This window comes from Salmo salar, chromosome 25 (genome assembly GCF_965601325.2).
Source record: "Salmo salar chromosome 25, fSalSal1, whole genome shotgun sequence".
Classification (NCBI taxonomy): Eukaryota; Metazoa; Chordata; class Actinopteri; order Salmoniformes; family Salmonidae; genus Salmo; species Salmo salar.
The window spans coordinates 48,507,280-48,651,458 of record NC_138315.1 but is presented as its reverse complement, the minus strand read 5'-3'; positions in this window follow the sequence as shown (position 1 = coordinate 48,651,458).

The following is a 144,179-nucleotide window of genomic DNA, read 5'->3' as shown; positions in this document are numbered from 1 at the left end:
TAACGTTGTACACAGAGTATATTTTTGCAGAATTCTGCATGCAGAGTCTCAATTTGGTGTTTATCCCATTTTGTGAATTCTTGGTTGGTGAGCGGACCCGAGACCTCACAATGATGAAAGGCAATTGGTTCTATAACTGATTCAAGTATTTTTAGCCAGATACTAATTGGTATGTCAAATTTTATGTTCCTTTTGATGGCATAGAAGGCCCATCTTGCCTTTTCGCTCAGCTAGTTCACAGCTTTGTAGAAGTTACCTGTGGCGCTGATGTTTAGGCCAAGGTATGTATAGTTTTTTGTGTGCGCTAGGGCAACGGTGTCTACATGGATTTTGTATTTGTGTTCCTGGCAATATGACCTTTTTTGGAACACCATCATTTTGGTCTTACTGAGATTTACTGTCAGGGCCCAGCTCTGAAAGAATGTGTGCAGAAGATCTAGGTGCTGCTTTAGGCCCTGCTTGATTGGTGACGGAAGCACCAGATCATCAGCAAACAGTAGCCATTTGACTTCAGATTCTAGTAGGGTGAGTCCGGGTGCGGCAGACTGTTCTAGTGCCCTCGCCAATTTGTTGATAAATATGTTGAAGAGCGTGGGGTTTAACTTCTTGCGGATCAGTGGGACGCTAGTGTCCCATTTCGAAAACTTCCGTTGAAATTGCAGAGCGCCAAATTAAAATTAAATGACTATAAATATTAAACTTTCATGAAATCACAATTGCAATACATCAAAATAAAGCTTAACTTTTTGTTAATCCAGCCACCGTGTCAGATTTCCAAAAGGCTTTACGGCGAAAGCAAACCATGCGATTATCTGAGGACAGCACCCAGCACACAAATGGCTATATAATATATGCCTTACCTTTGAAGATCTTCTTCTGTTGGCACTCCAAAAGGTCCCAGTTACATTAGAAATGGTCCTTTTGTTCGATAATGTCCTTCTTTATATCCATAAAAACTCAGTTTAGCTGGCGCGTTTCAGTCAATAATCCACTCGGTTTCCTCCTTCAAAATGCATACAAAATGAATCCCAAAAGTTACCAATAAACTTATCCAAACAAGTCAATCAACGTTTATAATCAAACATTTGGTACCCTAATACGCATTTAAATGATAAAATTTAAGACGGAGAATCGTTATTGTCTTTACCGGAGAGAAATACCATTGAACGCGCTCTCATTCACGCCCTTGGAAACACTAAAGCCAAAATGGGAGCCACCTAGAAAAACTACAATTTCTGTCTCATTTTTCCAAAAACCAGCCTGAAACTCTTTCCAAAGACTGTTGACATCTAGTGGAAGCCCTAGGAACTGCCATTTCGCCCTATTATAAAAGTGCCAGCCATTGAAATCAGTGGCAGGATGAACCTTTTTTGGGGGGATGGTTTCTCCTCGGGGTTTCACCTGCCATATCAGTTCTGTTATACTCATAGACATTATTTTAACAGTTTTAGAACCTTTTGAGTGTTCTCTATCCAAATCTATAAATTATATGCATATCCTAGCTTCTGGGCCTGAGTAGCAGGCAGTTTCCTTTGGGCACGCCTTTCATCCGGATGTCAAAATACCGCCCACTATCCCAAAAAAGTTAAGCTGCATCCCTGTCTCACCCCACCGCCCTGTTGAAAGAAATATGTGTGTGTTTTTTTTTACCAATTTTAACCGCGCTATTGTTGTTTACTTACATGGATTTTATAATCTTGTTTGTTTTTCTCCCAACACCACTTTCCGTCAATTTGTATAGCAGACCCTCTTGCCAAATTGAGTCGAAATCCACAAAGCATGAGAAGACTTTGACTTTGTTTTTGGTTTGTTTGTCAATTAGGGTATGCAGGGTGAATACGTGGTCTGCCGTACAGTACTTTGGTAAAAAGACAATTTGACATTTGCTCATAAAATTATTTTCACTGAGGAAATGTACGAGTCTGATGTTAATGATAATGCAGAGGATTTTCCCAAGGTTGCTGTTGAAGGATATCCCACGGTAGTTATTGGGGTCAAAGTTGTCTCCACTTTTGTGGATTGGGGTGATCAGTCCTTGGTTCCAAATAGTGTGGAAGATACCAGAGCCAAGGATGATGTTAAAGACTTTAAGTATAGCCAATTTGAATTTGTGTCTGTATATTTTATCATTTAATTGAGAATACCATCAACACCACAGGCTTTTTTTTGGGTTGGAGGGTTTGTATTTTGTCCTGTAGTTCATTGAATATAATTGGAGAATCCAGTGGGTTCTAGTAGTGTTTAATAGTTGATTCTAATATTTATTTTTGATCATCTATATGTTTTTGTTATTTGTTATAGAGCCAACAAGATGGGAGAAGTGGTTCATCCATACTTCTCCATTTGGATAGATAACTCTTCGTGTTGTTTTTTGTTTAGTGTTTTCACATTTTCCCAGAAATGATTTAGATTCAGTGGATTCTTTAATTACTGTATTCTGACATGCTGTTCCTTCTTTTTCCATAGCATATTTCTGTATTGTTTTAGCAATTCACCATAGTGAAGGCGTAGGCTCTGGTTTTCTGGGTCTCTATGTTTTTGGTTGGATAGGTTTCTCAATTTATTTCTAAGGTATTTTGCATTCTCCATCAAACCATTTGTCATTATTGTTAATATTCTTAGGTTGTCTGCTTCACATTTTTAGATTTGATACGGAAGCTGAGAGGTCAAATATAAAGTTTAGGTTTTCTACTGCCAAGTTTACACCTTCCCTGTTACAGTGAAACCTTTTCTCCTGGAAGTTGCCTAGAAGGGATTTCATTATTTTTTGCCTTTGTTTTTTGGTTGATTCCATGCTATTTTCCTTCCTTCTATAGCATTTCTTAATATTATTCAGTTCCATGATGCCTCATGATTGAGCATAGCTCTGCTCAAGTAGAGTGTGATTTTGATGTGATTTGATAGGGGTGTCAGTGGGCTGCAGGAGTTGTGACCCGTTTCTGTTAGTTATGTTGTCGTAGTTTGTCTAGTGGGGCAGATGGGGGAGGAAATGCTGTCACCTTCAGGTAGGTATTTGTCCCCTGTGTGCTAAGTGTGTCAGGTTCTTGACCAGTTCTGGCATTTAGGTCACCACAGACTAGTACATGTCCCTGGGCCTGGAAATGGTTGATCTCCCCCTCTAGGATGGAGAAGCTGGCATCGTTATAGTATGGGGATTCTACTGGGGGGATATAGGTAGCACACAGGAGGACATTTTTCTCTGTTGAGATAATTTCCTTTTTCATTTCTATCCAGATGTAAAATGTTCCTGTTTTGACTAATTTAATAGACTGGGTTAGGTCTGCTCTATACCAAATTAGCATTACCCCCTGAGTCTCTTCCCTGTTTCACACCTGTTAGTTTGGTGAATGAGACTACCAGCTCTCTGTAACCTAGAGGTCAACCAATGGGTCCGTCTCCTTTATAGCATTTTTCTTGTAGGATGACAATGTCTGTATTTCCAATTTATTTGATGAAGTCTGGGTTCCTGGTGGTTGGGTGTGTCCTTCTCTCTCTCTCTCTCTCTCTCTCTCTCTCTCTCTCTCTCTCTCTCTCTCTCTCTCTCCCTCTCTCCCTCTCTCTCTCTCCCTCTCTCTCTCTCCCTCTCTCTTCCTCTCTTCCTCTCTCTTCCTCTCTCTTCCTCTCCTCCAACCCTCTCTCTCTCTCTCTCTCTCTCACTCTCTCTCTCTCCTCCAAACCTCTCTCTTTCTTTCTCCTCGAATATCCTCTCTCTCTCCCTCTCTCCCTCTCCCTCTCTCCTCTAACCCCCCATCTTGTCCAACCCTCTCTCTCTTTTCTCTAGCCCTCACTCTCCTCTAACCCTTTCTCACTCTCTCTCTCTCTCCTCCAACCCTCTCTCTCTCTCCCATCTAACCCCCTCTCCTCCAACATCCTCTCTCTCTCCTCCAACCCCCCCCTCTCTCTTTCACCTCCAACCCCCCTCTCTCTCTCTCTCTTTCCTCCAACCCCCCGCCCAGCTCTCTCTCTCTCTCCTCCAACCCCCCCTCTCTCTCTTTCCTCTAACCCCCCGCCCAGCTCTCTCTCCATATCCCTTCCTTTCTTGTATCTTTCCTTTCCCATTATCTCAGATCTTACCTGGCTGTCAGATAAGCATCATTTTCGAGAGCCTCTTAAACTGTCCCTCTTTCAAATTCCCTGACAGAAAAGGCTTTTCCGTCCATTTGCAGTGTGACTGATCATATATTCCCTGCATAAGAAAAAAGATTGATTCATGTTTTCCTCTCCATGGACACAAGAGGAAGAGTAGGAGAACATTTCCAATTTAATTCATACTGACTGACCTCTGCATTTACAGTTATGAAAGAGGTGCTATTTCTTCCTGTAGTGAAAGGTGACAGACTCATGCAGTGAATGTGAATTACAGCCCACAGTGTGTATCCATGGACCATAAATACTACAATATTGGGTATCTATGGGCCACAGTACAAGAATGGACACAGAAAGTTAGAAAAAGGGCAAGGAGGGACAAGAGGATGAGGAAGAAGAGGAGGGACACGAGGATGAGGGATGAGAGGAGGGACAAGAGGAGGAAGGACAAGAGGACGAGGAAGAAGAGGAGGGACACGAGGATGAGGGATGAGAGGAGGGACATGAGGAGGAGGAGGAAGAAGAGGAGGGACACGAGGAAGAGGAGGGACACGAGGAGGAGGAAGAAGAGGAGGGACACGAGGAGGAGGAGGAAGAGGAGGGACACGAGGAGGAGGAAGAAGAGGAGGGAGGATAGATGGAAAAGAAAGAGGAAGAAGAGAAAGAACGAGGACGTCCCCCCTCCCCAACCAGTCCCTCCTAGTGTTAGCCATGTCCTCTCCGGGCCCTGCCCCTCCTGACCTTAAGCTGTGACTCCTGTCAGCTCCTCAAAATATCCTATTATGTGCTGGCTACACGTCGTCGCAGAGACACTAATGTCCACTGAATGCCCTGACCACGCCAGGCCCTGGATCTGTTCAACGAAAAAAAACAGTCAGTCTGTGCCCCTGTCCCACAGGCTGTCAGTTTCACTCAGTGATGAGAGGATGTGACAGAAAGAGGGAGTGAGAGAGGGAGTGAGAGAGAGAGGGAGAAAGAAACGGAGAAAGAGAGGGAGTGAGAGAGGGAGGGGGCAAAAAAAGAGAGAGTGCGTTCTGAAACCCAAACTGTCATTCAAGGACAGCAGAGTCCTGACAGTTTCACAGTGAGCCTCCATTGAGCTGAACATCCATATAATGCAAACCCAGATACACCGTCCGTGTGACCTCACAGAGTCAATCCCGCTGTCATGGTGACCCAATGGAGACCCTGGCTGGCAACAGACACATACGACAACAGAAATCGTCTGTGGCAGCTCCAGGGAGATATAGATGAGGGAGATTAAAGGGGGCCTGGCTGGTTTAAAGACAAATTAGCTCTACCTCATCCCCACCAGCCCTGCTGCCTGGAACTTCCGCTCATCTGAGACAGCCTTCAAAGCACAGCTGGCATCGTGTATTCTGATTAATCTTTTTAAGCACCAGTCAGGGAGGATACAACAAACACAACCATATTTAAAAAAATAAATAAAAGATGATAGAAACAGCAGACAAAATCAAAACAATTTATGTTGAAATGTCACGTGTGGAGGTGAAGGAGATGGATTGAAATGTCACGTGTGGAGGTGAAGGAGATGGATTGAAATGTCACGTGTGGAGGTGAAGGAGATGGATTGAAATGTCACGTGTGGAGGTGAAGGAGATGGATTGAAATGTCACGTGTGGAGGTGAAGGAGATGGATTGAAATGTCGTGTTTGGAGGTGAAGGAGATGGATTGAAATGTCACGTGTGGAGGTGAAGGAGATGGATTGAAATGTCACGTGTGGAGGTGAAGGAGATGGATTGAAAGGTCACATGTGGAGGTGAAGGAGATGGATTGAAATGTCGTGTTTGGAGGTGAAGGAGATGGATTGAAATGTCACGTGTGGAGGTGAAGGAGATGGATTGAAATGTCACGTGTGGAGGTGAAGGAGATGGATTGAAATGTCACGTGTGGAGGTGAAGGAGATGGATTGAAATGTCACGTGTGGAGGTGAAGGAGATGGCTTGAAATGTCACGTGTGAAGGTGAAGGAGATGGATTGAAATGTCACGTGTGGAGGTGAAGGAGATGTCAAAATCAAATCAAATCAAATCGTATTGGTCACATACACATATTTAGCAGATGTTATTGCGGGTGTAGCGAAATGCTTGTGTTCCTAGCGCCAACACAAACATCTAAAAGTAAAATAATGTAATTAAGAAATATATAAATATTAGATCAAGTGGCCTTGTCTAAAATACAGTAGAAAAGAATAAAGTACATACATATTAGATGAGTAAAGCAGTATGTATTCATTATTTAAACATTATTAAAGTGACTAGTGTTCCTTGATTAAAGTGGCCAATGATTCCAAGTCTATGTATATGGGGCAGCAGCCTCTAAGTTGCAGGGTTGTGCAACCGGGTGGAAGCTGGCAAGTGATGGCTATTTAACAGTCGGATAGAAGCTGTTTTTCAGTCTCTTGGTCCCAGCTATGATGCACCTGTACTGACCACGCTTTCTGGATGATAGCGGGGTGAACAAGCAGTGGCTCAGGTGTTTGATGTCCTTGATGATGTTTTTGGCCTTCCTGTGACATCGGGTGCTGTAGGTGTCCTGGAGGGCAGGTAGTTTGCCCCCGGTGATGCGTTGGGCAGATTGCACCACCCTCTGGAGAGCTCTGCGGTTACGTTTGAGCAGTTGCCGTACCAGGCGGTGACATAGCCCGACAGGATGCTCTCAATTGTGCATCTGTAAATGTTTGTGAAGGTTTTAGGGGCCAAGCCACATTTCTTTAGCCTCCTGAGGTTGCTGCACTGTTGCAGCTTCTTCACCACACTGTCTGTGTGGGTGGACAATTTCAGATTGTCAGTGATGTGTACGCCGAGGAACTTGAAGCTTTCCACCTTCTCCACTGCGTTCTCGTCGATGTGGATAGGGGCGTGCTCCCTCTGCTTTTTCCCTGAAGTCCAATGTCATGTGTGTGGGTGAAGGAGAAGGGTTGAAATTTTACTTTAGGAAGGATAATGAGTATGCACATGTCAGAGATTCTGATTGGCATTTGTGTAAGATTAGAGGGAGGTATTTGAAGTAAGGATATGCATATTCTTTGTACCATTTGAAAGGAAACACTGAAGTTTGTGGAAATGTGAAATTAATGTAGGAGAATATAACATAATAGATCTGGTAAAAGATAATACAAAGAAAAAACAACCATTCTTTATACACTGCTCAAAAAAATAAAGGGAACACTTAAACAACACAATGTAACTCCAAGTCAATCACACTTCTGTGAAATAACACTGTCCACTTAGGAAGCAACACTGATTGACAATACATTTCACATGCTGTTGTGCAAATGGAATAGACAACAGGTGGAAATTATAGGCAATAAGCAAGACACCCCCAATAAAGGAGTGGTTCAGCAGGTGGTGACCACAGACCACGTCTCAGTTCCTATGCTTCCTGGCTGATGTTTTGGTCACTTTTGAATGCTGGCGGTGCTTTCCCTCTAGTGGTAGCATGAGACGGAGTCTACAACCCACACAAGTGGCTCAGGTAGTGCAGCTCATCCAGGATGGCACATCAATGCGAGCTGTGGCAAGAAGGTTTGCTGTGTCTGTCAGCGTAGTGTCCAGAGCATGGAGGCGCTACCAGGAGACAGGCCAGTACATCAGGAGATGTGGAGGAGGCCGTAGGAGGGCAACAACCCAGCAGCAGGTCCGCTACCTCCGCCTTTGTGCAAGGAGGAGCAGGAGGAGCACTGCCAGAGCCCTGCAAAATGATTTCCAGCAGGCCACAAATGTGCATGTGTCTGCTCAAACGGTCAGAAACAGACTCCATGAGGGTGGTATGAGGGTCCGACGTCCACAGGTGGGGGTTGTGCTTACAGCCCAACACCGTGCAGGACGTTTGGCATTTGCCAGAGAACACCAAGATTGGCAAATTCGCCACTGGCGTCCTGTGCTCTTCACAGATGAAAGCAGGTTCACACTAAGCACGTGACAGACGTGACAGAGTCTGGAGACGCCGTGGAGAACGTTCTGCTGCCTGCAACATCCTCCAGCATGACCGGTTTGGCAGTGGGTCAGTCATGGTGTGGGGTGGCATTTCTTTGGGGGGCCGCACAGCCTTCTGTGCTCGCCAGAGGTAGCCTGACTGCCATTAGGTACCGAAATGAGATCCTCAGACCCCTTGTGAGACCATATGCTGGTGCGGTTGGCCCTGGGTTCCTCCTAATGCAAGACAATGCTAGACCTCATGTGGCTGGAGTGTGTCAGCAGTTCCTGCAAGATGAAGACATTGATGCTATGGACTGGCCCGTCCGTTTCACAGACCTGAATCCAATTGAGCACATCTGGGACATCATGTCTCGCTCCATCCACCAACGCCACGTTGCACCACAGACTGTCCAGGAGTTGGCAGATGCTTTAGTCCAGGTCTGAGAGGAGATCCCTCAGGAGACCATCCGCCACCTCATCAGGAGCATGCCCAGGCGTTGTAGGGAGGTCATACAGGCACGTGGAGGCCACACACACTACTGAGCCTTATTTTGACTTGTTTTAAGGACATTACATCAAAGTTGGATCAGCCTGTAGTGTGGTTTTCCACTTTAATTTTGAGTGTGACTCCAAATCCAGACCTCCATGGGTTGATAAATTGGATTTCCATTGATTATTTTTGTGTGATTTTGTTGTCAGCACATTCAACTATGTGAAGGAAAAAGTATTTAATAAGATTATTTATTTAATTCAGATCTAGGATGTGTTGTTTAAGTGTTCCCTTTATTTTTTTGAGCAGTGTATATTTATTTTAAATGCAAAGGCCATAGTGTATTATTCCCTTCCACAGAACGATTGAGCTAACATAGGCTAATGCGACTAGCATGAGGTTGTAAGTAGCAAGAACATTTCCCAGGACATAGACATATCTGATATTGGCAGAAAGCTTAAATTCTTGTTAATCTAACTGCACTGTCCAATTTACAGCAGCTTTTACAGTGGATAATACCATGCTATTGTTTAAGGAGAGTGTACAATGTTGAACATGAAAAGTTATTACTAAACATATTAGCTACATTTGGGCAGTCATGATACCACATTTTGAACAGAAATTAAATGGTTCATTGGATCAGTCTAAATGTTTGCACATACACTGCTGCCGTCTTGTGGCCAAAATCTAAATTGCGCCTGGGCTGGAATAATACATTATGGCCTTTCACTTGCATTTCAAAGATGATGGTACAAAAAAACACAAAAGAATGGTTGGTTTTTTCTTTGTATTATGTTTTACCAGATCTAATGTGTGTTATATTCTCCTACATTCCTTTCACATTTCCACAAACTTCAGTGTTTCCTTTCAAATGGTACCAAGAATATGTATATCCTTGCTTCAGGTCCTGAGCTACAGGCAGTTAGATTTAGGTATGGCATTTAGGCGAAAATGTAAAACAAATAGTCAGATCCTACATCTCCTTATCAAGTAATATAGTTAACATCTCCTTATCTACTAATATAGATAAAAACTAATTGTCAACTAATATTGTTAAAATGATGGATCATTTGCTTCTCCACAGAAAATACACTATCCTTCACACATCTAGATGGGGAGGATGGGTAGACACAGCAGGGGTTCAAACTGTAGAACCCAGTTCCTACATTTGAATATAAAAATGTATTTTATCAAACAAAACGATGCTACATTTTATCTCTGGGACCCTCAGGATGACAAATCAGAGCAAGATTACTGAGTGTAAGAACATTATTTACCTTCAGAGGTGAATGTATCAAACCAGTTGCTGTGATAATATTTTTGTTGTTGTCGTGCACTCTCCTCAAACAATAGCGTGGTATTTTTTTCACTGTTATAGCTACTGCAAATTGGACAGTGCAGTTAGATTAACAATAATTTAAGTTTTCTGACCATATAAGACATGTCTATGTCCTGGGAAATGTTCTTGTTACTTACAATGTCATGCTAATCACATTAGCGTACGTTAGCACAACCGTTTCACAGGAGGGACACTGATCCCATAGAGGTTAACTATATTATTTGATAAGGAGATATTAACTACATTGGTAGATAATGAGATATTAACTATATTAGCAGATGAGGAGATAATATCTATATTAGTTGATAAGGAGATTAACTATATTAGTTGATAAGGAGATAATATCTATTTGTTGATAAGGAGATATTAACTATATTAGCAGATAAGGAAATAATATCTATTTGTTGATAAGGAGATATTAACTATATTAGTTGATAAGGAGATAATATCTATTTGTTGATAAGGAGATATTAACTATATTAGCAGATAAGGAAATAATATCTATTTGTTGATAAGGAGATATTAACTATATTAGTTGATAAGGAGATAATATCTATTAGTTGATAAGGATATATTAACTATATTAGTTGATCAGGAGATAATATCTATTAGTTGATAAGGAGCTGTTAACTATATTAGTAGATAAGGAAATAATATATATTAGTTGATAAGGAGCTGTTAACTATATTAGTAGCTAAGGAGATAATGTCTATAAGTTGATAAGGAGATATAAACTATACTAGTTGATAAGGAGATAATATCTATTAGTTGATAAGGAGATGTTATTAGTCCTGGAGGTATATCTGTTGATTCTACTGTACCTAGCTGCCAATCCAGTCCTCACCAGTTTTATCCAGTCGTATCCAGTCCTAACCAGTCCTGTGGGTTGTGAACCATTCTTGATACACACGGGCAATGGTTGAGGGTGAAAAACCCAGCAGTGTTGCAGTTCATGCCACAAACCGGTGTGCCATGCACATACTAAATTGTTGCACATACTAATTTGTTGCACATACTAATTTGGTGCCGAAATTGTTGCAACCCCTATTACTAGCCTATTCAACCTCTCTTTCATATCGTCTGAGATCCCCAAAGAATGGAAAGCTGCAGCGGTCATCCCCTTCTTCAATGAAGGAGACACTCTAGACCCAAACTATTATAGACCTATATCCATCCTGCCCTGCCTTTCTAAAATCTTCGAAAGCCAAGTTAATAAACAGATTACCGACCATTTCGAATCCCACCGTACCTTCGCCGCTATGTAATCTGGTTTCCGAGCTGGTCATGGGTGCACCTCAGCCACGCTCAAGGTCCTAAATGATATCATAACCACCATCGATAAAAGATAGTACTGTACAGACATCTTCATCGGCCTGGCCAAGGCTTTCGACTCTGTCAATCATTGCATTCTTATCGGCAGCCTTGGCTTCTCAAATACCTGCCTCGCCTGGTTCACCAACTACTTCTCAGATAGAGTTCAGTGTGTCAAATCGGAGGGCCTGTTGTCCGGACCTCTGGCAGTCTCTATGGGGGTAGCACAGGGTTCAATTCTCGGGCCGACTCTTTTCTTTGTATATATCAATGATTTCACTCTTGCTGCTGGTGATTCTCTGATCCACCTCTACGCAGACGACACCATTCTGTATACATCTGGACCTTCTTTGGACACTGTGCTAACAAAAATCCAAACAAGCTTCAACACCATACAACACTCCTTATGTTGCCTCCAACTGCTTTTAAATGCAAGTAAAACTAAATGCATGCTCTTCAACCAATTGCTGCCCGCACCTGCCCGCCCGTCCAGCATCACTACTCTGGACGGTTCTGACTTAGAATATGTGGACAACTACAAAGACCTAGGTGTCTGGTTAGACTGTAAACTCTCCTTCCAGACTCACATTAAGCATCGCCAATCCAAAAATAAATCTGGAATCGGCTTCCAATTTCGCAACAAAGCCTCCTTCACTCATGCCACCAAACATACCCTCGTAAAACTGACTACCCTACCGATCCTTGACTTAGGCGATGTCATCTACAAAATAGCCCCCAACACTCTACTCAGCAAACTGGATGTAGTCTATCACAGTGCCATCCGTTTTGTCACCCAAGCCCCATATACCACCCACACTGCGACCTGTATGCTCTCGTTGGCTGGCCCTCACTACATATCTGTAGCCAAACCCACTGGCTCCAGGTCATCTATAAGTCTTTGCTAGGTAAAGCCCCGCCTTATCTCAGCTCACTGGTCATCATAGCAACACCCACCCGTAGCACATGCAACAGCAGTAAATTTCACTGGTCATCTCCAAAGCCAACACTTCCTTTGGCCGCCATTTTTTTCCAGTTCTCTGATTCCAATGACTGTTCAGTCTATATCATGGAAAGAGTGTTCTTAATGTTTTGTATACTCAGTAGACGTACCATAGTAAGGGGCACTTAGTAGGGACAGGAGGAGGAAGAGGAGGACTCAGGGGGAGATGGGAGCTGACAGGAGTACAGTGACACTTAGCTGAATTTCAGTCAATGTTCTTTACAAGATAAAAATACAAAGCCCCTTTAGCTGTCTCTCTGTCTAAGAAGAACACGATGTGGAGAGAGAGAGAGGTGGGAAAGAGAGATGGAGAGATGGAGATATAGAGTTCTCGAGTGAGAGAGAGAGCAAGAGGAGAGAGGAGAGGAGGGGGAGGAGAGAGAGAAGAGAGGAGAGAGAGAGCGAGAAAGAGAATAGAGAGAGGAGAGAGAGAGAAGAGAGAGGAGGGAGATGAGAGAGAGAAGAGAGAGAGCAGAAAGAGAATAGAGAGATGAGAGAGAGAAGAGAGAGCAGAAAGAGAGGAGAGAGAAGAGAGAGAGAGAAGAGAGAGAGCAGAAAGAGAGCGAGTGAGTGAAATAATGTCTGCTTAGTTGTGTGATATAATATGAAATGATGTAAATCAGCAACACCTAAGTGTAGAAGTAGTGTATCAGCAGGCCATTCCCCATAGCAGAGAGAGAGGCTCTGTAAGGAACACTGAACTTCTCAACTACACTCGCTCTATGAGGATGACTTAAGGATAAATAGGGACACGCACACACACACACACACACACACACACACACACACACACACACACACACACACACACACACACACACACACACACACACACACACACACACACACACACACACACACACACACAAACACACATCGTGAAGCAGATTGAGATGGCTAGTTTGGAGTGGTTTATCGCTAACCACTGTGCTTCTTTGGTAGTTTATTGCTAACCAAGGTTCGGTACACAACCATGAACAAAAAGGCAACACAGGCACACAGTACTTTTGATTAATTTACTATTTCATTCCTCCACAATAATATTTTGACTAACAAGTTGTAGAATATTATCTACAGTATGGTATTAATGTGCTACCGAACTCATAACTAAACAGGCATTTTGAAAAGACATCAAACTAACAAACCTTGACATCTTCTGTGGAGACATTTACATGACATTTTAGTCATTTAGCAGACACTCTTATCCAGAGCAACTTACAGTAGTGAATGCATACATTTCATACATTTTTTTTCATACTGGTCCCCCGTGGGAATCGAACCCACAACCCACAACCCGCATTGCAAACACCATGCTTTACCGACTGAGCCACACGGGACCTAGAAGAAGTTGGCTCATGCATCTCAAAATGTACATTAGCACAAGTAGCTGGTTAAAATTTCATCTGTGTGGGCTGTGGGGATGTACCATCATTCAAAATAGAGCAGGTGCATTAGCAATGGTGTTTCATTGAGATGGCATTTAAACCGGTATTAAACATGCACTACCATTACCTTTGGAGAAATGTTGTACTTTTTTTCCTTCAGAGTTATTAGAATCCTGTCACTATAAATCTACCTAAAGATACGCAATGCAGGATCAGCTGATGAAATAACTGCGAGCGTTCAGATTTTCTCTCCTCTTTTTCCTGACTCATCAAATTTCCCTGTAAAAATGTTTGGTCATCTCACTCACAGCTCTGTCTTCCATATCACAGAGCTTTGTCTACCCCGTCACAGAGCTCTGTCTACCACATCACAGATCTCTGTCTACCCCATTACAGAGCTCTTTCTACACCATTACAGAGTTCTGTGTACCCTATCACAAAGCTCTGTCTACACCATCAGCTCTGTCTACCCCATCACAGTTCTCTGTCTACCCCATCACAAAGTTCTGTCTACCCCATCACAGAGCTCTGTCTACCCCGTCACTACCCCATCACAGAGTTCTGTCTTCCCTATCACAGAGCTCTGTCTACCCCATCAGAGAGAACACTGTCTACCCCATCACAGAGTTCTCTCTAACCCATCACAGAGCTTTGTCTTTCCCATCACAGAGTTCTCTCTACCCCATTACAAAGCTCTGTCTACCCCATCACAGAGCTCTGTCTACCCCGTCACTACCCCATCACAGAGTTCTGTCTTCCCTATCACAGAGCTCTGTCTATCTGATCACAAAGCTCTGTCTACCCCATCACATTGCTCTGTCTACCCCATCACAGAGCTTTGTCTTTCCCATCACAGAGTTCTCTCTACCCCATTTCAAAGTTCTGTCTACCCCACAGATCTCTGTCTACCCCATCATCTCTGTCTTCCCCATCACAGAGCTCTGTCTACACCGTTACAGAGCTCTGTCTACCCCATCACAGAGCTCTGTGTACCCCATCACAGAGCTATGTCTACCCCATCATCTCTGTCTACCCCATCACAGAGCTCTATGTACCCCATCACAAAGCTCTGTCTACCCCATTACAGAGCTTTGTCTACCCCATCACAGAGCTCTGTCTACCCCATCATCTCTGTCTACCCCATTACAGAGCTCTGTCTACCCCATCATCTCTGTCTACCCCATCACAGAGCTCTGTGTACCCCATCACAGAGAACTGATGGAATAGGCATTTACACTAGTCTTGTGGTTGCTGTACATGGAGCCAAACTGTTATAAGTAGTGAGCCTGGAATTGTTTGCTTTATAACCTTTTGGTTGAACTGCAAACCAGTAAGGTCTGACATGTTCTACTGTAGCAGGTCAAACTGGGTTAACTGGAAATCGTAAAAATAGGACCTTTACTCATTTTCTTGACGTGTGTCAAGAAAATCCAGCTCACGTGGATGTCCCATGTATGTTAACCATTTCCATACTATTTCACTGCCAAGTTTGATGAATATGTTATGAACATGAGAATCTATTCCCACTATATCGGCATGCTAAATTCCCCAAGTGTTGAGTAGCTAGATTGTTAATTAATGCGTTCTCCCAGTCACGTGTTTCCAATGGGTCTCAGATATCTCAGAAATAATAACGTTACCCTGTTTCTTGGTTTGCAGTAGGGTCAATTCCACTTTCTTTAGTTTTAGCTCGAAGTTAGGATCAATCTATGTAATAAATACTGTGTAAGTCTTGTCTTCCCAATGCTGCAAAGACAGTAGAACAAAAGTTATGGAGAAGATATGCAAATGACTAAGCTTTCAATCGCTTCCTAACGATACCAGTTTCCTTCTGTGGCTGTCACTAGCCTTATGGAAAATCACTTCTGTTGATTATAATGTGTCAGATATCTTCATTAAGGCGTATCCAGAGAAACAGAGAGGGGAAACGTCTGGGAGAGAGGCCAAATAAACAGAGAGAAAAGAGAAAAACAGTGAGATGTACAAACCAGAAAGAGGGGGCTTAGACAGATGAGGGAGATAGAGAGAGGGGGCTTAGACAGATGAGGGAGATAGAGAGAGAGAAAGAGAGAGAGAGGGGGCTTAGACAGATGAGAGAGAGAGAGAGAGAGAGAGAGAGGTAGAGAGAGGGAGAGAAAGAGAGAGAGAGAGAGAGAGAGAGAGAGGGAGAGAAAGAGAGAGAGAGAGAGGGCTTAGACAGATAAGAGAGAGAGCTTAGAGAGAGAGAGAGAGAGAGAGAGAGAGAGAGAGAGAGAGAGAGAAAATAAGTGGAGAGTACATTTTTTCAGTCAGGCTGTTTTAGTGACAAACGGGTGGCAGGCGTTGGGGGGGGGGCATCAAAGGGAACAATGTGTCGCTGGGGCTCCCAGCCTGACATAAAGATGCAGGGGCTCCCAGCCTGACATAGACGCTGGTGCTCCCAGCCCGACAGAGACATTGCCTTTTCAAGGCCTGTCAGCCTGATAGCATTTTAATTCACACCTATTTAGTTTGTTTGGGAGGGAGATGAAAATGAAGACGATGCCATAGTGTATAAGCAAGAGCGGAATTGGTCTTTGGACTAAATGGGTATGAATTACAGTAAACTGTGCAGAGTAAAAACAGCAGCCATGCTGGACGTCAATCACCCAGAGCTCCTCTGGAGTTCTCAGACCTCAGTCACCCAGAGCTCCTCTGGAGTTCTCAGACCTCAGTCAATCAGAGCTCCTCTGGAGTTCTCAGACCTCAGTCACTCAGACCTCCTCCAGAGTTCTGTAAGAACTCAGACCTCAGTCACCCAGAGCTCCTATAGAGTTCTCAGACCTCAGTCACCCAGAGCTCCTCTGGAGTTCTCAGACCTCAGTCAATCAGAGCTCCTCTGGAGTTCTCAGACCTCAGTCACTCAGACCTCCTCCAGAGTTCTGTAAGAACTCAGACCTCAGTCACCCAGAGCTCCTTTAGAGTTCTCAGACCTCAGTCACCCAGAGCTCCTCTAGAGTTCTCAGACCTCAGTCACTCAGACCTCCTCTAGAGTTCTCAGACCTGTCACTCAGACCTCCTCTAGAGTTCTCAGACCTCAGTCACTCAGACCTCTAGAGTTCTCAGACCTCAGTCACTCAGACCTCCTCTAGAGTTCTGTTAGGACTCAGTCACCCAGAGCTCCTCCAACTCACGTAGGCCAGGCTGTCATACACTGTAGTGTTTAGAATTGAGGTTGATATGAACCCATTCCACCCATTCCACCTATTCAACACACACACAGTAGGGTCTCCTGGAGCTGTGTACAGCTTCACCAAAATTAAACATTGCGAGGTTAACTAAGATCTTCTACCTACATCATACTAGTCGCCTGGAGCTGGGTACAGCTTCACCAACATTAAACATGGTGAGGTTAACTAAGATCTTCTACCTACATCATACTAGTCTCCTGGAGCTTGGTACAGCTTCACCAACATTAAACATGGTGAGGTTAACTAAGATCTTCTACCTACATCATACTAGTCTCCTGGAGCTGGGTACAGCTTCACCAACATTAAACATGGTGAGATTAACTAAGATCTTCTACCTACATCACACTAGTCTCCTGGAGCTGGGTACAGCTTCACCAACATTAAACATTGTGAGGTTAATGCAGTTGCATCATAGAATAAGGCAGACATATTTTGGTTGATATTTTATTCCTCTTGAAACTATATGTATAAAGCCTAACCTATTTGAATATTTATGCTAATAGCATTATGATATTGTTACTACCATAAAACTTCTGAATACAAAATACAATGCATTACGCCTTATCAAGGACCTTGTTGGCTATGTATATATTGAAGTTGACTTAGGCAATTTTCAATAAAGTGGGATAATGCACTGGTCTATTAACAAAGTAATATGCCCTGCTGTTAAATAATATGCCAAGTGTATTAAATATGATTGTGTTACATCAATATGAATGCTTTAATTTTATGAAGGAGAAAAACACACTATGTTTTTGTTGTAGGCACTTTGAACAGGGAGCCTGCTTAATCAATGTCATGCAGTCATACCTGGAAGTGCAAAACACTTGGCTGGAACGGAGCAAATGGAATGGCATAATTGGCTGGAACGGAGCAAATGGAATGGCATCAAACTATGTGTTTGATATATTTGATACCGTTCCACTGATCCCGCTCTAGCCTTTACAACGAGCACATTCTCCCCAATTAAGGTCTCTCTCTCTCACACACACGCACACTCGCACACGCACACTTGCACACACACACACACACACACACACACACACACACACACACACACACACACACACACACACACACACACACACACACACACACACACACACACACACACACACAGGAGTGTAATGGTAGCTGCTGCTGAAGGTCTTTCTCTACATGGAAACCAAGAAGATGCTGCCAGCTCTATTCAGAGACCGCAAAGGAAATGATTAAGCAATTGCATGTAGGTGTCCACCCACATAGTCCCTCCTCACCTTCCCTCTCTACCCCCCCCCCCACATAGTCCATCCTCACCTTTCCTCTCTACCCCCCCCCACATAGTCCCTCCTCACCTTCCCTCTCTACCCCCCCACATAGTCCCTCCTCACCTTCCCTCTCTACCCCCCCACATAATCCCTCCTCACCTTCCCTCTCTACCCCCCCCCACATAGTCCCTCCTCACCTTCCCTCTCTACCCCCCCACATAGTTCCTCCCCACCTTCCCTCTCTACCCCCCCACACAGTCCCTCCTCACCTTTCTCTGTCTACCCCCCCACATAGTCCCTCCTCACCTTTCTCTGTCTACTACCCCCGCCCCCACCACATATCCCCTCAGCACCTTCACACGTCTACCACATTTCCCGTCAGATGACCACAACTGGAGACTCCAATCAATACACATCTAAACGTTTCCCATCAGCCCCTGTATTCATGAAGCTAAGCTTGTTCCTCTGGTACCATCAAGAATATGGACGCATTTCATCTGTGTGTTTGGCACTGTAATGGCTGGTAATGTAAGGGGTTGGCAGGGTCAGGACACTTTCAAAGAAAATACATAAAATGGCAGTTGGTTCTGACTGGACAGAATAAATACTACGCTGTGAGTCAAAGGGTTGCCAAGGTGATTAAATCCAGTAACAACTTTCATCTCACATAGTGGCGTCTGACGATTAGAATTCTGCTAAGAACAGATTATTGTGCCCGGTTTATGAATACTTATGAAACTAAAGAACGTTGCTTTTAGCAACATGACAGAGTCTATTGATGATGTGTGAAAACTAATTGTCCCCTAAACACTGTTTATAAGCATGTCAGAGGATATTGGTTATCTTCTTAGGGATAGGGGGCAGTATTCAGAAGTTTGGATGAATGAGGTGCCCAAAGTAAACTGCCTGTTACTCAGGCCCAGAAGTTAGGATATGCATATAATTTGTAGAATTGGATAGAAAACACTCAAAAGTTTACAAAACTGTTAATATAATGTCTGTGAGTATAACAAAACTGATATGGCAGGCAAAAACCCGAGGACAATCCATCCAGAATGGGTTTTTTTTTCAGCTCACCCCTGATTACTATGGCTGTCAATTGGAATATAAAATGAATAACTCCCAGATTGCAGTTCCTAGGGCTTCCACTAGATGTCAACAGTCTTTAGAAAGAGTTTCAGGCATGTTTTTTGAAAAATTAGCTAGAATTTGTAGCTTTTGTAAGTGGCTCCCATTTTGGCTGTAGTGTTTCTGGCGCGTTCCGGTGAAGGCGCGCACATCGTTATTAATCTCCGGTAATGACAATCATATTCTCCGTCTTAAATTTTATCATTTATTTACATGTTAGGGTACCTGAGGATTGATTATAAATGTTGTTTGACTTGTTTGGAAGAAGTTTATTGCTAACTTACGGGATTCATTTGTATGCATTTTGAATGAGGGAAACCGGTGGATTACTCAGTCAAGCACGCCAACTAAGTGATTTATTTTATCGCTATTTCTGACTTTCCTCTATTTGGTTGGAAATGTATGTAATGCTTATGTGTGCGGGGCGCTGTCCATAATCGCATGGTATGCTTTTGCCATAAAGCCTTTTGGAAATCTGACAACGTGGCTGGATTAACAAGTAGTTAAGCTTTTAAATGATGTATGACACTTGTATTTTCATGAATGTTTAATATTACGATTTTTGTATTTTGGATTTGGCACTCTGCCATTTCTCCGATGTTGTCAAATCGATCCTGGTAACGGGATCCGATCCTTAAGAAGTTTAACCTGTTAGGGCTAGGGGGCAGTATTGACACGGCCGGATAAAAAACGTACCCGATTTCATCTGGTTACTACTCCTGCCCAGTAACTAGAATATGCATATAATTATTGGCTTTGGATAGAAAACACCCTAAAGTTTCTAAAACTGTTTGAATGGTGTCTGTGAGTATAACAGAACTCAAATGGCAGGCCAAAACCTGAGAAGATTCCATGCAGGAAGTGGCCTGTCTGACAAGTTGTGTTTCATCTTGGCTCTTTTTATTGAAGACTGAGGATCTTTGCTCTAACGTGATACTTCCTATGGCTCCCATAGGCTCTCAGAGCCCGGGAAAAAGCTGAACGATATCGAGGCAGCCTCTGGCTGAAACACATTATCGCTTTTGGCAAGTGGCCGATCAGAGTACTATGGGCTTAGGTGCGTGCACGAGTCGACCCAATGCTTTATTTTCTTTCGTCTGTTTACCTAAACGCAGATTCCCGGTCGGAATATTATCGCTTTTTTATGAGAAAAATTGAATAAAAATTGATTTTAAACAGCGGTTGACATGCTTCGAAGTACGGTAATGGAATATTTCGATTTTTTTTGTCACGAATTGTGCCATGCTCGTCACCCTTATTTACCCTTTCGGATAGTGTCTTGAACGCACAAACAAAACGCCGCTGTTTGGATATAACTATGGATTATTTTGAACCAAACCAACATTTGTTATTGAAGTAGAAGTCCTGGGAGTGCATTCTGACGAAGACAGCAAAGGTAATAACATTTTTCTTATAGTAAATCTGACTTTGGTGAGTGCTAAACTTGCTGGGTGTCTAAATAGCTAGCCCTGTGATGCCAGGCTATCTACTGAGAATATTGCAAAATGTGCTTTCACCGAAAAGCTATTTTAAAATCGGACATATCGAGTGCATAGAGGAGTTCTGTATCTATAATTCTTAAAATAATTGTTATGCTTTTTGTGAACGTTTATCGTGAGTAATTTAGTAAATTCACCGGCAGTGTTCGGTGGGAATGCTAGTCACATGCTAGTCACATGCTAATGTAAAAAGCTGGTTTTTGATATAAATATGAACTTGATTGAACAAAACATGCATGTATTGTATAACATAATGTCCTAGGGTTGTCATCTGATGAAGATCATCAAAGGTTAGTGCTGCATTTAGCTGTGGTTTGGGTTCATGTGACATTATATGCTAGCTTGAAAAATGGGTGTCTGATTATTTCTGGCTGGGTACTCTGCTGACATAATCTAATGTTTTGCTTTCGTTGTAAAGCCTTTTTGAAATCCGACAGTGTGGTTAGATTAACGAGAGTCTTGTCTTTAAAATTGTGTAAAATAGTCATATGTTTGAAAAATTGAAGTTTTTGCATTTTTGAGGTTTTTTAATAACGCGCCAAGGGATTACACTGGCTGTTACGTAGGTGGGACGATTTCGTACCACATACCCTAGAGAGGTTAAACAAACTATAGTTTTTACAAGTCGGTTAGGACATCTACTTTGTGCATGACACAAGTAATTTTTCCAACAATTGTTTACAGACAGATTATTTCACTTATAATTCACTGTATCACCATTCCAGTGGGTCAGAAGTTTACATATACTATGTTGACTGTGCCTTTAAACAGCTTGGAAAATTCCAGACAATGATGTCATGGCTTTAGAAGCTTCTGAAAGACTAATTGACATAATTTGAGTCAATTGGAGGTGTACCTGTGGATGTGTTTCAAGGGCTACCTTCAAACTCAGTGCCCCTTTGCTTGACATCATGGGAAAATCAAAAGAAATCAGCCAAGACCTCAGAAAAAAAATTGTAGACCTCCACAAATATGTTTAATCCTTGGGAGCAATTTCCAAATGCCTGAAGGTACCACATTCATCTGTACAAACAATAGTACGCAAGTATAAACACCATGGGACCACGCAGTAGGTCAACCGCTCAGGTAGGAGACGCGTTGTGTCTCCTAAAGATGAACATACTTTGGTGAGAAAAAAGCAAATCAATCCCAGAACAACAGCAAATTACCTTGTGAAGATTCTGGATGAAACAGGTATCGAAGTATCTATATCCACTGTAAATCAAGTCCAATATCGACATAACCTGAAAGGCCGCTCAGCAAGGAAGAAGCCACTGCTCCAAAACTGCCATAAAAAAGCCACAGACTACGGTTTGCAACTGCACATGGGGACAAAGATTGTACTTTTTGGAAAAATGTCCTCTGGTCGGATGAAATAAAAATAGAACTGTTTGGCCATAATGACCATCGTTATGTTTGGAGGAAAAAGGGGGAGGCTTGCAAGCTGAAGAACACCAACCCAACCGTGAAGCATGGGGGTGGCAGCCTCATGTTGTGGGGGTGCTTTGCTGCAGGAGGGACTGGTGCACTTCACAAAATAGATGGCATCATGAGGCAGGAAAATTATGTGGATATATTGAAGCAACATCTCAAGACATCAGTCAGGAAGTTAAAGCTTGGTCGCAAATGGGTCTTCCTGATGGACAATGACCCCAAGCATACTTCCAAAGTTTTGGCAAAATGGCTTAAGGACAACAAAGTCAAGGTATTTGAGTGGCCATCACAAAGCCCTGACCTCAATCCCATAATAAAATTGTGGGCAGAATTACACCAGCTCTGTCAGGAGGATTTGGCCAAAATTCACACAACTTATTGTGGGAATCTTGTGGAAGGCTACCCGAAACATTTGACCCAAGTTAAACAATTTATAGGCAATGCTACCAAATACTAATTGAGTGTATGTAAACTTCTGACCCACTGGGAATGTGATGAAATAAATAAATGCTGAAATAATTCATTCTCTCTACTATTATTCTGACATTTCACATTCTTAAAATAAAGTGGTGATCCTAACTGATCTAAAACATGGAATATTTACTAGGATTAACCTCTCTTTGGTAGGGGGCAGTATTTTCACGTGCCCAAAGTAAACTGCCTGTTACTCAAGCCCAGAAGCTAGGATATGCATATCATTGATATATTTGGATAGAAAACACTCTAAAGTTTCTATAACTGCTAAAACTATGTCTGTGAGTATAACAGAACTGATATGGCAGGTGAAACCCCGAGGACAAACCATCCCCCCCCCCCAAAAACAAAATTCAGCCTAGCACTATTTTCAAAGTCCTCCCAGATTGCAGTTCCTAGGGTTTCCACTAGATGTCAACAGTCTTTAAAAAGAGTTTCAGGCTGGTTTTTGGAAAAATTAGCCAGAAATTGTAGTTTTTCTAGGTGGCATCCATTTTGGCTGTAGTGTTTCAAAGCGCGTGGAAGAGAGCGCATTCTTTGGTATTTTTCTCCGGTAAAGACAATAACAATTCTCTGTCTTAAATTGTATAGTTTATTTACGTATTAGGATACCTAAGTTTTGATTATAAACGTTGATTGACTTGTTTGGAAAAGTTTATTAGTAACGTTTGGGATTCATTTTGTATGCATTTTGATGGAGGGAAACTGGGTGGATTATTGACTGAAGCGCGCCAGCTAAACTGAGTTTTTATGGATATAAAGAAGGACATTATTGAACAAAAGGACCTTTTGTGATGTAACAGGGACCTTTTGGAGTGCCAACAGAAGAAGATCATCAAAGGTAATGCATTTTTTATATCGCTATTTCTGACTTATGTGTCGCAGCTGCCTGGTTGAAATATGTTTTTCATGTGTTTGTATGCGGGGCGCTGTCCTCAGATAATCGCATGGTTTGCTTTCGCCATACAGCCTTTTTGAAATCTGACACATCAGCTGGATTAACAAGAAGTTAAGCTTTATTTTGAGGTATTACACTTGTGATTTTATGAAAGTTAAATATTTATAATACTGTAGTTTGAATTTTGCGCTCTGCCATTTCTCCGGATGTTGGCCAGGTGGGACACTACCGTCCATAAGAAGTTAAATGTTAGGAATTGTGAAAAACTTAGTTTAAATGTATTTGGCTAAGGCGTATGTAAACTTCCGACTTCAACTGTACGCAGTTGCAAAGGGCATCCGAGTCTTAACAGCGCGATTTGCCAAGGCAGGATACTCTGAGCGCAGTCCAATCCAGAAATCTGGCAGTGGCTGCAGATTAAATTCAGTATTCACAGAACCGCTTGTTCCTATTTCGATAAGGCTCTCTTGTTCAGATATCGGTAAGTGGACTGGAGTGCATGAAATGAATAACAAATCCAGTTGTTTATGTCATCTGTTTCAGAAAAGTACCTGTGTAATTGCCAACTCATCATGCAAGCAGTCAGACAAGTGAAAATTATGGTCAGTAAAGAAAACTTTAAGCTTGTCTCTCAATAATATATATATTTTTTAAACGGGTCTATACTTTGCCCCTTGATGACCAGTGCACTTCTGTGTGTTTGAAAAGCGTTACATGGTCGCAACCCATATCATTGCATAGCGCAGAAAATACGCAAACGTTCCGGGGCCTTGATTTAACAGAGCAGTTCTAGGAGATTGAGAGAATTAAAATGTATGTATGCTGTACACATGCGTTTGTCCATATGTTTGTGTGTGTGTGTGTGTGTGTGTGTGTGTGTGTGTGTGTGTGTGTGTGTGTGGTAGTTGGGTTTTGGACACCAATTGTTGTGGATGGGGGCAACAGGAAATGGCACCTGCTGCCTGACAAGGATAGATTGCATGACTGATGTACATGGGGCACATCAAGGGTCAGTGGGGCTCCCCTAAAGGTCGCCAGGGGTCAAATACACAGCAGAATCTCAGGTAGTCAATCAACATCAGAAAACAACTTATCATCTAGAGGTCAATCAAATTTACCCACATAACTTTAACCTCTTTCTGCGAGATAAGAGGCCTATTCCTGCTTCCCTCTTCCTTCTCTCTCTCTCTATCTCCCTCTCTCTCTCCATCTTCCATCTCTCTATCTCCTCTCTCTTCTCTCTCTTCAGGGATACAAGAAACCCTTTCTGCTACCTGTCTTTCATTTCTCTCTTTCTCAATTTTCCATCTCTTTCTAGCAGTATTGTTTGTAAGACAACAAAACTATGTTTAATCATATGATGTCCTTTCGGCTGGGTCTTTGTTGTCTGTCAGTTAGTCTTTAAAATTCCAGGCACGTAAACACAGCTCTTGAGTAAGGTTCTGTGTGTGTGTGCACACGTGTGTGTCTTTGTCTGTGTGTGTGTGTGTGTGTGTGTGTGTCTTTGTATGTATGTAAATGTGTGTGTCTTGTGTGTTTGTGTATTTGTTTGTGTGCGTGTGTGTCGTTTCGTGTGTGTGTGTGTGTTTCTTTGTGTGTGTGTTTCTTTGTGTGTGTGTGTCTTTGTGTGTGTGTGTGTGTGTGTGTGTGTGTGTCTTTGTGTGTGTGTTTCTTTGTGTGTGTGTGTGTGTGTGTGTGTGTGTGTGTGTGTGTATTTGTGTGTGTTTGTGTGTGAATGTGTTTGTGTGTGTCTTTGTGTGTGTGTGTGTGTGTGTCTCTCTGTGTGTGTGTGTGTCTTTGTGTGTGTGTGTGTTTGTGAATGTGTGTGTGTGTGTGTGTGTGTATTTGTGTGTGTGTGTCTTTGTGTGTCTGTGTGTATGTTTCTTTGTGTGTCTTTGTGTGTGCGTGTGTCTTTGTGTGTGTGTGTGTGTGTGTGTGTGTGTGTGTGTCTTTGTGTGTGTGTGTGTGTGTCTTTGTGTGTGTGCATGTGTGTGCGTGTTTATGAGTGTGTGTATGAGCGTGTGTGTGCACGTGCGAGTGTGTGTGTGTGTATATATGTGTGTGAGTGTGAAATTGTGTGTGTGTGTGTGTGTGTGTGTGTGTGTGTATATATATGTGTGTGAGTGTGAAATTGTGTGTGTGTGTGTGTGTGTGTGTGTGTGTGTGTGTGTGTGTGTGTGTGTGTGTGTGTGTGTGTTCAAGCATTGAACAGGCAAACAGCATGAATATAATCAGCATACTAATACCGATGATAGTGTGAGTTTTTCTGAATGGCGAGGGGAATAGAAGGTGTTTCTTCACAGGCATCATCACAAGGTGACCTTACACGCTCACATCACCTTTCCTCTCAGGGGTATCAGCGTAAAAAAATATGAATATCCTGTAATTTCTCTGTTCTGCTCCCGGCACTCTTTTCAATTACAACCTTCAAAACTTTCAATGGAAACTATAAAATAAAATAAAAAATCCCTGTGCAATATCTACGTCTGGGAAATAGGGATGTGAATTTATGGAAAGGTCAAAGTCAAATTAAAAAAGGATGAATCCTGGAGAGAGCAGAGCAGGAATCCAAATGACCGTCACTTCATGAAAGTTGCAGAGATATGTAGGCTTCACTGGAGCGGCTGCTGGCAGGGGCCTATCACTTCACATTGGGTTATAGAGAACTTTACGTGCGTTTTCATGGGGGGCTTCATAAACTAATGTGCTACAGTGAATTCCCCTTATCCCATATAAGCCCTGCAAGTGTTAGACCTGAAACAACATGGTGTACAATACAAAGCCAATAGATAGGACCTAGTTTGAACAGCTGTCCAATAAAAAAAAAAGCCTTGATGACAGAACACTATTCAACAACGACAGCAGCTGTGAATCTGAAGGGTAGAGGAGCACGGTCATTTAACACAGCTGATGTGGTGTGTTGGTTTGTGGTTGTCTGTGTGTGGTTGTGTGTCTGTGTGTGGTTGTGTGTCGGTGTGTGATTGTGTGTCTGTGTGTGGTTGTGTGTCTGTGTGTGGTTGTGTGTCTGTATGTGGTTGTGTGTCTGTGTGTGGTTGTGTGTGTGTGGTTGTGTGTGGTTGTGTTTGTGTGTGGTTGTGTATGTGTGTGTGTGTTGTTTTGTGGTTGTGTGTGTGTGGTTGTAAGTTATGTGTTTGTTGTGGTTGTGTGTGTGTGATTGTGTGTCTGTGTGTGGTTGTGTGTGTGTGTGGTTGTAAGTTGTGTGTGTTATGTCTGGTTGTTTGTGGTTGTGTCTGTGTGTTAGGTGTAGTTGTGTGTGTGTGTGTGTGTGTGTGTTGTTTTGTGGTTGTGTGTGTGTGGTTGTAAGTTGTGTGTGTGGTTGTGTGTGTGTGTGTGTGTAATGTGTGGTTGTGTGTGGTTGTGTGTCTGTGTGTGGTTGTGTGTCTGTTTGTGGTTGTAAGTTGTGTGGTTGTAAGTTGTGTGTGTTATGTCTGGTGTTTGTGGTTGCGTGTGTGTGTCTGTGTGTTAGGTGTGGTTGTGTGGGTGGTTGTGTGGGTGGTTGTGTGTGTGGTTGTGTGTGTGTGTGTGTGTGTTGTTTTGTGGTTGTGTGTGTGTGATTGTGTGTCTGTGTGTGGTTGTAAGTTGTGTGTGTTAGGTGTGGTTGTGTGTGGTTGTGTATGTGTGTGTGTGTGTTGTTTTGTGGTTGTGTGTGTGTGGTTGTAAGTTGTGTGTGTGTGTGTGTGTGTGTGTGTGTTGTTTTGTGGTTGTCTGTGAGTGGTTGTGTGTCTGTGTGTGGTTGTTAGTTCTGTGTGTGGTTGTTTGTGTGTGGTTGTTTGTGTGTGTGTGTGTGTGTTATGTGTGGTTGTGTGTCTGTGTGTCTGTGTGTGTTTGTGTGTGTGTGTGTGTGTGTTATGTGTGGTTATGTGTGGTTGTGTGTGGTTGTGTGTGTGTGTGTTATGTGTGGTTATGTGTGGTTGTGTGTGATTGTGTGTCTGTGTGTTGTGTGTGTTATGTGTGGTTGTTTGTGGTTGTTTGTGGTTGTGTGTCTGTGTGTTGTGTGTGTCTGTATGTCTGTGTGTCTGTGTGCTGTGTGTGTCTGTGTGTGTGGTTCACATCAACCTGTTTATGCACACATGATGTGCATTAGTTACTCTGAATGTGTTTATACAGTGATGAATTATCATTTGACCACTTTACCATATCGCTGAATTGTATAAACTCACTGAATACAGAATAATGTACCTCTAATGTATGCATGTATATGTGTCACTGAGCAAACATTGCAGACCTCCCACTCTGATCATCAGTGGCTGGGAATATTCATACACATACTGCATCTGCTTGTGTGGTTGTGTTCGGTTGTTTGTCTGTGTGGTTGTGTGTGATTGTGTGTCTGTGTGTAGCCTATATGTGAGTATGCTGTTTACTTGTTTAATGTGGATGCTGCATGCTGAATGATGTATGCTGTATGCAAATGCTGAATGCTAAATGCTGCATGCTGTATGCTGAATGATGAATGACGAATTCTAAATGCTGTATGCTGAATGCTGAATGGGGATGATGAATGCCATTTATTTATTATATTTCACCTTTATTTAACCAGGTAAGCCAGTTGAGAGCAAGTTCTCATTTACAATTGCGACCTGGCCAAGATAAAGCAAAGCAGTTCGAGCTAAATAAATAAATAAATAAATAAATACTGTAGAGGTAGTTGTTTGGGCTAAATTATAGATGGGCTATGTACAGGTGCAGTGATCTGTGAGCTGCTCTGACAGCTGGTGCTTAAAGCTAGTGAGGGAGATAAGTGTTTCCAGTTTCAGAGATTTTTGTAGTTCGTTCCAGTCATTGGCAGCAGAGAACTGGAAGGAGAGACGGCCAAAGGAGGAATTGGCTTTGGGGGTGGCCAGAGAGATATACCTGCTGGAGCGCATGCTACAGGTGGGTGCTGCTATGGTGACCAGTGAGCTGAGATAAGGGGGGACTTTACCTAGCAGGGTCTTGTAGATGACCTGGAGCCAGTGGGTTTGGCGACGACTATGAAGCGAGGGCCAGCCAACGAGAGCGTACAGGTCGCAGTGGTGGGTAGTATATGGGGCTTTGGTGACAAAACGTATGGCACTGTGATAGACTGCATCCAATTTATTGAGTAGGGTATTGGAGGCTATTTTGTAAATGACATCACCGAAGTCGAGGATCAGTAGGATGGTCAGTTTTACGAGGGTATGTTTGGCAGCATGAGTGAAGGATGCTTTGTTGCGAAATAGGAAGCCAATTCTAGATTTAACTTTGGATTGGAGATGTTTGATGTGAGTCAGGAAGGAGAGTTTACAGTCTAACCAGACACCTAGGTATTTGTATTTGTCTACATATTCTAAGTCAGAACTATCCAGACTAGTGATGCTGGACGGGCGAGCGGGTGCAGGCAGTGATTGGTTGAAGAGCATGCATTTAGCTTTACTTGTATTTAAGAGCAGTTGGAGGCCACGGAAGGAGAGTTGTATGGCATTGAAGCTCGTCTGGAGGGTTGTTAACACAGTGTCCAAAGAAGGGCCAGAAGTATACAGAATGGTGTCGTCTGTGTAGATTGTGGATCAGAGACTCACCAGCAGCAAGAGCGACATCATTGATGTATACAGAGAAAAGAGTTGGTCCAAGAATTGAACCCTGTGGCACCCCCATAGAGACTGCCAGAGGCCCGGACAACAGGCCATCCGATTTGACACAGTGAACTCTATCAGAGAAGTAGTTGGTGAACCAGGAGAGGCAATCATTTGAGAAACCAAGGCTATTGAGTCTGCCGATGAGGATGGGGTGATTGACAGAGTCGAAAGCCTTGGCCAGGTCAATGAATACGGCAGCACAGTATTGTTTCTTATCGATGGCAGTTAAGATATCGTTTAGGACATTGAGCTGCACCCATGACCAGCTCTGAAACCAGATTGCATAGCGGAGAAGGTGCGGTGGGATTCGAAATGGTCGGTGATCTGTTTGTTAACTTGGTTTTCGAAGACCTTAGAAAGGCAGGGTAGGATAGATATAGTTCTATAGCAGATTGGGTCAAGAGTGTCCCCCCTTTGGAGAGGGGGATGACCGCAGCTGCTTTCCAATCTTTTGGAATCTCAGACGACACGAAAGAGAGGTTGAACAGGCTAGTAATAGGGGTTGCAACGATTTCGGCAGATAATTTTAGAAAGAAAGGGTCCAGACTGTAGGGGTCCAGATTATGTAGGGGTCCAGATTATGCAGCTCTTTCAGAACATCAGCTGACTGGATTTGGGAGAAGGAGAAATGGGGAAGGCTTGGGCGAGTAGCTGTGGGGGGTGCAGTGCTATTGACCGCGGTAGGGGTAGCCAGGTAGAAAGCATGGCCAGCCGTAGAAAAATGCTTATTGAAATTCTCAATTATAGTGGATTTATCGGTGGTGACAGAGTTTCCTATCCTCAGTGCAGTGGGCAGCTGGGAGAAGGTGCTCTTATTCTCCACGGACTTTACAGTCTCCCAGAACTTTTTTGAGTTTGTGTTGCAGGAAGCACATTTCTAGCTAGCCTTGGCTTTTCTAAATGCCTGTGTATATTGGTTTCTAACTTCCCTGAAAAGTTGCTAATCACAGGGGTTGTTCGATGCTAATGCAGAACACCATAGGATGTTTTTGTGTTGGTTAAAGGCAGTCAGGTCTGGAGAGAACCAAGGGCTATATCTGTTCCTGGTTCTAAATTTCTTGAATGGGGCATGCTTATTTAAGATGGTGAGGAAGGAAATTAAAAAAAATAACCAGTCATCCTCTACTGACGGGATGAGGTCAATATCCTTCCAGGATACCCGGGCCAGGTCGATTAGAAAGGCTTGCTCGCTAAAGTGTTTCAGGGAGCGTTTGACAGTGATGAGTGGAGGTCATTTGACCGCTGACCCATTACGGATGCAGGCAATGAGGCAGTGATCGCTGAGATCTTGGTTGAAAACAGCAGAGGTGTATTTAGAGGGCAAGTTGGTTAGGATGATATCTATGAGGGTGCCCGTGTTTACGGCTTTGGGGTGGTACCTGGTAGGTTCATTGGTCATTTGTGTGAGATTGAGGGCATCAAGCTTAGATTGTAGGATGGCTGGTGTGTTAACCATGTCCCAGTTTAGGTCACCTAGCAGCACGAGCTCTGAAGATAGGTAGGGGGCAATCAGTTCACATATGGTGTCCAGAGCACAGCTGGGGGTAGAGGGTGGTCTATAGCAGGCAGCAACGGTGAGAGACTTGTTTTTAGAGAGGTGGATTTTTAAAAGTAGAAGTTCAAATTGTTTGGGTACAGACCTGGATAGTTGGACAGAACTCTGCAGGCTATCTCTGCAGTAGATTGAAACACCGCCCCCTTTGGCCGTTCTATCTTGTCTGAAAATGTTGTAGTTAGGGATGACGATTTCAGAGTTTTTGGTAGTCTTCCTAAGCCAGGATTCAGACATGGCTAGAACATCCTGGTTTGCAGAGTGTGCTAAAGCAGTGAATAAAACAAATTTAGGGAGGAGGCTTCTAATGTTAACATGCATGAAACCAAGGCTATTTTGGTTACAGAAGTCATCAAAAGAGAGCGCCTGGGGAATAGGAGTGGAGCTAGGCACTGCAGGGCCTGGATTCACCTCTACATCACCAGAGGATCAGAGGAGGAGTAGGATAAGGGTATGGCTAAAAGCTATGAGAATTGGTTGTCTATGACATCCAGAATAGAGAGTAAAAGGAGCAGGTTTCTGGGGGCGATAAAATAGCTTCAAGGTATAATGTACAGATAAAGGTATGGTAGGATGTGAATACAGTGGAGGTAAACCTAGGCATTGAGTGATGATGAGAGAGATATTGTCTCTAGAAACATAATTGAAACCAGGTGATGTCATAGCATATGTGGGTGGTGGAACTGAAAGGTTGGATAAGGTATAATGAGCAGGGCTAGAGGCTCTACAGTGAAATAAGCCAATAAACACTAACCAGAACAGTAATGGACAAGGCATATTGACATTAAGGAGAGGCATGCTTAGCCGAGTGATCATAAGGGTCCAGAGCGATTCAGACAGCTAGCAGGGTCATAGGTAGCAAGCTGGCAGAAGATGGAGGGAGGTCTGTTTTAGCCACCTCGTGCATTTCCGTCTGTAGATTAGTGGGATTCCGTGTGGTAGAGGGGACCAATCCAGTTGGTAAAATAGTTATAGTGGGCCAAAAAAATTGTCCAATAGACCTATTCAGATAGCAGCTGATAAGACAGCTAACGATTAGCGGGCCGCAGATGGGCGTTCAAGTTACGTCACGACGGAGGGGCCAAGTTGGATAACTCCCTCGGGCAGATAACGTCGGTAGTCCAGTCGTGAAGGCCCGATGGGGCTCCGCATCGGCAGTAAAAGGTGATTGTAGCCCAGGAGTGGCTGATGGAACTCTTCAGCTGGCTAGCTCCGGAAATAATTGATGTTTGCTCTGGGACCGACGTTAGCCAATAGTCACTCGGATAGCAGCTAGCTAGCTGTAAGATTCAGGTGTAAATGTCCAGATCTTGCGATAGAAATCCGGGGATTTGGAGAGAAAAATAGGTCCGGTAAGCTCTGGTCTGAGTCACATTGTACAAAACTGGCGATAGCTATTCGAGCTAAGGGATAGCTGATGACTGCCAACCGTGGTTAGCTGAATACTAACGCTATTTTCTGGCTAGCTTCTGTTGTGGATTTCAGATTTGAGGTGAATAACACTTTTTTTTAAATTGGAGAGGCGGGTTGCAGGAGAATGTTTTTAAATTGAGTTTTTAGAAAAAAATATATAAAAAGATATGCGAACAAAAAATAAGTAAATATATAAATATATAGACGGGACACGACAAGACGAGGACAAAGGATGTCTGACTGCTATGCCATCTTGGGTACTAATGAATGGGGATGCTGAGTGGGGATGCTGAGTGCTGAATGCGGAATGCAGGAATGGTGGATGCTGAATGCGGGGCGGCGGTGTAGTCTAGTGGTTAGAGCGTTGGACTAGTAACCGAAAGGTTGCAAGTTCGAATCCCCGAGCTGACAAGGTACAAATCTGTCATTCTGCCCCTGAACATGGCAGTTAACCCACTGTTCCTAGGCCGTTGTTGAAAATAAGAATTTGTTCTTAACTGACTTGCCTAGTTAAATAAAGGTAAAACACAGTGCTGGATTGTTAGGCAGTTTTGTATTTTTTGTGAATTCATTCACATCAACCTGTTTATGCACATGTGATGTGCATTAGTTACTCTGAATGTGATTATACAGTGATGAATTATCATTTGACCACTTTACCATATCGCTGAATTGTATAATCTACTGAATATAGAATGCTGTACCTCTAATGTATGCATGTATATGTGTCACTGAGCAAACATTGCAGACCTCCCACTCTGATCATCAGTGGCTGGGAATATTCATACACATACTGCATTGGTGTGTGTGTGTGTGTGTGTGTGTGTGTGTGTGTGTGTGTGTGTGTGTGTGTGTGTGTGTGTGTGTCACTCCCCCTTCTCCCATTCTCCCTTACAATAAAAAAAGACAACAAGAACACTAGGGAGCACACTTACTCCAGAAATGAATGAGAGAGATGTGGAGGGAGAGAGAATGACAGTAAGAGAACGGGAGAGAGAGGGAGAGAGGGGGAGAGGTAGAGAGGGTGTGCGTGTGAGTGTCTTATATAGGATAATCTTGATGTCAGGTCTGATTTCATTAGACGGACTAATCAGGTCCATATATTTTAAGTGCTGCTTTAATTTGTGTAATCTCTACAGGATATGTCTGTTGCCTGCCTCAAAGGCAGAGCTAACATCAGAAGCTGGAACACTGAAACAGACAGATCTACCGTCACAGAGAAAAGTACACAATAGCTAAGACAAGCAGAGCTAACATAGTGTGTGTGTGAATGTTTAAGTGTGCATACATTCACGTGTGTGTGTTCATGTGTGTCCTTATGTTTCATCTGCTTATTTCAGTATGTTTCTTCCAGTGAGTGAAGGCAGTGTTTATGAGAAGAATCTGCCAGATAGAACACTGGTGCATTAGCCCAGAGAAGACAGCACCTAGAATCTTGGTCAAGGTAAGCAATTTTATTCCACATTTGTCTATTGTCAGAATTGTAAGCAGTGACATTATTAGGGATGGCTCCATATCCTCATTTTACCAGGTAAGTTGACTGAGAACACATTCTCATTTACAGCAACAACCTGGGGAAGATTAGGTGACCATGATGGTATGAGGGACAGCTTAACACCCCTACTCTTATGATAAGTGCCATGGGATCTTTAATGACCTCAGAGAGTCAGGACACCTGTTTAACATCCTAAGACAGCACCCTACACAGGGCAGTGTCCCCAATCACTGCCCTGGGGCATTGGGCTATTTTTAAGACTAGAGGAAAGAGTGCCTCCTACTGGCCCTCCAACAGGGGGGAGTGCCTCCTACTGGCCCTCCATCTGGTCTCCCATCCAGGGACTGACCAGGACCAACCCTGCTTAGCTTCAGAAGCAGCCAGCAGTGGGATGCAGGGTGGCATGCTGCTGTTGTGCTCTTGAGTCTGAAACATATTGGCATGGCAGCTAAAGGCAAAAAACGATGTTGCTAGCAAGCTTCTATGAACAGTTAAATAGGACTAGGTCAAGATTAACATTTTTGTTTAACAAGTTAACAAGTTAGTTAGATTAACAAGTTAGTTGGTGAAACACTATGATATTTACCTATTGTTCAAGAAATTCAAATTTACCAAGCCAAGAACTAATTAAGGTTTGCTGAGGAGTGCACACTGCTTGAGCTAGCTAACTTGCTAGCTAACTAGTGCTTCGGTGCTAGTGCACGACATCATCTGTTATCACTTCGCAACAGCATTTAGTGCGGCAATTTTTTTTATGGTGAGGTAAAAGATATATTATATTACATATTTAAGATCTAATGATTATACACCTAATCCTATGAGATTGGTGCTTTTATGCAGTTTAACAATTTGCCCATGGCTGCCTCCATGCTGTAAAAGTGGTGCAAGGGTGACATAGACTTATTGAATTGGGATGTGGAGATTTATCAGTTGAACAGTGTTACTTTATATTATGGGTGTCCATTTATCAATACATTTAAAATGATTTGACAAAAATATAAATAATTCAACGCATGTGCATATGAGTGGATGCATGCATAAAGCAATAGATAATTGACTCAAACATTTCATAATGGAAAAAATTATAACTTCATCAAGAAAATATATATTTACAGGTCCATGATGTTTGCCTACTACATTTCTGCTGCTTTGTCTACCCATTCGTAGCTTATATAGTGTTGGTGAGTACTGTTATCAGAGGTTGTTTTAATACCCCAAAAAATGTCTCTCTGAATGTCAGTCTTTAGGTCTTATGGTATTTCTGTTTTCTTTTTTTTTCCAGTGTTGTGTGCATGTGGAAATGTAAGGGGTGTTCAGAATTAGTGTCAAGTAGGTCCCAACAAGTTAATAAAGCACCCACATTATGGCCGTACGGTCCTTTACCCATGTACATACATTGACCGTCCATGCACATCTAAGACGTGGAATGCCTTAATTATGCACCAAAGTAAAGTCCACTCAACAGAGGTTACAATGACTGAGAAGTAATCCTTCACTGTATGTTGTGGAGGAAGGAAAACCAGTTGGAAATACAAAACTGGCAAACTGTCGCAGTCGTCCTGAGAAGACGATAAACTCCTTGAAGCACAAACCTGCAGGAAAGTCAAGAGCAACTTTATGGTGTTAAAAAGCCAAACAGAGCAGAAGTTAACTTTTTTTTTATAACATTTATTTAACTAGGCAAGTCAGTTAAGATCAAATTCTTATTTACAATGACAGCCTACCAGGGAACAGTGGGTTACTTGCCTTGATCAGAATAACATATTTTTCCCTTGTCAGCTCAGGGATTCAATCCAGCAACCTTTGCGTTTGCTGGCCCAACACTCTAACCACTAGACTACCTGCCACCCATAGGGAAAAATTTGCCCCACATATCCCTCAGGAGAAACAGAAGAGAGCCTCGAGGACATGCGGAAAGATCTACTGTCCGATGTGAAGAAAAGGAACAACAGAGAGACATTGAAGTTCAAAATGGAGAAGACGTTTGCATACAAGAGACATGAAGTTGTCCGTGACGCGCACCCATGGTAGAGGACTTCATGGCAAGATGGCCTGTGCTCTTTGAAGTCATTGAGGTAAGTTAGCCTTGCTTGTCTTATTGTTGATCTATTGAGAATGTTTTCTGGGATTTGTTGGTGAAGGTATTAGATTATTTTCCCTCAGCTTGCCACATAAGTGATCCTTATTCAGAGTTAACACCATTTGTGCTTACTGCCTAGTTATTTGTCTCCCTACAGAGAACCCTCTAGTTTGCTGCTTGTGTGATCATCTCCAGTCTATTTCACTTCATGCAGTTTTTAATCTAATTTGTTTAACTACTATTTTCAGGTCAATGCTGAGTTTAAGAGAATCGCCACAACCCCACTCCAGACCAAATGTCTTACTCAACTTGATAGACACTCAGATAACCTGCAGAAGTTGTTCCAAAGAAGAGGAGGACAGCTGGGCAGAAGACTCATATCAATCATGGCACCTATGGCTGATGTAAGAATTCCTTATGCTTCAAAAGACACATTCATATGTGGTTCTACACCAAAAGTTGACTTCAAAATAAGACATAAATATATAAATAAAAAAAATAAAAAAATACTTATCTTTTCTTAGAATAGCAACATAGATGTCGGACGAGAGTGCATAATAAAGGGAGTGTGTGTACATGGGGTGAAGACCCAGAAAACATTGTTCAGGAGTATGTGGTATGTTAATAGATTGAAGTGTTTCCTTCTTCCTTCCTTTTGTCTTTCTCTTCTTCTCTTGTTCCATGCCACCGTCATATTCTATCACTAGCTATTCTATTAGTGTGTCATCTCCTCTGTCCTCCGTCATATTGTATCACTAGCTATTCTATTACTGTGTCATCTCTTCTGTCTTCCATCTTATTCTATCACTAGCTAGCTATTCTATTACTGCGTCATCTCCTCTGTCTTCCATCTTATTTCATTTGCTGCGGTTAGATGCACTTTGTTTTGTCCTCCAGAATTGTATCGTTCAGATTAAATACTCCATGTATTTTTTTGTTGTTGCATGAATTCTGAATACAGTGATCAAATTGGCTACGTCTGAAATGTCATCTAAATATAATGGACATCTTGCCTAGAACCACTTAATTTTAGCCTTGTAATAGGCAGTGTTCAAATATTACCAGCAGTTCTTGATTTAGTTGGCACTTAAAAGGACTCCAGTCTTGATTTGTTTACGTCTGTATCATGCTCTTGTGAATCATCAGCTATACTCTTTGCAATCTAGAGTCCCCAACTGTAAACACTTCATTGATGAATGATTCATTTTGTATGATTGACAAGGTTTGTCTTTGTGTCTTGTTCAGGGAATGGATGAAGAGTCCACCAAGGATTTTCCATTGAGGACACTACCATGGGGATCTATACTATCAAATGCCAGAGGAGGAACCAGAGGACAATGGGATTGTCCTTGAAGGCGTCAATGTCCTGCAGGATCTGGGCAATATAGCGTTTCCTGTTGCAATGCTGTTCGTCCACATGTAGTGTATGGCATAAACCTCAGTTACCCTACTGAGCGCCGCTACACCTTAAGTCCTTTCAGAAGGTTTTTATTCAACTGAATGGGGAAAACTTCCTAACAAAGCTGTTGCATTTAAAAAATAGGCTGTTTCAGTGAGCTATTTTGTTGTGTGTTTCACACTGAATGTTGTTTTTCACACTGTATGTTTGACTTATGTTGAACTTGTTAGATTGTTCACAGAAAAAAAACAGAATGAGCATGTCCAAAGATGGAGCTATCGTGATTCTGTTAGATATTTTGTACAGCGTTTTGAGTAGATGTCATCATTTTTTTTTTGCTGCTTATGGTAACAGTTCAGTTTCACTTTGTAGTGATTTTTAGTCAATAGAATTTAACATGCGTCAATATGTACACATATCTACCTCATTCTTTGTCTGTTACTCCTTATGAAAAATATCTACGTCGTTTTGTAACAAAATGCATGAGAGATATTGACCAATCATTGTTAGGACAACTTTTTTTTTTATATATACAGATATATACAGTTGAAGATGGAAGTTTTCATACACTTAGGTTGGAGTCATTAAAACTTGTTTTTCAACCACTCCACACATTTCTTGTTAACCTGTTAGGGCTAGGGGGCAGCATTGACACGGCTGGATAAAAAACATACCCGATTTAATCTGGTTACCACTCCTACTCAGTAACTAGAATATGCATATACTTATTACATATGGATAGAAAACACCCTACATTTTCTAAAACTGTTTGAATGGTGTCTGTGAGTATAACAGAACTCAAATGGCAGGTCAAAACCTGAGAGATTCCTTTACAGGAAGTGGCCTGTCTGACCATTTGTTGAACTTCTTTTCCATCTCTATCATTTACTAAGGATCTCTGCTCTAACGTGACACTTCCTACGTCGTCCATAGGCGCTCAGAGCCCGGGAAAAAACAGAATGTCGTCATTCCAGCCCCAGGCTGAAACACATTATCGCCTTTCTCAAGTGGCCCATCAAGAGACACTAGCTTATGCGCGTGACCCCGACCGCCCCCGCCTTTGGGATTTTTTCCTCTGTTTGCCGAAAAGGAGATTCCCTGTCGGAATATTATCGCTTTTCTATGAGAAAAATGTCGTAAAAATTGATTTTAAACAGCGGTTGACATGCTTCCAAGTACGGTCATGGAATACTTAGAATTTTATTGTCACGAATTGCGCCATGCGCGCGACACTTCTTTACTATTTCGGATAGTGTCTGGAACGCACGAACAAAACGCCGCTATTCGGATATAACGATGGATTATTTTGGACCAAACCAACATTTGTTATAGAAGTAGCTGTCCTGGGTGTGTATTCTGACGAAGACAACAAAAGGTAATGAAATTTTTATAATAGTAAATATGATTATGGTGAGTGCTAAACTTGCCGGGTGTCTAAATAGCGAGCCCGTGATGCCTGGGCTATGTACTTAGAATATTGCAAAATGTGCTTTCACCAAAAAGCTATTTTAAAATCGGACATATCGAGTGCATAGAGGAGGTCTGTATCTATAATTCTTAAAATAATTGTTATGCTTTTTGTGAACGTTTATCGTGAGTAATTTAGTAAAATGTTAGCGAATTCCCCGGAAGTTTGCGGGGGGTATGCTAGTTCTGAACGTCACATGCTAATGTAAAAAGCTGGTTTTTGATATAAATATGAACTTGATTGAACAAAACATGCATGTATTGTATAACATAATGTCCTAGGGTTGTCATCTGATGAAGATCATCAAAGGTGAGTGCTGCATTTAGCTGTCTTCTGGGTTTTGGTGACATTATATGCTGGCTTGAAAAATGGGTGTCTGATTATTTCTGGCTTGGTACTCTGCTGACATAATCTAATGTTTTGCTTTCGTTGTAAAGCCTTTTTGAAATCGGACAGTGTGGTTAGATTAACGAGAGTCTTATCTTTAAATGGCTGTAAAATAGTCATATGTTTGAGAAATTGAAGTAATAGGATTTTTAAGGTTTTGAAAATCGCGCCACAGGATAGCCGTGGCTGTTACGTAGGTGGGACGAATTCGTCCCACCTACGCTTTGTGGGAAGCTTGTGGAAGGCTACCAGAAATGTTTGACCCAAGTTAAACAATTTATAGGCAATGCTACCAAATACTTATTCAGTGTATGTAAACTTCTGACCCACTGAGAATGTGATGCAACAAATTAAAGGTGAAATAAATCTTGCTCTCTACTATTATTCTGACATTTCACATTCATAAAATAAAGTCGTGATCCCAACTGACCTAAAACAGGGAATTTTTACTAGGATTAAATGTCCGGAATTATGAAAAACTGAGTTTAAATGTATTTGGCTAAGGTGTATGTAAACTTCCAACTTCAACTGTGGCTTACATTACTGTGATTTAGACCTGTGCAATTCATTGAACACTGAATGTCACTGAATGTCACTTGCTCCTTAGCATGTGCTTTATATTTCCCTATACCATTTTTGTAAATACAACCACTAAGGTAGAAAATGGCAGCATTTCATCTTGTGCTTACATTAAGAATTATGTAGAACCTTGTCCATAATATAAATGATGGACAAAGTTCTACATAATTATGAGTAATATTAAAAATAAAATAAATGTTAATTATTAAGTAGTGATCAGGTTTAGGGAACATAATCAAATCCATTTGAAGCTACACATTTAATTCAAATAAAGTGAGCTTTACGAAATCATGTTCCATTGATTATATTCCATGACAATGCATTTACTTGAACAAATTGTATTTGCTTGACAAAAAGAAAATAACAAACTGAAAAATAAAAAGTTGTTAGGGGTGTGTACGAGAGTCGAAGTCAGGTGCAGGAGAGCAGAGTGTAGTAAACAGGTGCACTTTAATTCCGGTCCAAAAATGACAGCACATAAAAACAATAACGTGCCAAAAACACGGAACATAGCAAAAGTGACAATATCCATATAACAATAAACAATTACACACAAAGACATGGAGGGGAAACGGAGGACTACATACATGCAGTGATTATGGAATGAAAACCAGGTGTGTAATGGAACAAGACAAAACCAAAGGACATATGAGAAATGGAGCGGCGATGGCTAGAAAGCCGGTGACGTCGATCGCCGAACGCCGCCCGAACAAGGAGAGGAGACAAATTCGGTGGAAGTCGTGACAAAAGGTGTGTTTATCTAACATGTTTCATTCACGTGGAAGTGATGTACACATTTGAATTAAGTAAATTGTGGCAAGGTAATTACAATGGCTAGACAGATGAGTCATAAGAAATATCTGTACACAAAACCATGTTTTGATTGAATACAGCACTTGGTTACAGTTACAGTAGAGCTCTAAATTATGACTTACTGTAGACCTCTGAATCATAGCTTGAATGTGGCATGTTTCTGTGTTTACTGTGCTTGCCTTCCAGCACATTAAACTGTGGGTTCTAGCTGGGCCATATGAAACATTGCGGACACTAGCTGGGCCATATTAACCATTGTGGGCTTTAGCTGGACCATATTAACCACTGTGGACTCTAACTGGACCATATTAACCACCGTGGACTCTAACTGGACCATATTAACCACTGTGGACTCTAACTGGACCATATTAACCACTGTGGACTCTAACTGGACCATATTAACCACTGTGGACTCTAACTGGACCATATTAACCACCGTGGACTCTAACTGGACCATATTAACCACTGTGTGCTCTATGATTTAAGAAATAGTTTATAGGACATCGTTGGACAATCATACGCCTGGTTAACTTCATGACTTATTTAAGTAGTTACCTATGTGAGTACTTAAAATGGCCAATGAGGTTGTTGTTTTTTTACTCTGTGTAATGGGACACACGTGTCTAAAGTGCTCTTGACATTGTTGTCATCTGTGTTCTATGTAAAGCTTGCTGGGCTATAGCAGTTCGATGGACACATCACTAATGCATTGTTATTGTCTATGCTTCTTGTCGTTTAGAGTTGGAATGATATAGATCAGAGTTTTGTCAAAACAACCCAGTCATTGTTTTATTGATATTTGAATGAAAAATGAGAGACAAAGCAAAGGAAAGGGAAAGACTGGTAATTGTCTTGTCGTAGAAGCCAGATATTCCCCAACCTAAGGAAGGAAAGATGGAGAGAAAAAGAGATGGCGAGATGAGAGATGGAGAAAGAGAGACGGAGAGACGGAGAGATGGAGAAAGAGAGACGGAGAGACAAAAAGAAGAGGGTAAGACTAGGGCTGTGGCGGTCATGAAATCTTGTCAGCCGGTTAATGTCATGGAAAAGCCTGCCGGTCTCACGGTAATTGACTGTTAATTAACATGAACATATTTAGCGCCTCAAGGAAACAATCTGCTGATGCACAGCTTTCGAACATCTACATTTAAAGTGGCTACGTTGAACAGAAAAGTGATCTATTACTTGGCAACTTTAGTTGTGAATGAATGAAAACTTACAATGTCGCAGAAATCAAAACAAATATGGGCTGCATGATGAGACAACAGACTGAATGATGTGACTACAGGCTGAATGATGTGACTACAGGCTGAATGATCTAACTACAGGCTGAATGATCTGACTACAGACTGAATGATCTGACAGACTGAATGTAGTGACAGACTGAATGTAGTGACTACAGGCTGAATGATGTGACTACAAGCTGAATGATCGGATGACAGGCTGAATGATGTGACTACAGGCTGAATGATGTGACTACAGGCTGAATGATGGGACAACAGGCTGAATGATGTAACAGACGGCATGATGTGACTACAGGCTGAATGATGTGACTACAGGCTGAATGATCTGACTACAGGCTGAATGATCTGACTACAGACTGAATGATGTGACTACAGGCTGAATGATCTGACTACAGGCTGAATGATGTGACAGACTGAATGTAGTGACAGACTGAATGTAGTGACTACAGGCTGAATGATGTGACTACAGGCTGAATGATGTGACAGACTGAATGTAGTGAGACTGAATGTAGTGACTACAGGCTGAATGATGTGACTACAAGCTGAATGATGGGACGACAGGCTGAATGATGTGACAACAGGCTGAATGATGTGACTACAGGCTGAATGATGTGACAGACTGAACGTAGTGACAGACTGAATGTAGTGACAGACTGAATGTAGTGACTACAGGCTGAATGATGTGACTACAGGCTGAATGATGTGACTACAAGCTGAATGATCTGATGGCTGGATGATGTGACTACAGGCTGAATGATCTGACTACAGACTGAATGATGTGACTACAGGCTGAATGATGTGACTACAGGCTGAATGATGTGACTACAGGCTGAATGATCTGACTACAGGCTGAATGATCTGACTACAGACTGAATGATGTGACTACAGGCTGAATGATCTGACTACAGGCTGAATGATGTGACAGACTGAATGTAGTGACTACAGGCTGAATGATGTGACTACAGGCTGAATGATGTGACAGACTGAATGTAGTGACAGACTGAATGTAGTGACTACAGGCTGAATGATGGGACTACAAGCTGAATGATGGGACGACAGGCTGAATGATGTGACTACAGGCTGAATGATGTGACTACAGGCTGAATGATGTGACAACAGGCTGAATGATGTGACAACAGGCTGAATGATGTGACTACAGGCTGAATGATGTGACAGACTGAATGTAGTGACAGACTGAATGTAGTGACTACAGGCTGAATGATGTGACTACAGGCTGAATGATGTGACTACAAGCTGAATGATCTGATGGCAGGCTGGATGATGTGACTACAGGCTGAATGATGTGACAACAGGCTGAATGATGTGACAACAGGCTGAATGATGTGACGACAGGCTGGATGATGTAATTACAGGCTGAATGATCTGATGACAGGCTGAATGATCTAATGACAGGCTGAATGATGTGACTACAGGCTGAATGATCTGATGACAGGCTGAATGATGTGACTACAGTTTGAATGTAGTGACAGACAATGTAGTGACTACAGGCTGAATGTAGTGACTACAGGCTAAGCTTGCACAGTTGCTATTCCTTGCCTCACTGTTAAGCGGAGCGACACAGGGGAACTCAGACGAGGAAACAGGGTTGAAGGGGAACCCAAGAGCAGACAGATGAGGAAACAGGGAGGAAGGGGAACCCAAGAGCAGACAGACGAGGAAACAGGAAGAAGGGGAACCCAAGAGCAGACAGACGAGGAAACAGGGATGAAGGGGAACCCAAGAGCAGACAGACGAGGAAACAGGGCTGAAGGGGAACCCAAGAGCAGACAGATGAGGAAACAGGAATGAAGGGGAACCCAAGAGCAGACAGACGAGGAAACAGGGATGAAGGGGAACCCAAGAGCAGACACAGAAACAAGAATGAAGGGGAACCCAAGAGCAGACTCAGACGAGGAAACAGGGGGAAGGGGAACCCAAGAGCAGACTCAGACGAGGTAACAGGGCAGAAGGGGAACCCAAGAGCAGACTCAGACGAGGAAACAGTGGTGAATTAACCAAATATTTGTTGCACAGAGCGATATGGAGTGCAGGTCCGGGGAAGCTCGTTATGAGTTGCAGAAGAATCTAATCAAATGTATTTATATAGCCCTTCTTACATCAGCTGATATCTCAAAGTGCTGTACAGAAACCCAGCCTAAAACCCCAAACAGCAAGTAATGCAGGTGTAGAAGCACGGTGGCTCGGAAAAACTCCCTAGAAAGGCCAAAACCTAGGAAGAAACCTAGAGAGGAACCAGGCTATGAGGGGTGGCCAGTCCTCTTCTGGCTGTGCCGGGTGGAGATTATAACAGAACATGGCCAAGATGTTCAAATGTTCATAAATGACCAGCATGGTCAAATAATAATATTCACAGTAGTTGTCGAGGGTGCAACAAGTCAGCACCTCAAGAGTAAATCTCAGTTGGCTTTTCATAGCCGATCATTGAGTGTATCTCTACCGCTCCTGCTGTCTCTAGAGAGTTGAAAACAGCAGGTCTGGGACAGGTAGCACGTCCAGTGAACAGGTCAGGGTTCCATAGCCGCAGGCAGAACAGTTGAAACTGGAGCAGCAGCACGGCGTCATCATACCAGGAAGTCCTGAGGCATGGTCCTAGGGCTCAGGTCCTCCGAAAGAGAGAAAGAGAGAATTAGAGAGAGCATACTTAAATTCACACAGGACACCGGATAAGACAGGAGAAATACTCCAGATATAAAAGACTGACCCTAGCCCCCCGACACAAACTACTGCAGCATAAATACTGGAGGCTGAGACAGGAGGGGTTAGGAGACACTGTGGCCCCATCCAAAGATACCCCCGGACAGGGCCAAACAGGCAGGATATAACCCCACCCACTTTGCCAAAGCACAGCCCCCACACCACTAGAGGGATAACTTCAGCCACCAACTTACCATCCTGAGACTAGGCCGAGTATAGCCCACAAAGCTCTCCACCACGGCACAACCCAAGGGGGGGCGCCAACCCAGACAGGAAGACCACATCAGTGACTCAACCCACTCAAGTGACTCACCCCTCCTAGGGACGGCATGGAAGAGCACCAATAAGCCAATGACTCAGCCCCTGTAATAGGGTTAGAGGCAGAGAATCCCAGTGGGGAGAGGGAAACCGGCCAGGCAGAGACAGCAAGGGTGGTTCGTTGCTCCAGAGCCTTTCCGTTCACCTTCACACTCCTGGAACAGACTACACTCAAATCATAGGACCTTCTGAAGAGATGAGTCTTCAGTAAAGACTTAAAGGTTGAGACCGAGTCTGCATCTCTCACATGGGTAGGCAGACCATTCCATAAAAATGGAGCTCTATAGGAGAAAGCCCTGCCTCCAGCTATTTGCTTAGAAATTCTAGGGACAATTTCGAGGCCTGCATCTTGTGACCGTAGCTTACTTGTAGGTATGTACGGCAGGACCAAATCGGAAAGATAGCATTACATGGGCTTGCTCCTACCTTTGTAGGTTAGCAGTAAAACCTTGAAATCAGCCCTTGCCTTAACAGGAAGCCAGTGTAGCTAGCTAGCACTGGAGTAATATGATCACATTTTTTGGTTCTAGTCAGGATTCTAGCAGCCGTATTTAGCACTAACTAAAGTTTATTTAGTGCTTTATCCGGATAGCCGGAAAGTAGAGCATTGCAGTAGTCCAACCTAGAAGTACAAAAGCATGGATTAATTTTTCTGCATCATTTTTGGACAGAAAGTTTGATTTTTGCAATGTTACTTTGATGTAAAAAAATCTGTCCTTGTCCTAAAACGGAACCTTGAGGAACACCGACATTTACAGTTGATTTGTCAGAGGACAAACCATTCACAGAGACAAACTGATATCTTTCCAACAGATAAGATCTAAACCAGGCCAGAACTTGTCCGTGTAGACCAATTTGGGTTTCCAATCTCTCCAAAAGAATGTGGTGATCGATGGTATCAATAGCAGCACTAAGATCTAGGAGCACGAGGACAGATGCAGAGCCTCGGTCTGATACCATTTAAAACGTAATTTACCACCTTCACAAGTGCAGTCTCAGTGCTATGATGGGTCTAAAACCAGACTGAACCGTTTCCTATACAATGTTTGTCTTTAGGAAGGCAGTGAGTTGCTGCGCAACAGCTTTTTCAAAAATGTTTGAGAGGAATGGAAGATTCGATATAGGCCGATAGTTTTTTATATTTTCAGGGTCAAGATTTGGCTTTTTCAAGAGAGGCTTTATTGCTGCCACTTTTAGTGAGTTTGGTACACATCCGGTGGATAGAGAGCCGTTTATTATGTTCAACATAGGAGGGCCAAGCACAGAAAGCAGCTCTTTCAGTAGTTTAGTTGGAATAGGGTCCAGTATGCAGCTTGAAGGTTTAGAGGCCATGATTATTTTCATCATTGTGTCAAGAGATATAGTACTAAAACACTTTAGTGTCTCCCTTGATCCTAAGTCCAGGCAGAGTTGTGCAGACTCAGGACAATGGAGCTTTGGAGGAATACGCAGATTTAGAGAGGAGTCCGTAATTTGCTTTCTAATGATCATGATCTTTTCCTCAAATAAGTTTGAATTTATTACTGTTGAAGTGAAAGCCATCGTCTCTTGGGGAATGCTGCTTTTTAGTTAACTTTGCGACAGTATTAAAAAGACATTTCGGATTGTTCTTATTTTTCTCAATTAAGTTGGAAAAATAGGATGATCGAGCAGCAGTGAGGCCTCTTCGATACTGCCTTTCCAAGCTAGTCGGAAGACTTCCAGTTTGGTGTGGCGCCATTTCCGTTCCAATTTTCTGGAAGCTTGCTTCAGAGCTAGTGCATTTTCTGTATACCAGGGAGCTAGTTTCTTATGACAAATGTTTTTAGTTTTTAGGGGTATAACTGCATCTAGGGTATTGCGCAAGGTTAAATTGAGTTCCTCAGTTAGGTGGTTAACTGATTTTTGTCCTCTGACGTCCTTAGGTAGGCAGAGGGAGTCTGGAAGGGCATCAAGGAATCTTTGGGTTGTCTGACAATTTATCAGAAAAACCAGATGTGGAGACTGAGGTTGGAGTTGGCTTAGTAGAACAGGGTAAACAGGTCCTGAGGGGAATCCAAGGTAGTGGTGGTGAGTAAAATCCAGAGCAAGGTAGTTGGGTGGTGAGATGTGGAACAGGAGACAGAGCTGTAACTGCAATGAGAGGATAAACGGTGTCAGGCAGGGAAACAGGCACAGCAGAGTAACAGGATCTTGAGTAATGATAAATGGCTAGAATCATGAACTGACTGAGCAGAGATTACAATCTGGCAGAGTGGAAGTGGCAGGACTGAGTATTTGTAGAGGTCTTGATTATGGAACGAGTTGCAGCTGGTGGGGATCTGCTCTGACTCAAGCACACCTGTCTCCAACCACACAATCACACAGAGAGGGAGAGGGAGAGAGAGAGAGAGAGAGAGTGTACAGGGGGAGTATCTGCAGGTCAAGAAGACACCGGATGAACACCAGAGGGCGTAGCAGGACACACACGCTTTTCCCTCATCAAGTGATCATATTTTCACCCTCAATCTTGTCTTTACTTACATGTCAAATTAGTTTTGATTCATAATGACCCATTATCCAATTGGTAGGAACATAGGCAGTGGAGAAAATACATGCCTATGCATTCTAATAGTTAATGGAAACCCAAATGGTAATGTTGGTTTTTAATCATGCATTAAGGAAACTCTGGTTTTATAGCGAAGCATGTCCTTAATATGAGCAGCTGATAACGAAATATAGTAGCAGATGGGATTCTCCTCTTTTTAGCAGCAACCATCAAAACTCGGCTTGCACATATCTGGCCTTTATAAGAACACATATTTCTCTCACTGCACGACAGGTGATATTCCGCCCAAACTCTGAATGCCATGGGCTCTCCAACCCTGTTCCTGCAGTTACCCAGAAATTAGTTTGGGATACCAAGTGAAATCTGTTTGGTAACATCGATAGTAACAACGAAACATTTTTCCTTAAACAGTTGACAGCCCCTCTCTCTCAGCGCTGGAGAAAGGAATGAAGGAGGAGACGGAAATGCAAAGTGGTGAGATATTCTGTAGCTAAAGGTAATGTGTTAACCTATTATTAATGAAAATATTATTAAAAATGTCCTATTACTAGACTATTCAAAATCAAATACAAATTCACTATTGTAGGGTAACTCCATAAGCCGCACTGCACAATCAATGAACCAATAGAATCGCCTAGGCCTATATGTTCTCTCCCAGACTCATGGATAAAACATTTGGAGAGTAGCATAAGGTAACCAGTCCATCCGGTATGCATAATAATACAGTCTACACTCAGAGGTGATTACTATAATTTTTTCACATTCTAGACTATAGGCTAGACCAATTATGTACCAAAGACATCTTCAATACGTTATATTTTTATGGTTTTCTGCCGTACATAATGTGCTATTAGGCTATTTATTGTATAATGGCACAATCATTATTTTCTTTCCATTATTTGGGGGGGGGGGGGGGGCTTGGGCTAATATATAAGCCTATGAGTATGTATAAGCTCTAATATGGATATGGATGTTTTGAAATAATCATCACCTTAGAAAGCGCTGTCCAACTTCGTTGTGTTAGTCTTTGAAACAACCTCCCAAACGACCATGGTTTCCAATCAATTTCAACCTGTTGTTGAACTTCTTTCTTCAAATTGATTGATCACAGTGACGTGAGTTTTAAAAGCAGGAAGCTGTCATGATGATGTGATTTTCCATTGTATTTGCATTGATGTCAGAGGGACAATAGAGCCCTGAGTACCAGGCCATTAGGACCTGATGGAGGGACAATAGAGCCCTGAGTACCAGGCCATTGGGAGCTGATGGAGAGACAATAGAGCCCTGAGTACATTAGGACCTGATGGAGGTACAGTAGAGCACTGAGTACATTAGGACCTGATGGATGGACAATAGATCGCTGAATCCATTAGGATCTGATGGAGGGACAATAGAGCGCTGAATACATTAGGACCTGATGGATGGACAATAGAGCGCTAAATACATTAGGACCTGATGGAGGGACAATAGAGTGCTGAATACATTAGGACCTGATGGAGGGACAATAGAGCGCTGAATACATTAGCGACATGACGGTCGTTAGTGAGTTGGGTACTATCAAGGCATGTTCAGGGTGCATTAGAGGAGATTACAGAGAATCAAAGGTCATGTGGAATTTTACTGCGGTCATCGCAACATCCCTGGTGAGGTGTTAGATATGATACACAAACATATGATATACTGTATGTTATGTGAGATTTAAAGAACCCATCAGGTTATACATGATGTAAGAACACATTATATACTGTATGGTATACATGATAAAAGAACACATTATATACTATATGGTATATATGATATAAGAACACATATACTATATGATATATATGATATAAGAACACATGATATACTGTATGGTATATATGATAAAAGAACACATTATATAGTATATAGTATATATGATATAAGAACACATTATATACTATATGGTATATATGATATAAGAACACATTAGATACTGTATGGTATATATGATATAAGAACACATTATATACTGTATGTTATTGATGATATAAGAACACATTACATGCTGTTTGTCACATCGCCTGAGAGGACCAGCCACCATGTTAGATCCCCAGAGAGGACCAGATCCGCAGAGAGGACCAGATCCCCAAAGAGGACCAGATCCCCAAAGAGGACCAGATCCCCAAAGAGGACCAGATCCCCAGAGAGGACCAGATCCCCAGAGAGAACCAGGACCATGTTAGATCCCCAGAGAGAACCAGGACCATGTTACATCCCCAGAGAGAACCATCCACCATGTTAGATCCCCATAGAAAACCAGCCACCATGTTACATACCCAGAGGACCAGCCACCATGTTATATACCCAGAGAGAACCAGTCACCGTGTTAGATCCCCAGAGAGGACCAGCCACCATGTTATATACCCAGAGAGAACCAGCCACCATGTTAGATCCCCAGAGAGAACCAGCCAACATGTTAGATCCCCAGAGAGGACCAGCCACCATTATAGATCCCCAGAGAGAACCAGCCACCATGTTAGATCCCCAGAGAGGACCAGCCACCATTATAGTTCCCCAGAGAGAACTAGATCCCCAGAGAGGACCAGATCCCCAGAGAGGACCAGCCACCATGTTAGATCCCCATAGAAAACCAGCCACCATGTTAGATCCCCATAGAAAACCAGCCACCATGTTAGATCCCCATAGAAAACCAGCCACCATGTTAGATCCCCATAGAAAACCAGCCACCATGTTAGATCCCCATAGAAAACCAGCAACCGTGTTAGATCCCCAGAGAGGACCAGCCACCATGTTACATACCCAGAGAACCAGCCACCGTGTTACAACCACAGGGAGGACCAGGCACAATTGTTATCGTATCGTGAGAGGCGTTTGCCATTAGGGCTCCATCCCTGTGAAGAGACACATAGCTATCCATTTCCATGAGACATTCCATATTGGCTATGGTAGCATTCTCTGTTTTCTATCTGTCCACTCTGCATTGCAGACTCTCGCTATAATCTTCTCTTTTCCTATAACTTTAATGCATTATATGACAGCATGAGAGTGTTGTCTCTTGCCAATAAGGTAGATACAATTCGAGCAAGGGTTTCCTTCTGGAGAGAAATCAGAGATTGTAACATTCTCTGTTTCACATAAACATGACTCTCTCGGGATATGTTGTAGGAATAGGTTCAGCCACCAGGCTTCTCCATGCATCACACCGACGGAGATTAACACCTCTCTGGGAAGAAGAAGGGCGGGGGGATGGGAATTAGAAGGGCGGGGGTGTATGCCTTATGATTAAGGATCGGCCCCTTTTTTTCAATTTTCACCTAAAATGACATACCTAAATCTAACTGCCTGTAGCTCAGGTCCTGAAGCAAGGATATGCATATTATTCATACCATTTGAAAGGACAAACTTTGAAGTTTGGGGAGATGTGAAAGGAATGTAGGAGAATATAACACATTAGATCTGTAAAAGATAATACAAAAGAAAAAACAACGGTTTTTTCAACTTTTTTGTACCGTCATCTTTGAAATGCAAGAGAAAGGCCATAATGTATTATTCCAGCCAAGATGCAATTTAGATTTCACCCACTAGATGACAGCAGTGCATGTGCAAAGTTTCAGACTGATCCAATGAACCATTGCATTTATGTCCAAAATTCTGTATCAAGATTGCCCAAATGTGCCTAATTTGTTTATTAATAACTGTTCGTGTTCAAAACTGTGCACTCTCCTCAAACAATAGCATGTTATTATTTCACTGTAATAGCTACTGTAAATTGGACAGTGCAGTTAGATTAACACAAATTTAAGCTTTCTGCCAATATCAGATATGTCTATGTCCTGGGAAATGTTCTTGTTACTTATAACCTCATTTTAATCACATTTGCCTATGTTAGGTCAACCGTCCCGCAGGGGACCCACCAATCCTGAAGAAGATTTAACGACTCATGGTGTAATCATAACAACATATAGAAACTCAAGTCCTTCTGCTCACCCGACCTAGAATTCCTTACAATCATATGCCGGCCATATTACCTCACAAGAGAATTCTCGTCCGTTATTGTCACAGCTGTATACATTCCCACTCAAGTTGACACCATGATGGCCCTCAAGGAACTTCACTGGGCTCTATGTAAAATGGAAACGATATATCCTGAGGTTGCATTTATTGTAGCTGGAGATTTTATCAAAGCAAATTTGAGAACAAGGCTACCTAAATTCTATTTCGGAACACAGCCTCCTCTCATGCCGCCAAACATACCCTCGTAAAACCGATCCTTGACTTTGGCGATGTCATTTACAAAACAGCCGGCAACACTGTTCTCAGCAAACTGGATGTGCTCTATTACAGTGCCATCCGTATTATCACCAAAGCCCCATATACTACCCACCACTGTGACCTGTATGCTCTCGTTGGCTGGCCCTCACTACATATTCGTCGCCAAACCCACTGGCTCCAGGTCATCTACAAGTCTTTGCTAGTTAAAGCCCCGCCTTATCTCAGCTCACTGGTCACCATAGCAACACCCAACCGTAGCACACGGTCCAGCAGGTACATTGCACTGGTCATCCCCAAAGCCAACACTTCCTTTGGCCGCCTTTCCTTCAAGTTCTCTGCTGCCAATAACTGGAACGAATTGCAAAATCTCTGAAGCTGGAGTCTTATATCTCCCTCTCTAACTTTAAGCATCAGCTGTCTGAGAGCTTACCGATCACTGTACCTGTACACAGCCAATCTGTAAATAGCACACACGACTACGTCATCCCCATATTATTACTTACCCACTTGCTCTTTTTCACCCCTGTATCTCTACTTGCACATTATCATCTGCACATCTATCACTCCAGTATCAATGCTAAATTGTAATTATTTTCGCCCCTAGGGCCTATTTATTGCCTACCTCCCTACTCTTCTACATTTGCAAACACTGTACATAGATTTTTATTTTTTTATTTTCTTTTGTTATTGACTGTACGTTTGTTTACGTGTAACTCTGTGTTGTTGTTTATGTCGCACTGCTTTGCTTTATCTTGGCCAGGTCACAGTTGTAAATGAGAACTTGTTCTCAACTGGCCTACCTGGTTAAATAAAGGTGAAATTAAAATTTAAAAAAGCCAGTATGTTAATTGCAGTACTTGCGGGGGTAATACACTCGATCACTGCTACTCTAACTTCCGCGATGCATACAAAGCCCTCTCCTGCCCTCCCTTCGGCAAATCCGACCACGACGCCATTTTGCTCCTGCCGTTTTAACGGCAGAAACTCAAACAGGGTGTACCAATGACTAGAAACATTCAGCGCTGGTCTGACCAATCGGAATCCACGCTTCAAGATTGTTTTGATTGCGTGGACTGGGATATGTTCCGGTCACCCTCAGCGAACAACATCAATCTATAGGATGTGCATTTGAGATGTTGTACCCACTGTGACTATTAAAATCTACACTAAACAGAATCCGTGGATGGATGGCGGCATTTACGCAAAACTGAAAGTGCGAACCACCGCATTTTATCATCGAAAGAGGTCTGGGAATATTTCAGAATATAAACAGTGTAGTTATTCCCTCCGGAAGGCAATCAAACAAGAGAAATGCCGGTACAGGGACAAAGTGGAGTCGCAATTCAATGGCTCAGACTCAAGCTGTATCTGGCAGGGTCTACAGGAAATCACAGACTACAAAAATAAAACCAGCCATGTCACGGACACCGACGTCACGCTTCCAGACAAACTAAACACTTTCTTTGCCCGCTTTGAGGATAATACAGTGCCACCATCGCGGCCCGCTAACAAGGACTGTGGCCCCCCCTTCTCCTTCTCCGTGGCCGACGTGAGTAAAAGATTTAAATGTGTTAACCCTCGCAAGGCTACCAGCCCAGACAGCATCCCCAGCTGCGTCCTCAGAGCATGCGCAGACCAGCTGGCTGGTGTGTTTACGGACATATTCAATCGCTCCCTATCCCAGTCTGCTGTCCCCACATGCTTCAAGATGGCCACCATTGTTCCTGTACCCAAGAAGACAAAGGTAACTGAACTGGGTCATCATGAAGTGCTTTGAGAGACTGGTCAAGGATCATATCACCTCTACCTTACTGCCACCCTAGACCCACCTCAATTTGCATAACGCCCCAATAGGTCCATAGATGATGCAATCACCGTCACACTGCACATCTCCCTATCCTATCTGAACAAGAGAAATACATATGTAAGAATTCTGTTCATTGACTACAGCTCAGCATTCAACACCATTGTACCCTCCAATCTCATCATCAAGCTGGAGGCCCTTGGTCTCAAACCCGCCCTGTGCAAATGGGTCCTGGACTTTCTGATGGGTCACCCCCAGGTGATAAAGGTAGGAAACAAAATCTCAATTTTGCTTACCATCAACACTAGGGCCCCACAAAGGTGCGTGCTCAGCCCCCTCCTGTTCTCCCTGTTCACCCATGACTGTGTGGCCATGCACGCCTCCAACTAAATCATGAAGTTTTCAGACGACACAACAGTAGTGCGCTTGATTACCAACAACGACTAGACAGTCTACAGGGAGGAGGTGAGGGCACTCGGAGTGTGGTTTCAGGAAAACAAACTCTCACTCAACAACAACAAAACAAAGGAGATGATCATGGACTTCAGGAAACAGCAGAGGGAGCACCCCCCTATCCACATCGATGGGACAGATTTGGAGAAGTTGGAAAGTTTTAAGTTCCTCGGCTTACACATCACAGACAAACTGAAATGGTCCACCCACACAGACAGTGTGGTGAAGAAGGCGCAACAGCGCCTCTTCAACCTCAGGAGGCTGAAGAAATTTGCACAATCAAGAGCATCCAGATGCACAATCAAGAGCATCCTGTCGGGCTGTATCACAACTGCACCGCCTTAAACCGCAAGGCTCCCCAGAGGGTGGTGCGGTCTGCACAACACATCACCGGGGTCAAACTACCTGCCCTCAAGGACACCTACAGCACCCGATGTCACAGGAAGGCCAAAAAGATCAACCACCCGAGCCACTGCCTGTTCACACCGTTACCATCCAGAAGGTGAGGTCAGTACAGGTGCATCAAAGCTGGGACCGAGAGACTGAAAAACAGCTTCTATCTCAAGGCCAACAGACTGCTGAACTGCAATCATTAACTCAGAGAGGCTGCTGCCTACATTGAGACCCAATCACTGGCTACTTTAATAAATGGATCACAAGTCACTTTAAACAATGCCACTTTAAATAATGCCACTTTAATGAGATTTTCATATCTTACATAAATGACTCATATCATACATATATACTGTATTTTATACCATCTATTGCACCTTGCCGCTCAGACATCTCTCAATGTATATGTACATATTCTTAGTCCATCCCTTTAGATTTGTGTGTCTTAGGTAGTTGTTAGGGAATTGTTAGATATAACTTGTTAGATATTACTGCACTGTCGGAAGTAGAAGCACAAGCATTTCGCTACACTCGCATTAACATCTGCTAACCATGTGTTTGTTACCAATAACATCTGATTTGATTGGATTTGAAAGTCAGAAAACCGTCAAACCAACCATGTTTTCCCCCTGCAATAGTATGTTAATGATTGTGCGATGTGCGTTTCTATGTGTGACTGACCGCTAACCAGCGATATGTGTTTACCCACACAAATGGACTCTGTGTAGTTAGTTGTTGGCTGACGGTTGTCTGACAGGCCTACGTACTGACAGAGACAGGCAGCAGGTGATTAATCCAGGCATTGAAACATTGAAACATTAGTGAAACATCCAGGTTCACTACTGCCGCCTCCATGCATAAATCAATGAACATTAGCATGTCCAATAACCGTTATCCATCTCCTGTACTCCACTCTTTAATAAAAATAAGGGCATGGATTTAAGGCTTCAGTAGCTAATAGCTTTTGTGTGTGTGAGTCTGTGTGTCACATCAACTGGGACACACAGACTCCACCCGCACACACAGACTACCCCCGCATATTGACTTTGTCCCGGTACCCCTTGTAGGTAGCCTCACTATTTTTATTTTACTGCCACTCTTTAATTATTTGTTACTTGTATTTCTTATTTTTTACTTATACATTTTTAAGTTAACATGTATTTTTCTTAAAACTGCGTTGTTGGTTGGTCTAGGCGTCCCGCTAGCAGGGGGGCCTAGCCCAAAGAAGTTTCAAGCGCTTGTAAGTAAGCATTTCACTGTAAGGTTGTATTCGGCGCATGTGACAAATAACATTTGATTTTGATTTGATTTGAGAAGATAACAAACAGTAGATTGAACCCACATTTAAGTGCACTATCGCATACTAATTAAGTGTACTAAAGGTACACTTATTAATGTTATAGATTGACATTACATAAGAGTTTAAAACCTGTCTAAGCCGGGGGACGGGGGATGTAACAGATTCACTACATAGTCCCCCTCAAAAAAATCAAAGGAAGTTTGTTCTGAAGTGTCTGACCTATGTTTGAGCGATATCAGAAAGATCAGGAAACATGAGTCATTTTTTTTTGCATGTATTTAACCCCATATTTTTGTCTCTAAACAGTGTCCATATGTACTTCCATGGTACCGGGGATGATCAGACAGTTCTTGTGAGGCCTGTGGGCATCCTAGAGAAGAACAGCCAAGAACAACCATGCACGTGTTTGTGAGAGTCTCACCTTTCCAGAGGGTCATATTACTCGCTAGGCTAAAAGTTTGGACGCTACAGATGATTTTGTGAGATTACCGATTTTCGGGATTGTCTCATGGTCTGCCGCAGATGCGGAACATAGGCGGGTGTGTTGGATAAATATATCTCTAAATTAAACTGACATATTTTTATTGGGATTTTTGTATTATGCTAATTCGATTTCCCCAGGGGCACGGACATCGACCTTAGAGGTTTTAAAACAGACACAGCCAATGACAGGCATAGAACAGACAGAGGGGTGTCTCTCAGCTATACCAAACCAAAGATATTCATACCAGAGGCACAGACCAGATTGTTTACTCTGCAGACTGCCTCAGCCATACAACAGTTCTTATAGGTTTCCCTAATGACAGGAAATTAAAAATAAAACATCTATTATTTTATGACCATATGAGAAGCTGGTATTCTGAATATGATTTGGTGTCCGCAGTCTTCTTTCCATAGTCCGTCATCATCATACATCATGAATTAAACATTAGATATGGACGTATGCGCAGCTATATAGTCCTCGGCTGCATTGCCACAGAAAGATCATCCCATTGTACCACCATTAAATAGAGAAGGTCACCATGGAAAGTTAATCTCCTGAATGGGCCAATGATGACATGGGAAAATTCTAAAACGTTGTTATTTATTTGCTTCAAACCTAAACTACATGACTCCAATTGAAGAACCCACAAAAACAAGTCCTCTTTTAGTCATTTTCCACAGAGGCATTAGTGGTTGTTTTCCATAATGCTCTCCATGTACAGTACCTCCACAACACAGAGGCTAATGTGTCCTTCAGGGAGTCCAGGGGTTTGAGTTATTTTTGCAGTGAGCAACACTGACTAGACTGACGGACAGAAATGGATGTGAAGTCAAGCTTTCCCCAGGGAAACATGAGTAAAGCCTAGGGAGACATGACTATAGCCTAGGGAGACATGACTACATGCCTTTATTGTGTTTTAATGATATACATCTGAATATATATTATATATATATATATAGATATAAGATACATGGCAAGTCACAGATGTAAAATCATAACTCAAATCATAATATGTAACAATGATAAATATATTAACCATCGCCAGGGAATTTCATCTGTTTTCTGATATGATTGTACAAGGTGTGTGTGTGTGTGTGTGTGTGTGTGTGTGTGTGTGGTGTGTGTGTAATGACGTCATGGACATGAGTACTAGTAGCAACATACAGTACCAGTCAAAAGTTTGGACACACCTACTCATTCCAGGGTTTTTCTTTATTTTTACTATTTTCTACGTTGTAGAATAATAGTGAAGACATCAAAACGACGAAATAACACATATGAAATCATGTAGTAACCTTAAAAATGATTAAACAAATCAAAATATGTATTTTTTTAAGAGACTTACTTGGGCCAAGAAACACAAGCAATGGACGTTGACCCGTTGGAAATTTGTCCTTTTGTCTGATGAGTCCAAATTTGAGATTTTTGGTTCTGTCACGATTTCCACCAAAGGTGGCTCCTCTCCCTGTTCGGGCGGCGCTCGGCGTTCGTCATCGCCGGCCTACTAGCTGCCACAGATCTATTTTTCCTTTTCATTTGTGTCTGTCTGTTTTATCACACCTGTGTTCATTTAGTTGATTTCGATGGGTTTATTTACACCCTGCTGCCTGTTAGTCTTTGTGTGGGATTGTTCAGTGTTACGTTGTTAGGTGTGCGTGAATGCACCACGGGGTTTTCTTTGCTCACGGTAATGTTACCATTTGATTTATTCGTCTTGGAGTAGAACTTTCTCCTCCATGTGTTGCGTTTCTTTCCTGTGTGTGGCGACTTCGTTTTTGTGTGTTTTCCCACATGTTGTTGTTTGTTTGGGACTCCTTGAATAAACGTTTGTGCCACTGGGACTTCCTTGCTCTCCTGCTCCTGATTCCTGCACCTCCCTCCTACTAGGAGCCACGTAACAGGTTCCAACCGCCTTGTCTTTGTGAGACGCAGAGTAGGTGAACAGATGATTTGCGCATTTGTGGTTCCCACCGTGAAGAATGGAAAAGGAGGTGTGATGGTGTGGGGGTGCTTTGCTGGTGACACTGTCTGTGATTTATTTAGAATTTAAGGCACACTTAACTAGCATGGCTACCACAGCATTCTGCAGCGACACACCGTCCCATCTGGTTTGCGTGTAACCGTGCTATCATTTGTTTTTAAACAGGACAATGACCCACACACCTTCAGGCTGTGTAGGCACTATTTGGCCAAGAAGGAGAGTGATGGGGTGCTGCATCAGATGACCTGGCCTCCACAATCACCCAAACTCAACCCAATTGAGATGGTTTGGGATGAGTTGGACTGCAGAGTGAAGGAAAAGCAGCCAACAAGTGCTCAGCGTCTGTGGGAACTCCTTCAAGACTTTTGAAAAAGCATTCCAGGTGAAGCTGGTTGAGAGAATGCCAGGAGTGTTCAAAGCTGTCATCATTGTAAACGGTGGCTATTTGAACAATCTCAAATATAAAATACATTTTGATTTCTTTAACACTTTTTTTGGTGACTACATGAATCCATATGTGTTATTTCATAGTGCTGATGTATTCACTATTATTCTAGAACGTAGAAAATAGTAAAAATAAAGACAAACCCTTGAATGAGTAGGTGTGTCCAAACTTTTGACTGGTACTGTATATTCATTAATTATTTGAAGAGAATGTTTGAGAAGTTTTGAATCCTAAATAACCTGCATACACGTTGTTTAATGTACAATAGACCATCATATAATGCTTTCAGAAAGTATTCACACCCATTGACTTATTCCACGTTCTGTTGTTTTACAGCCTGAATGCAAAATGTATTAAAATCTCTTTTTTCTTACCCATCTACACACAATACCCCATAACTACAAGGTGAAAACATATTTTAATATTGTTTTGCAAATGTATTGAAAATTAACTACAAAAATATAGAATTTACATAGGTACTCACAATACATGTTAGAATCACCTATGGCAGTGTTTACAGCTGTGAGTCTTTCTGGGTAAGTCTCTAAGAGCTCTGCACACCTGAATTGTACAATATTTGCACATCATTCTTTTTAAAATTCTTCAAGCTCTGTGAAGTCTTCCCCGTGGCTCAGTTGGTAGAGCATGGTGTTTGCAACGCCAGCATGGTGTGTGCAACGCCAGGGTTGTGGCTTCGATTCCCACGGGGGGCCAGTACAAAAAAAATGTACGTATGAAATGTATGCTTTCATTACTGTAAGTCGCTCTGGATAAGAGCGTCTGCTAAATTACTAAAATGTAAATGTAAGTTGGTTCTTGATCCCTGCTAGACAGACATTTGAAGTTTTGCTAAAGATGTTCAAGCCAATTTAAGGTAAAAACTGTAACTAGGCCACTCAGGAACATTCAATGCTGTGTTGGTAAACAACTCCAGTGTATATTTGCCCTTGTGTTTTTATGTTATTGTCCTGCTGAAAGTAGAATTTTTCCCATTGTCTGTTAGAAAGCAACCTGAACCAGGTTTGGTTCTTCTGGTATTTTGCATGTGCTTAGCTCCATTCTGTTTTTTTAACCCCCCCCCCCCAAAAAAAAAAAATCGATAACAAGCATACCCATAACATGATGCAGCCACCACCATGCTGGAAAACGTGAAGAGTGGTACTTAGTGATGTGTGTTGGATTTGCCCCAAACATAATGCTTTGTATTCCGGATATAAAGTTGATTTCTTTGCCACATTTTTACTTTAGAGCCTTACATCAAACAGGATGCATGTTTTGGAATACTTGTATTCGGTACAGGCTTCCTTCTTTTAATTTAGTCATTTAGGATAGTATTGTGGAGTAACTACAATGTTGTTGATCAATCTTGAGTTTTCTCCTATAACAACCATTAAACTGTTTGAAAGTCATCGTTGGCATCATGGTGAAATCCCTGAGCAGTTTCCTTTCTCTTCGGCAACTGAGTTAGGAAGGACGCCTATATGTCTATATCTCTCCTCCTCTCTGCCTCTCCTCCTCTCAGCTTCTTCTCTCAGCCTCTCCTCTCATCGTCTCAGCCTCTCCTCCTCTGATCCTCTCCTTCTCTCTGCCTCTCCTCCTCTCACCCTCTCCTTCTCTCAGCCTCTCCCCCTCTCAGCCTCTCCTTCTCAGCCTCTCCTCTCGTCGTCTCAGCCTCTCCTTCTCTCAGCCATTCCTCCTCTCAGTTGCTCCTCCTCTCTGCCCTCAGCTCTCCTTATTGTATGCTCTCCTGGAGAGCTAGTAATCTAGGAATTAGTCGTGGACTTGTTAGCACTCAGTGGGCTACAGACCACAGAGTCAGTGAGCCTCAGATCTATCCTAATCAAAGTAACACAGTTATGGAGTACACACATGCATACACACACACACACACACACATGCATACACACATGGACACACACACACATGCAGACACACACAAACACACATACAGTATATTCAATATATTCAGTATATTGAATAGCCTACACACTCATATGCATCCATTTATTTCTTACACAGACAAGTACATGATACATATTCATAAAGACCCACAGACAAGTACGTGATATATATTCATAAAGGCCCACAGACAAGTACATGATATATATATTCATAAAGGCCCACAGACAAGTACATGATACATATTCATCAAGACCCAAAGACAAGTACATGATATATATATATTCATAAGACCCCCTTCTTCTTCCCCTGAGACGTTGGGAGGCATGTTCACATGTACTCAGCTTCACAACAACACATCATCATCATCATCATCATCACCAGGGACTAGTAATGGAGAAAAGTAAGTTTATTCTGATCAATAAATCACGTGTTTTTCCTCTTTCAGTACATGTTATGAAGTAACTGAGGAGCTGGATGAATGGGATCAGTATCTGTTGATATGAAATGTTTTTAAATGAAAGGCTGGGGTGTTATACTGTACGTGCGGTCGAGGCCCTAACACGGTGTTCCATATTAGTAGACGACTGATTCGAGTTGGAGCGGTTCTCCTCCTTTAGATCTGTGTGATGCCACAGGGAGGTGTTTGAGCCGTGGCAGAGTGACTGTACACCCAGGAACAGATGGTTTCACAGGATTTCTGCTCAACGATTGCTCTTAACACTGTCTGTGTCCCAAATGGCACCCTGTTGCCTTCATAGAGCATTACTTTTGACCAGGGCTCATAGGACTCTGGTCTAAAGTAGTGCACTACACTACATAGGGAATAAAGTACAATTTAGGATGCGTACAATATCTGGCCACTCATGTGAGCCTGACATGTTTTATGGGCTAATTATCAGAGCGAAACGAGAGAGACAGATCTAAATTAAGCGTTGGTTATGAAACAGAGAGAGTAGGGAGTAGGGGAGCTCACTCAGTCAGTCTGTGGTGCGTGGTTTATGTACTGTACCTACTTTGGGTTTGTACTAAATCATGTTGAGTTAATGAGTTTGATGGTGGTGGATGTGGGTGGACGGGAGCCTGGATGCTCAACCTTGTTTTTGTGTATTTTGCTGTATTTATTCTCTCTATTGCTGTCTTAAATTCAAAATAAAAATGTCTAACAGAAAAAAAGAATGTTAACCTTTAAACTACCAACATATTTCGCATTACGTTGATTGGAGTAGTTTAGACCTTAAGAAGAAACTCTTGAAAAAAAGTAACAATCATAGCAAATTAGAAATGTATTTCTCAACAAAACATCATAAGGCAATCTACATTAGCACTATAAAGATAATTTCCTATCATTTGAGTGTAGTATGATTTAGTTTTAAGAATTTACGGAGAATTATTATAATTTTTTTTAATGTATGAAGTGTATTCACTACTGTAAGTCGCTCTGGATAAGAGCGTCTGCTAAATGATAAAATGTAAATGTAAATATAACTTTTGTCACATTTTTGTAATTTTATTGACAAAAAGTGATATAATTAACTTTATAAAGTAATCCTGAAAGACATTGGCCAATAATACGGCTTAGTTTTCTTTACTAATTTACCCCACAGCCAGTATTAGCATCGCTGTTAGCGAAACAGAATTTGTGGTCCGGGGCTATGGCAGCGTGATTCAGAAAGCACTTCAAACCACATGGTACTACAGCACTCAGAATACCATAACAAGTTGCACATATAGAATATTGGAGGGAATTCTAGGAATCCTAGTATTTCTATGATATTTTTTGGTAGAATAAAAAAAAAAATTGCAAGGGGGGGAGAATACAGACCAATACAGCACTGGTTTCTGTATTACAGTTATACAGAGTATTCATACCACTAACAGACTTTTATGAGCTGTTTTGACTGCAACTAAGCACATGTCTATCTGAGGTAACTTTGATTTTGTACATGTCATACCTAGGCGATTACATAAGGTGGTCCACCTCTGCAGGTCATCTGTCTATCCAGATGCTCTTTATGTAGATTCAGGGCCTATCAGAGTTCTGTATTGCAGTTATATCAATTGTTTTTGGCAGATTTTTGCATGCACAGGGTGGTTTTTGTACACATTAATCAAATCAAATTTGATTGGTCACATACACACGTTTAGCCAATGTTATTGCGGGTGTTGCGAAATGCTTGTGGTGTAGCGAAATGCTTGTAAAATGCTTGTGACACAATACTTGGTATAGAAAAGCACATGGGAAGGTACAGCATATTTCTACAGATAATCTGTCTATATGATACAGGTCCCGCTCCACCCTCTGGTGGTTTAGGCAACTTCTATTTATGTCTCCGGAGATACTTAGATTCAAACACAGCTCCTATTCATCAAGTTACTATATTCAGTGTTTTTGACTCCAAATTACTATAATTTTGAAAAGTCCGTATTGAAACAGGAACACTAACCAATGATTCAAACACAGCTCCTATTCATCAAGTTACTATAGGTGGAATTCTGTGTTTTTGGCTCCAAATTACTATAATTTTGAAAAGTCTGTATTGAAACACCAACCAACGATTTGGATTTGTTCAGAACAAGTTGATTGTCAAAATCATGAAAAATGGGAATACTTGAATAAACCACCTTTGGGCTTTGATCAAAGCCTGCAATTACTTCTATGCATTTACTTTACCTTTATCTAACCAGGTAGGCTAGTTGAGAACAAGTTCTCATTTGCAACTGCGACCTGGCCAAGATAAAGCATAGCAATTCGACACATACAACAACACAGAGTTACACATGGAATAAACAAAACATACAGTCAATAATACAGTACAACAAAAGAAAACAAAAAGTCTATATACAGTGAGTGCAAATGAGGTAAGTTAAGGCAATATTTTGGCCATGGTGGCGAAGTAATTACAATATAGCAATTAAACACTGGTAGATGTGCAGAAGATGAATGTGCAAGTGGAGATACTGGAGTGCAAAGGATCAAGATAAATAAATAAATACAGTATGGGGATGAGGTAGGTAGATAGATGGGCTGTTTACAGATGGGCTATGTACAGGTGCAGTGATCTGTGAGCTGCTCTGACAGCTGGTGCTTAAAGCTAGTGAGGGAGATATGAGTCTCCGGCTTCAGAGATTTTTGTAGTTCGTTCCAGTCATTGGCAGTGGAGAACTGGAAGGAAAGATGACCAAATGGAGGAATTGGCTTTGGGGGTGACCAGTGAGATAAACCTGCTGGAGCGCGTGCTACGAGTGGGTGCTGCTATGGTGACCAGTGAGCTGAGATAAGGCAGGGCTTTACCTAGCAGAGACTTGTAGATGACCTGGAGCCAGTGGGTTTGGCGACGATGAAGCAAGGGCCAACCAACGAGAGCGTACAGGTCGCAATGGTGGGTAGTGTAATAAAGATAATCTAACGTTTTACCTAATGATATATAAGGAGGGCATTTGCACAACATGTTTCACAACAGCACACAACAAAATTCCAGAGACATATTGAGCGACCAACTGATACCAATCACGACCACACCCAGAGACAGATGGCTGACTTAAGCCCTAGCCACACGAACTGACCACTTGTGTAAAGAACAACATTCCATGAATATCGCAAGCACCCAGACACGAATTACCAGAAATACACACACACACACTTAGGTGTGTTGGACTCCGAGGACAAAGGACACTGCCAAGGGCCAATGGGAAGTCGACACCACCTGGAGAGTGGACCGTCCCTCCACTCATCGACCAGTCAGGAGAGCGGACCTACTAGACTCAACGTCAACACACTGTTATTTCATTGTATAAATTGGATGTACACTATGTTTCGGGGCTCTCTTCTGCTAGTTCCCTATGAGCTAAACGAAGGAGTCCGTGCACGCTTTGCCAAATATCTTTGTCTCATAATAAACTGCCTTACTATAAACTGAATCACCCGGTCCAGCGTCTTGACTTGTCTCCTTCTCAAATAACTGATCATCAACAAAATTGGTAGCAGAGGATGGTTTCAAACTCCTGAATTCGGTCCATTAATGGTTGATGTGAGAGGAGACAAGTCCGGGACAATCTCGTAAGGACGGGTGACCTGTTCGCAGGAGACATCGGCGATTCTGCCCGCCCCAGGAAACTGATCAACGAGCTCGACTAAATAAGGTAAGCAGAGCCTGTTAAAACAAAATCTGCATATTGTATTATAGTCTCATCCAAATTCTGATCAGTAGTACTGGGCGTGAGTATGAATTGTTGTCGAAATTGTAATAACTATAATTAAATGTTAAGGCCGAACACAAAGATATTTGACTGAATAGATTTTAAGTTAGTTAAGTCCTGTGTGGACCCGTCCTGTGTGGACCCGTCCTGTGTGGACCCGTCCTGTGTGGACCCGGCCTGTGTGGCCTATCATTGATAGAATATATCTGTTGACTTGGGGGACGACTGACGTGGCAACCAGTTGAGTCCACCCATATTATTCAGATCAATTAAAAGTAGATAAAGAGTCTGTGTGACATACTTTTGATAGCATAATAATTCGTGACATTGGAGGACGGCTGGAGTGGCAACCTGCCGGGACCACCAATGAAAAGTCGGATGAATTTAAAAATAGAATAATATTGTTAATAACTGTTTAGCTCTGTCCCGAATGTCAGTGAACTATTCACTGCTCGGTGTGACATTATAATTGTTTAGCCCTGTCCCGAATGTCAGTAAAATAGTTACTGCTCGGTTTGACAACTGTGTAATCTTGTCCCGGATGTCAGCGAATTAGTCGCTGCCCGGGGGCTCCTTCTGACGTGACACTATAATTGTTAACCCCGTCCCGGATGTCAGTCAATTTCTTTGCTGCCCGGTAGTCAGTGAAGGTGTCATAATTTGTTTTAATTGTATTTGTATACCCAATTGTGAAAGTGTATAATCCCTGTCGAGTAATTGTATGTAACATAAGTGTCCGTTCCTTGAGACCCCGAACACTAAGTTAGAGCCTAATTTGGTCCACATAATTGTGATAATAAATTGAAAAGGCCGCCGTGCCGTGGGTATTGCCTGGGAAATTAGACAAGTAGTAACACTTTGTTTACGAGGGTGGGGCACCAGAGTTAAGTCAGTGTCCGCACCGAGAATACATCGTTGGTCTTAACCAACGACGGGCTAAGTTTACAAAGTTAAAAGGACTAGAATCGTTAAAACATAATGGCGACAAGCCAACCAATTAAACTTAAATTTAGCGAATATTTAGATCAGAAGATACAGGATAGAGCGGGGGGAAAGGAACATTATAAAGCAATAAGGTAGTGATGGAGGAAGGTTTGAAGGAAGCAGTTGAGAAGGGAACAGAAAGTGAAAAGGACAGAAACAGGAACCACATGTTTAAGAAGGAAGAAAAAAAAACCAGAGAAAAGGAAGACACCGTCAGGGGCCCAGATAACGTGGCAAGTGGAAAGGGGGTACCTGGTGGGAGTGAAAGACAGGTTTGTTGGGTGGGTAACAGTAGTACCAGAGCAATACCAAAGGCACGAGAGGAGGCCAAGTCAGTCATAAAGTGGCTGCAAATCAGTAACAAGCACCTGAGACAGGTGGAGGAGAGATTCGGGATTGTACACAAATTTGGGTAGGTGTGCAGGCCCCAATCTCAGGGCCTCGTGGAACGCGCCACTCAAACCCTTAAGGCTAAATAGCTAAGGTATGTGCAGGTTTGAATATGCCTGGTCCACCAAGGGAGGGAGGTCATATGCCCGCCCTTGATGTACAACAAATTGTAATGTCTGTATGTGAGAAAACTGACGGAACTTTCTGCAGCTCTCTCCACACAGATCCGCAAGGTCAAAGAGGGGGAGCTGTTGGGAGACTCGCCACCACTGAAGGTAAAAGTTGGGGACTGGGTGAGGGTCAAAGTCCACAAGAGAAAGTGGCTGGAACCCAGGTGGACTGGGCTGTACGAAGTGAAGGAAGTTACTTCACACTCTGTCCAGGTCAAAGGTAAATCAGGAGCACCTTGGCACCACCTTACACATTGCACTCCAGCCCCAACCCCTTCCAGAACTTTGACTGAAACCAAGGCCGATTTGCGTGCCCTACATAAATTCGATTCCAACCACTGAAACCTTAGTTGGGGAAAATGGGACAATGGCTTCCGTTTCCACGACCTAAGGCACCACGCCCAGGGTCGGGGTACATCCCTCCCTGGGAGAGGCTGGGGATATCAGCTCCCCTGTTTGTTATTTTTGTGAGTGTACACTACTAGGCTGATCACCACCGCTATTGACCCTGGTCAGGCTGATAGGGGCCTAATGTTTCCTTTGCTTCAGGTGGAAGACACTGAACCCGAGTATGCATTCGAATAGTTTAGTTTTCACGCCTGCCACGCGGGAGGCCCGGGTTCGGATCCCAGCCCATGCACCATGGGACTAAAATGTAAGAAGATATGTTTTGCCTGGAGAGATACGGTTGCTAGCGTTTGTTTAAGATATAAATGTAACGTTTTGATAGCTTGATTAGTTTAAATTGAAAGGCTAACTAATTAGAAATTTGATATAATACGTTCTCTGTTGCTGGAAATGGCATACAGAGAAAGCGTTGAATGATATTATTTTTAGAAGTATGGCGATTTACATGGTACATATAAGGACATAGACATTTCATAAGTGTGAAGCCGAAAGAGAGATACAGTTGGAATATTGGTTTTAATCTTGTGATAGAGGAAAGGCAGAACGCTGTTTGAAAAGAGGTAATCGCTGGGCTATGTTTGGCGGGAAAGAAGCGTTTTGTTTTGTGATGAATTCTGGTCATTGATTCGTGGTATTGATTGTTTAGTAACACCAGTGAATTGAACATTGCATGGAAAAATATCAAGTCATTAAGGTGAATTACAGGTGGAGTTAATTTTATATTAACAGGGACGGTGCACATTAAACACAGTTGTGTATAATGGCAGGGTATTCCTAGCAAACAGAATGGGCCGGTTTGCAGACAAACTGAAAGGGTTTTAGGGTTTTAAGCAATCTTGGGTCAAATTGGTTAAATAGTACGTTAAAATATGGGGTTTCATAGATTGAAGTACAGTATTGTATCCAAGGGTAGCGCATGTTCAATTAAGTTTAAAACTAATGATTGGGGGGAGTACAATGGAAGTATAAGCATTTTTAGGTTTTGTTTGTAGTTAACTTTTGGGTTTCTGAATCGGTGTAGTATGAGGAAATGCTGACCAAGTGGTTATTTTATGGAATATGGAGCGCTTAGCTCTTTGGGGAAAAATTCCTAGGGACAGGATATCTTAAAGGGGTAGACACACATGGCATTTTAAAGTTTTATTTTCTGAGTTTTAATTAAACACGTGAAATTCTTTTGATAGGGAATGTTCTGGGAACTTGAGATACGAAATCTAGATAAGGTTATTAGCTTTCATTTGTCTAATGTAGTAAGAAAGAAAAAACGGTTCTGAAAAGGGGTTATGACTTTTTTGACCCCACTGGTGACTTTTCCTTTTGTGGTCTGATCAGCCGCAATGAAAAGCCATTGGATGGTGAATCATTTGGGATACTAACTTTAAGGAAGCTAGGAGAACTGATAATTATGATGGAGTTAAAGTTCTTAGACACAATTGATAATTTGAACCAATGAGAAGACAAAATGACGAAAAGGGTACAATAATTTTTCTTTGGGGAGTAGTTCAGATTAGTCATTTTGATCTGATTATGTTACGTGAATATCGTTTGATAAGTAGGGGTACTTTTTACATTATCTTGATAAGTTTATTTTCCCTTAGGAAGTCAGCTGTGGTTGTATTTAGTGGAAGAGATTTAACACAAGACTGTGGAATTAATATAATAGTAATATTATATTTTGTTGATAAAACAGGTTAATAATGGTAGACTTAAGCCAACAGGACAGGAATATATGACATCTGTAGGGAATCCAGGATTATTGAGGGTATCGAGATAAATGTAAGTAGCTATGTAATAAGACCATGAGACATTTAGTACTCCCCTGCACTGCTGAGACCTTGATGGGTTGGAAGTAGAAGGAGGAGAGCATAAACAAGGAAGAGAAGATAAAAGTAACATAGAATTAGATAACGGTTAGTGAGTGGAGACCAGCATAGTTTAATTATAAACAGGTGAGGACAGAAATAACACTGAAGAGACAGAAAAGACATAAGAATAGAAGATAGCAGGATAATTTAGTTAGGTTCATTTAGTTAGGATATTAATACATAGAGAGACTATCGGCTCCATAGGCATGTATTATAGTTTTGATTTTAAGTTATGTTTGGTAAAATTCGCTAGGAAAAGATATGATAATTTAGTTGAAAGAAGTTGTTCAATCTTAAAGAAGATAGGACACTTGATAGAGAAATGCACAGGGTACCTAAGGATGAATGCCCCAGGGAGAATTGTACATGTGGCATATGAAAGGGGGCAATCCTACAAGAGAAGGGCTGACATAAGGATAATTTACTAACCTTACAAAAGACATTGTTAAGAAATGCAGCAAAATTGATACATGGCTTGAGCCATGTATAAATAGGGGGAGTATGGTAGAGCAGGCGATAGAACAGGATAGGATGCTACTAGAACAAAAACATTTTTTGTAGAATGTCCATTCCAACATTTGGAAATGGACTTATTGAACTATTCAGAATTAAGGGGAAGAAGGGGTGTTTAACAATAACAGATAAGTATAGCAAATGGGTAGAAGTGTTCCCAACTTACTTGGTGGACATGATTATGGTAGCTAGAATATTAGGACAAGATATAATCCCTAGTGTTGATACTGGGATCTATCTCTTTAAATGATGGATGACAGTTTAGCTAATCAGGTAGAGCCTATAGAATGCCAGAGTTAGGGAGAATAGAGATACCAGAACAGGTAGACATAGAAGTTAAAGATATACTAGCAGAGCACATGAGAAGACTGTTTGTTAACCAAACCCGTATGTCCAAGATTTTGTGTTCAACAGGTGAATTACTGTAACGGCTGTCTTCTGTAAAAATGGACCAAGGCGCAGCAGGTATGTGAATACTCATCTTTAATTAAAATAAAGGAGTAGAGCATCCACTTAACAATTCAAACAATATATAAGACAGGAACAGTTTTGCAGGCACACAACACGCAGTGCAAAAACAACTACCCACAAAACCAAGTGACAAACATACTCCTACATATATGACTCCCAATCAGGAACAACGATCCCCAGCTGTTCCTGATCAGGAGTCACAAGACCAACACAGAACAATCACACACACAAGACTGCCACGTCCTGACCCCAAAACTACAACAACAGCTCCATCTGCTGGTCAGGACGTGACAGTACCCCCCCCTCAAGGTGCAGACCCCGGAATGCACCTAACAACGAAAAAACACCAACAAACAAAAATCCCCAACAAAACCCATAAACAATAACCCCTAAACAATAAGGGAGGGAAGGGAGGGTGGCTGCCGTCAACGACGGCACTGTGCTACACCCTCCCTCCCCAACCCACCTATCCTGGAGGTGGCTCCGGTGCAGGACGTGGACCCTGCTCCACCCTCGGCGTCGCCCACTTCGGTGGAGCCGATAGCTGCGCCAGGCAGACGGACCCCTCGAGCCGGGCCGGAGGGCAGGAGGGCCCCTCGGGCTGGGCCGGAGAGCAGGAGGGCCACTCGGGCTGGGCCGGAGAGCAGGAGGGCCACTCGGGCTGGGCCGGAAGGCATGCGGGCCACTCGGGCTGGGCCGGAAGGCATGCGGGCCACTCGGGCTGGGCCGGAAGGCATGCGGGCCACTCGGGCTGGGCCGGAGGGCATGCGGACCACTCGGGCTGGGCCGGAGGGCAGGAGGACCACTCGGGCTGGGCCGGAGGGCAGGAGGACCACTCGGGCTGGACCGGAGGGCAGGAGGACCACTCGGGCTGGACCGGAGGGCAGGAGGACCACTCGGGCTGGACCGGAGGGCAGGAGGACCACTCGGGCTGATCCTGACAGGCCGGGCACCCTGGCAGATCAGGGCAGGTGGGCACCTCTGGCAGAACCGGGCAGTCCGGCCACTCTGGCAGAACAGGGCAGTCCGGCCACTCTGGCAGAACAGGGCAGTCCGGCCACTCTGGCAGAACAGGGCAGTCCGGCCACTCTGGCAGAACAGGGCAGTCCGGCAGAACAGGGCAGTCCGGCCACTCTGGCAGAACAGGGCAGTCCGGCAGAACAGGGCAGTCCGGCCACTCTGGCAGAACAGGGCAGTCCGGCCACTCTGGCAGAACAGGGCAGTCCGGCCACTCTGGCAGAACAGGGCAGTCCGGCCACTCTGGCAGAACAGGGCAGTCCGGCCACTCTGGCAGAACAGGGCAGTCCGGCAGAACAGGGCAGTCCGGCCACTCCGGCAGAACAGGGCAGTCCGGCCACTCCGGCAGAACAGGGCAGTCCGGCCACTCCGGCAGAACAGGGCAGTCCGGCCACTCCGGCAGAACAGGGCAGTCCGGCCACTCCGGCAGAACAGGGCAGTCCGGCCACTCCGGCAGTTCAGCGCAGTCCGGCCACTCCGGCAGTTCAGCGCAGTCCGGCCACTCCGGCAGTTCAGCGCAGTCCGGCCACTCCGGCAGTTCAGCGCAGTCCGGCCACTCCGGCAGTTCAGCGCAGTCTGACCACTCCGGCAGTTCAGCGCAGTCTGACCTCTCTGGCGACTGTTGACTGGCGGGCAGCTCTGACGACTGTTGACTGGCGGGCAGCTCTGACGATGACTGTTGACTGGCGGGCAGCTCTGACGATGACTGTTGACTGGCGGGCAGCTCTGACGATGACTGTTGACTGGCGGGCAGCTCTGACGATGACTGTTGACTGGCGGGCAGCTCTGACGATGACTGTTGACTGGCGGGCAGCTCTGACGATGACTGTTGACTGGCGGGCAGCTCTGACGATGACTGTTGACTGGCGGGCAAATCTGATGATGACTGTTGACTGTCGGGCAGCTCTGATGATGACTGTTGACTGGCGGGCAGCTCTGATGATGACTGTTGACTGGCGGGCAGATCTGATGATGACTGTTGACTGGCGGGCAGCTCTGATGAAGACTGTTGACTGGCGGGCAGCTCTGATGAAGACTGTTGACTGGCGAGCAGCTCTGGTGATGGTTGACTGGCGAGGCTGGGTTGACACACTAGACTCCTGATGCGCGGGGCTGGTATAGGACGTGCCAGCCCGGAGACACGCACCTCCATGCTAGTGCGTCTGGCGGGAAACACCGGACCGAAAGGGCGCACTGGTGGTCTTGAGCGCAGGGTTGGCATCACCCCTTCCGGCTCGATGCTTACTTCGCCCTGGCACATGCGGGGCGCTGGTACCTTGCCTACCGGCCTGAAAATCCCAGGCCTCACCACAGCCCCAACCCCAAAGCACGGGACCTGTCCAGTCTGCCCTACAAGGGTACGGGGAGCTGGCCTGGGGCTGTAATCTCGCCCCGCCAAATAGCCCTTGTGCCCCCCCCTAAAAAAATTCTTGGGGCTGCCTCCAACATTCCTCCCTCACTTGCCTCTGTCCTCTTCTCCGCTGCTTGGTCCTTTGGTGGTGGGTAGTTCTGTAACGGCTGTCTTCTGTAAAAATGGACCAAGGCGCAGCAGGTATGTGAATACTCATCTTTAATTAAAATAAAGGAGTAGAGCATCCACTTAACAATTCAAACAATATATAAGACAGGAACAGTTTTGCAGGCACACAACACGCAGTGCAAAAACAACTACCCACAAAACCAAGTGACAAACATACTCCTACATATATGACTCCCAATCAGGAACAACGATCCCCAGCTGTTCCTGATCAGGAGTCACAAGACCAACACAGAACAATCACACACACAAGACTGCCACGTCCTGACCCCAAAACTACAACAACAGCTCCATCTGCTGGTCAGGACGTGACAATTACAGGAGAAGGTGATTCACTCAATCCAACCAGGAGACTGGGTGTGGATCCAGTCCCTGAGGAGAAAAGACGGGAAGCAGCCCCGTGGGGAAGGCCCATACCAGGTGCTGTTAAACCATTGCCTTTGCCATTAGAAAAGCTGAGAGAGTCACTTGGGTCCACGTTACCCACTGCAAGGAGGTATGTACACATATGACCACTGCTGATCACACACAGAGTTAGGAGAAGAACCGATACCAACAGGGTCCGGGGGTTACCTCCTTAACGAAGATTCCCTATCCCGACCGTTCATCACTGTGTGTGCTCCTAGAGGTGTGAGTATGGGGTGGTACCAAGCAGAGAGACTAAGGGCAGGAGAGGGTTGACGGTTTTTGGGAAGAGTAGAGACTCTGAGCTGCATCATAGTCTAATCTTTCTGATACATTCAGATCCAACACCTACGGGTACTAAACATAGGTTACCGTTGACATGGAGAAGAAGTAAAAGATAAACTATATAATACACTGATGAGTGACGTACAGAATAAGGAATCAAAGAAGATCAAGATGTAGAATTTAAGGTAAACATTAAACAATTTCCTGGGGAAGCAGACAACTGTACAGGAATATGGGTTGGCCAGATTGAAGTACTCAGCCAACCCACCTCGGTTCACCTAAATTCCGGATGAATACCAGTGTTATAGATACAAAAATGGCACCGAGAATTAAGATGATTTTAATGGCTGGAAAGGTAATTGTTAATATGACTGACTTAGGTTTGAAAGCACAGGAGAAAATGTGTAACCTCATAGCACCTATAACTGATGAAGGGTGGGCTAGTACCAGCAAAGGACGCATACGACAGAAATTACCACAAAGGGTGGTTAGGAATTGCGCCCTGGGGTTATTGGTCTAACCAGTTCGAGTTAGTCATCAGAGGCCAGTTATAGGAGGCTAAAGTAGGCACAGGAGGAGTTTTGACCAGGATGGGAGTAGCTTTACAAGATGGATGCTATTGGCATCCTCAGGGAAGTTCCAGATGAATACAAAGCTATGAATCAAATATGTGAAGGCTTTAACACTACATTATTTTGGTAGTTGACAATAAATAATAATGTGGATTGAATTAATGACATATTTTAATCAACAGAGATTCATGAATGAAACAGGGGATGCAGTAAAGAGGTTCTCTGACCAATTATCCGCCACCTCCCTCATGACCTGGTAAAATAGACTGACTCTCGATAGGTTACGGGCAAAGAGGATGGTGTAGGTAGAATGATTAGGTTCATTGCTGTACGTACATTTTTGATAACACAGCTCATGTTTGGGAAATGGAAAAGTGTTGCAAGAACTGTATTATGGGCTGCTTTCACCTGTATGAGTGTGTTTGGGTTGTGTGGTTGTTGTTTGGTCCCGTGTGCAAGAGGTTTAATCACCAGAACTCTAGAGAGATGATAACGGAGCAGATGGTGAGCTACGGACCGAGTCAAAGTTCAGATCAATGAGACGACAAGTACCTACCACCGAGCAAGGTGGAGGATTCATTCAAATATGAGGAGCACATGTTAGATGAGACCATCTATTGGGATGCATGAATTAGTTTGAATTTGTGTGAAATTTCTGAATCCAATCAAAATAGATGTGTTATAATGTATGTGAAATATCTAGCAAAACGGGTGGATTGTAATGGTAATGATATGATTTTAATCCCTATTGAGACTTGACAAGCTATCTGCTATCTGCTGAGGTGAGACGTGAAGAGGGGGATTTGTAATAAAGATAATCTAACGTTTTACCTAATGATATATAAGGAGGGCATTTGCACAACATGTTTCACAACAGCACACAACAAAATTCCAGAGACATATTGAGCGACCAACTGATACCAATCACGACCACACCCAGAGACAGATGGCTGACTTAAGCCCTAGCCACACGAACTGACCACTGGTGTAAAGAACAACATTCCATGAATATCGCAAGCACCCAGACACGAATTACCAGAAATACACACACACACACTTAGGTGTGTTGGACTCCGAGGACAAAGGACACTGCCAAGGGCCAATGGGAAGTCGACACCACCTGGAGAGTGGACCGTCCCTCCACTCATCGACCAGTCAGGAGAGCGGACCTACTAGACTCAACGTCAACACACTGTTATTTCATTGTATAAATTGGATGTACACTATGTTTCGGGGCTCTCTTCTGCTAGTTCCCTATGAGCTAAACGAAGGAGTCCGTGCACGCTCAGCCAAATATCTTTGTCTCGTAATAAACTGCCTTACTATAAACTGAATCACCCGGTCCAGCGTCTTGACTTGTCTCCTTCTCAAATAACTGATCATCAACAGTAGTGTATGGGGCTCTGGTGACAAAATGGATGGCACTGTATCCAGTTTGTTGAGTAGAGCGTTGGAGGATATTTTAAAGATGACATCACCAAAGTCAAGGATCAGTACGTTGGTGAGTTTTGCTAGATCGAATCCACGAGCTGACAATCTGTTGTTCTGCCCCTGAACAAGGCAGTTAACACACTGTTCCTAGGATGTCATTGTAAATAAGAATTTGTTCTTAACTGATTTGCCTAGTTAGATAAAGGTGAAATAAATAAAAATAAATAAAAACCCCATTGCATAGTTTTCAATGGGAGTGACAAGTCCCTGTGAAAAAAAAGTGAACTATTCTCAAGCTATGCAGAGGAACATGTTAAAATAACACGTACACAATACCTTGTAAAGCTGCTACAATCTTACTCCAGCAAAGCAACAACTCTAAGGAAGTGGTGTGTTCGTGTAGCACCTCTGCTTATAGCATGGAGGACAAAGGAGCACATCAAATGCTGTTTGAGAGTCATCCTTAGTAACTGTCCATGACACATACGGTAAATTGTCTGGTCAGAGCCAAGACTGAATGAGCAGAACGTTCCCTATTGGTATTAGAACTCAAAGCAGTGCTTCTACACCCCCCCCCCCCCCCCATGTTCTGTATGTGGATGAGTTTCTCAACATCCCTTTATTATTAAGGGGTCATAATAATATAGTTTCTATAATAAAAGAAAGAAGGAGATAGAGAAAAGTGCAGTATTACCACAAGATAGAGGAAAAAAAGAGAGTCAAATAAATATGCCATTTATGGCAGTAATGATAGCTGTTTCCTTGGAGACAGTAGTACTAGCTGTTTCCTTGGAGACAGTGGTACTTGCTGTTCCCTTGGAGACAGTGGTACTAGCTGTTCCCTTGGAGACAGTAGTACTAGCTGTTCCCTTGGAGACAGTAGTACTAGCTGTTCCCTTGGAGACAGTAATGATAGCTGTTTCCTTGGAGACAGTAGTACTAGCTGTTTCCTTGGAGACAGTGGTACTAGCTGTTCCCTTGGAGACAGTGGTACTAGCTGTTCCCTTGGAGACAGTAGTACTAGCTGTTCCCTTGGAGACAGTAGTACTAGCTGTTTCCTTGGAGACAGTGGTACTTGCTGTTCCCTTGGAGACAGTGGTACTAGCTGTTCCCTTGGAGACAGTAGTACTAGCTGTTCCCTTGGAGACAGTAGTACTAGCTGTTCCCTTGGAGACAGTAATGATAGCTGTTTCCTTGGAGACAGTAGTACTAGCTGTTTCCTTGGAGACAGTGGTACTAGCTGTTCCCTTGGAGACAGTGGTACTAGCTGTTCCCTTGGAGACAGTAGTACTAGCTGTTCCCTTGGAGACAGTAGTACTAGCTGTTCCCTTGGAGACAGTAGTACTAGCTGTTCCCTTGGAGACAGTAGTACTAGCTGTTCCCTTGGAGACAGTAGTACTAGCTGTTCCCTTGGAGACAGTAGTACTAGCTGTTCCCTTGGAGACAGTAGTACTAGCTGTTCCCTTGGAGACAGTGGTACTAGCTGTTCCCTTGGAGACAGTGGTACTAGCTGTTCCCTTGGAGACAGTGGTACTAGCTGTTCCCTTGGAGACAGTGGTACTAGCTGTTCCCTTGGAGACAGTGGTACTAGCTGTTCCCTTGGAGACAGTGTTACTAGCTGTTTCCTTGGAGACAGTGGTACTAGCTGTTCCCTTGGAGACAGTGGTACTAGCTGTTCCCTTGGAGACAGTAGTACTAGCTGTTCCCTTGGAGACAGTAGTACTAGCTGTTCCCTTGGAGACAGTAGTACTAGCTGTTCCCTTGGAGACAGTAGTACTAGCTGTTCCCTTGGAGACAGTAGTACTAGCTGTTCCCTTGGAGACAGTAGTACTAGCTGTTTCCTTGGAGACAGTAGTACTAGCTGTTCCCTTGGAGACAGTAGTACTAGCTGTTCCCTTGGAGACAGTAGTACTAGCTGTTCCCTTGGAGACAGTGGTACTAGCTGTTCCCTTGGAGACAGTGGTACTAGCTGTTCCCTTGGAGACAGTGTTACTAGCTGTTTCCTTGGAGACAGTGGTACTAGCTGTTCCCTTGGAGACAGTAGTACTAGCTGTTCCCTTGGAGACAGTTGTACAAGCTGTTCCCTTGGAGACAGTAGTACTAGCTGTTCCCTTGGAGACAGTTGTACAAGCTGTTCCCTTGGAGACAGTAGTACTAGCTGTTCCCTTGGAGACAGTAGTACTAGCTGTTCCCTTGGAGACAGTAGTACTAGCTGTTCCCTTGGAGACAGTTGTACTAGCTGTTCCCTTGGAGACAGTTGTACAAGCTGTTCCCTTGCCCCCCTCAGCACAAAGATAACTTAATTTAATCCCCTCCCCTGTCTGTGATCTCTTAATGACAACGGAACAGGCCTGAAAGAATTGAAGCAATTTTCTAAATAGATTTTTCTCCTTGGACAATTTAGTTTGCTATTAGAGAGTCATTCATAACTTTGCAGAGGATTTAACACAAGCTGCTCTGTGTGTGTTGGTACTGGCCATGTGTTGGTACTGGCTCATAGTACTGGCCATGTGTGTAAGGGGGATGCGTTCTTACGTTTCTGTCTGTCTGTCTGTCTGTCTGTCTGTCTGTCTGTCTGTCTGTCTGTCTGTCTGTCTGTCTGTCTGTCTGTCTGTCTGTCTGTCTGTCTGTCTGTCTGTCTGTCTGTCTGTCTGTCTGTCTGTCTGTCTGTCTGTCTGTCTGTCTGTCTGTCTGTCTGTCTGTCTGTCTGTCTGTCTGTCTGTCTGTCTGTCTGTCTGTAAGTGTGCATGTGCAGGTATATATATTACATGTGAATCTGTCTGTTTCTGTCTGCTTGGTCATCCATTTTTGTACTACAGTAGATCAATCTGAATACTCATAGTACTGGCCATGCAGTTTTATGCCAGGTAACAGGACACAGAGCAAGGAAGGACTGTGACTTTGCAGTGAAAGTGGAGAAGCAAGAGAAAGGACATTAGAGCAGAAATACTCCTCCGCCAAAGTAAAAGCACTGAGGTTCAGTGTAGCCTGTAAGAGCAGTTCATTTCAGGAAGATGAGGTTCTGTAGTGGCAGCTGGAACATTTGTGATTAAACTCAGACCATTCCCTCCAGCACTGTCAGCGATGGTGTCTGCACTCTGAGACTGTGTGTGTGTGTGTGTGTGTGTGTGTGTGTGTGTGTGTGTGTGTGTGTGTGTGTGTAAGGGGTGGGCCGGGTGTCGTGAACTGAAAATAGCTGCCTGAACATGAAGACAAATGGGGTGCAATAGGAACAGGCTGGCAGGCTTGGTGACTGCTGGGTCCGCTCGATAAGAAGAGAGATGAGGAGATGCTGCTCAATAACGCAGCAAGCCCCTGCCAGGCCACAACTAGACCACTGGGAGAAGGAGATGGAGGGAGGGAGGGGGTTTGGGAGAGAGAATGGAGGGTAGGGTAGGAGAGGGAGGGAGATAAAGTGAAGGAGGGAGAGGGCGGTAGGTGGGTGCATAAACAAAAAGAGAGAGATAGGAGGCAGACATAGCGTAAGAGAGAGAGAGAGGGAGAGAGTGGTAAAAACTTTAGCCAGTCTTCATATCACCAGCCTTCTCCAATAACAGGCCTTCTGTTAAAACGCGAGCCTATGACATGTTAGGCTTTAATAACTTAATTTCACATCTATATGATAACCTGGGTGAAAGATATTGATGTGGTTATAACAACCAAGAGCAGAATGACAGGCAAAACATCAGGGTCGCTCAATATTTCCTCCCCGAGCTGTCAGGAAGTGCCTGGTGTTTTTTGGCTTGTTTAGGCCAGTAAACTTAATTATTGAATTACGATGTTAGTGTAACGTTTTTTTTTCTCTCCATGATGTCTTGTCAGAGAGAGAACGTGGTGTGGGAAATAAAGGATTCCTGGAGAGGAGTTAGCTATCTAGCGAGCTAGCCTAGCGCTGAGGGCCCAAGTAAAGATTTATGTTTGGCCCTGGATGGCCAGGTGTAATTAGGGTTCAGTTCGAGCCTATCTAACATACTGTCCTTTATAGTCACTAAAAGGGCTTTCCATTGAGCTGAGAGAGCCTGGCTGTGACTGGGCTGTCACAGCCCTCTGCTTTATGATGCTGGGCACTGTCAGATGACACCAGGCCAGGCTGATGCACTGGGGACGGACACACACACACACGCACACGCACACACACACACACACACACACACACACACACACACACACACACACACACACACACTGGAGAAAGACCTGGGATAGGGAGATCTGCTCAACAAATAAGCAACTTTAGAGACATTTGTGAGGCACATAGATGCTCCTAGAACTGTCAAGTATTGTCAGCACCATAATGACCAGTACGAGGTAGAAACATTAAGCATCAGCTGTCAGAGTAGCTTACCGATCACTGTACCTGTACACAGCCCATCTGTAAATAGCAACCCAACTACCTCATCCCCATATTATTACTTACCCTCTTGCTCTTTTGCACCCCATCTCTAATTGCACATCATCATCTGCACATCTATCACTCCAGTATTAATGCTAAATTGTAATTATTTAGCCTCTAGGGCCTATTTATTGCCTACCTCCCTACTCTTCTACATTTGCATACACTATAAATAGATTTTTCTTTTTTTTCTGTTGTGTTATTGACTGCACGTTTATTTATGTGTAACTCTGTGTTGTTATTTTTGTCACACTGCTTTGCTTTATCTTTGCCAGGTCGCAGTTGTAAATGAGAACTTGTTCTCAACTGGCCAACCTGGTTAAATAAAGGTGAAATAAATAAAATAAAAAACATAATGACCAGAATGAGGTAGAAATAAAAAGACCAGAATGAGGTAGAACAATAATGGCCAGTATGAGGTAGAACAATAATGACCAGAATGAGGAAGAACAATAATGGCCAGTATGAGGTAGAACAATAATGACCAGTATGAGGTAGAACAATAATGACCAGTATGAGGTAGAAATAAAAAGACCAGAATGAGGTAGAACAATAATGGCCAGTATGAGGTAGAACCATAATGACCAGAATGAGGAAGAACAATAATGGCCAGTATGAGGTAGAACAATAATGACCAGAATGAGGAAGAACAATAATGGCCAGTATGAGGTAGAACCATAATGACCAGAATGAGGAAGAACAATAATGGCCAGTATGAGGTAGAACAATAATGACCAGAATGAGGAAGAACAATAATGGCCAGTATGAGGTAGAACAATAATGACCAGAATGAGGAAGAACAATAATGGGCAGTATGAGGTAGAACAATAATGACCAGTATGAGGTAGAACAATAATGACCAGTATGAGGTAGAACAATAATGACCAGTATGAGGTAGCACCACAATTACCAGTATGAGGTAGCACCATAATGACCAGCATGAGGTAAAACCATAATTACCAGTATGAGGTAGAACCATAATGACCAGTATGAGGTAGAACAATAATTACCAGTATGAGGTAGCACCACAATTACCAGTATGAGGTAGCACCATAATGACCAGCATGAGGTAGAACCATAATTACCAGTATGAGGTAGAACCATAATGACCAGTATGACCAGTTGGAGGTATAACCATAGTGACCAGCATGACCAGTATTAGGTAGAACCGTGATGACTGGTATGAGGTAGAACAATAATGACCAGAATGAGGAAGAACAATAATGGCCAGTATGAGGTAGAACCATAATGACCAGAATGAGGAAGAACAATAATGGCCAGTATGAGGTAGAACAATAATGACCAGAATGAGGAAGAACAATAATGGCCAGTATGAGGTAGAACAATAATGACCAGAATGAGGAAGAACAATAATGGGCAGTATGAGGTAGAACAATAATGACCAGTATGAGGTAGAACAATAATGACCAGTATGAGGTAGAACAATAATGACCAGTATGAGGTAGCACCACAATTACCAGTATGAGGTAGCACCATAATGACCAGCATGAGGTAAAACCATAATTACCAGTATGAGGTAGAACCATAATGACCAGTATGAGGTAGAACAATAATTACCAGTATGAGGTAGCACCACAATTACCAGTATGAGGTAGCACCATAATGACCAGCATGAGGTAGAACCATAATTACCAGTATGAGGTAGAACCATAATGACCAGTATGACCAGTTGGAGGTATAACCATAGTGACCAGCATGACCAGTATTAGGTAGAACCGTGATGACTGGTATGAGGTAGAACAATAATGACCAGTATTAGGTAGAACTTTAATGACCAGTATGAGGTAGAAACATAATGACCAGTAGGAGGTAGCACTATAATGACCAGTATGAGACAGTCTCCTCTCTTGCCTCCCCCTCTCAACGAGTTTTAAACACACAGCGACCATGATGTTCCGCTGTTACCCTCTGCTCTACCAATAAGCTTTAAACACACAGCAACCAGGATGATCCGCTGTTACCCTCAGCTCTACCAATAAGCTTTAAACACACAGCAACCATAATGATCCGCTGTTAGCTTCAGCTCGACCTTCACACTGCTCCTGCAAGGTAGATTGACACCAGGTCTAGAGAGAAAAACACAACCGAGGGTAGGGAGAGATAGTAACAGATATGGTCGATAGAGAGATGTATTGGATTAAAAATGTCTGGTGACATTTCCTCGAATAAAGGGCTTTAGCTGAACTGACATTTCCTCTCATAAAGGGCTTAGCTGAACTGACATTTCCTCGAATAAAGGGCTTAGCTGAACTGACATTTCCTCTCATATAGGGCTTAGCTGAACTGACATTCCCTCTCATAAAGGGCTTAGCTGAACTGACATTTCCTCTCATATAGGGCTTAGCTGAACTGACATTCCCTCTCAGAAAGGGCTTAGCTGAACTGACATTTCCTCTCATAAAGGGCTTAGCTGAACTGACATTTCCTCGAATAAAGGGCTTTAGCTGAAGTGACATTTCCTCGAATAAAGGGCTTAGCTGAACTGACATTTCCTCTCATAAAGGGCTTAGCTGAAGTGACATTACCTCGATTAAAGGGCTTAGATGAAGTGACATTACCTCGATTAAAAGGCTTAGCTGAAGTGACATTACCTCAATGAAAGGGCTTGGCTGAAGTGACATTACCTCAAAAAATATGGTTTAGCTGAAGCGGTCAGTGTTGTTGTCTTCAGATTTCTAAAGTAACGGACAGCTGAGGGCGTCCAAAATGGCACCATATTTTCTATATAGTTCACTACTTTTGACCAGAGCCCTATGGTCCATGATCTAAAGTAGTACACTAAACAGGGAATAGGGTGCCATGTGGGACAACTAGCACAAACGGAACACAAGTTAATTAGGAAAATGTAATGTGTTCTTCTCCCAGCCAGCAGACAACAGACTGGCCCACCTACAGAGAAATGTATTACCAACCCATCAAACAAGTGACCTCATTAATTTCTGCAGACGTCTCCTGCCGGCTCCAGGTTCGCTGCGGACGGATGGTATCTGGGATTTTCTATTGTTTTTCTCATAAGGTACACAGAAAACTTTTAGGAGGACTTGATGTTCCTTTAGTCCGAGGTTATTTTCTACGTGCCCTTGTTTTTCCTCCTAACTTTACTTTCACACTGTCATGACTGGCATGACTCATTGTCTGCAAATTATGCTTTTCTTTTCCATAAATAAACCAAGTATTTGGGAAATATAATGACACTATGATGTCATGGTGACTTACTGAAGGACTGTCTTCTTCTTACTGACCTTAAGCAACTTAAGAGTCATGTTTCTTATTTATTTATTGACAGTACTTTGGTCTCAACACAGAAATACCCGTAACTTTCTGTCTGGAAGATCACATGGAAAATTAAGAGTGAGAAATACATGAACACCTTTGTCTGCAATCCTCACGACATTTAACGTCATAGCAACCTCATGAGAAAGAAAAAAATCAATTTCCTTTCCCCTGGGTGGGCTGTAAAGGTTGGACTAAGCCTGAGCCACCTGTTAAAGGAATAGTGAGAGATTTTGTCAGCTAAGCCCTTTTTCTACTAGCATGCTAGCTGTGCCTTTAGACTTCCAGTCATCAGAGGGGTTGGGTTAAATGCGGAAGACACATTTCGGTTGAATGCATTCTGTTGTGCAACTGACTAGCTGGCTTTTTACTTTCCGTTTTAATGCTAGTTAGCAATGGCTCACAAAACTACCTTCAACTTCCTTTAAAAGGCACACAGAGACATACAAATGGCATCCATGATTTCATCTGACTCTGGGTGAAGTAGACAAAACAAATCTCACCATCCCTTTAATTCATATAGTCTTTGACTGGCGGAGAGCTTTAATACAGTAGGTTGTGTGAATAGAGGAAATCTGAGCAGTTTGCTCATTGACAGGGGCTTAAGGAGTCATTGAGGTGTAAACTCACCTACCATCTACTCTGCGTGAACAGCAAAGAGCTCATAAAGTGTCTCTTTTGTCCACTAGCGCTCTGCTTAACGAAGGCTAGCTGCTGTGGAAATTAGTAATGCGATTCAATACGGATTCTGCTTCCTCTCCTTTCCTGATGTCTGACCAGGGACAATGAACACATCTGCAGGTTTCATCTCCCCATAGCCTGCCTTAATGTGTTAGTCATTACTGGTGTGGCTTTCATCTGCTGGTTTTGGGGGGATTTTTCTGGCAGCCGCAGCTTCGTCGTTAATGGACTGTTCACAGTCTTGTTCCCAGATGCCACCCCCCATCCTCTAACCCTGTCCAGCATCCAGCATGCAACTGTCTCTCTGTCCACTCTGATGTCACACCATGATAATTATCAGGAGAGAGAGAGAGAGAGAGGGAGGGAGAGACAGAGAGGGGGGAAGAGAGAGACAGGCAGGCAGAGACAGGCACAGGGAAAAACAGGGAGAAAGTCTTTGGATCTACTAAATTCAATTGAAAGTAGTTACACCTGATGGAAACAGGTTATTTTTTTATTATTTTTACCCAAAATTATTAATACAAATCTACTTAATGGAATTGTCCTATTGAAACACAATTAGAAATGATTTGAAACCCATTGGTTCCTGCATGAACGCACCGCCCTCAAGCACCACATTGGTTCGTGCATGAACGCCCCACCTTCAAGCACCCCATTGGTTCCTGCTGATTTCTCCGTTGCCCCTCCGAGCACAACATCTTCATGCTTGTGTGACACTTTTGATTGGTTCCTGCATGAACGCCCCCCCCCCCACCCAAGTACCCCATTGGTTCCTGCTGATTGCTCCATTGCTGCCCTTGTGGGTCAAAAGGGAATTAAAAGCAGCAAGGAGGACGCCTACCGGAGTCCTCCTTGATAGCGGGAGCGACACCAGTAAACAGTGTCCTTCAATCCCACCTCCCGAACATCGGCCCTCATTGTTGTTAACAGAACTGCAGGACTGTGCCAGACAGGCAGGTGGCAAAGGACACTGTCTACCGGTCTCTCGCTAGCACAGTAGACAGGAGGTTAGGGTTAAACCATATGCAAGCTATCTTGATAGTTAGCAACACCATGTGCTAGCTAGCTTGCTAGTTAGTTAGCACATGGTGTCGCCCATGTCTGCTGTGTGCTAGCTGGCTAGCTGGCTAAGCTACGACTAGCTGGCTAGCTGGCTAAGCTATGACTAGCTGGCTAAGCTATCACACAGTGTCCTTTGCTCCCGCCTGCCGAACACCTGCCCTCACTGTTGTTAACATAACTGTGGGAAAAGTGCATGACAGGCGGTAGCGAAGGACACTGTCTACCGGTGGACGGCTAGCTAGCTACCATTGTCGCCCCCGCCCCTTCTTCTGTGGGGTTTATTGGCGGCTGGCAACCAACGTCATTCTGCATTAACGCCACCCACTGTACTGGAGCGCCTTTCCTAATTTAACAACTGACCAATAGAAGTATAAAGCAGGGTTCTTATAGATGTAGGAAGGCCCCACATGCAGGAAGCCCTGAATAGGGGGGCACAATTGTAGTCAGCAATTGCCCCCTTCTCCCCAAAAAGACAAACTTTGAACAAACTACATTTGGGCAGTTAATTTCTATATGAATGAATTTGGTGCATGTCAAGTTCCAACGAGTTAAGTAAATTATTCAAGAGACAATTACATTCCGCCATAAAGCATGAATTTATTGTTTGTTTGTTTTTGTGCAGGGAGAGAGAGAGAGAGAGAGAGTGAGAAAGAGAGAGAGAGAGAGAGGAGAAAACACTCCGATGTGACAGATCTAAGATATTAAGGGCCAGATGTCAACAGCAGAACTGCATCTCTACTATGAATACATCTCCATATGTTTATGGAGATGGCTGATAAGTAGATTCTGTCTGTGACATTATGAGTCGTGAGGGCCGCCTCATCTCTGGTTGCTGTTTGGTTAGAAGAGTGGCCCATTATTGGGACTGATGCATCGTTTAGGAATGCAAACCTTTCAAAGGCTTTTAAAAGTCTATTGTAAGTATCATAATATCCAGTTTGTCGATCAATGCCCTTTACAAAGCTACATGGAGCCAGTACAGTAGAAAATAGTTGTTTGATGTGTATGGCAAAGATGAATTTGAAGGTTTGGATGGAAAAGAGAAGTCATTTATTGATGTAAGATAATAACCAACAATGTAGATACATTATATAGATAAGGCACATTACACACACACACACACACACACACACACACACACACACACACACACACACACACACACACCCCCCCGTATATTGTTTTGATGCAATAACAACGAGGGAGAACTCCTTACCCCGGAGATGGGAACTCCTGCCAGAGAACCAGAGTTCTAGAATAGAATGAAATAAACAGACATGATGAGAGTGAAGTTACTGATTCAGGACCTGTGTCAAATCTCAACAAAGTCCATTGAAAAACCTTTAACCATTAAAAAGTCCTCAAAAATTAGCCACCTTTATCAAATCATAACTAATAGTAGTAGCAACAGGATCGGGTCAACCAGGTCATACTAAAACAGGGCTGCCCAACTCTCTTCCTGGAGATCTACCGTCCTGTGGGTTTTCAGTCCAACCCTAATTTAACACACTTGATTCTACTAATTAGCTGCTCAACAAGACCTTAACTAGCTGAATCAGATATGCTAAATTAGGGTTGGACCGAAAACCTACAGGACAGTAGATCTCCAGGAAGAGGTTTGAGCAGCCCTGATATAGATGGATCAGATGGAGGGGTTGAATGTGAGATTAAGAAACCGGTGAGACAACAAGACAACAAAGAACTTGCCGAACAAGATAAAGACAAATTGTACTGGATGTACCTCAGGTGTGCTATTTCACCTCGTTCTCTTGCAGCCTTCATAGCTGGTATTAGATCCTTTCTTCGTTGACGCACTGCATCTGAGAAATCCTCATTGATGAATATGTAGGATCCTTTAAGGCATCTGGTTTTTTCATGGACTGCAAGATTATCCTTGAACCCAAATAATTTCAATACAATTGTCCTGGGTCTAGTTCTATTGGCACCACCATTGGCACCGCCAGTGTCTCCTGGTTTCCCAAATCGGTGAGCACGTTCCAGCTCAAACTTTTGATCCAATTGTAGCTCCTCAGAAAACAGCTTTCGAAGATTGTCCTCTGATTCAGCCCATGTTTCACTTTGGCATTCCTGGACACCATCTGTGGTGATTTCATTCCGCATAGAGGAACAGTTTCTGGAAAGTGTATCCTGTGTGGTCTTCAATACATCCATGTCTTTCTGTGTGAACTGAAGGCTTGTTTAGTCAGGTCGTCCAGACGTTTGTTTGGTAGACTCCATGATCATTTGTATGAAACATTTAAAGTTATTTTCTTGCTGAAGTATCATTACTTTATAGAACACTTTCTGCTTCACCAAGAGTTCACATACCTGCCCAGCAGGTATGGTAGTGTTGATAGCCCACTAGTCACTCCGTAAAATGAGACACTGGCAGCAGAAAACTCTAGAAATACGTAGTTCTAAGCCTGAGACAAATACAAGTGCGGCCTTAGCCACAAGGGCTAACCTCTTAGCGTGCTTGGTATCCAGCAGTAGTAGACCAGATTGCCTAGCTTGATAGCTAGCAGCTAGGCTAGCTGCTTCACCAATGTAGTACCACCTTGTTTGAGCAAAGGATTCTGGGAGATATATCAGCGATCCCAGCATTAATGCTAACTACGTCGCAGGATCCAGATATGAATAGGAAAACTATTATAAACTTTTATATTGCTAACTAGGTAGTTTGTTGTTAAAAGTAAAACAAACTAATGATGTGTTCTATATTGCCACACATTACAGTACATCAGCTCCTGTCTAGTAGCTCAGTTCTCAAGAATGCATGCATATTGTGCCCACAAGCCAATACGGAAATGCATGTTAATACGCAGAAAAATGCTTATAGCATAATTTCCCCATAGCTAGAGAACAGACATACAGAGTGAGCTGATGTCATGTTAGACAGGTACAGGCTATGTCCCAAATGGCTCCTCATTCTATATCAAGTGCAATCAAATCAAATCAAATTGTATTTGTCAAATGCGCCGAATACAATAGGCATAGACCTTACAGTGAAATGCTTACTTACAAGCCCTTAACCAACAATGCAGTTTTAAGAAAGAAAGTTGTAAGTATTTAACTCATTATTAAATAGCAACAATAAAATAAAAGTAATGAGACTTTATACAGGGTACCGGTACAGAGTCAATGTGCGGGGCACAGGTTAGTCGAGGTAATTGAGGTAATATGTACATAGGTAGAGGTAAAGTGACTTCTGACACCATCTTGTACAGAGGCCCCAGTGATGTACTGAGCCGAACGCACTACCCTCTGTAGTGCCTTGCGGTCGGAGGCCGAGCAGTTGACATACCAGGTGGTGATGCAACCAGTCAGATGCTCTCGATGGTGCAGCTGTATAACTTTTTGAGGATCTGAGAACCTATGCCAAATCTTTTCAGTCTCCTGAGAGGAAATAGGCGTTGTCGTGTCCTCTTCACAACTGTCTTGGTGTGTTTGGAACATGATAGTTTGTTGGTGATGTGGACACCAAGGAACTTGAAGCTCTCAACCTGCTCCACTACAGCCCCATCGATGCGAATGGGGGAGTGCTCAGCCCTTATTTTCCTGTTGTGCACGATTACCTCCTTTATCTTAATCAAGTTGAGGGAGAGGTTGTTATCCTGGCACCACACTGCCAGCTCTCTGACCTCCTCCCTATAAGCTGTCTCATCGTTGTCGGTGATCAGGCCTACCACTGTTGTGTTGTCGGCAAACTTAATGATGGTGTTGGAGTCGTGCATGGCCATGCAGTCATGGGTGAACAGGGAATACAGGAGGGGACTGAGAATGCACCCTGAGGGGTCCCCGTGTTGAGGATCAGCATGGCAGATGTGTTGTAACCTAACAGTACCACCTGGTGGTGGCCCGTCAGGAAGTCCAGGATCCAGTTGCAGAGAGAGGTGTTTAGTCCCAGGGTCCTTAGCTTAGTGATGAGCTTTGAGGGCATTATGGTGTTCAATGCTGCACTGTAGTCAATGAATAGCATTCTCACGTAGGTGTTCCTTTTGTCCAGGTGGGAAAGTGCATTGTGCAAATAGAGATTGCGTCATCTGAGCTGTTGGGGCTGTATGCAAATTGGAGTGGGTTTTGGGTTTCTGGAATAATGGTGTTGATGTGAGCCATGACCCGCTTTTCATAGCGCTTCATGGCTACAGACATTAGTGCTACGGGTCGGTAGTCATTTAGGCAGGTTACCTTGGTGTTCTTGGGCACAGGGACTATTGTGGTCTGCTTGAAACATGTTGGTATTACAGACTCGGTTGAACATGTCAGTGAAGACACTTTCTAGTTGGTCAACGCATGCTCTGAGTACACCTGCTGGTAATCCGTCTGGCTCTGTGGCTTTGTGAATGTTGACCTGTTTTAAGGTCTTACTCACATTGGCTACGGAGAGTATAATCACACAGTCATCCGGAACAGTTTTTGCGCTCATGCATGGTTCAGGTTTGCTTGGCTCACAGCACACATAGAGGTAATTTAGCTCACCTGGTAGGCTCGTGTCACTGGGCAGCTCGCGGCTGTGCTTCCCTTTGTAGTCCATAATAGTTTGCAAGAACTGCCACATCTGACAAGCATCAGAGCCGGTATAGCAGGATTCAATCTTTGTCCTGAATTGATGCTTTGCCTGTTTAATATTTAGTTGAAGGGCATATCGGGATTTCTTATAAGAGTCTGGGTTAGACTCCTGCTCCTGGAAAGCAGCGCCACCCGCTCAGTGCAGATGTTCCATGTAATCCATGGCTTCTGGTTGGGGTATGTACGTATGGTTACTGTGTGAACGACGTCATTCATGTACTTATTTATGAAGCCAGTGACATGATGTCGTGTACTCATCAACGCCATTGGAAGAACCCTGGAACATATTTCAGTCTGTGCTAGTAAAACAGTCCTGTAGCTTAGCATCATCGTCATCGGACCACTTCTGTATTGAGTGAGTCACTGGTTTTTGCTTGTAAGCAGAAATCAGGAGGATAGAGTGATGGTCATATTTGCCAAATGGAGGGCGAGGGAGAGCTCTGTAGTAAAGGACATCTAGAGTTTTTTTCACTGTGGTTCCACATGTAACATGCTGGTAGAAATTAGGTAAAACGGATTTAAGTTTCCCTGAATTAAAGTCCCCGGCCACTAGGAGCACCACCTCTAAATTAGCATTTTCTAGTTTACTTATGGCCTTATAAAGCTTGTTGAGTGTGGTCTTAGTGCCAGCATCGGTTTGTGATGGCAAATAGACAGCTATGAAAAATATTGATGAAAACTCTCTTGGTAAATAGTGTGGTCTACAGCTTATCATGAGATACTCTACCTCAGGTGAGCAAAACCTTGAGACTTCCTTAACGTTAGATTTTGTGCACTAGCTGTTATTGACAAACAGACACAGACCACCACCCCTTAACGGAGGCAGCTGTTCTACAGTGCATATTGCAAGTATTCAGACCCCTTGACTTTTTTCACATTTTGTTACTTTACAGCCTTATTCTAAAATAGACTAAATAATGTTTCCCACTCATCAATCTACACACAATACCACATAATTACAAAGCAAAAACAGGTTTTTAGAAATAAGAAAATATCTGAAATTGTACATTTACATAATTATTCTAACCCTTTACTCAGCACTCCGGAGGCTCTGGCCGATGAGTAAGGTTGATCCGAACGCTCTGACTTCACAAAGGCAGTCAAGCACCCAAGCTAACATGCTAACATTGGCCAACATGCTAGCTACTTCCTGACACATAATGAGAGAACACCCCATTCTGACCATTTTACACACCCTAGCAGAGCTGGTTAGGCTAATTTCATGATATCCAGAGCGTTGGTGACTGTAACTGTGCTGCTGGCAACAATTTAATTACTCTTTTTTGCCAACGTTGAATGACACCGGCCATATTTAACGGGTATTGAGCATTTGTAAATTCATCAGTTATTCTGCGCTCTCTGGCACACTCAGACGAGAGTGCTCTGAAATCGGAGTAGATGGCCAGACTGAATTTAGGAATTCACCTGAAATGGTTACTTGCATAGTGGAGTCTTTTGTTAAGACATGTAGCTAGCTAGCTAGGTAAACTAAGAAGCATAATGCCAACTCATGACGTTAACCAACCAGATTCCAACATTAGGCTATAGCTAGCCAAGCCAATAGCTCTGAGATACGAATAATAACGAATAATAAGGTCATACACGTAGTGTTAGATAGCAAGCCAGCCAGCTAACATTAGCTAGCTAGCTAAGTAAACAATGAACCATAATCACAACTCATGACGTTACTACCCTGCAACCAACCAACTAACCAACCTACCTGCTATAGCTAACCAAGCAAATGGCTATTTCTGCTAAAGTTTGACATGTGTAATATCTGAAAATGTATCTAGCTATACTATCTTACCCATATACATCATTCACGGTTGGACGCGTCTCCTGACAGACGCCGTGGTTGCCTTAGTTTGAAGATGTAATCCATAGACAGGTGTTTTCTCCATCTCCTTTGCTATTATACTCAAATTCCACTGATTTCAAAACTCAGTCCTCCAGAAAGTGGAGAGCACTTATGCAGTTTTAATACACGATACATTTAAAAAAGCCAAGTAAAACAGGCTTACCTAGACATACTGACCAGTTCAAATGGACAAAAGTATGCTATATGGCAGACCAATCCAAAATCATCTCTTAGTATGTCCAGTCCACTTATTATTCTCAGCTAATCGCGGCTAATGCAAAGGATGCTTTTGTCTTTGGCTAAACCAACTATGCTCGTAATTTCATTTTATTCGATTTAACAGATGGCATACGCCTAGTTTCCTGAAACAGCCCGTAAAACGGCAACCATCTCCTCCGGCACCATTATAATAAAGTGCACTACTTTGAAAGATGAATAAAGGGGAATAATATGTAAACATTGTCTCACTCATGGGGCTCATCTTGACACATCATGTGGCACCTGTTTCTCCTCTTTTGTAGGCCTGGAAAAGCTAATTTCATTACAGCCTCATTTCATTACAGCCTCATTCGAACACAACCATTCATGTACACGAGTATTGTGTGTGTGTGTGTGTGTGTGTGTGTGTGTGTGTGTGTGTGTGTGTGTGTGTGTGTGTGTGTGTGTGTGTGTGTGTGTGTGTGTGTGTGTGTGTGTAATATTCAGCTACTTCCTGGATCTGTTAAGCTACTTCCTGGATCTGTTCAGCTACTTCCTGGATCTGTTCAGCTGTTACCTGGATCTGTTCAGCTGTTAGCTGGATCTGTTCAGCTGTTAGCTGGATCTGTTCAGCTGTTACCTGGATCTGTTCAGCTGCGACCTGGATCTGTTCAGCTGTTACCTGGATCTGTTCAGCTGTTAGCTGGATCTGTTCAGCTGTTAGCTGGATCTGTTCAGCTGTTACCTGGATCTGTTCAGCTGCGACCTGGATCTGTTCAGTTGTTACCTGGATCTGTTCAGCTGTTACCTGGATCTGTTCAGCTGTTAGCTGGATCTGTTCAGCTGTTAGCTGGATCTGTTCAGCTGTTACCTGGATCTGTTCAGCTGCGACCTGGATCTGTTCAGCTGCGACCTGGATCTGTTTATCTAAGACCTGGATCTGTTCAGCTGTTGCCTGGATCTGTTCAGCTGTTACCTGGACATTTTCAGCTGTTACCTGGATCTGTTCAACTTCTACCTGGATCTGTTCAACTTCTACCTGGATCTGTTCAGCTGTTACCTGGATCTGTTCAGCTGTTAGCTGGATCTGTTCAGCTGTTAGCTGGATCTGTTCAGCTGTTACCTGGATCTGTTCAGCTGCGACCTGGATCTGTTCAGTTGTTACCTGGATCTGTTCAGCTGTTACCTGGATCTGTTCAGCTGTTAGCTGGATCTGTTCAGCTGTTACCTGGATCTGTTCAGCTGTTAGCTGGATCTGTTCAGCTGTTAGCTGGATCTGTTCAGCTGTTAGCTGGATCTGTTCAGCTGTTACCTGGATCTGTTCAGCTGTTAGCTGGATCTGTTCAGCTGCGACCTGGATCTGTTCAGCTGCGACCTGGATCTGTTTATCTAAGACCTGGATCTGTTCAGCTGTTGCCTGGATCTGTTCAGCTGTTACCTGGACATTTTCAGCTGTTACCTGGATCTGTTCAACTTCTACCTGGATCTGTTCAACTTCTACCTGGATCTGTTCAGCTTGTACCTGGATCTGTTCAGCTGTTAGCTGGATCTGTTCAGCTGTTAGCTGGATCTGTTCAGCTGTTAGCTGGATCTGTTCAGCTGTTACCTGGATCTGTTCAGCTGTTACCTGGATCTGTTCAGCTGCTACCTGGATCTGTTCAGCTGCTACCTGGATCTGTTCAGTTGTTACCTGGATCTGTTCAGCTGCTACCTGGATCTGTTCAGTTGCTACCTGGATCTGTTCAGCTGCTACCTGGATCTGTTCAGCTGCTACCTGGATCTGGTCAGCTGCTACCTGGATCTGTTCAGCTGTTACCTGGATCTGTTCAACTGTTACCTGGATCTGTTCAGCTGCTACCTGGATCTGTTCAGCTGCTACCTGGATCTGTTCAGCTGTTACCTGGATCTGTTCAGCTGTTACCTGGATCTGTTCAGCTGCGACCTGGATCTGTTTATCTAATACCTGGATCTGTTCAGCTGCTACCTGGATCTGTTCAGTTGTTACCTGGATCTGTTCAGCTTCTACCTGGATATGTTCAGCTGCTACCTGGATCTGTTCAGCTGTTTCCTGGATCTGTTCAGTTTCTACCTGGATCTGTTCAGTTGTTACCTGGATCTGTTCAGTTGTTACCTGGATCTGTTCAGCTGTTTCCTGGATCTGTTCAGCAGTTACCTGGATCTGTTCAGCTGCGACCTGGATCTGTTTATCTAAGACCTGGATCTGTTCAGCTGTTGCCTGGATCTGTTCAGCTGTTACCTGGATCTGTTCTACTTCTACCTGGATCTGTTCAACTTCTACCTGGATCTGTTCAGCTTGTACCTGGATCTGTTCAGCTGCTACCTGGATCTGTTCATCTGCTACCTGGATCTGTTCAGCTGCTACCTGGATCTGGTCAGCTGCTACCTGGATCTGTTCAGCTGTTACCTGGATCTGTTCAGCTGCTACCTGGATCTGTTCAGCTTCTACCTGGATCTGTTCAGCTGTTACCTGGATCTGTTCAGCTGTTACCTGGATCTGTTCAGCTGCGACCTGGATCTGTTTATCTAATACCTGGATCTGTTCAGCTGCTACCTGGATCTGTTCAGTTGTTACCTGGATCTGTTCAGCTTCTACCTGGATATGTTCAGCTGCTACCTGGATCTGTTCAGCTGTTTCCTGGATCTGTTCAGTTTCTACCTGGATCTGTTCAGTTGTTACCTGGATCTGTTCAGTTGTTACCTGGATCTGTTCAGCTGTTTCCTGGATCTGTTCAGCAGTTACCTGGATCTGTTCAGCTGCGACCTGGATCTGTTTATTTAAGACCTGGATCTGTTCAGCTGTTGCCTGGATCTGTTCAGCTGTTACCTGGACATTTTCAGCTGTTACCTGGATCTGTTCAACTTCTACCTGGATCTGTTCAACTTCTACCTGGATCTGTTCAGCTGCTAACTGGATCTGTTCAGCTGCTAACTGGATCTGTTCAGCTGTTACCTGGATCTGTTCATCTGCTACCTGGATCTGTTCAGCTACTACCTGGATATGTTCAGCTGTTACCTGGATCTGTTCAGCTGCGACCTGGATCTGTTTATCTAATACCTGGATCTGTTCAGCTGTTACCTGGATCTGTTCATCTGCTACCTGGATCTGTTCAGTTGTTACCTGGATCTGTTCAGCTTCTACCTGGATCTGTTCAGCTGTTTCCTGGATCTGTTCAGTTTCTACCTGGATCTGTTCAGCTGCTACCTGGATCTGTTCAGCTTCTACCTGGATCTGTTCAGCTGTTACCTGGATCTGTTCAGCTGTTACCTGGATCTGTTCAGCTGCTACCTGGATCTGTTCAGCTGCTACCTGGATCTGTTCAGTTGTTACCTGGATATGTTCAGCTTCTACCTGGATCTGTTCATCTTCTACCTGGATCTGTTCAGCTGTTACCTGGATCTGTTCAGCTGCTACCTGGATCTGTTCAGCTGCTACCTGGATCTGTTCAGCTGCTACCTGGATCTGTTCAGTTGCTACCTGGATCTGTTCAGCTGCTACCTGGATCTGTTCAGCTGCTAACTGGATCTGGTCAGCTGCTACCTGGATCTGTTCAGCTGTTACCTGGATCTGTTCAACTGTTACCTGGATCTGTTCAGCTGCTACCTGGATCTGTTCAGCTGCTACCTGGATCTGTTCAGCTGTTACCTGGATCTGTTCAGCTGTTACCTGGATCTGTTCAGCTGCGACCTGGATCTGTTTATCTAATACCTGGATCTGTTCAGCTGCTACCTGGATCTGTTCAGTTGTTACCTGGATCTGTTCAGCTTCTACCTGGATATGTTCAGCTGCTACCTGGATCTGTTCAGCTGTTTCCTGGATCTGTTCAGTTTCTACCTGGATCTGTTCAGTTGTTACCTGGATCTGTTCAGCTGTTTCCTGGATCTGTTCAGTTTCTACCTGGATAATGTTCAACTGTTACCTGGCTCTGTTCAGCTACACATGCACGCACTCACACACATGGACATGCACACACACACACTCACTCACTCACTCACTCACTCACTCACTCACTCACTCACTCACTCACTCACTCACTCACTCACTCACTCACTCACTCACTCACTCACTCACTCACTCACACACACACACACACACACACACACACACACACACACACTAATCTGCACAGTAAACGAACCCTTTAGCTGCTAAATGAGTCCATAATTAGATATATTATTGTTCAAAATAACATACTGTAGGAAGATAATTCCACCAGCACAATGGAACACTGAAGAGCTCATCCTGACTTATCATTTTCTACATTTTCGACCGGATCCCCTATCTTTTCACGGAGAATAAAAAAATCCTTGAAGAAAGACGGAGCGGAACGAAGTGATAGAAGGATGGCAAGATTAGGGGAAGGTAAATGGTCCTATATCACAGAGAAAATCAATGTTTAAAAAATGTGGACGTGTCATTGATGGGAGTTGGTGCATCTTGGAAGAGGAAGGTGTGTGATGATGATAATGATGACGATGACGATGACGAAGATGATGAAAACCTCTTGACATCGCACCTGTGGTAGGGGCAAAACAAAACACGGTTGTCCTAGGCAACCTCTTTGATGACACCATCAGAGAAGTGTGGATGATGTGGTCTGAGCTTTGTCTCTCTCTGCCAACCCCCTCGGGGATTTCAGAAAGACCTGCTCCTGCTGTACTTTAAACGTGAGGAAAAAAGCAGAGCCTGCGTTTAATCTCCAATACCTTATTCTCCTTTCACTCACATTTCCAATCAAATCAAATTGATTTGTCACATGCGCCGAATACAACAGGTGTTGACCTTACCATGAAATGCTTACTTACAAGCCCTTATAACCTCTCTGTGATAGGGGGCAGTATTTTCACATCCGGATGAAAAGGGTGCCCAAAGTAAACTGCCTGCTACTGAGGCCCAGAATCTCGGATATGCATATAATGAGTAGATTTGGATAGAAAACACTCTGAGGTTTCTAAAACTGTTAGAATAATGTCTGTGAGTATAACATAACTGATTTGGCAGGAAAAACCCCGAGCACAATCCATCCAGGGAAACATTTATTTGAGGTCAATGTGTTTCCCAATGGGTTCTATGGGAGATCTGAATTATTAGGGCCCAGATTGCAGTTCCTATGGCTTCCACTAGATGTCAACAGTCTTTAGAAATGTTTTGATGTTTTTCTTTTGAGAAATTAAGAAGTAGGGCTGTTCTTTGTAGGTGTCACTCTGAAGGGCTTTAGTCTTTTGTTGCGTGTGAACTGGAGCGCGCTTCACGTTGTTTTTATCCGGTATTAGAAACAGTTTATTCTGTCTTAAATTTTATCATTTATTTACATTTTAGGATACCTGAGGTTGGATTAGGAACATTGTTTGAAATGTTTGGACCAAGTTTACAGATAACTTATTAGATACTTTGTAGTCATGTTGGAACCGGTGTATTTCTGAATCAAACGTGCCAAATAAATTGACATTTTGGGCATATAAAGAAGGAATTTATCGAACAAAACGACCATTCATTGTGTCACTGAGACATTTGATATTGCAAAAAGAAGATCTTCAAAGGTAAGGCATTTATTGTATGGCTATTTCTGACTTTTGTGTCGCACCTGCCTGGTTGAAATATGTTTTTCATGTGTTTGTATGCGGGGCGCTGTCCTCAGATAATCACATGGTTTGCTTTCACCCTAAAGCCTTTTTGAAATCTGACACAGTGGCTGGATTAATAAGAAGTTAAACTTTATTTTGATGTATTATTTTTGTGAAGGTTTAATATTGATATTTTTGTAGTTTGAATTTGGCACAATACAATTTCACTGAATGTTGTCAAATCAATCCCGCTAATGGGATTCGAGCGGGATTTGCACTTAAGGGATCCATAAGAGGTTAAACAACAGAGCAGTTAAAGAAATGGAGTTAATAAAATATTTACTAAATAAAAAATTGTTTACAAAATTTAAACCAATCAAAAAGTAACACGATAAATTGACACAACAATAACGAGGCTATATACAGGTGGTACCGGTACTGAGTCTATGTGAAGGGGTACAGTTTAGTTGAGGTAAAGTAGATAGATAGATAACAAACAGCGAGTAGCAATCCGGGTGGCCATTTGATTAGTTGCTCAGCAGTCTTATTGCTTGGGGGGTAAAAGCTGGAGCCTTTTGGTCCTACACTTGGCGCTCCGGTACAGCTTGCCGTGCGATTGCAGAGAGAACATTCTATGACTTGGGTGACTGGAGTCCCTGACAATTTTTTGGGCCTTAACTGTGACACTGCCTAGTATAGAGGTCTTGGATGGCAGGATGCTTGGCCCCAGTGATGTACTGGACCGTATGCACTACCCTCTGTAGCGCCTTATGGTCAGATACTGAACAGTTGCCATACCAGGAGGTGATGCAACCGGTCAGGAATTATTTGAGGATCTGGGGACCCATGAAAAATCTTCTCCGTCTCCTGAGGGGGGGAAAGGTGTTATTGTGCCCTCTGCGCAACTGTCTTGGTGTGTTTGGACCATGATTGTTTGTTTGTGATGTGGATACCAAGGAACTCTCAACCCTCTCAACTTCAGTCCCGTCGATGTTAATGGGGGCCTATTCAGCCCTCCTTTACTTCTTGTCCACGATCAGCTCCTTTGTCTTGTTCATGTATTTGCAATGTATTAATTGTACACAAACCACTGGTTAATAGCGTAATGACATGGTTAATTGCTTGTCTCCTATGCAGTGGTTGTGCTCCTCTCTATTCTGTCCTCTTTCATGGTTAAAGCTGTGCTATTCTCCCCTCTTCTTGGGGGTTAAAGCTGTGCTATTCTCCCCTCTTCTTGGGGGTTAAAGCTATGCTATTCCTCCCTCTTCTTGGGGGTTAAAGCTGTGCTATTCTCGCTTCTTCTTGGGGGTTAAAGCTATGCTATTCTCCCCTCTTCTTGGGGGTTAAAGCTATGCTATTCTCCCCTCTTCTTGGGGGTTAAAGCTGTGCTATTCTCCCCTCGTCTTGGGGGTTAAAGCTATGCTATTCTCCCTTCTTCTTGGGGGTTAAAGCTATGCTATTCTCCCCTCTTCTTGGGGGTTAAAGCTGTGCTATTCTCCCCTCGTCTTGGGGGTTAAAGCTATGCTATTCTCCCCTCTTCTTGGAGGTTAAAGCTGTGCTATTCTCCCCTCTTCTTGGGGGTTAAAGCTGTGCTATTCTCCCCTCGTCTTGGGGGTTAAAGCTATGCTATTCTCCCCTTGTCTTGGGGGTTAAAGCTATGCTATTCCTCCCCTGTTCTTGGGGGTTAAAGCTGTGCTATTCTCCCCTTGTCTTGGGGGTTAAAGCTATGCTATTCTCCCCTCTTCTTGGGGGTTAAAGCTATGCTATTCTCCCCTATTCTTTGGGTTAAAGCTATGCTATTCTCCCCTCTTCTTGGGGGTTAAAGCTGTGCTATTCTCCCCTCTTCGTGGTGGTTAAAGTTGGTCTATTCTCCCCTTTTCTTGGGGCTTAAAGCTGTGCTATTTTCCTCTTGTCTTGGGGGTTAAAGCTATGCTGTTCTCCCCTTGTCTTGGGGGTTAAATCTATGCTATTCCTCCCTCTTCTTGGGGGTTAAAGCTGTGCTATTCTCCCCTCTTCTTGGGGGTTAAAGCTATGCTATTCTCCGCTCTTCTTGGGGGTTAAAGCTGGTCTATTCTCCCCTCGTCTTGGGGGTTAAAGCTATGCTATTCCTCCCTCTTCTTGGGGGTTAAAGCTATGCTATTCTCCCCTTGTCTTGGGGGTTAAAGCTATGCTATTCTCCCCTTGTCTTGGGGGTTAAAGCTGTGCTATTCTCCCCTCTTCTTGGGGGTTAAAGCTATGCTATTCTCCCCTTGTCTTGGGGGTTAAAGCTATGCTATTCTCCCCTTGTCTTGGGGGTTAAAGCTGTGCTCTTCTCCCCTCTTCTTGGGGGTTAAAGCTATGCTATTCTCCCCTTGTCTTGGGGGTTAAAGCTATGCTATTCTCCCCTTGGCTTGGGGGTTAAAGCTGGTCTATTCTCCCCTCTTCTTGGGGGTTAAAGCTATGCTATTCTCCCTTCTTCTTGGGGGTTAAAGCTATGCTATTCTCCCTTCTTGGCTTGGGGGTTAAAGCTATGCTATTCTCCCCTTGTCTTGGGGGTTAAAACTATGCTATTCGCCCTTCTTCTTGGGGGTTAAAGCTATGCTATTCTCCCTTATTCTTGGGGGTTAAAGCTGGTCTATTCTCCCCTCTTCGTGGGGGTTAAAGCTATGCTATTCTCCCTTCTTCTTGGGGGTTAAAGCTGGTCTATTCTCCCCTCTTCTTGGGGGTTAAAGCTGGTCTATTCTCCCTTCTTCTTGGGGGTTAAAGCTGGTCTATTCTCCCCTCTTCGTGGGGGTTAAAGGTGGTCTATTCTCCCTTCTTCTTGGGGGTTAAAGCTGGTCTATTCTTCCTCTCTCTCTCTCTCTCTCTCTCAGTGAGTTTGATATGACAACCCCATGCTTAAATCAATTAAAACAACATGAGTAATGGCTGTGTCCCCCTGCCTGCTAGATGAACACACACTTACAGTAAATAGACATCAATAAAAATCAACATTGAAATAATTTTGTGGTACATGACTAGTCTTGCCTCAGCCTTGCCTCTTGTTAAGTCAAAGCTTTTCTTCAGCCTACTGCTCTCCAGCAGTAATGACCCAGCTGAAGTGATCTTTCTCTCTGATCGCTGCCTTGTTCAAAGCGATACAACAGCAGCAAGGGCCTTTTTTTAAGCGGGCGAAACGATTGTTATCTAAAACAATCTGGGCCATGATCTTACAGCCAGTCAGCAGACAAAATTGTTTCTTTGGGATTTCTGATTCCTTCTTTACCGAACGACCGTGCTGAGAGGAAATGAAGAAATGTTTGTAGCTGTCAACCAATCCTCTGCCCATGTCAACCAATCCTCTGCCCATGTCAAGAGTTTCACACCATTGAAGAATGGATGTATTTTTATATTGCGAATTTAAATGTGTAATAATTTAGCGAACTTGTCATTCCAGAATACAAATATTTCCGTTGGCGGGATGGGGTTGTGGGATTGTAGGTTTAGAGGCAGGGTGTCCATTCTCATGTAAAATTAAAGGAACAACGTTTCCATATAATCGCATTACTTATTTACAGGCAGCTCAGTGAGGCTTGGCTAACGACATTACATTCAATGAAAATCAGATGTTATGAAACACGTCTGAAATAATGAACAAAAAAATGCTGACAGTAGCGTCACCGGGCGGGATATTCTAAGTGGTGAATTTATATTTCAGTAAATTGCATTACTGCCGATAAATTAATTACAATACTGGAAGACGGTTGATCATGTGTTTGTTGTATATAACATTCATTTTAATTAATCAAATCTGGCTTAATGTAATATGACTTTGTTGCATTTACCACTAACACAATGCTCTCCCAAAACTGTTTGTATTCACATACAAACACATGACTTCAGTCATAAGCAAAGAAGAAAACGGTCACCCAGAATCGGCGCTCCTAGTGGCCGGGGACTTTAATGCAGGTAAACTTCAATCAGTTTTATCAAATTTTTACCAGCACGTCACATGTGCAATCAGAGAAAAAAAATCCTAGACCACCTTTACTCCACACACAGAGATGCATACAAAGCTCTCCCCCGCCCTCCATTTGACAAATCTGACCATAATTCTATCCTCCTGATTCCTGCTTACAAGCAAAAACTAAAGCAGGAAGTACCAGTGACTCGCTTAATTATGGAAGTGGTCAGATGACACGGATGCTACGCTACAGGACTGTTTTGCTAGCACTGACTGGGATGTGTTCCCGGGATTCATCCATTGGCATTGAGGAGTACACCACCTCAGTCATCGGCTTCATCAGTAAGTGCATCGACGACGTCATCCCCACAGTGACTGTACGTACATATCCCAACCAGAAGCCATGGATTACAGGCAACATCCGCATCGAGCTAAAGGCTAGAGCTGCCGCTTTCAAGGAGCAGGAGACTAATCCAGACGCTTATAAAAAATCCTGCTACACACTCAGATGAACCATCAAACAAACAACACATCAAAACAGCGGCTCTGACGCTCGTCGGATGTGGCAGGGCCTGAAAACTATTATGGATAACAAAGGGAAACCCAGACATGAGCTGCCTAGTGACGCGAGCCTACCAGATGAGATAAATGGCTTTTATGCTCACTTCGAGGCAAGCAACAGTGAAGCATACTCGAGAGCACCAGCTGTTCTGGATGACTGTGTGATAATGCTCTCGGTAACCGATGTGAACAAAACCTTTAACCTCTATGGGCTAGGCGGGACGAATTCGTCCCACCTACATAACAGCCACTTGAAGCCTGTGGCGCGATTTTCAAAACCTTAAAAATCCTATTACTTCAATTTCTCAAACATATGACTATTTTACAGCTATTTAAAGACAAGACTCTCGTTAATCTAACCACACTGTCCGATTTCAAAAAGGCTTTACAACGAAAGCAAAACATTAGATTATGTCAGCAGAGTACCAAGCCAGAAATAATCAGACACCCATTTTTCAAGCTAGCATATAATGTCACAAAAACCCAGAAGACAGCTAAATGCAACACTAACCTTTGATGATCTTCATCAGATGACAACCCTAGGACATTATGTTATACAATACATGCATGTTTTGTTCAATCAAGTTCATATTTATATCAAAAAACAGCTTTTTACATTAGCATGTGACGTTCAGAACTAGCATACCCCCCGCAAACTTCCGGGGAATTCGCTAACATTTTACTAAATTACTTACGATAAACGTTCACAAAAAGCATAACAATTATTTTAAGAATTATAGATACAGACCTCCTCTATGCACTCGATATGTCCGATTTTAAAATAGCTTTTTGGTGAAAGCACATTTTGCAATATTCTAAGTACATAGCCCAGGCATCACGGGCTAGCTATTTAGACACCCGGCAAGTTTAGCACTCACCATAATCATATTTACTATTATAAAAGTTTGATTACCTTTTGTTGTCTTCGTCAGAATGCACTCCCAGGACTGCTACTTCAATAACAAATGTTGGTTTGGTCCAAAATAATCCATCGTTATATCCGAATAGCGGCGTTTTGTTCGTGCGTTCCAGACACTATCCGAAATGGTAAAGAAGGGTCGCGCGCATGGCGCAATTCGTGACAAAAAAAATCTAAATATTCCATTACCGTACTTCGAAGCATGTCAACCGCTGTTTAAAATCAATTTTTATGCAATTTTTCTCGTAGAAAAGCGATAATATTCCGACCAGGAATCTCCTTTTCGGCAAACAGAGGAAAAAATCACAAAGACGGGGGCGGTCAGGTCACACGCCTAAGCCCACAGTCCCTTGATCGGCCACTTGAGAAAGGCGATAATGTGTTTCAGCCTAGGGCTGGGATGACGACATTCAGGTTTTTCCCGGGCTCTGAGCGCCTATGGACGACGTAGGAAGTGTCACGTTAGAGCAGAGATCCTTAGTAAAAGATAGAGATGGCAAAGAAGTTCCAGAAATGGTCAGACAGGCCACTTCCTGTAAAGGAATCTCTCAGGTTTTGACCTGCCATTTGAGTTCTGTTATACTCACAGACACCATTTAAACAGTTTTAGAAACTTTAGGGTGTTTTCTATCCATATGTAATAAGTATATGCATATTCTAGTTACTGGGTAGGAGTGGTAACCAGATTAAATCGGGTACGTTTTTTATCCAGCCGTGTCAATACTGCCCCCTAGCCCTAACAGGTTAAACAGGTCAAAATACACAAAGCCGCTGGGCCAGACGGATTACCAGGACGTGTACTCAAAACATGCGCAGACCAACTGTCAAGTGTCTTCACTGACATGTCCAACCTCTCCCGGATCAAGTCTGTAATACGTACATGTTTCAAGCAGACCACCATAGTCCCTGTGCCCAAGGAAGCGAAGCTAACCTGCCTAAATGATTACTGCCCCGTGGCACTCACGTCGGTAGCCATGAAGTGCTTTGAAAGGCTGGTCATGGCTCACATCAACAACATCCTCCAGGACACCCTAGACCCACCCTAATTTTCATAACGTCCCAACAGATCCTATAGGGAGGAGGTCAGAGAACTGGCAGTGTGGTGCCAGGACAACAACCATCTCTTTCTCAATGTGAGCAAGACAAAGGAGCTGATTGTGGACTACAGGAAAAGGCCCCATTGACATCGGCAGGGCTGTAGTGGAGCGGGTCGAGAGTTTCAAGTTCCCTTGTGTCCACATCACCAACGAACTATCATGGTCCAAACATACCAAGACAGTCGTGAAGAGGGCACGACAAAACATTTTCCCCCTCAAAAGACTGAAAAGATTTGGCATGGGTCCCCAGATCCTCAAAAGGTTCTACAGCTGCACCATCTAGAGCATCCTGACCGATTGCATCACCGCCTGGTATGGCAACTGCTTGGCATCTGACCGTAAGGCGCTACAGAGGGTAGTGCGTATGTCCCAGTACATCACTGGGGCCAAGCTTCCTGCCATCCAGGACCTATATAATAGGTGGTGTCAGAGGAAAGCCCATAAAATTGTGAGAGACTCCATTCACCCAAGTTATAGTTTTCTCTGCTACTGCACGGCAAGCGGGACCGGAGCGTCACGTCTAGGACCAAAAGGCTCCTCAACAGCTTCTACCCCTAAGCCATAAGATTGCTGAACAATTAATAAAATCGCCACCGGGCAATTTACACTGAACCCCCCCTCCCCCATCCCTTTTGTACACTGCTGCAACTGGCTGTTTATTATCTATGCATTGTTACTTCATCCCCACCTACATGTACAATTTACCTCAACTAACCATTACCCCCACACACTGACTCTGTACTGGTGGCCCCTGTATATGACCTCGTTATTGTTATTCTTATTGTGTTACTTTTTCTTATTACTTTTTATTTTAGTCTACTTGGTAAATATGTTCTTAACTCTATCTTAAACTGCACTGTTGGTTAAGGGCTTGTAAGTAAGCATTTCACGGTAAAGTCCACACTTGTTGTATTCGTCATATGTGACAAATAGAGTTTGATTTGATACAATAATTCACCTTGCACTGTAGTCACGCAGGAGTGTGCATGTGTTTGCATGTGAATATTCATGTTTAATTAGGCGCTTGCATGCACATTTCTATGTATATATGTGTGTGTCTGTGTTCTGAACAAGGTCAGTGGGGGGGGGGGGGGGGGGCTCACATGATATGGACTAATGCCCATGGCTATAGTATGGCTTTGTCATATGAGTTCACCATAGAAATGTGCTTTTGCTTGGCACGCACAGCAATTCACCATAGACTCGCTTTGGCATATGAGTTTACCACAGAAATGTGCTTTTGCTTGGCACGCACAGCGACTCACCAAAGACTCTCTTTACATACCCCTGTCCCAGAGGTCTAGGGAGGGATAGTTATATTAAAACCAGACTAGAGTGATTTTCGTCCATTACTGCAAAGCTGGTATTTATATCATATTGTGCATTTTGTGTAGCCAGCAGGGAATACCAGAAACATAAACGGAGGTAAATATGTACATTTAACAGGAAAGGAGTTAATTGTAGAAAAAGAAAAGATCAAACTGTGAATTCTCACAGATTGGAAAATAAGACGTTGCAGAAATGTCATAGTTGATATCATAGCTTTATAATATGTTAATGTCATCCCAGCAGGATACTGTAGAATGCAGGTGCAGTACTTAACTTTATTAAAACATGGATTCCCATTAGTTCCTGCCAAGGCAGCAGCTACTCTTCCTGGGGTTTAATATGGATCCGCATTAGTTCCTGCCAAGGCAGCAGTTTATTATGGATCCCCATTAGTTCCTGCCAAGGCAGCAGCTACTCTTCCTGGGGTTAATTATGGATCCCCATTAGTTCCTGCCAAGGCAGCAGCTACTCTTCCTGGGGTTTATTATGGATCCCCATTAGTTCCTGCCAAGGCAGCAGCTACTCTTCCTGGGGTTTATTATGGATCCCCATTAGTTCCTGCCAAGGCAGCAGCTACTCTTCCTTAGGCTTATTATGGATCCCCATTAGTTCCTGCCAAGGCAGCAGCTCCTCTTCCTGGGGTTTATTATGAATCTCCATTATTTCCTGCCAAGGCAGCAGCTACTCTTCCTGGGGTTTATTATGGATCCCATTAGTTCCTGCCAAGGCAGCAGCTACTCTTCCTGGTGTTTATTATGGATCCCCATTAGTTCATGCCAAGGCAGCAGCTACTCTTCCTGGTGTTTATTATGGATCCCCATTAGTTCATGCCAAGGCAGCAGCTACTCTTCCTGGGGTTTATTATGGATCCCCATTAGTTCCTGCCAAGGCAGCAGCTACTCTTCCTGGTGTTTATTATGGATCCCCATTAGTTCATGCCAAGGTAGCAGGTACTCTTCCTGGGGTCCAAACACATTAAGGCACAACACACACAATAAAATAGAACAGTACATCATATACCTTCATTACACCACTACATATTTACAACACAAAATGTATAAAAGGACCATACAACAATGTTACAGCATATATATGTGTGTGTGTGTGTGTGTGTGTGTGTGTGTGTGTGTGTGTGTGTGTGTGTGTGTGTGTGTGTGTGTGTGTTTGTGTAGATTATGTGTGTCAGCCTGTTTATATTGTCTCTTCACAGTTCGTGTTCTTCCATAAGGTGCAGTACACTCTGTTTTTGTATCTGACTTTACTGCTTGCATGAATTGAGAAAGATCGAGACCCAGGGAACCTTCCCATCATGCAACTCTCTCTGATTTATGACATGTTTCTGCTCAGACAACAAAAAGGCCAAGTTAGAGGTTTGAGTCACAATCAACATGACCTTTAGTCTCTCACAATGCAGCTTATGAGAAACCAGCAAACAATCTAGACAATCACGTCTTGTTTCTGGAACGATATAACATCGCATTTTGAAGTTTAACACATCACTGCTTCAGTTGTCACATCTCATGTGCTTTGTCAACCGAGAGCTTGCATCACCCTCTGAACGCAACCCTCAGACTGTACCCTTCTCTACTGTTTAATGGGTGTTTATTCACCCGGAACCCTTCTCTACTGTTTAATGGGTGTTATTCACCCTGTCTCCTTCTCTACTGTTTAATGGGTGTTATTCACCCTGTCTCCTTCTCTACTGTTTAATGGGTGTTATTCACCCTGTCTCCTTCTCTACTGTTTAATGGGTGTTATTCACCCTGTCTCCTTCTCTACTGTTTAATGGGTGTTATTCACCCTGTCTCCTTCTCTACTGTTTAATGGGTGTTATTCACCCTGTCTCCTTCTCTACTGTTTAATGGGTGTTATTCACCCTGTCTCCTTCTCTACTGTTTAATGGGTGTTTATTCACCCTGTCTCCTTCTCTACTGTTCGTCAACATCTACTCTGCTTAATGGGGTACGATATGATCTCTAAAGGGCAGGATTGCTTGCCTTCAAGCCAGTATGTATGTGTGTGTGGGTCTGTGTGTGCATATACATTAGGTATATGTGTGTGTATATAGTGTTTGTGTGTGTTTGAATGTGCGTAAGTAGATTGGGTGTGTGCGTATACAGTAGGTATATGTGTGTGTGTATGTTGTGTGAGTGAGTGAGTGAGTGAGTGAGTGAGAAATCATAACTGTGTAATATCTCTTCCGCTTGGAAGCCCACAGTTCCCCAATGTCTAGGGGTCCCAGGGTTCCCCAAGGTCTAGCGGTCCCACGGTTCCCCAGGGTCTAGCGGTCCCACGGTTCCCCAGGGTCTAGCGGTCCCACGGTTCCCCAGGGTCTAAGGGACCCACGGTTCCCCAGGGTCTAAGGGTCCCACGGTTCCCCAGGGTCTAGGGGTCCCACGGTTCCCCAGGGTCTAGCGGTCCCACGGTTCCCCAGGGTCTAGCGGTCCCACGGTTCCCCAGGGTCTAGCGGTCCCACGGTTCCCCAGGGTCTAGGGGTCCCACGGTTCCCCAGGGTCTAGCGGTCCCACGGTTCCCCAGGGTCTAGGGGTCCCACGGTTCCCCAGGGTCTAGGGGTCCCACGGTTCCCCAGGGTCTAGGGGTCCCACGGTTCCCCAGGGTCTAGCGGTCCCACGGTTCCCCAGGGTCTAGCGGTCCCACGGTTCCCCAGGGTCTAGGGGTCCCACGGTTCCCCAGGGTCTAGGGGTCCCACGGTTCCCCAGGGTCTAGGGGTCCCACGGTTCCCCAGGGTCTAGGGGTCCCACGGTTCCCCAGGGTCTAGGGGTCCCACGGTTCCCCAGGGTCTGTGGGTCCCGTGGTTCCCCAGGGTCTAAGGGTCCCGCGGTTCCACAGGGTCTAAGGGGCCCGCGGTTCCACAGGGTCTAAGGGGCCCGCGGTTCCACAGGGTCTAAGGGGCCCGCGGTTCCACAGGGTCTAAGGGTCCCACGGTTCCCCAGGGTCTAGCGGTCCCACGGTTCCCCAGGGTCTAGCGGTCCCACGGTTCCCCAGGGTCTAGCGGTCCCACGGTTCCCCAGTGTCTAGGGGTCCCACCGTTCCCCAGGGTCAAGGGGTCCCACCGTTCCCCAAGGTCTAGGGGTCCCACGGTTCCCCAGGGTCTAAGGGACCCACGGTTCCACAGGGTCTAGGGGTCCCACGGTTCCCCAGGGTCTAGGTGACCCACGGTTCCACAGGGTCTAGGGGACCCACGGTTCCACAGGGTCTAGGGGTCCCATGGTTCCACATGGTCTAAGGGACCCACGGTTCCCCAAGGTCTAGGGGTCCAATGTGCTGTGTCACCTGTCTATGTTTCTAATCCCCATCCGTCCACCTGTCACCTACACAGAGACGATTAGGGCGAAAGTAATCCCTCCTTCTCCTCTTCGCGTCTTCCTGAAACAATCCTTCTTCCGGGGCCACTGGAGCAGAAACAAAGTGATAGATACATAACGACAGCATGTGACCTACAACTCAACTCTTTCAAGTGCAGATATTCCACCCAGTTGGACTACCCTTAACCCCAACAGCCTGTGCTCTCTGTACAGAGAGATGCATGCTTTTGTATGACAGCTGACCCATGCGTCACGGCAACTTTTCCAGATTTCGTTGCTGATTTCCATTGGTAAATGTGATATGCTACTGTGTAATACATTTACTATAATGGTTTAGAATTTTACGAAACAAAAATCACCATTTTGTATTTTATATATGCAGATTTTGCCAAGGATATAAATTGCTATAGATTACTCACACAGTTTAGTCTGTAGAAGTTTGAATCGGGCTGCCATTCTTTTTTACAGGGAACTCATTCAGCTGTGCATAAATTTCAATTATATGAGCTTGGTACGAATAACATGTTCCTAATGTAATATATTTAGATTACATTAGTACGAGAAAAAAGATGTGATTTATTTGATGTAGTGATTATGGTTATAAATAACTAATGGAATTGATGTAAAAAACACCCATTTTAAAACCCCTTTCATTCTGGAAGGTACTATGTTACATAAGGTATTTACAGTAATCAGCAATGTGGGCAAACACATATGGAAAATTCCCATCATCATGGATTTACCTTTGGCCTGACTTTAGACAGGGAGACATACGGCGGGACCGGTCAGGGGCTTCAAGCCAGTCGTTCAACCCTACACTCTGTGGTAAAACTGCAGTCTGACTGTGGTCAGGATTTCTCACATATCATTTTACTCCGTCTCGCCTGTTTATTTTTGTTTGCTATTGTGTGTACTGTAAATGCATGTATTTAAATTCATTTCCCAGCATGGGCATTTGAATCATGTAAAGTGTTTTAACTGTTCAAACTTTAACTATCAGTGAAAATGACATATACTGCCTGAGTTACAATGGAAACCACCCAGTTGATTTAGGAGTACAGAACATTGTACAATACCATACTCACAACATTGTATTATATCATGTCTACACCCGCTCCCCTGGTCCGGCGCTCGACGTCGCCCGTCTACTAAACCGCCGATCCTGGCAACCGTCTTTGCGCACACCTGGCGCCCCCTCATTAGTTACACCTGGACTTCATTACTACATTGATTACTTACCATTTATCTAGCGCTCTGTTCTGTCAGTCGTTAGGTACTGTTGTTTATGTTTTCCTTGTTAGACGCTTCTCTTGCTTTGTATTCGTTCCATGTTCGTTATCATTAAACTCACACTGATCCCTGACTCCCTGAGTCTACGTTACAGTATATCTATTTTTATTGTTCTTATCTTAAATTATTATGTTCTGTAACACATGTAGCATATTTTTATTGTCTCCACTGTAAATGGTACCTCACCCTCTAGTAATATTTACTGTTCTGTGTCCACAATAATCAGAGTTAACCATAAAACTTTTACAAGAGCTGTTCCTTGATGTCAGCACACTTCCGGCCAAGTGAATAATGACCTTCATAAAAGTGGTTCTGTGATAGTGAACTCCCTGTTTTTGCTGCTGAACACACCAACTATAACCCTGTGTTGATTCTTGACCACAAACCAGCTATACATTCATATGGGTCGTTAAAGGTCTACACACACAACATGCCAGCAGAAATAACTGTTTTTTATATATATATATATATATATATATATATATATATATATTTTATGTATAGGTACTTGTGAATATTTTAGATTAATTTTGATTTAATTTAAGTATATACATTTTTTTACTATTTTGATAATTAATTTGCAAAATGAAAATATAGTTTTAATTGCAACTAAATACACAATAACTACTGTATATATTTATAACTTCCTTGAAACACAATTTGGCAATTTTTATATCCTATTTTAAACATAGTCATTTATTTGACATGGAATTACAGTATACAGCTAATATCCTTGATTTGAAAGTGTTGTATTTAAATAGTATTTAACTAAAAATGTAAGACTGTGAGAACAATGTCGTGTGTGATAAGTTTTTGTTTTGTTTTAGGAGGCAACTTTGAGGTTTGAATTAAAATAATTACTGTACTCCAATTTGGAGTGGTTGACCTATTACATTCATCATGTTAATGAATTGAATTGTTCAAGCTTTTAAACAAAAATAAAGATGTGTTTCTGTGCAATTGATCCAAACTAAAGTGTGTTTAAATGCTTGGCAGGTAACCTAGTGGTTAGAGCATTGGGCCAGTTGCTAGATCAAATCCCTGAGCTGATCAGGTAAAAATCTGTCGTTCTGCCCCTGAACAAGGCACTTAACCCACTGTTCCTAGGCCGTCATTGTAAAAAAGAATTTGTTCTTAACTGACTTGCCTAGTTAAATAAAGGTAAAATTGGTAGGATTGGTAGGCATAGAGTAACTTGACCAGCGTTTTAACTACACATCAGTCATGGGAGATTTCTGACCTCTGTTTTAGATATAGAGTAATGCTTTAACTATCAACATATCCATAATACAACCATCTAAATATCTAAACAGCAGGGCGCAAATACAGTTGAATTTACATTTTTGAAACACAACATTTTACTAACACTTAACATTTGCATATTATGCAAATATATTATTTGGAAGTGGATGCCTTAAGGTGCTTTCCCTTTCTTCATAAAATAGAGTAAATAGGATATATATAAGTCAGTTAAGAGCAAATTCTTATTTACAGCCTAGGAATAGTGGGTTAACTTCCTTGCTCAGGGGCAGAATGACAGATTTTTTACCATGTCAGCTCAGGGATTTGATCTAACAACCTTTTGGTTATTGGCCCAATGCTCTAACCACTAGGCTACCTGCCGACCCAGGTAGTTTATATACCGTATCAGGTCCAAAATTATTCCATCCTTTGATAAAGATGAGCAAAAAAGTATAAAATAAATAACACTGATATTGTATGCTCCACAAATGTGGAAAATAATATATTTTTATTCTAATATAATTCATCAGAGAAATTGATTTTGTTTATCAAGTAATTGTTTGTCTTTGAAAGATATGGGTGAAAAGTACCCTCCAATAAATATTTTTTTTTCTAAATTGTTTTATGAGATTGGAGAACACTTTGGGAAGGATCATTCCAGATCATTTTTTTCCAGAACCTTGATATCCTAGTCTACACTTACGAACTGACCTCTTCAATTCAAAACCATAGGTTTTCAATGAGGTTTGGAGTCCGGAGACAGAGATGGCCATTTTAAAATGTCACTTAAAATTAAACTACGGCAAATAGTTACGTGTTATAATATAGCTATTATGCTACAGAAAATAACGGGATGGAAGCACATACATTGGACTATAATTGTGTTGTCTCCCTAACTGTATCCTATTGATGGAAGATCAAAGAAACACATGAAATTGATGACCAAAAAAAACTTGATCTGAACTGCTCGAGTATTTTCTCGCAGATAAAACATTTGCCATGCTATAGAAATAAAGTTGGCATTAGTGGTTGCGCCTTGCCATTGGATGACTCATTTGGCCTCTGTCGGCCTTAATTCCCGCCGTCAGCCTGTAATCAGGTCTGTTTCACATAACGGATGATTAGTTTAAAGAACAGATCTGCTTTCAACGCCACTGAGGATGAACAGAAAGGGGAGGAGGGATGGAGGGGAGGATGTGTGGAGGGATGGAGGGTAGAAGGGAAGGAGGGATGGAGGGTAGGAGAGGAGGAGGAGAGGTGTGATGGAGGGGAGGGTGGATGTATGGAGGGGAAGATGCTCTGCTCTGCTGTACTGCTACAATGTGCCAGCCCGGCTAGGTTAGAGAGATAGAGGGAGAGGAAAACGAGGGAGAGGGAGGGAGGGGGGAGAGAGAGGGAGGGGGAGAGAGAGAAAGAGAGAGAGATGGAGAAAGAGAGAGGGAGAAAGAGAGAGAGATGGAGAAAGAGAGAGAGAGGGAGAAAGAGAGAGAGAGGGAGAAAGAGAGAGGGAGAAAGAGAGAGAGAGATGGAGAAAGAGAGAGAGAGGGAGAAAGAGAAAGGGAGAAAGAGAGAGACAGAGATAGAGACAGAGAAAGAGAGAGAGAGGGAGAAAGAGAGAGGGAGAAAGAGAGAGTGAGGGAGAAAGAGAGGGAGAAAGAGAGAGAGAGATGGAGAAAGAGAGAGCGAGGGAGAAAGAGAGAGACAGAGATAGAGACAGAGAAAGAGAGAGAGGTGAATAGGATAGCGAGTAGGGCCTGTACTCATCAGATCCATTGGAGGAAGACGGAAGATGACAGGTCAGAGAGTGCCCCGGAGACGTTTCCATTTTAGCTCCATTCAAATCCGTAATCACTGCACTCTACATGAACCCACCGTCCTATAAAAGAGATAGAGAATGTGAAAGAGGAAGTGGTATACATGACCTAAAATACCATATTTCCTTCTCAGATGGATGACCAGACTCATCTCCTCTGCCCCCTGCAGACAATAATATATTGGCACCAAAATACTGTTGCTACCGCCCTCCCTCATTTTCAACCCCAAAACACATTCTTCCATTAAGACACATTCACAAATGCTGTCTTCCTCACCTAGATTGAGGACCGATTGAATTTGAGAGTTTGCTTTTTACTTAACAGAAACTGGTGCAAGAGACAAAGTGTTGAGAAGACAAGGTCCTCACCCATTATTCTGACAAGACGCGTAGAGACCGCAGAGTTTCACCCCCTCTCATACCTCATATGCTCATCGATCCCTCCAAGCTGTTATGGTAGTACTGAGAAATGGAATCGTTGGAATTGTACTGTTATGTACTGTAGGTAGGTAAGGGAAATGTCTAACATCATACTATGACACAAAATAGGAACAATGGAAAGTCAAATTCTTTCAAGTATGAGAAACAACTTTACAGGAAGCTGAGATTGTGTAGCGGTTGTGGATTTGGAGAGTGTCGTGAGTCGGGAGCACAGAGGGTAGGTTGAGAAGCACTCCTCGCCCCTAATAGCTTCCGACAGAGCCAGCATTTGCTTTCATTTCTCAGGGGGAGTACTGACAGAAACAATTCTCGTATCCCTTGGTCCACAGAAACAATTCTCGTATCCCTTGGCCCCCTTTTTCTACTTGGAGATGTTTATGTACGTGTACATTTTTCCTGTCAATTGGTTTGGTTCATTTTGGCTCATAGGATGGGAGGCAAAGAGATAGATAACTACAACAAAGGAATGTAACATGCACTGCAAACTATTTTAGTTTTCATTCACAGATTTCCATTGTCTTATTCTTAAAAGTGTATGGCATCACTAAGAGGGAGGAGAGGTGTCTAATCATAAGGTGTGAGAAAATACTTGGGAAGGATGGAAAACAAATATATCTCAATTAAGCAATGCATTTAATGACTTCATCATGTATTAATGTAGCTGTTCTTTTCTAAATTGTAATTCCAATGAAGGGAAATGTATTAGGATTAATGAAAGCCAAACATTTGCACTTCTCAAGAAGCTCTGTGAGTAGACGTTTATAATTGTTCCAGAGGAATAATAATTACAACATTCAGACTAAGTTAAGAAAATGAGGAGCAGTAATCTCATACAAATAATAATGATCACATTTACTCCAGACAATCGATGCTATCTTCTTTACTTTGGTGGTGTTTGCACGGCAGCAATATGTAGACGATCAGGCGACAGTCCTTAGACTTGGCCCGTGCCTTTAGGGCAAACTGCACTTTCTGGAAGCTCTTTTTTCCCCACTCGTCCCAGCGGCCCCCACCCTCCAACCACCTCCACCCTGCCAGCCCCGGTCAGCCAGTGCCCCCTTCGTCCTGCTACATGGCATTTGCACCGCTGAGGAGAATGTGAGCTAATGATAGTGTAAAGGCTGTGTTCACTAGAGTATGAAATTCCCATTTGTCTAGGGCAGGCTGTGCAATGTGATATTATGATGCCGCCGCAGAGAGAGAGGAGGAATAGAAGTCAAACGAGACAGCGAGACGCAGAGCGAAAGGTAGAGAAAGGAAATGAACGCAAGGCATATGGAAAACCACCGTCCGATTATTTTGCTTTTTAAGTTAATATCAAAACATAGAAATCAGTGATGTAGAGAGTTGATAATAAGGTGTTTAAAGTAACAGGGATTGTAAATATCAAGGACTTACTGTAAAAAAAAAAAAAAAAAAAAATTTTAATCGGAATTCTGGGTGCCTCTTCTCGTCTCACGGACGAAAGTAGAGACATGGTGGTCATAGTGCTGACAGAGTCCTCGTGGAGGACAGTCACTCTCTGAGACAGGAAGAAAACCATGGTGGAATCATAAGGTACCGTAAGCCGCCATTTTGTTTCTAGTGTTTATAAAGGCTGCTGCTCGCCCATGAAGCCAAATGGAGGCTTGATGCGGACAGAAATCAGGTCAGAACCAGCCTAAAGACATGAAGCAAAATGCCTCCAAAAAAGAAAACAACTATCTGTGAATAGTACTGTAAATGCAAGTTATTGCTGTAATGAATATTAGAGCAATGATACCAGGTGACACTTTTAATCCTCAAACTCTGTTTTTTACTCACCGGGAGCCATTCTGTATCCACCTCCCATGGTTTCCAAGCAATACCCTACAATACTGACAAAACGACATTATCAACAACAAGTAGATAAGTTGATACATGTGATAAAATCAATTAATTGAAAAAGACTGGTGCTGTCTGGCCAAAGTAGGAACAATAGAGACACTTTTACACAGTTCAAAAGTTCACCCCCATTATGACTGGCTGACCTATTTTTCCGCCGCTGAACATTGCATAGGAATCAATCTTAATTTAATGTGCGTTGTTTCTCCTGTGGCCACTTCATAAACACACAACTCAGTCCTCTCAGGACTGTTAACCGTATACCATAAACCATTTACATGTTGTTTTGTTGTGACCAGGGTTATTTTTTCAATGATGCCCTGTGATTAAATGATGACCATTCATTTTTTTTTTACATGAATAAAATATTAGTAACATATAACAAATAACATATTATAAAATATTACAGTTATCCAATAATAGCTATACCAATGCATCAGCGATAAAAATAATAATAATAATTATTTAAAAATGTACATTTGTACCATATTATGGAACTACCATAGTACAACATTTGACTACTTTCGTATATTTCTTACCTATTTTAAATGTAGACATTTATTTAAACAGTTCAACACATAAATGTTCAAAGTAAATGAGGGATTCCAACTTTCTCCTGACCCCTCAGGGTAAGGCATACCTAGTCATCAGTCAGTAATGTGGATCCTCCTACAAACCAAACTGACTTCCTGCAGGATAAAATACAGGGTCAAAGGTGAAAGGCTGAGAAGCCAATAGTCTCTCTGTTACAACAGGCTTTGGTCCCCGTACACACAGTAACTGGCGGGGAACTATGAAGAGTGCAGGCAGCAATTATCATCAGGGAGGAACATTAATTACAGCCATGCCTTTATGATTGCAGCCTATCTATTGCCTTTCACCAGGGCCGTTTTATACAACTGGAAAATAGGAACGCCATTGTTTTGTATCAGGTCTCTGCTACACGTACATACACACATACCCACACTTACACACATGCTGTTCATCAAGGACAATATAGTGAAAATGAAACACTATGTACAATCAGGCTGTAAGTAGGTCAGTATGACCCTGGGTTAGTGAAATGGTCGTTGAGCTGTGGGCCATAATTACGAGGGTGTGGAATGCTCTCTCTCTCTCGCTCTCTCTCTCTCTCTCTCTCTCTCTCTCTCTCTCTCTCTCTCTCTCTCTCTATATATATATATATATATAAATAATCTGTCCATGCAGTCACATGGTCTCTTGTCTGTTTGCCCCATAGAGTGGTGTGTCCTGTCTCTTTATGTAATGGGGTGAAGCTGGGGTAGAGTCCATGCCTCAAGTGGGACCGGACGCTCGGACAGTGGAACTCTGTTGTGGCACCTATCAGACTTCAGCAGGGTGGAACTCTGTTGTGGCCCCTGTCAGACTTCAGCAGCGTGGAACTCTGTTGTGGCCCCTGTCAGACTACAGCAGGGTGGAACTCTGTTGTGGCCCCTGTCAGACTTCAGCAGGGTGGAACTCTGTTGTGACCCCTGTCAGACTTCAGCAGGGTGGAACTCTGTTGTGGCCCCTGTCAGACTTCAGCAGGGTGGAACTCTGTTGTGGCCCCTGTCAGACTTCAGCAAGGTGGAACTCTGTTGTGACTCCTGTCAGACTACAGCAGGGTGGAACTCTGTTGTGGCCCCTGTCAGACTACAGCAGGGTGGAACTCTGTTGTGACTCCTGTCAGACTACAGCAGGGTGGAACTCTGTTGTGGCCCCTGTCAGACTACAGCAGGGTGGAACACTGTTGTGGCCCCTGTCAGACTACAGCAGGGTGGAACTCTGTTGTGGCCCCTGTCAGACTTCAGCAGGGTGGAACTCTGTTGTGACTCCTGTCAGACTTCAGCAGACTGTGTGTGTATAGGCAGAGTCTAGGTGCTATCGCTATATGGGACACATTCCCAAGATATAAGCAACACATGGATACAGATGAAGCACACTCTATCCATACAGGTATTTACCCTTTATTTAACTAGCCAAGTCAGTTAATTAAGAACAAATTCTTATTTACACTGACGGCCTACCCCGGCCAAACCCTCGCGACGCTGGGCCAATTGTTTACGCTGCCCTATGGTACTCCTAATCACGGCCAGTTGTGATACAGCTTGGAATCGAACCAGGATCTGTAGTGACTCCTCTAGCACTGAGATGCAGTGCCTTAGACCGCCGCGCCACTTGAGAGTCCATCATCCATATGTTGTGTCACTGTTGTGTTACTTTATCTTATAGAAGGCTTTATTTCCTACAGACTTTGGATGCCTTTCACAAGGTCAACACTTACGAATCCTATTAATCTGCAATTGTTTAACATGTTATACATTATTTCATACATTTTAAAATATGAATTACGTTTATATTTAGGGTTCAGTGTGACGATTATAATAATTTTTAGATGCTTGCATTCTTGCATATATTGATATGCGTTCAAATGCGTTCATGTAAAATACGTAAAACATGTACAAATACATTTAAAAAAAACTACAGTTTCAAAAAAACGGTATCCATAATATTATATAACCATATCATTGTAACCGGAAGAAGACAAAATTGATGTTTTACTGTTATTCCCTTATTTTTGTTATTGATAAATATAATTGGTATTCATTATCAGATGAATAATTCTACACTTTTATGCAGATATAATTACAAAAGAATAACAATTTCTAATTCCATATTTTATGAAAAATGATATTTGTCATTATTACTCTGTCAATACTGTCCTGGGAATGATGGGTATGTTTTTCGTCGTAGTAAATGTTAAATTGTAAAGTTCATCAGATGACCCTTATGTAGATAATTAACATGGAGGTTGTAGGTTTAGAAATGTATTTAATGTATTTATGTATACATGTAATGTAGACTGTTTCTACAAATGTTACTGATAATGACACAATTATTAAATCCCTGACATGCTTATTCTGCGTGGGTTCATATTGTATTTTACTGTACTCTTGCATGTCTCACACATAAATCAATTATTCTTGTATTGTACCATAAGCATACACTTACAGTTTACAAAAAAATTATCTCTACATTTATAGTTGGCTATAAAATACTAATTGCTAACGAGGGGTAATAGTCTTCAAAATATAGAATTGATTAAATTAAAAGAGAATAGGATAAATTAATCATTAATCATGAGTTGATCCATATAACATCTGGAATGTGTATACATTGTACTATACATGTTGAATTAATTACTAGGAGTTTTTAGGCAAAAAAAATTGAAATTCGTAAATGTTACATTTTGCATTCTAATTATGTGTAATTATTTTTTTAATGATAAAAAATGTTATATCACTGTACTTTGCCTGTAGTTTTCACGGCCAAATTCTAGCTTGAGATCCATGTGCCGAATTGGGATCAAAGTTAGATTTTCTGAAAATACCAGGATTTACGCATATTCATGTAGGAATCAGTTAAGAATCAGATGTTAATATTTTTGTTATGATTTAGTTGAACAACCACCAAACAAAGTACGATTCATCCTCAGGTGAATAACTTTTCTCTCGTCCTCATGATGAATCTTAGCATCTTAGTTCAGAAAAAGCGTAAGATGAGGACCAGAGAAAAGCTATAACTCTTTCTTAATTATTCACTATTGCTAAAAAAAAAAATGTGATCTGTAGAATATATATTTTATATTCACAATGACATATTACCTCTTTACTTTCTACTGGAATGTATATAATGACAAAAAAATGTGTAGTTGCACATTGCATAGTACAAAGTGCATGAGTTGACAGTTGCTGTCTTGATTTTAATGGCTGACAATATAACATTTTTGCAGAACTCTGTATCGTTGTTCTCTACTGATGTGTGTCGATAACAAAGCAAAACAAATTACTTTGTAATTGCAGAAGCTTAGGAAAGAGACCAAAAGAAAAACATACTCTTATAAATCTTAGAAACATATTCAAACTTGTATCAACTTTTACCACCCTTGACCAGACTCTGGTAGTCAGAACACGATAGATACCAAGAAGTCCATTTGAAAAATATTTTGTACCTGCAAATGTACCTCCATCAAACATTTCTCTTTTACAGTTCATTTTCAAGGTGCAGACAAACATATGAAATAAAAAAGACACATAGAATTTTTTTTCCACTTTTAGTGGCCGTGTACTTTAAGTGTATCCTTGGGTGAGAGTGGCTGGTCACGTGGAGGTCACTCTGGTAAAATGAAAACACTCAAACACACAGAAATCACAATGTGAGTGTACTGTTCCAGGAATCTGGTACACAGGAACATGAATGAGAGTGAGTGGACCACTGATTTGTGGGAACTGACACTTGCCAGGTTATCGTGGGTTCAGACAACTGACAGGTTACTGTGGGTTCAGACACCTGCCAGGTTACCGTGGGTACAGACAACAGCCAGGTTACGGTCCTAGCCGTGGTGTCTGTACTAGCATGTTGCAAACAGAAAACGTCTCTCTGACCTTTCCCATCATGTCTTATTTTTTAGATGATTTTTTTTTTAGCCTTTTTTCTCCCCAATTTCGTGGAATTCAATTGATAGTTACAGTCTTGTCCCATCGCTGCAACTCCCGTATGGACTCATGAGAGGCGAAAGTCGAGAGCCGCGCGTGGACCCAACCAAGCCACACTGCTTCTTGACACAATGCCCACTTAACCAGGATGCCAGTCACATCAATGTGTCGTAGGAAACACTGTACACCTGGCGACCGTGTCAGCATGTATTGCGCCCGGCCCAGCACAGGAGTCGCTAGAGCGCGATGGGACAAGGACATCCCTGCCGGCCAAATCCTCCCTAACCCATTATGTCTATATGACCACAATTCACTCCTTAGAATACAGTGGTATTTTTCTTCTGACGTTTTGCCCCCGGTGTTGTTCTATGGCCTGAAGGAGAGTTCACGCATTAGAATAACTTTGCAATCACAGCCCTGGGCGCACTTAAAACCTTACAGAGGACAGAAATATCAACTGGTGTAAACTGCCACCTTCCATGCATTTCCTGTCCCTCATAGGTCCTCGCCCCTAGTAGCGTAAGATGCCAAATATGAACAATATAGCATGGTGGCATTGTGAATGATAATCTTTAATAATCTTTAATAAAGTGACATCTAGAAATGCAATTTTTTTGCAGGTCTGCATGGTAATATCTGGGACATGTTTCTGCCTTCTCAAAACTTGTAAGGTGTTCGTATATAGCAGTAAGTCTGCGTTACATTTAGTCATTTCAATTTAGTAAATTTTAAACAAGATACTTTTTTTTCGTTAGCTAAAAAAGTGTTGAATCTATCTTGATACCTATGTATTGATTTTATATCAGCAGTTATACACTCAAAATATTAATTCAAAGCCTACTCATACAAATATACATCAAATCACATCTATGGATCGTATGCCCAAAATATCCAGGATTCAAAGCATTTAAATGTTATTCTTAGCAGTAAACAATTATGCATGTTAACTTTTCCACATGAATTAAAAGTTACAATGGCATGTATCATTGTGTGAGGTATGTGTTAATATCAACACTATCCATTGGAATAATCTGCGAGCGTGTTTCTGTGTGTGCTTGTACGTCGGGTTCAGCTAGCGGTGTTTGGCTCTGAGTTTGTATGCTAGACGGCACACTCGCTACACATTAGATCAGTAACGGCCTAGTGACTGCCCTCAGATGTGACACAACTCGATGGGATGTGGAGACTAGCTGACCGAGCACTCACCTCTCCAAGCACTTTATTTATTTATTTCGTAAAAAGGCTTTTGTAAAGCTAACCTACATAGCAGCTTGGTTCTTTGTCAGCTTTTCTGCCCCCAGGCCTCCTGTTAGAGATATCATGATGGCGTTTATGATGAAAACAATGGAGGTTTAATCAATCTCAGCGGCCTAGATCATTATTGAAATATCACGCAGGTCCGTGATTGAGCTGCATGTAGTTTAGCCACTGAAGCACGCAGTGCTATCTTGAACAACCCAGCAGCCTAATCAAAACCAAATTATTTCCATATCATCAGCATGGCCTCCCAGAGACAATTGAGGCTGTAATTTACTCGGGATGTTTGTATTAATTCTGTTATTTATGTTGGACGGTATTTATTTTGTTATTGTTTTGATTGTAAATCAATGTGTAAGCCTTGGCATTTGAGTAGATTGCCTGTTTGACATGAAGTGGTTCTGGCACTTTCAAATTAGACCAAATACCTCTAAATGACATTCTTTAATCTGGCGTAAAGGAACTGAGAGGACCTGAATCATTTCTATTATATTTATTTAATTCCAATCCCTCGTTCTCTGTGATATGATGGCGGGGTGAAAGGTTCACGGCAAGATTAGAGAGAGAGGTTAATAAGAGGTGGGGCAGTGGCCTCCAAGGAATTATCACTCTAATGCTCTCAGAGGAGATTGAGGAATGAGGAGGAAAGAACAAACACTATTCTCACGTGTCTTGTTTAGAGCATGTGTGAGGTCGAGAGTTCCTGTGATGAGAAATCCATCACAGAGAATAGTATACTGAGCAACATCCTCACATGTACTGTATGTGGATGTAAGCAGGGCCGGCTTAATGCAGGGGTTTAACCCGGCTTAAGCACATGGGCCCAGGCCCGTGGGAGACCCATGAGGCGACAACAATGTAAAACATTTATTTTTTTAATTTTTAAAGAAGAGAAACCCTCCCAAAAAATGAAGGAAATATATACAGTATATATTATATATGTAGTATATATTTTATAGTTTGTTCACTTAAACCGCAAACCACAGGAAGACTCAGGTGCCCACTCTCAATGAATGTAGACAGCTTGCTGTTGCCTGCTGCTGCTCTGCAAACCATCAGATGGGGAAGGAGAGGAGGCTGGGGGCCAATATGGGTAACTGGGGGGCCCAGCCCTGATTGGGTAACTAATTAATATGCATTTGTTTTAACAAACTGCATAATAAATAAATATGCCTGGTCAATTGTGTGTGTCAGGGACTGGGCCCAAGCCCGTAGCAGGCCCAAGAGGCCACATTTTTTTATACTTTTTAAAAATATATATTTTTTATTATATATTTCTTTATCCAACCACAGGAGCCCGCTCTCAATATTCAAAATACAACCGAGAGCATAATTTAGCCACGGAGGATCAAGATTTTATAAAAAAATTGCTGGATAAAGATTTATCACAAACACATTCAGGTATCTGCCAAAATGAAGGAAACATCAACATGAAGTGTTTTAAAGGGTGTTGGGCCGCCACCACCACCTGCCAGAACAGCTTCAATGCTCCTTGGCATTCTACAAGTGGACCTAAACCAGGCCAGGAAAACGCACCCCACACCATAACATATACTTTGTATCCTTTGATTACTCAATTGTTTCCTTTATTTTGGCAGATACCGGTATGCCTACAGTCTGGAAGACCGCAGTTTGGGCAGCATGTACACCAAATATAGGCTACAAATACAGGCTACAGTTTGTTGTGTTGTGGCCATAGACATATAATCCATAGAAGTGGTTTTGTAACCTCTGACCCTGGCAATTTGACTGTTAAACTCATGGGTACACTAGTATTGGATGCCAGATCTGAGTTGAATGGTAACTGCCATCTATGGATTATATTTCTATGGTTGGTTGAGGCTGTCAATTTGCCTTTTGCAGATTTCAAAATATAGTCCGGGGCCTATGATTTCTTAGTCCAGCCCTGGATGTAAATCTTGATACATTTTGACTTGGGCTGTGCCACAGGACACAGTCAGGGCAGATGCAGATTAATCCTTGTGTTTATGGTAGACTAGATTAATCCACTATGATACACTAGATTAATCCACTATGGTACACTAGATTAATCCATTATGGTACACTGGATTAATCCACTATAGTGTACTAAATTTATCCATGTGTTTATGGTACACTACATTTATCCATGTGTTTATGGTACACTATATTAATCCACTATGGTACACTAGATTAATCCACTATGGTACACTATATTAATCCACCATGGTAGACTATATTAATCCATGTGTTTATAGTACACTAGATTAATCCACTACGCTACACTAGATTAATCCACCATGGTACACTAGATTAATACACTATGGTACACTAGATTAATCCACTATGGTACACTAGATTAATCCATGTTTTTATGGTACACTAGAATATATCCACTATGGTACACAAGATTAATCCACTAAAGTACACTAGATTAATACATGTGTTTATGGTACACTAGATTAATCCACTACGGTACACTGGAATAATCCACCATGGTACACTAGATTCATCCACTACGGTACACTGGAATAATCCACCATGGTACAGAACATTTAAAGGGTCAGAGTTGGAAAAATGCAGTGAAACGTGGATGATATGTAGGCTACGCAAATTACTGCGTTCAGACAGACAGTAAAAATGAGCACGTTTGTATTCATTTATTGAAACAAAATAATGAAAAATGTACAATGCAATACAGGGGGAAAAAAATGAAATATAAGTAAATGTGTAGTTAAAATTAAACATTTTAAATTAGAACAGCTGAGAACTTCTCTAATAAAACAGAGGGTTATATCACTTCCTCACATCATTTAATCATGAATGTAAAAAAAATCAAGTACTTTCTGACAGTCTTCATTAACCAACTCCGCTGCCCCCCCCCCCAAAAAAAAATTCTAAAATAATACTGAAAACTAGCAAATGAAACATGTACATAGACGAGAACACATCACTGCCAACACTCATTTAGACATGCTGCTTTAAGGCCATAGTGACCGCGTTCTGAGTTCAGATGAAAGTGGGGCGTCAGCGTCGAACCTTCCATCGTCATCGATGTCGCCAACGCCAACGCCACAGCCACCATGATGAACTCCACATGAACTCCATGTATCTGTGGGTGCCAGGCAGATCTGGCCATCCCATTGGCTCAGGCATGTGGGGTCCATATTTTGGAGATTAATGGACCCCTGCTGTCACTACTGCCACTGCTGCCCCCCATGTGTGAGAATGAATTAATCACTCTTCAGGATTTCTCTGGTATTTCTCGTCGCTGGGGTTCGGTGACTAGAGGGAAATAAATTAGATAGCTCTAGGGTGTGCTTGTTTTTCTCTAAAGTCTTAAATGTGTACCAACTGTGAATGTGATGTCAATTGTGTGTAATTATGCGGTTGGGGTCATGTGATGAGGTCTGGGATTCCAGCCAAAGCATGGAAATGCGAGATATGGAATCCACTAAGAATATGTGTGACGTTTGTTGTTCTCTTGCATCCTTTTCATTTTGGTCCCTGCATCAACAACTGTCACAGCAGTGGGTTCTAATTGTCACTGCAGTGGGTTCTTACTGTCACAGCAGTGGGTTCTAATTGTCACTGCAGTGGGTTCTTACTGTCACAGCAGTGGGTTCTAACTGTCACTGCAGTGGGTTCTAACTGTCACTGCAGTGGGTTCTAATTGTCACAGCAGTGGGTTCTAACTGTCACAGCAGTGGGTTCTAACTGTCACTGCAGTGGGTTCTAACTGTCACTGCAGTGGGTTCTAACTGTCACAGCAGTGGGTTCTAACTGTCACTGCAGTGGGTTCTTACTGTCACAGCAGTGGGTTCTAACTGCCACAGCAGTGGGTTCTAACTGTCACAGCAGTGGGTTCTAACTGTCACAGCAGTGGGTTCTAACTGTCACTGCAGTGGGTTCTAACTGTCACAGCAGTGGGTTCTTACTGTCACTGCAGTGGGTTCTAACTGTCACTGCAGTGGGTTCTAACTGTCACTGCAGTGGGTTCTAACTGTCACTGCAGTGGGTTCTAACTGTCACAGCAGTGGGTTCTAACTGTCACAGCAGTGGGTTCTAACTGTCACAGCAGTGGGTTCTAACTGTCACTGCAGTGGGTTCTAACTGTCACAGCAGCGGGTTCTAACTGTCACTGCAGTGGGTTCTAACTGTCACTGCAGTGGATTCTAACTGTCACAGCAGTGGGTTCTAACTGTCACAGCAGTGGGTTCTAACTGTCACTGCAGTGGATTCTAACTGTCACTGCAGTGGGTTCTAACTGTCACAGCAGTGGGTTCTAACTGTCACAGCAGTGGGTTCTAACTGTCACTGCAGTGGGTTCTAACTGTCACTGCAGTGGGTTCTAATTGTCACAGCAGTGGGTTCTAACTGTCACAGCAGTGGGTTCTAACTGTCACAGCAGTGGGTTCTAACTGTCACAGCAGTGGGTTCTAACTGTCACAGCAGTGGGTTCTAACTGTCACAGCAGCGGGTTCTAACTGTCACAGCAGCGGGTTCTAACTGTCACTGCAGTGGGTTCTAACTGTCACTGCAGTGGGTTCTAACTGTAACAGCAGTGGGTTCTAACTGTCACAGCAGCGGGTTCTAACTGTCACTGCAGTGGGTTCTAACTGTCACTGCAGTGGATTCTAACTGTCACTGCAGTGGGTTCTAACTGTCACTGCAGTGGGTTCTAACTGTCACTGCAGTGGGTTCTAACTGTCACTGCAGTGGGTTCTAACTGTCACTGCAGTGGATTCTAACTGTCACACTGCAGTAGAAAGAGTTACTAAGTAAAACATGAGACACGAGAAGGAATATATGCTGCATGGTTAGCATCGCTAACCAGTGAAAGGTTCAGGCAGTTTTAGAGATATAATCATATCGCTGATATCCTTAGGCATTAAGCCAAACATGTCAATTGTGTTCATCTGAATTAAGAAGGCTGCAGAACAAGAGTTAGAAATTAAAAAATTTATTATGATTTATTGAACACTTTTTTGGTTACTACATGAATTCATATGTGTTATTTCATAGGTTTGATGTTTGCATGATTATTCTACAATGTAGAAAATAGTAAAAATAAAGAAAAACCCTGGAATGAATAGGTGTGTCCAAACTTTTGACTGGTACTGTATATATATATATATATATATATATATATATATATATATATATATATATATATATATATATAACCTTTATTTTTTTTTATATATTTACAGGATTACTTGTCAAATGTATATATATAAAGTAGCCATGTTTTCCCTTGAGAGGCTGTACAGGTGTCTCCCACCTTTTCCTACCCAAGGCTCTGATGAAAGCGATTAAGCCAAAACGTAAGCCTATTTCTTTATATGTCCCGTTAATAAAGATTTTCTCTATATGCAGAATGTTCCTTTATCTTTATTCTCCTAGATAGCCACCGGTTGAAGTATCCTGGGGTAAGAAATGGTTTTTGAAGAGTTTCAAGTCCCTTAGTTGAGCACCTGATTCTCTTTTTTGATCAAGCTGGGCTGAAGCGTATTTGTGTATATAAAAAAAATCATAGGCTTTTGTTTTATTCTTATATTAATGTTGTGCAAAACATTAAAGAAACACTGTTTCATGCATTCCAAAGAAATACTTTAAAAATGTATATGTATTTATGCATAAGAAGACAAATAGCTATAGTACTTGTGTAAAAAGTAACAGATTTAAAAAAAAAAACGTATTTATGCTGTAATTTTCACTTTTCTTTAATGATTTTTCTTTTTTTTAAGTTAGCACTTTATCAAAAACAAAAGAATGGATTAGTAAATAGTTTATTCATAACGTATTAATCATTACTCCCACATGTGTAAATGTTAGTAACTATGTTATTAACACATTTATAAACAACTTTTAAACTATGTAATAATGATTCATATAGCCATTCACAAGACGTTTAATATTGATCCTGATGAGGATTTTCTAATCATACATTAAGTATTTTTGCGTGACCACATCTTAAGTGTGGGCTATTTATACTTTAGAAATACTTTAGAAATGTTTTGAGTGACGTGCAATTTCTCACAAAACGATGGGCATGCCATTGGCAAACATTCTAACACTACCAGATGCTCCTTAAGGTCTCAAAATGACCTAGCTAAATTAGCACACCATAGATGAGAGTTGGAAAGTTGAGCCATTTCTAACATTTAGCATCACTCTGTTAAGTGGAATATTGTATTTTTTCTAACAAAGATATATACCTATATTTCAGGATGTTGTGTATCCCTGGAAATAATCAGAATTGATGTAAACGTTACAGTTTTGAAAACATAGCTTGTCCCAAAAAAGTGCTCTGTTGGAACAATTACCCCAGTTATGAGGTAAGTTGAGCTGCAGGACAGGGTAAATTAAGCATTCTGAACATGTCTTTACTGAATTAATTAAGACCACTACCTTTTTAAATTAATGTCTATTTTTATTTCCCAAACACAATTCAACATAATCACAATCACTTTTTGTTTTTTAATCATTTTAAGAATCTGTTACTTTAAACCCCAACAATACTGCCTTGTATTACCCATGGAAATTAAAAACACTTACATTTGCTCAACTTGCCATTGGCTCAACCATTGGCTCAACTTACCCCAAGGCAAACATTTTCACTATATTAGTCTACACAGCTTCAAGGATGCACTTTCATTCTAGGTTCAGGACCTCATATTGAAGCTTATAGAGACCCCAACTGATGTATAGAACAATCTTAACATTATCTACTTTGGTTTAGATACAATGAAATCTATAAAAATTAATTAATTTGACTTTGTGAAAATATACATTTTGGGACCTAACTGGCATACCACTTTTTCCATGTGGTTTATTCCTTCACATACTCCACGAAATGATGACCTCTTCCAAAATATTTTGTCAAATTATTCATTTTATGTTATGGTTTCCTAGAATTAAGGGTGGCTCAACTTACACCACAAGATATGTAGCCCTTTCCTGCAGTCAAATGACCTAATGGCCTCATGAGTGAAATGTTATTGATATTTTTCACAATGTCATAATTAATAAGTCGATTCTTCTGTGGTGTATATAAATGGTAATACTGGGATGCAACGTCAACTCTATATCTGACATGGTACAGGTGTATAGTGCACAAGTACATCATTAGTCATGCAAATTCCACCTGTTTTAGTGATTAAAGAATCTCTTGTCTCTTGTCATATGCTAGTGTTTTTTTCTAACCTGATACAAACTTGTCTTTGTGGGACTTAGTCATAAGGCTTAGCGTATAGCTAAGGTCCGCTTGGGTGCGGCCGCAGCATGTGACATCCCTGTGGGTTTGCTATCTATGGAAAGTCACATGTATGGAACCTTGCAGGAAGGAGCTGTTGTGTTGTGTTGCTGTTGTGAATTCAGCTAGGTCGGTTGAGCCCTCGGGCTATCAACCTTGTGCTATCTTAAAGTTTGCACAGACAACTAATTACCTTTTACACATTATCTGCTGACAGCTACGTATACAGAAAGGGCTTGTATTTTATCTATTAAAGCCGAGACCCTGCACTGTTCGTTGAGCTTTTCAACTATGCACTGTTGAGTGGGTAATTGATTCTCCATTTTTGCAAATCTTATAATAATCTGTTGTTTGAAAGAATCTGTAGTTTCTCTTCCCTTTGATTAGATATTCCACAACAACTGTCTTTTTTTTAAAGTCCATAACCATAAGTGTGAGGTGTATATTTTTGTTTCAAAGTAGATTTGATTAAGACTACCAAGAAACACTCTGATTTAGCCCACTGCAGTAAAAGGTTAAGAAAATATATTGAACATTGTTTTAATATTGCTCATTAAAATAAGGGTTTAGTCCGCAAATGCTAACATAAGCGTTTCTTGGCAGTGAATTTTCTATCAAAACCAAAGTTTAGATTGCAGTCTCGCTCCTTACAGCAGTCCATAGACTGCTTATGAGGTAAGGAAACAAATATATGAATACATGATTTAACTGAACATTCCCCGTTACATATAAATAGTTAATACCTTTAAGGGCCAGTAAAGGTATGAAAAAAGTATGCGGTTAAAATAATGAAGCAATGGAATCATTCAAAGGTCATGCATGTAACATTACTACCTGCAAATCATACATGTAACATTACTACCTACAAATCATACATGTAACATTACTACCTACAAATCATACATGTAACATTACTACCTGCAAATCATACATGTAACATTACTACCTACAAATCATACATGTAACATTACTACCGGCAAATCATACATGTAACTTTTCAACCTGCAAATCATACATGTAACATTACTACCTACAAATCATACATGTAACATTACTACCTGCAAATCATACATGTAACATTACTACCTACAAATCATACATGTAACATTACTACCTGCAAATCATTCATGTAACATTACTACCTACAAATCATACATGTAACATTACTACCGGCAAATCATACATGTAACTTTTCAACCTGCAAATCATACATGTAACTTTTCAACCTGCAAATCATACATGTAACATTACTACCTGCAAATCATACATGTAGCATTACTACCTGTAAATCATACATGTAACATTACTACCTGCAAATCATACATGTAACTTTTCAACCTGCAAATCATACAAGTAACTTTTCAACCTGCAAATCATACATGTAACTTTTCAACCTGCAAATCATACATGTAACATTACTACCTGGAAATCATACATGTAGCATTACTACCTGCAAATCATACATGTAACATTACTACCTGCAAATCATACATGTAACATTACTACCTGCAAATCATACATCTAACTTTTCAACCTGCAAATCATACAAGTAACTCTTCAACCTGCAAATCATACATGTAACTTTTCAACCTGTAAATCATACATGTAACACTACTACCTGCAAATCATACATCTAACATTACTACCTGCAAATCATACATCTAACTTTTCAACCTGCAAATCATACAAGTAACTTTTCAACCTGCAAATCATACATGTAAGGAATAAAAATCCACTGGAGAAAGACTGTCTGGTCTGTTTTGTGTCAGCTACATTTCCCTGTTTTAGGATTAGTTTGCGTTCGTGAGGTTGACAACATTAGTAAAACATTCAAAACTGTTCCTCAAGTCCTTAAAACAGTTGTTTTACAACAGTTTTTGTGAATAAATGTAAAATATACAGTGTATTTCCTTTAGCAACCTGTGATGTGAATATAATTTTCAATATACTTCCTTTAACTTCCTGTGTTGTGAATAAAATGTTCAATATATTTCCTTTAACTTCCTGTGTTGTGAATAAAATGTTCAATATATTTCCTTTAACATCCTGTGTTGTGAATAAGATGTTCAATATATTTCCTTTAACTTCCTGTGTTGTGAATAAAATGTTCAATATATTTCCTTTAACTTCCTGTGTTGTGAATAAAATGTTCAATATATTTCCTTTAACATCCTGTGTTGTGAATAAAATGTTCAATATATTTCCTTTAACTTCCTGTGTTGTGAATAAAATGTTCAATATTTCCTTTAGCATCATGTGTTGTCCTCTTCTTCTTTACCCATTGATATGATCTAGGTTATTTTGAGACATTAAGGTGCATGGCATGTTGGAATGTCTACTTATTGCATGACCATCTTTTTGTGAGGAAATACACTGGTCGCTCAAAACATTTATAAAGTATTTATACAGTATAAATATCAAACACTTTAGAAGAGGCCATGCAAAAATACTTAACTAATAATTAGTAAATGGTTTATAAGGACATATATGAAACATCTAATGAACGGAGGAATGATTCACAGATGTAATAAATAAATAAACTATTTAATGAGCCAATATAAATGCTTTTTTAATTGGAGTTATTATTTAAAAAATGTAAGGTAACGTCTCTTTAATTATTCCCTATAATAAATAATTGTTTGACTATATAATAATAAAAGTAATAAATAATAATAATAATTATAAATTGTGTCATTTTCCACATGTTCTGCTGTGTAACAGTTTTCCATGTTAAAAGAGAAGTGAATTGATTTGGCCGCAGATTCACCTCCTCTGTTTCGGTTAAATCCGAAAATATCCCTGAAAAACCTTCCAGCCTCCGAGTGAAATTAACCGATTAATCTGGGTTCATCTGGAGTTCAGTAATGATGATGCTGATGCTGAAGATGAGAAGGAGGATGGTGACTGCTCATAGGTTTGGACAGAAGGGTACCAGACGTTGCCACACTGCCCCTCTCCTGACCTCTCAATGTCTGTCTGGCTGTTTGCCTCACCCCAAAACTGTCACATGTTTTTGGATCGCCCGTCCATCCGAGCAATCTACTTATTTTGTTGTTGTTGTGGGGGGCAGGTCGTTCAAGATTGTCGTCGAAATTGAACTTCTATCCATGTCCTGAGGACGTCAAGAAAATCCATCAAAACTGGTCAGTAGGGGCAACAGTGAGTGCTTTTACAATCAAGAAGGTTTAGGATTTGCTAGGGCATGGTGGATGGGTGTAATCCCATGACTCTTGATCAGAAAGTTGCATGTTCAATCCAAGTGATGGACACAGTTTATTTATTTATATATTTTCTGTCAAAAACATTAACCCTTACCATACCCATTAAGAATGAGTGCCTAAACTTAATGTTTTAACCCTATCCCAAACCTTAACCCTTACCTTACCCATTAAGAATGAGTGCCTAAACTTAACCCATAACTTCTAAATTTGATATTTGGAGAAATGGAACGATACAATGTAATTGGAGGGACATGTCTGCGAAAGGTCCACTCTGACAGTCGTTTTTTGAAGTTGGTTGATGAAAATGGATTGAGAATTTGATGAAGCATGGTTCTCTTTGCTTCTATGTACAGAAAAAATAAATAAATGGAACAATACAGAGCAGCAAGAGAAACAAAAACACTTTGAAAGTTGACATTCATTTTGGAGAAACTTCTAAATTTGACATTTGGAGAACATGGATGAGCGTCTTATTCTGCAATGACACTATGAGAGCTTGTTTTATTGTTTCACTTCTCATCAGTGTGCTACATCTCCCGTACACCTCTTTCTCCATGCCTTCTTTCTCCCTGCTTCCCCCCATCTACAGTACATGTCCCCATTAGCAAAGCTTGACCTTGTCCCCACAACAATCTCAGGAACGTCATTGAGCATTTTATCACTCTGAAAGTGTTTTATGTGTCTTTGTTTGATAGGCCAAAAATGGCGGAGTGAGTGTTTGCTGTGTCTTTGTTTCACATGGCCTAAAATGGAGGAGTGAGTGTTTGCTGTGTCTTTGTTTGACATGGCCTAAAATGGCGGAGTGAGTATTTGCTGTGTCTTTGTCTGACATGGCTAAAATGGCGGAGTGAGTGTTTGCTGTGTCTTTGTTCGAAATGGCTAAAATGGTTGAGTGAGTGTTTGCTGTGTCTTTGTTTGACATGGCCTAAAATGGTGGAGTGAGTGTTTGCTGTGTCTTTGTCTGACATGGCTAAAATGGCGGAGTGAGTGTTTGCTGTGTCTTTGTTCGACATGGCCTAAAATGGCGGAGTGAGTGTTTGAAACCTGTGTGTCTGAAACCTGTGGACCCTGCCTGTCAGTCTTCTGGCCATGTATTGTACACTATCTACCACAGCCGTACTTGATGGTGACACAATAACCCCACTATTCAAATCCTTTGCTAACCTCACAGTCAACTCCTCAGATTGGTCCATTTAGATCAGTTTCTCTTCAGCAGAGTTTAGTGTAAGGCAACAGCTGGTGGACTTTATGGAACAAGGACATGAGCTGGATGGGGCAGGGGGTTGAAAGGGAGGGAGGGCTTTACCCACTTCCTTTTTTGTTGTTGTTTATCCTGACCATTGCATGAAATCTCTCTAGGGAGTGTTGTGGTCTACAGAGGGTATTGTGCGCATTGAATTATGGGGAGAGGAGCAGGATAATGCGTCCACCAACATCTTTCCTCCCTGTCAATCTGCGTTATCCCAAATTTTTTTGAGGGTTGGGGGGAAAAGTTTACGTTGCATCACCTTTAAAAAGAATGGTCCGTTCGTTCCCTGACAAAATGTAATTGGAGGGACATGTCTGCGAAAGGTCCACTGCAACAGTTGTTTTTTGGAGTTGGTTGATGAAAATGTATTAAGAATTTGATGAATCATGGTTCTCTTCTGCTCAGACTTTGCTCGTCCATGTGTATATAGTCTAAATTCATTCCTACTTGGGTATATGTTGTGTAATTAGTTAAATATTACTTGTTAGATATTACTACACTGTCGGAGCTAGAAACACAAGCATTTCGCTACACCCGCGGTAACATCTGCTAAACACGTGTATTTGATTTGATTTGCTTCACCGTACAGTATCATCTCTGACATACAATTAAAATAAGGAGTAGCAGGATCAGTCTCGCACATTTACAATGAACATGCTATTCGTAGACACAGTATGTTGCTCATACAGTTTATGCATCGCCTGTAAGACATTGAGAAAATGTGTCAATTACTCATTTTGAAATCCACCCAGATAGAATGCCACATACAATGCAAAGAAATGATTACAATCTTATGTTACTATTGAGCCTGTATTCAGAAAAAAAATATTACACAAAAAAAAAATGCATTCTACTACAGATATGAGTATATAGCATGAACCCACTGTATAGCCATGAATGTGTTAACTCCACTTAGAAGCATCCCCTGGCATGTGGTCTTGCTATGGTTGCTCTGAAGAGATTGAAGGTGATTTAGAGATTGAATGAGTTACCGGTGACGTTATCCCATAATGACAACTAATCCAGACTAATCATTACTAACTGTCACAGATTAGGTCAATTTACAAATTAAAGGTCCAGACATGGGTTCAGTAGAATTTGCGAAAAGTATTATTTTGTTAGTGTACTTTTGACTGAGTACAATCTGGTCACACACAAAAAAGAATTGCAATTTGTTACTAGCATCAACTACAAACTGAACTTCTACGTCCTTGGCCCATATGGATAACGCGACATTTCTGTCATTGCAAGAGGCTAACTTATTTATAACTCTTAGACAGAGAACTGAGGTGAAGAAGTGATGAAATGCCTCTTGTAACACGCCTCGTATATTTGCTGCTTTTGCCCTGTAAACTGTGTCGACTTCATGTGTCCTTCACAGATCCATTATTTCTTCTCAACTATTTTGTCCATTATTAATAATACAACAGCCAAATGGAAAGTCTATTTTATTTATTTGTACTATTGTATTTTTAGTAAGCTTTTATTTCCACACTTTATTTACTCTGTGGCCTGTATACAGTTTTTAAGAGCAATTTAGTACCATGCCGAAGCACTAGGATCAATTAGATCCAGGTCCATTTCAGATACATGCTCTCTACAACTGGTAAATGCATTTTCTATCAAACAAAATGTCCATGTATTTTATTATTTAATCTGTAACTTTTGTTTCAGTTCTTTGATTCCTCCCAGTACTGGAGCCAGAGATCAGAGCATCACAACAGTCCATACATCAATAGTTAATATGGACAAGCCTTGCATCCATTTATACGGTTCACAGAACACTTGGGGTGATGTTTCTATATTTATTAGAATCAAGTTAACCCGTAAATAAGTAGATACATATTTGACTGTGCACGTGTACTGTACATACATGAATACTGTAATTCAAGATGAAACCCAAATAAATGCAGAATTTTAAAACAAGTGCTTTAATTCATTATTTAATGATACAAATCTGACAATGGCCTCACATACTTATTTACAGCACAACCCCTTTATGCCCTGTTGGCTGTGAGCTATCATTGTGTATATAGCAAAAATAACATGTTTGAAGAGGTCGACATACTCTGAAGTAGGTACGTGCTATGATATATTGTCTGACCAACAGGGGCAGTACAGGGACAGAAAAGGATGAAACACAAAGGAAACCTTAGGATGATGAACATTGTATTAATTCAGTCATTGGGTCATCGACGCCCACAGACCAAGACCTGCAACCATGCAAATGCAAACACACACATATAGACACACAGACACACAGACACACAGACACACACACACACACACACACACACACACACACACTAAAACCACAACCCCCTGCAGGTTCCCTGTCTCCTTCCTTCGAGACAATTGTCCCACAATTGTCCCACACCTTCAAGTTCAGTGAGCTTTGGAAAATATCCATTTTACACTGTGTGTACAAAGCTAATCTCCTCTCTCTCCAGTGGAGTCGGGAGTCATCGTTTCCCTCTGATCCACTCTTATTAGGGGATCCAAAACAACATCACTCATCGTGATCAACAGGGGGCAGCCTGGACTCCTGTGGACTAGAGGATCAGCCAAGCACTCTGAGAACTGTTTTGGCTCCTTTCTGTCCCTCTCTCTGGCTGGCTAGCTCCAGGCCTGTAATACCACATCAATATGCCAGTAGGGAAGTGGCTCCCCTCATTCAGCTCACCATAGGCGTCGCCACTATTTGGGTTTGTTCCGACTCCCGCCCTCCTAAAAAAAAACTAAAGAGAATTTCACACAGGGGAGGATGAAAAAAAGGTGAGAAATGTCATCCTGTCCAGATTTAATTAAATGAAGAAAAAAAAAAGGGAAAAAAGGGAGGTGGGTATTAAAACGTTCCTGGATGCCTAGCAGATGTCACCAAAATGGCAGTGTAGCCATAAATCTGGCGTTTGGAATGGCCGCCTATGACTGGGTCCTGTAGATCAGGTCCTGTGAAAGAGTGGTGTGGGACCAGTGGGTTACCGTGTGTGATTCCCATGTCCTAATCCTTGTCAATTTAATGCAGAAAGACCGGTTAAATCGCATTTTTCACAGTTGTTTCTATGGGAATTTGCTGCTTCTTTTCTCAGAGACTAAAGTGGTATTCACCACCGTTAGTAGTTTTTTTCACAGGGTTTGACATTTCAGGTTTTTTCTTCTACCTCTGTCTCTTTTTAGCGGTTGAGTAAATTGAGATTAACTTTTGTTCTTTAAAAATGTTCCAGAAATATGTATTTCTTTAGGCTTGTGTCTCTCCTCCAGTGTCTATCATCCAGTGTCTATCCTCTAGTGTCTATCCTCTAGCGTCTATCCTCTAGCGTCTATCCTCTAGCGTCTATCCTCTAGCGTCTATCCTCTAGCGTCTATCCTCCAGTGTCTATCCTCCAGTGTCTATCCTCCAGTGTCTATCCTCCAGTGTCTATCCTCCAGTGTCTATCCTCCAGTGTCTATCCTCTAGTGTCTATCCTCTAGTGTCTATCTTCTAGTGTCTATCTTCTAGTGTCTATCTTCTAGTATCTATCCTCTAGTATCTATCCTCTAGTATCTATCCTCTAGTGTCCATCCTCTAGTGTCTATTTCTATTATCTTTCATCTAGTGTCTATCCTCTAGTGTCTATCCTCCAGTGTCTATCCTCCAGTGTCTATCCTCCAGTGTCTATCCTCCAGTGTCTATCCTCCAGTGTCTATCCTCCAGTGTCTATCCTCTAGTGTCTATCCTCTAGTGTCTATCCTCTAGTATCCATCCTCTGGTGTCTATCCTCTGGTATCTATCCTCTAGTATCCATCCTCTAGTGTCTTTCCTCTAGTGTCTGTCCTCCAGTGCCTTTCCTCCAGTGTCTTTCCTCTCACATTATCCGTAGTCTCTTGATGTGTCAATCGTGCTCACAAGGCATTATCAGATTTGGGATTTCCTGGGTTAGGATTTAGATATTGTGTCTTTATATTGAAATGTAAAGGACAAGTAATCTTCCACAATCTGCTTCATTCACAGTATTTTGTATTCCCTGTAGCCTATCTAGTCCGTCTTACAAAGCACGTCGTTTTTTTTTTGTATGTGATATAACAGGTGTGAGCGACATCAGGACAGTGTCCTACTTGACAGTACTGTGTTATTCCAGCAGATAGGACTCTGTTGGCGAGCAGATGATTTCCACTGTCTATCACAAAGAAGCTGTTTAACATTTATATTACAAGTGATGGATTTAGCATAGAGAAACAAACAGCATGCACAACGGTAAACACAAAAACATACACCTCGCATCACAATATAGAATAATGTAGGTGATTTGCTACAGGGAGATTCACCGGCGTTAAGCTATCTCTATATTAATATGTTGATAAAAAAAAAAAATGCTAACTGGACTACCACTTAATGAAAAATTGAAGAACGTTTGTTAAAAAGCAAAGCATCTGTCCTGCATTAACAGACCCATTCATTTCTGACCAATTAATACAAATTAGATTCATGTTTTGAGGGGATGGATAAAGCAATACATATTTTCCATAAAGTCTATTACCATTCATTATGGTTATTGGCGGATGTATTAAATAATAGGTTACTTACTGTAGACATCACTCTTAGGTTGTTATTTTAATGTGTTTTTAATATATCCACATTGGATTAATTTCTTTATTTACATGGGATTTCTCCCAGAACGCCACTAATGGGGTTGTGGTTGACTTTGACGGTGCTGTGAGAGTGCAGAAAGAGCTTGACGAGGCTCTCAGTCTCTTTGTAGCCAGTCCCTGAGGGCAACGTGACCACAGACAACCGGAGACAGCAACAAAGAGCTGAGGAGTAACCAGCCGGCGATAGGGGTCCAGTGGGGGGGTCTAGTGGTGGGGTCCAGCCACGAGGTCTTAGTGAGAGGGATCAAATGTAGTGAAACCTTAACTAATAAAGGTTCAAAGAGGAACCAGTCAATACGACGCACTGGGGGTGACGGAGAAATGAATTGACTTGATATAAACATCAGTGGCCCAATGAGCTGCTTCCCGTACCGTGACTCCATCTCACTGAGTAGACAAAGAGAGAAGAATATGAAAATGGGTGTTGAGCACTGAACAGTTTATTATCCCCATCAATCATCATACATTCTAGGTATTTAAAGTTGTGTTTTCAATTACCAACTTTAATGAAATAATAAGGTCATGAATAAATCTCTGATTTGGTCTTGTGTTGTTGTGAGCTAATCATGCCTCTGGAGGGAGTGTGTGAGTGTGGGTTTGTGTGTTTTAGTGTGTGTGTGTGTGTCTGTATGTGTGTGTGTTTTAGTGTGAGTGTGTGTGTGTTTTAGTGTGAGTGTGTGTGTGTGTGGTGTGTGTGTGTGTGTGTGTGTGTGTGTGTGTGTGTGTGTGTGTGTGTGTGTGTGTGTGTGTGTGTGTGTGTGTGTGTGTGTTTTAGTGTGTGTGTGTGTGTGTGTGTGTGTGTGGGTGTGTGTGTGTGTGTGTGTGTGTGTGGGAGTGTGTGTTTTAGTGTGTGTGTGTCTGTATGTGTGTGTGTTTTAGTGTGAGTGTGTGTGTGTCTGTGTCTGTGTCTGTGTCTGTGTCTGTGTGTGTGTGTGTGTGTGTGTGTGTGTGTGTGTGTGTGTGTGTGTGTGTGTGTGTGTGTGTGTGTGTGACATGAGAAATTTGTCATCTAGCATTTCACCAGTACCAGTCTCTTTAGGGCCTATCCGTGCCAATCAGTAGCACCATACAAAACCCTAATCGACCTGCTGCAATCAGCGGACATAACTATCCTTTGATCTGAGGAGAATAATAGTTCAATCTAGTACAGGCTGAATGTAACTGAATGAACAACACAGACGGAATATAATATTACATTTTATTAAATAGTTTTGGAATGGCCTCGTCTCTGAGGGAAGACCCTTGTAGCCATATGATGTGATGGCAGGTAGCTCTATGCTGCTTGCATCGACCCCCCCCCCCCCCCCCCCCACCGCTGTGAGAAAGGAGTTCCAATGATGGGCCTTAAGGCTATTATAGCTTATTAGAATCACCACACAAACCGTTAAGTTATCATGATTAGGCTGCAGACAACCATAACTTGAGGCTGAAAGCCACAATTCTCAATTGATATATTCTAATTGATGACCTCCAAGCCACTTGCTACTGAGAGGGCTGGAGAATATAACCATTAAACAAGATGGAACTGACTGAGAGGGCTGGAGAATACAACCATTATAGAAGCTGGAACTGTGACTGAGAGGGCTGGAGAATACAACCATTAAACAAGATGGAACTGTGACTGAGAGGGCTGGAGACTACAACCATTAAACAAGATGGAACTGTGACTGAGAGGGCTGGAGACTACGACCGTTAAACAAGATGGAACTGTGACTGAGAGGGCTGGAGACTACAACCATTAAACAAGATGGAACTGTGACTGAGAGGGCTGGAGAATACAACCATTATAGAAGCTGGAACTGTGACTGAGAGGGCTGGAGACTACAACCATTAAACAAGATGGAACTGTGACTGAGAGGGCTGGAGACTACAACCATTAAACAAGATGGAACTGTGACTGAGAGGGCTGGAGAATACAACCATTAAACAAGATGGAACTGTGACTGAGAGGGCTGGAGAATACAACCATTATAGAAGCTGGAACTGTGACTGAGAGGGTTGGAGAATACAACCATTAAACAAGATGGAACTGTGACTGAGAGGGCTGGAGAATACAACCATTAAACAAGATGGAACTGTGACTGAGAGGGCTGGAGACTACAACCATTAAACAAGATGGAACTGTGACTGGGAGGGCTGGAGAATACAATCATTTTTATTTTTTAATGAGGCGGACGCAAATGATTTAGTGCTGATACTGGACCAGCCCCAAATCCCCTTCATTTGCATGCCGATACAGGGGACGCAGTTCCGGGTGCCTTGGGAGAATTAGTCGGTGAGTGTGTAAGCCGCCTCTATGATCCATTCTGTTGGCCAACGTGCAATCACTGGAGAATAAACTGGATGAGTGCAGTTCGACACTACCCTACCAACGGGACATTAACCTGTTGGGGCTAGGGGGCAGTATTTTCACGGCTGGATAAAAAAACGTACCCGATTTAATCTGGTTACTAATCCTACCCAGTAACTAGAATATGCATATACTTATTATATATGGATAGAAAACACCCTAAAGTTTCTAAAACTGTTTGAATGGTGTCTGTGAGTATAACAGAACTCATTTGGCAGGCAAAACCCTGAGACATTTTCTGACAGGAAGTGGATACCTGATGTGTTGAATTACCTTTAAGCTTATGCCATTGAAACACACAGGGGCTGATTAATGTTTTGGCACTTCCTATTGCTTCCACTATCTGTCACCAGCCTTTACAAAGTGTTTTGAGTCTTATACTATGAGATCTGACCGAACAAGAGCCTTGGAACGGTGATGGCCGATTAGACTCTGGCGCGCATGGTCATGTTGGGTACCCTCGTTCCAATACGTTTTAAAAGAGAATGCATTCGTCCACCTTGAATATTATTCATGTTCTGGTTAACCTCTATGGGCTAGGTGGGATGCTAGCGTGCCACCCGTGGTGCACTCCATCAACAGCAGGTGCATTTCAAGAGCGGCAAATTTGAATCCAAATAAATGTCAAAATTCAAATTTTTCAAAAATACAACTATTTTACACCATTTGAAAGATAAACATCTCCTTAATCTAACCACGTTTTACGATTTCAAAAAGGTTTTACGGCGAAAGCATAAATTTAGAGTATGTTAGGACAGTACATTTACAAGAGTTGTGTGTAATGTTTTGTCAAGTCAAAGACAGGGTCACCAAAACCATAAAACCAGCTAAAATGATGCACTAACCTTTTACAATCTCCATCAGATGACACTCCTAGGACATTATGTTAGACAATGCATGCATTTTTAGTTCTATCAAGTTCATATTTATATCCAAAAACAGCGTTTTACTATGGCATTGATGTTGAGGAAATCGTTTCCCTCCAATAACCGGCAGTCAAGTCAGCGTCACAAATTAAATAATTAAAATTAGAAAACATTGGTAAAATATTATATTGTCATTTAAAGAATTATAGATTTACATCTCTTGAACGCAATCAACTTGCCAGATTTAAAAATAACCTTACTGGGAAATCACACTTTGCAATAATCTGAGCACTGCGCCCAGAAAAATACGCGTTGCGATACAGACTAGACGTCATGTTGGGGAGATCTAAAATCGAAAATACTATGTAAATAATCCATTACCTTTGATTCTCTTCATCAGATGTCACTTCCAGGTATCACAGGTCCATAACGAATGTAGTTTTGTTCAAAAAAGCTCATCATTTATGTCCAAAAATCTCCGTCTTGTTAGCACATGATCTAAGCCAGCCGGACTTCTCGTCATGAACGAGGGGAAAAAATATATTTCCGTTCGTTCAAACATGTCAAACGTTGTATAGCATAAATCATTAGGGCCTTTTTTAACCAGAACATGAATAATATTCAAGGTGGACGAATGCATACTCTTTTATAACGTATTGGAACGAGGGTACCCAACATGAACTCGCGCGCCAGGTGTCTAATGGGACATCATCGTTCCATGGCTCTTGTTCGGTCAGATCAACCTCCAGAAGACTCAAAACACTTTGTAAAGGCTGGTGACATCTAGTGGAAGCAATAGGAAGTGCCAAAATATTCCTCAGCCCCTGTGTTTTTCAATGGGATAGGTTTAAAGTCAATACAACACATCAGGTATCCACTTCCTGTCAGAAAATGTCTCAGGGTTTTGCCTGCCAAATGAGTTCTGTTATACTCACAGACACCATTCAAACAGTTTTAGAAACTTTAGAGTGTTTTCTATCCATATATAATAAGTATATGCATATTCTAGTTACTGGGTAGGATTAGTAACCAGATTAAATCGGGTACATTTTTTTTATCCAGACGTGCAAATGCTGCCCCCTAGCCCTAACAGGTTAAAAAAGGCACTAATGATTTATGCTATACAACGTTTGACATGTTTGAACGAACGTAAATATATTTTTTCCCCTCGTTCATGAAGTGAAGTCTGGCGGGCTTAGATCATGTGCTAACAACACGGAGCTTTTTGGACATAAATGATGAGCTTTTTTGAACAAAACTACATTCGTTATGGACCTGGGATTCCTGGAAGTGACATCTGATGAAGAGAATCAAAGGTAATGGATTATTTACATAGTATTTTCGATTTTAGATCTCTCCAACATGGCCGTTTGTCTGTATCGCAAAGCGTATTTTTCTGGGCGCAGTGCTCAGATTATTGCAAAGTGTGATTTCCCAGTAAGGTTATTTTTAAATCTGGCAAGTCGATTGCGTTCAAGAGATGTAAATCTATAATTCTTTAAATGACAATATAATATTTTACCAATGTTTTCTAATTTTAATTATTTAATTTGTGGTGCTGACTTGACTGCCGATTATTGAAGGGAAACGATTTCCTGAACATCAACGCCATAGTAAAACGCTGTTTTTGGATATAAATATGAACTTGATAGAACTAAAAATGCATGCATTGTCTAACATAATGTCCTAGGAGTGTCATCTGATGGAGATTGTCAAAGGTTAGTGCATCATTTTAGCTGGTTTTATGGTTTTGGTGACGCCTGTCTTTGAATTGACAAAACATTACACACAGCTATTGTCAATGTACTCTCCTAACATAATCTAACTTTATGCTTTCGCCGTAAAACCTTTTTGAAATCGGACAACGTGGTTAGATTAAGGAGATGTTTATCTTTCAAAGGGTGTAAGATAGTTGTATGTTTGAAAAATTTGAATTTTGACATTTATTTGGTTTCAAATTTGCCGCTCTTGAAATGCACCTGCTGTTGATAGGGTGCACCACGGGTGGCACGCTAGCGTCCCACATAGTCCCAAGAGGTTAAAAACTGTAATATCTTAAGTTTCACGAAGTCGTGGCTGAACGACGACATGGATAATATACAGTTGGCTGGATTTTCTGTGCATCGGCAAGACAGAACAGCTACCTCAATAACAGCAGGTGTGTGAAATCTAACATTATAGAAGTCTCGAGGTTTGCTTGCCTGAGGTAGGGTACTTAATGATATCTGTAGACCTCACTATTTACCAAGAGTGTATTTATATATATTTGTTGTATCTGTCTATTTACCACCACAACCCGATGATGGCACTAAGACCGCACTCAACAAGCTGTTTAAGGCCATAAGCAAACAAGAAAATGCTAATTCAGAGGTGGTGCTCCTAGTGGCCGGGGATTTTAATGCAGGAAAATATAAATCCGTTTTACCTCATTTCTACCAGCATGTTACATGCACAACCAGAGGGGGAAAAAATCTAGACCACCTTTACTCCACACACAGAGATGTGTACAAAGCTCTCCCTCTCCATCCACTGGGCAAATCTGACCATAATTCTATCCTCCTGATTCCTGCTTACAAGCAAAAACTAAAGCAGGAAGTACCAGTGACTCGATCAACACGGAAGTGGTCAGATGATGCAGATGCTAAACTACATTACTGTTTTTCTAGAAAACACAGGAATATGTTCTGGTATTCATCCGATAGCATTGAGGAGTATACCACATTAGTCACTGGCTTTATCAATAAGTGCATCGATGACATTTTCCCCACAGAGACCATAGCTACAGTATATAGCCCAAACAGAAACTATGGATTACAGGCAACATCCACACTGAGCAAAATGGTAGAGCAACCTCTTTCAAGGAGCAGGACTCTTACACTTACAAGAAATCTCACTACGCCCACAGATGAACCATCAAACAGGCAAAGAATCAACACAGGACAAAGATTGAATCCTACTACACCGGCTCTGATGCTTGTTGGATGTGACAGGGCTTGCAAACTATAACGGACCACAAAGGGAAGCCCAGTCGTGAGCTGCCCAGTGGCACGAGCCTACCAGACGAGCTAAATGACTTCTATGCATGCTTCGAGGCAAGCAACACTGAAGCATGCATGAGAGCACCAGCTTTTGCGGATGACTGTGTGATCATGCTCTCCGTAGCAGATGTGAATAAGACCTCTTAAGGATCCACCTCTTTTTTTCAAGTTTCGCCTAAAATGACCCAAATCTAACTGCCTGTAGCTCATATTATTGGTACCATTTTAAAGGAAACACTTTGAACTTTGTGGAAAGGTGAAAGGAATGTTGGAGAATATAACACAATAGATCTGGTTAAAGATAATACAAAGAAAAAAACAATCGTTCTTTTGTATTTTTTTGTGCCATCATCTTTGAAATGCAAGAGAAAGGCCATATTGTGTAATTCCAGTCCACTTGCAATTTTGGCAACTGGCAGCAGTGAATGTGCAATGTTTTAGACTGATCCAATGAACCATTGAATTTCTGTTCAAAATGTTGTATCAAGACCGCTGAAATGTGCCTGATTTGTTTATTAATAACTTTTCATGTTCAAAATTGTGCACTCTCCTCAAACAATAGCATCGTATTATTTCACTATAATAGCTACTGTAAATTGGAAGGTGAAGTTAGATTAACAAAATTGTAAGCTTTCTGCCAATATCAGTTATATCTATGTCCTAGGAAATGTTCTTGTTACTTACAACCTCATACTAATAGCATTAGCCTATGTTAGCTCAACCGTCCCATGGACGGGACACCGATCCCGAAGATGTTCAATTAAAACACTTTTATTACATATAAAACAAAATATAAAACAGTACATCATCTAACATTATTATGCCACTACATATCTACAATACAAAATGTTTGATAGCACCATATGTCTGGACTTTTGTGTGTGTCTCTTCACAGTCCCCATTGTTCAATAAGGTGTATTTTTACTCTTTGTATGTAAACACGCTTTCCCGGTCGGAATATTATCGCTTTTTTACGAGAAAAATGGCATAAAATTGATTTTAAACAGCGGTTGACATGCTTCAAAGTACGGGAATGGAATATTTACAAATTTTTTGTCACGAAATGCGTCGTGCTCATGACCCTTATTTACACTTCGGATAGTGTCTTGAACGCACGAACAAAACGCCGCTATTTGGATATAACTATGGATTATTTTGAACCAAACCAACATTTGTTATTGAAGTAGCAGTCCTGGGAGGGCATTCTGACGAAGAACACCAAAGGTAATCAAACTTATCTAATAGTAAATCGGAGTTTGGTCAGGGCTAAACTTGGTGGGAGTCAAAATAGCTAGCCGTGATGGCTGGGCTATCTACTCAGAATATTGCAAAATGTGCTTTCACCGAAAAGCTATTTTAAAATCGGACATAGCGACTGCATAGAGGAGTTCTGTATCTATAATTCTTAAAATAATTGTTATGTTTTTTGTGAACGTTTATCGTGAGTAATTTAGTAAATTCACCGGAAGTTTGCGGGGGTATGCTAGTTCTGAACGTAACATGCTAATGTAAAAAGCTGGTTTTTGATATAAATATGAACTTGATTGAACAAAACATGCATGTATTGTATAACATAATGTCCTAGGTGTGTCATCTGATGAAGATCATCAAAGGTTAGTGCTGCATTTAGCTGTGGTTTTGTTTTTTGTGACATTATATGCTAGCTTGAAAAATGGGTGTCTGATTATTTCTGGCTGGGTACTCTGCTGACATAATCTAATGTTTTGCTTTCGCTGTAAAGCCTTTTTGAAATCGGACAGGGTGGTTAGATAAAGGAGAGTCTTGTCTTTAAAATGGTGTAAAATAGTCATATGTTTGAAAAATTGAAGTTTTTGTATTTTTGAGGAATTTGTAATTCGCGCCACGCCTATCATTGGATATTGGAGCAGGTGTTCCGCTAGCGGAATGTCTAGATGTAAGAGGTTAACCTGTTATGGCTAGGGGGCAGTATTTTCACAGACGGATAAAAAACGTACCCGATTTAATCTGATTAGTACTCCTGCCCAGAAACTAGAATATGCATATAATTATTAGCTTTGGATAGAAAACACTCCAAAGTTTCGAAAACTGTTTGAATGGTGT